General features: G+C 44.0%; 1 protein-coding gene across 6 annotated transcripts; it reads right to left on the reverse strand.

The window, feature by feature from the left end:
- Positions 1-18,626: 18,626 nt before the first annotated feature.
- Positions 18,627-91,488, reverse strand: NTF3 (neurotrophin 3). 6 transcript variants are annotated; one of them, XM_081957998.1, is made up of 4 exons: positions 88,591-88,807; positions 40,270-40,478; positions 25,408-25,494; positions 18,627-19,541 (listed from the first exon to the last, which is right to left on the reverse strand). In XM_081957998.1, exon 4 carries the CDS (start codon positions 19,518-19,520, stop codon positions 18,756-18,758), a length of 765 nt encoding a protein of 254 aa, XP_081814124.1. In that variant the 5' UTR covers positions 19,521-19,541; positions 25,408-25,494; positions 40,270-40,478; positions 88,591-88,807; the 3' UTR covers positions 18,627-18,755. The 6 variants fall into 6 exon arrangements, with proteins under 6 accessions (XP_081814124.1, XP_081814123.1, XP_081814120.1 ...); XM_081957997.1 differs by lacking the exons at positions 25,408-25,494; positions 88,591-88,807 and adding an exon at positions 91,468-91,488; XM_081957994.1 differs by lacking the exons at positions 25,408-25,494; positions 88,591-88,807 and adding an exon at positions 90,192-90,389.
- Between the last annotated feature and the right edge of the window lie 52,691 nt (positions 91,489-144,179).

A 144,179-nucleotide genomic window follows, 5' to 3' on the forward strand; every position in this document is an offset into this window, starting at 1 on the left:
TGTTCTATTCTATTCTATTCTATTCTATTCCATTCCATTCCATTCCACTCCACTCCACTCCATTCCATTCTATTCTATTCTCTGCAGCCTTGGTTTATAAAGTCATCCTTTAAAGTGAATTTTTCCAACTTCTTTCTTCTCCTGTCTTCCCTTCCTTTTCTTTAGATGGAGGTTCTCTGTATTGATCCTCACCTGTACCTTCATCAAAGTTTACCCATCTCCACTGGTGGTCCATTCAACGCACACTTTGATCTCTTTTGTCAACTTTTTTTTTGGGGGGGTGGGGGGAGTTTGCCCAGAACAATAACAGCTAGATTGTATTGTATCCTTTGTATGGGGTTGTGCTGTGCAGCGAGGCAGGTGTGGTTTTGGCTAGATTGAAAGACACACACCTATGCACGTCTCCCGCCTCTTCCATGTTCCCTGGCTCTTTAGATTACGGCTTGCTCGGCTCCCCCGTCCCCCCCCCCTCCAGCAATTCCCCCTGACTGACTGAAGTCGGCATGAAAAAGATTTAGAAAAGATCAGGCTCTCCCTTTCTTTCATGACAACAAACTCGGAAGGTTTCATTGTCGCCGGAGAAAATGAGCGATGTTTTTTTTTCCCTACGCAGACTTTTTGTTCTTCTCATCTGCTCTACCCTTCGACTTAAGGAGGGACACGAAGGCTTAAGCAAAAGCACACACACACACACACACACACACACACAAAACCCCCATGAAATCCAATCCGATTTCCCTCTTGGAAGGATTCGCGTTTCCATCCCTGCTCGCTGGGGATCGTTACCTGCTTCCTAGGGTCCATTTGGATTAATGGCTTCTTTGCAGAATCCTGTTGAGATAATTCCAGTTGGGCCATCCAAAATACTCATTTTTTAATAAGTTTTTTTTTAAATTCTCTTATATATATTTACAGGTATACATTCACATAGTTATTATTCTTATTTATCTTTAACCCTTTTACATACCGTATTTTTCGGAGTATAAGACGCACCAAGATTTATTTATTTTTTAAACAAAGTTTTTTATTGGTTTTTTAATGTTTTACATAGGGAAAAGGTAGGGGAAAGGTTACAAATTTTGGCAGCTGCGAAAGACGCACCAAGATTTTGAAGAGGTAGATTTAAAAAGAAAAGTTTTTACACTCTGCAGGTCTCCCAAATCCTCTGCGTGCCTCATTTTTTTGGTGAAAAATGGGCCATGCATAGCCTTTAGGAAGCTTATAGAGTGCTCCTGGGGGCTGGGGGGGCAAATACGAGCAAAAAATGGCCTGTTGTTTGCTTGTTTTTGCCCTCTGCAGCCCCCAGGAGCACTCTGAAAGTCTCCTAAAGGCTATGCATGGCCATTTTTGCAAAGGGGAAGGGGTTTCATAAGGCCAAAAATGCTGTATTCAGTGTATAAGATGCACCCAGATTTTCACCCTCTTTTTTGGGGGGAAAAGTTGCATCTTATACTCTGAAAAATACGCTATTGGCTTTTAAATATAAAAAATATTCATTCTGGGTTGCTTTGCTTACCATCCAATACACCTATTTTGTGTTATCCACCCTATTTTTTCTTTTCTTTTCACCCTCCCTCCATTCCCTACTTTCTTTCTTCCTCCTCTCCTTACCCTTTCCTTCTTCCCTTGCCTCTCCCCTACTCCTCTCTTCCTCCTCCTGCCCTCTCTTCTTCTCTTTCTATCCCTTCCTTCCTCTCCTTTCCTCTTTCTTCCTTCTCTCCCCTTCCTTCTCTCCTCCTCTCCTCCTCTCTTCCTTTCCTCTTCTATTATTCGGCCATCCCAAATACTCTTGACCCCGGTTCACCAGAGCTCTTATCTGAATTGCTTTAGCTGTAACCTGTGTTTAATTATCGACGAAAATGAATAGCCTGGCCCTTTGCTAGGAAAATATGACCAGGCCTTCTGGACTCCTTTAGAAAAACAAAACAAGAAATAACAACAATGCAATAAATTGTTTTTTTTAAAAAAACATGTACCGCGGATTAAAGCCTCCCCCTATACACAAAAAAACCCCAAGAATCTAACTACTGATGGCTTGCAAGAATGAAAGCCCAGTTCAAAAAACATAAAACAGCAATTATTGGTTGGCGTCAACCATCAAATGAACCCATTTAATGGGTTCCATCCAGGGGTGAAACGCTACTGATTCGCAACGGTTTGTGCGAATATACAGACAATTGCAATTGGTTCTGCTTTGAGCCACCTGATCATTGGAAGCTTCCCCCCCACACACACACACTTTTTAAAGCATTTTTTCCTGCCTATTCGCCCAAACAGCAGGAAAAAAAAATGCTTTAAAAAGTGGGGGGGAAAGCTTTTGACAATCGCGCAAGTCAGCTATGATCTGCGTGATCGTCAGAAGCTTTCTGTTTTTACTTTTTAAAGCATTTTTTACTGCCGGTTCAGGCGAATAAGTAGTAAAAAATGCTTTAAATGTTTTTTAAAAGTTGGCCACGCCCACCCAGTCACATGACACCCCCACCAAGCCACACCCACCAAGCCACGCCCAGAGAACCGTTAGCAAAGATTTTTACATTTCACCTCTGCTTCCATCTCACTTTAGAGTCCCAGGCCTCCAAAATCCTCCCGGCAAAGCTACATCTTTAGCTAAAGATTGTCAACGTGTGGGCCAATCTTATCTCCACAAGGATGATGTTCCATGGGGAGGGAACCGCCACAGAGAAGGCCCTCTTTCTTGGTCCCACTTAGCAGAGAGGACCAGGGGTGGGTAATTGCCGGCATTACTCTCAATTCGGCGCTCGCTTCACTCGTGCGCACACCAAATGTGCGATCTGTGCACATCTAAAAATGTCTGTGCATGCACAAAATGTTTAAAAAGGGGGGGGGGGGAGGAATACATTTCTGCAATGAAAATTGCTCTGCAAATGTGCAGAACCGAAAAACAAGATGGCAGCTCCATAGGAGAAACGGTTCGGGGGCATTGTAGGCCAGGGTTGCTGCCGGTTCCAGCGACCCAAGCCGCCAACTTACTACCTATTTTCCCGAACCGGTCCGAACCGGTTGGAACCTACCTCTGGAGAGGATCTTAACATTCCCTGCCTCCCTGCTCTGGTGGGTCAGGTAGATTTGACAATCCTTCAAATAACCTGATCCCAAGCCATGTAGGCCTTTGAAGGTGGTAACCAGTACCTTGAGTTGGAACCAGAAGTAAATCAGCAGCCAATGCAGCTCCTGTGTGTTAATGGAAGAGGCCTCCAATAATTACTCACAGTAGCTAACTTCTGTGGCTTTGATAAAGATTAATATAGATGATGTGGATTATTATCCTGAGTCCCTTTGTTCTTTTATCCTCCTCTCTCTCTCCCTCTCCCTGCAGTTGTCTGAAATCATTTTTGATGTTTGCCAATCAACAAGACCTAGTTTGAGCCAGGTTTTTTGGGGTGTGTGTGTGCTTACGTGCTCTGAATATAGGGACCGAAAGGGAGGGTGCTGGGTACAAACTAAATTGCCTTCAGTAATTTTCCAGCTCTCGTGACAGTAGCAGGCACCAACCCTGAGCATCTGCCAATTCAGTCAAGAGCCCGGGCTTCCTTCTTGCCAGCAAATTCCACGTCCTTCTGTGCCATTCCTCAGTCTCAAAATTTAGACAACAAACATTTCCAGATTCATTAGAGTGTCCTTTTTTTAAAAAGTAGCTTTAGATACTACTAGCACGTTATATGTTAAGGACACAACACAGGGAGAAAAAAATTAGGAGCCGTAGAGAAGAGTGTAGTGCGGGTGTCAGCAACTCACGGCTCCGGAGCCGCATGTGGCTCTTTTATCCCCCTGCTGTGGCTCCCTGTGGATTGAAACCACCACTGGCTGGCCCCGCCTCCTGCCTTCCAGTCACTCCTCACCTGGCCTGAGAGAGATGAGAGAGACAGAGAGACAGACAGATGAGAAGGGGGGGGAGAAAGAGAGAGGCAGGCAGACAGACAGACAGACAGACAGATGAAAGAGGGGGGAGAGAGCAAGAGAGAGAGAGATACCCATTTCCCACAGAATATTAAGGGGGAGTTCCACCCTGAATTAATGAAGTGTGGACCGTGACTTCTCCTGGTAGCATACTTTTGAAAATAAGCGAAAATAAAACCCGAAGCAAGATCTAATAAAAACATCTTTAATATAAAAGAAAATAAAAATACAAAAGCGCTAACTCAATTAACTACATTTTGGCAAGAGCTATGTGCCTGCCCCCTTCTTGGCAGGCGAACGGAAGATCAGAAGAGAAAGTTAAGGAATGTGAATGAGCATGCGTACTAAATCACTTGTCAGATAAGAACTGGAGCATGCGCAATAAATCTCAACACAGCTAGCAAACCAATTAACACAATGACACAGAAAGCACTGGGAGCCACAAAATCTGGGTAGGTGTGGCTGGGGGGGAATCATGTGACTGGATGGGAGTGAGTCATGTCGAGTTGGCCACACCCACCCAGGTTCTGTGGCTCTGGGTGTTTTCTTTTCTGTGGGAAACGGGTCCAAATGGCTCTTAGAGTGTTTAAGGTTGCAGACTCCTGTTGTAGTGGGACCAAGAAGAGGTCCAGTCCATTGTGAAAATGCAGCCATTGCAACATGAAACTCTAAGGAGAAGCTTTCAAGAACTCAACTCTCATCCCTCCAGACCGGTGTTTCCCAACTTTGACCTTTTGAAGACGTGGGGACTTCAATTCCCAAGCCAGAAAGCAAGACTGGGGTGGGGAATTTTGGGAATGTTGAAGTCTACACAAGCTGCCAGAGTTGAGAAACACTATTCTGGACAGTCTATTGAACTTTATCACCGCTTTCAATAGCAAATCCTCTGTCTGCCCTGCTTGGCAAGCTTATTTGGAATTCACGATCAGGAGGTCTGTGGAGATTCTCAGTCAATCCAGGTCACGGTTGTCCCAAAGGTGCTTTTTCCAAGAGGCCACTGGACTTTCTGGTTTTTCTTTGAAGACGTTTCGCTTCTCATCTGAGAAGCTTCTTCAGCTCTGACTGGATGGTGGGGAATGGAAGGATTTATACTCCTTGCAGACGGCTGGACATTTGCATTCTTTTAGCGGGTTGTTAAATCAGGGCTAGATTCAGCAGTCCATCTGCATTTAAAAGTCACAGGCCACTCTTTTGAAGACAACAAAGTCCATATTTTGGACAGAGAGGACCACTAGTTTGAAAGAGGGGACAAAGAGGGCATTATGGTCAAAATGGAACAGCCCTCTTTCAACAGAGGTGGAAGCAGAGGTGGTACTCAGCAGGTTCCGACCAGTTCTGGAGAACTGGTAGCGGAAATTCTGACTACTTCGGAGAACCGGTAAATGCCACCTCTGACTGGCCCCGCTCCCAGCTATTCTCTGCCTCCCGAGTCCCAGCTGATCTGGAGGGAATGGAGATTTTACAGCATCCTTCCCCTGCCACACCCACCAAGCCACATCCACCAAGCCATGCCCATAGAACCGGTAGTAAAAATGTTTGAATCCCACCACTGGATGCAGGGATACATCATCTATCTCCAGTCTACCACAGAGTCCTTTCAACAGTTCCAAGAAGGTTCCACACCCATTTGCACCACTGAGGAGACAGATAAATCTCCAGGTGGCCTTAATGACCCTCTAAAAGGATGCAAATGACCAGCTATCTTTGTCCCTGCTTGGAACTGAACCCAGACAGATATTTCTTCCAACAGCATGTGGAAGAACTTTGCGGGCTCAGAATCTATGTTTGTCAGAAGGGAAAACAGGCAAGCAAATTCATTTCCTTTTGTCATATAACAATTTTAGGGTCAACCTATGCAGAATATATGTGGCTCCTTTTGAGGCCTTCCTCTCCTCTGCAGCTGGTGAAAAAAAAATGATGATACAGCTTTGGAGAAGGATGTCCTTCTGTCCTCCTGGACAGCACCCTGGTCTTCAAGGGGACCCAACTGAGTATGTATCTCCATTTGCTTAATAGAGAGGTGAGGCACTATGGCCCCTTTATGACTTGCGGACTTCAACTCCCAGAATCCCTGGCATGGGAGCATGGCTGACCCAGGAATTCTGGGAGTTGAAGTCCACAGGTCATAAAAGGGCCATCGTTCCCCACTCCTGGTTTTGAATAAGAAAAGCTTTCCTTTACGCCATTCGGAGGTTTTGAGCAGTGAAATGCCTGGGGCGCCTTCTACAGGATGGTAGGGGGCGGTGAATTTCGATCCGTAATTTCTAATCTCTGCTTCTTGTCTCGTACAATCTGACATTCGCATGGGTTAGAGTTAGACTAAACATCGCCTGTAGTGACTTTTATGGCAGCGATGCGATGTTCTGTGGCTGTTTAATGTGTATCCCGGACATAAACAAATGGTGATTTGTATCCACAAATTATTGGCATTCTACATTTAAGTTTGGTGCTTTCCCCACTGCTACATACTGCTCTAGTTTCCACCCCTTTCTGTGTTGACATGGCCAGATCTTCTCCCCGTTCTTCTCTTCCAAGTCTTCACTGATCTTCTGGCTGCCCTCCAAGGTAATGGGTGACAAAGCCTAACAGATGTTCTACACGTTAAGGATGCCTTTGGATGGGATCAGAATAAGGGGGAAATATTTCCTAACACCAGTCCAGCAAAGAATGACTCAAGGCTGACTTATTCTCAGCTGAGGATGAGATGAAGGAACATCATGGAGGACTTGGCAGAAAGATGTCTCCAGAACAGAATAACAGAGTTGGAAGGGACCTTGGAGGTCTTCTAGTTTGCCTCCCTGCTCAAACAGGAAACCCTATACCAGTGATGGCGAAACTTTTTGGTACCCAATGCCCAAACCGGAACATGCATGCATGTGTGTGTAAATGATTGTGCGCCAGAGTGCCATAAACCCAGCTGGCTGGCATGCGTATGGCCAGTTTTTGGCCAGTTTTCAGACCATTTTCAGCTAGTCTTTTGGGCCATTTTCAGGCCATTTTTCAGCCCAAAAACGGTGTGGTTTTTTTGTCCATTTTCGGGCTGTTTTCCAGCACTCCCACGAAGACCAGGTGGCCAGTGCACCAGAGGTGGGTTCCTACCGGTTCAGACTGGTTCGGCCGAAGGTAGTAACTCGGCTGCTCACACACCCAAACCAGTTCTATTTCGGCAGCACCATCTTGATTTTTGGCCTGCACACATGCAAAACAATCTCCATCCAGAAATGTAATTTCCCCCCCTTTTCTAACATTGTGCACATACGCATAACTTTTTAGGTATACATGCGTGTGTGTGCGGAGTGCCTGCTTGGCATGTGCACGGGCAAAGTGAGTAATAATGCCAGCAGTAATGCCGGTAGCAAGCCACCCGTGCAGTGCACATGTGCACACCAGAAACCAAAAGAGCAGCTGACGGTGGCGCGCATGCCTACAGAGAGGGCTCGGCATGCCATAGGCCCCCCCTCATGGCCCTACGCCACTTCAGAAAAATGGCTGTCCAACCTCTTCTTTAAAAGCTCCAGTGTTGGAGCACCTACAGCTTCTGGAGGCAAGCAGTTCCACTGGTTAATTGTTCTAACCGTCAGGAAATGTCTCCGTAGTTCTAGGTTGGTTCTCTCCTTGTTTAGTCTCCGTCCGTTGCTTCTTGTTCTGCATTCAGCGGCTTTGGAGAACAGGATGACCTCCTCCTCTTTGTGATTGCACAATTGCTCAATTGCTCAATGTCAGCACAAGGAGGTTTGTTGAATCAATGATAGGGTAATCAGTGGTTCAGATTCAGTGGAAGCTGCCGACCACGGAAGGCTATCAACCATGGAAATGGATCTCCCCCTCCTCTCTCGACCACCGTTCTGAGTTAAGAGAACTCAATTAGTTAAGGAGAAGAGCTGTTTCCCCTTGTGGGAAGCCACCTACTGTACACTCCCCCCACCTCCTAGAAGAATGAAATATTTCGAGAAATATTTTTAAAAGGCCGGATAAAATATTTCCCGTAAAAGAGAAACAAATCTTAAGGGAGACGGAAATTCAGAGCCCAGGCAGATACTGAGCTGCTGAGGCCAGCTTTTAGAAATGGAGATCTGGTAATCCATTCAAGACAGGATATTTTGAACAAAGGCAGAATTAGGTAGAATGATAGGATCAGCCCTCACTCAAGATCCAGACCAGGACAAAGCCATTAAGCCATCATAGGAATTGCCAACACTGTTTCAGAACCCTTCATTCAGGGGTAAAATGCTACCGGTTCGGACCGGTTCAACTGAACCGGTAGGTTTTTTTTTTTTAAAGCTACCAGTTTGGGAGAAATCGGTATTTCCGACGATCAGCTGTGATTTATATTAGGAAATGAGGATTTCCTGCTTTCTAGCTAATCTAAATTGCACGGCAAAGTGGATTCCCCCCCTCCCTTGCTGTTCTACTTACCTTTCAGGCATGCTCGGTAGCAGGCTCCGCCCACCCGCTCAGACATCCTGACGTTTGTTTTTGATGCTCTGCGCATGCACAGAAAGTCCTGCACATGCACGGAGGTGGTTTGTCCACTCACATTTGCGAATTGGTAGGGAAGATAAGTAGATTTCACCCCTTCCCTCATTGCATCATCTCAGTTGCGCCACCCCCAGCAAACCTCCACCAAAAGTAGCTCAGACAAACACCTAGGATTTGTACTTTGCCTATAGAGCCAGCTGTGACCCCTACATAACCCCTACATGGCCCCATGGGAGTCTAACAACAGCTAAGAGAATACATGTTCTTGCACAGGAACAGGAAGCTCATGCGCTAAGCCCAAGCAAAGGTACAAAAAACCCTCCACTCTCAAATCCATGTGGTCAGTTGCACCAGAACCACATGTGGTTGGGGATTCTGTTTCATCATTAAACTATCTTTCCAATCCACCAGCATGTTTTCAGTGTCTTTCTCCCTCCCTGGAGCTGAACCAGGTGGATATTGCTTCCAACACCCTGATTCTTGAATGGATTCCACACTTCTCCATAATCTGGGTAGGCCAGAAAAGATGATTGGGCTTCCAAGCATGTAAACACTTGGTATCATCAAGCCCAAACAATCTTGGAATGGTTAGTACTGATATGGATCCAACGCTGGACTAACGTGGAAAAGGATTTGGCAGGATGTAGCCCAGTCCTGTCTCTACATGCTGAGTCCTCCTGCTTGGCCTCTCTGATCTTTTGTGCAAGAACCACTCCTATGTGCAACTCCCCTTCCTATGACATGCAGCTGCAGAGAGAGAGAGAGGCCCTCTCGTTAGGGGGTAGGAGTAGCAGTTTACAACAAGGTGGTTGAAATAGAGCTTTTTTTATTTTTAATCCACTGTTTGCTTTGTTTTTAAACCTAGGATCCCATTTGAAGCATCTCAAAACCAACCAAGTTCGAGGTCGGTTCCTACCAGTTCAGCCCGGTTCGACTGAATAGGTAGCAACTCGGCCTGCCACGCCCCCGAACCGGTTCTGTCATTGTCAGCGCCGTCTTGAATTTCAGTTCTGTGCATGCGCAGAACAATCGTTTTTCCTTATCTAATGTTGTGCGCATGCGCAGACATTTTTAGGTGCAAATTCACACGCCTGAGGAGCGTGTGCTTGGTGTGTGCCCGAGCAAAGTGAGAGCACGTACGCAAAAAATTTTTGCACACCAAACAGGCAATAATGCTGGCAGGAACGCACCCCTGCCAGCCACGTAAAGGTAACAGGATACCACCATCTTTATGCTCATCGTTCCTGGTGTCTAATTTGCCCCCCAAAACAGGAACAGACAGGCCTGAGGAGAGGGAGGTGCAGCCGGTACATTGTTCCGGGGCCCATGGAGCTCAAAGAGGGCCTGTGAAGGAGCATTGTTTTTTAAAAAAATTGTTTACAAAACCAATTTTTTTAAAGAAGAAAAACAATATTGGATATATACTTCATGCTCTTTACTTTGTGGGTATAGGCAAACCACCTTGCAGCCTTGTTTGACATCACCTTTATTCATCAGAAACTCAGTGTGCAGTTATTTACCTAATTCATCGAATTTTAATTTCATGACTTATTTATTTCAGTTTGCAAGTTTAGTTCAGAGGTAGATTCCTACCGGTTCAGCCCGGTTTGGCCAAGGAAGTAGTCATTCGGCCGGCCACACCCCTGAACCGGTTCTATTGGTGGCCCCTATAGCACCACTATCTTTGGTTTTTTTTGCTTCTTTGCATGCACATGACTAATGTGCATGCCCACATAATATGCATCAAGCATGCACATGCCTGACGCGCGTCCCTTAGTGAACAGTCAGTAACAGAAGCCGGAACCCACCCCTGGTTTAGTGCCATTTCATTGATGAATATATTTTATATTTCATTTCAGTTTAGCAATGGTTATGAAACGTCATCTCAAAAATCTGGAGCTCAAAAACGCAAGGAAAAACATGAAATGTGTGTCCATGTGTAGGTGGAGGGGTGGGGGCAAATCAGTCTTGTTCCAGCACTTAATAATAATAACCTCTCGGCGTCCCTGAGAGCAGAATTCACGCTTGTGTGTTAGAAGTGAAAAGCAAAGGATGAAAGGCTGCGAGGGGATTTGCTGCGTAAAATACTTAGCCCGTATTAGGTTGCAATGGATGACAGATGGCAGAATGACGAAGCCTTTGCCTATTAAACAAACGCAAAGTCCTCCTTGGATCTATTTTATGAGAACATGGGCCATTCTGGGTGCTTGTCGTGTGACGTTTTATTTGAGTTCTGGAATAATAAGTTCATGAATTAGATCTCTTTTGAAGCAAGGCTACCTCGGACAAACAAATCAGCTTGATTTAGTAGAGGAAAATGCCTTAAGACTTTCTTTTATGTAAGATACTTACATTTTTTAAAAAATAAATGCAGAGAAGAGCAACTAGGATGATTAAAGGCCTGGGGACTAAACCGAAACGTGCAACACAATCAAAACTCCGGGTATAAATTGTCATTGTTTATTATTATTTTTTCCTCCATCCTTTTTTTAAAATTTATTAATTACTTTAACCAATTAGGAATATCATGTAAAAAATACTAGAAGACAGTGAAGGAACTGGAAAAACAACCAAGAGGTTGTGATCAATTTTTAAAATTCGGATGTTTCACTTCTAAATAAGTTTTGTTTTGTTTTGTTTTGTTTTGTTTTGTTGTTTTGTTTTGTTTTGTTTTGTTTTGTTTTGTTTTGTTATGTTATGTTATGTTATGTTTTGTTTTGTTATGTTATGTTATGTTATGTTATGTTGTTATGTTATGTTATGTTATGTTATATTTTGTTTCATTTCATATTATTTTATTATTTTGTTATTATTTTATTATTTTGTTATTTTGTTATTTTGTTATTTCGTTATTTCGTTATTTCGTTATTTCGTTATTTCGTTATTTCGTTATTTCGTTATTTCGTTATTTCGTTATTTCGTTATTTCCGTTATTTTCGTTATTTTCGTTATTTCGTTATTTTTTATTTTACTTATTTATTATTTAAATTTATTTTCTTATTTTTTATTTTGTTATTTTGTTATTTTATTTTGTTATTTTGTTTTGTTTATTATTTTGTTTTGCTTTTATTATCATTATTGTCATTGGTTAATCTTTGCTGAGATTCACAGCCTTTGGGGCTGGTTGGTAGCTCAACAGCTCGAGTCCTAACCAAGGACCTAGGAACTGTTAAGGTAACGTCGGAGGATATAAGCTGTTCCAAGACTCAGAATGTTCAAGTCCCATAAATTTAGAATTTCCAAATAGTGAGGTAGCCCTTTAGGTATTGCTCCAAGGCTCCAATTACAATCAAGACATCATCTTCATGATCATCATCATCATTATCATCATTATTATTAAACTTCATTCATTAAACATGGAACTCAGCCAACTGAACATTCAAAAATGTGCTACAAATACCAGTGACTGGTGCTAATGGTTGATACGGTTTGCTGTCAGTATCCTAGGTATCAACTAAGTACTACCTTTTTCTTCCTTCTCCTCCTCTTCTTCCACCTCCTTCTCATCCTCTTCCTCTTCCTCTTCCTCCTCCTCCTCCTCCTCCTCCTCCTCCTCCTCCTCCTCCTCCTCCTCCTCCTCCTCCTCCTCCTCATTATTATTATTATTATTATTATTATTATTATTATTATTGCATCAACAGAAGTGTATCACAGCGGCCAGTTGTTTCGCCGGATTTGGCATTAATTACTAGTCGGGCCCCACCCAGGGGCCTAGGACGTTGTAACGTATTTTCGTAATATGTGTGCGGATCCAAGCAGTGCAGCCTTTTGCATTTGACTGATGGTGATTTTGTCAATTTTTAACTGTTTTAAATGTAATTCCAGTGCTTTTGGAATAGCACCCAGTGTGCCGATTACCACTGGAATTACCACTGCTGGTTTGTGCCATAATCGTTGGATTTCGATTTTTAAGTCCTGGTATTTCGCAATTTTTTCATATTCCTTCTTGGCGACCCTGCTAACACCTGGTATTGCGATGTCTATGATTGTAACCTTATTTTTCTCAACCACTGTGATGTCTGGTGTATTATGCGCCAGTATTTTATCCGTTTGTATGCGAAAATCCCACAAGATCTTGACCATCTGACCCTCGATGACTTTTTCAGGCTTATGTTCCCACCAGTTTGTTGCTGTTTTAATATTATAATTTTTGCACAAATTCCAGTGGATCATTTGTGCCACTGAATTGTGCCGCATTTTATAGTCAGTCTGTGCGATTTTTTTACAGCAGCTGAGTATGTGGTCAACAGTTTCATCAACTTCTTTGCAGAGTCTGCATTTGGCATCATCAGAGGATTTTTCGATTTTGGCCTTAATGGCATTTGTTCGGATAGCTTGTTCTTGCGCAGCCAGGATTAGTGACTCTGTTTCTTTCTTTAATGTACCTGTTGTTAACCATAACCAAGTTTTTTCACTGTCCACTTTATCTTTTATTTTTTCCAGAAATTGGCCATGCAATGCTTTGTTCTGCCAACTCTCCATTCTTAATTTTATCACATCTTTTTTGTATTCTTGTTTCGTCTGTTGGGCCTTCAATAGATTTTTGTTCTTTACTTCGATTAATAGATGTTCTTGACTTTCTTTTAAATAATCAGCCAGTGCATGTTTTTCTTCTTCAACTATTTGCTTCACTTGTAATAATCCTCTGCCACCTGATTTTCGGGGCAGGTATAGTCTATCAGTGTCACCACGTGGATGTAAACTGTAGTGCATTGTCATTAGTTTCCTGGTTTTTCGGTCCAAAATGTCCAAATCAGTTTGTGTCCAGTTAACTATACCAGCTGTGTATCTTATAACTGGTATTGCCCAGGTATTTATGGCCTTGATTGTATTTCCACCATTTAATTTAGATTTCAAAATTTTCCTAACTCTGTTGGTGTACTCTCTCCTGACAATAGTTTTTACTTCTCCATGTTTGATGTTATCCAACTGCAAAATGCCTAAGTATTTGTAGGCTTCATTTTCATTGCATTTAATTAGTTGGCCATTGGTTATTATTATTAATAAAAATATTATTATTATTAATAAAAATATTATTATTAATAATAAAAATATTATTATTAATAATAAAATATTATTATTATTATTATTATTATTATTATTATTATTATTATTATTATTATTATTATTACTATTATTATTACTATTATTATTACTATTATTATTATTATTATACACTTTATTCATTAAACATGAAACTCAGCCAACTGAACATTCAAAAATGCACTACAAATACCAGTGACTGGTGCTAATGGTTGATATGGTTTGCTGCCAGCATCCTAGGTATCAACCAAGGACCTTCTTAAAATATAAGATGTTCCGAGCAGCGCAGTTTTTTGCGCTTCCGCTGGTGTTATTGCAGGAAGCTGCAATTTGTGGATGTATCTTGTAAAATTCTTGGACATGGTGCCAAGTGCCCCGATGACGGGTATCACTCTTACATGCTTCATCCATAGCCATGTAGTTTCGATGGCCAGGTGGCAGTATTTCGTGACTGGCATTTTCCAGTTCGTTTTCTTCGACTCTGGCATCTCCTGATACTGCAATGTCAATAAACGCAGTCCAATTCCATTTGCAAATAAATCTACATCTTTCCCTCGTGCTAACGATTTCTGCGTTCACTCAGCCTCCGAGATGACAGGAAATTGTGGGTGTTAAGGACCACAGCCTTCGCAGACATTTTATTTATGCAAGATGAATCGGAGACATAACTGATACAGAATGTTGTTAGTTAGTTCCGGCTCCAGCATTCCTTGTTTCCATTTGTCTCTTCCCAATCTTCCAAAATTCAGCTTTCTGGTTTTTTTTTTAGCCATAGCTGGTTATGGTATTTTTAGACTCTCTTTTCCATTCTAGTATGTTTAGCTTCAGTATTGATTTAAGTTTAATTTAAGTGCACAAAAGGTGTCACCTTTTCTTAATGTACACTGTTGTGTCGCCATTTTGACAGAAAGGACATGCTTGCAAGTATTATTTCTGAATGTTTATTTTTATTTATTTGTATCCTGCCTTTATTGGGATGCAGTGGCTCAGTGGCTAAGACGCTGAGCTTGTCGATCAGAAAGTCAGCAGTTCGAATCCCTAGCACCACATAATGGAGTAAGCTCCCGTTCCTTGCCCCAGCTTCTGCCAACCTAGCAGTTCGAAAGCACGTAAAAATGCAAGTAGAAAAATAGGAATCACCTTTGGTGGGAAGATAACAGCGCTCCGTGCACCTTCGTCATTGAGTCGCTGTGTCCTTGGCGGCCAGCAGTATGTCATTAAAAAACGGGACTACACCATCCAGCCCCTGCAGCAGACATTCCATTAGTCCTGAAATAACCCCGGAGCCAATCAGACTCCAAACTGGAGTCTGCGACATTTGAAGGCTCCCTTATGGGTGACAATAGTCTGAGCCCTGGCCATAGACTCATCAACAGGTAGCTGTTGATAAGCCTGGGCCATGTCTAGTTTAGCAAAAATCCGTCCCTGTCCCAATGAATGCAATAAATGTTGCACTACTGGAACAGGGTACGGATTGGCCTGCAATGCTTTATTCAAAGTGGAACGGTAATCAGCACAGATCCGTATGGACCTGTCAGCTTTCACAGGGGTGACTATATGGGTCTCCCACTGCGAATGATCGACAGGTTCCAGGATACCTTGGCTGATTAATTTATTCAGTTTCGCCTGCACTTTAGCTCTAATAGCAAAAGGCACCCTTCGGGCTTTTAGCCAAATAGGTGTAACCGTGGGGTCTAAATTCAATGTAATAGGGGTGCCCTTATAGTTACGCAATGTCCCCTCGAACACAGCAGCAAACCCGTCATACAAATGGTCAAAATCATCAGACACAGTCGCAGCATGTATCCGGCAATAGTTAGACCCAACGGTTCAAACCAGTAAATGCCCAAATTCAATTCTTAGTGAAAAAAACTTTTAACTACAAGTTTAAGGATTCTTTTTTTTAAAAAAATCCTTTTTTTAAAAAAAAAAGGGTGTGCGGGAATAGTCAGCCAAAGTGTGAGTAGATTTTGGAAAGTTACAAATGGATTAAGGGTCTAGATGGATTAACTTGTCTGATCCTTTTGTTCTACAGTCAGCGCAATGCATGGGAAGGGGAGGGGCCAATGTTCTTCCTATCTTCTCTCATTAACTTTTCTTCAAAAGTTTATAAACTTTTTGAATTGGTTTTGCTTTGATGTGCATTCCAAAAATGAATAGGTTCCTGTATTTGACTTGTAGAGCAATTAACAGAGCAGCAAAATCAATCGAAAATCCAGGAAAGGACAATCCTGAAAACCGGCTCACAAATTCTTTTTAAAAGCCCTATTTTGAGGAAATCTCTCTTTTAAATATTTATATTAACGATCCTTTCAAAGTGTTTTTTGGCACTCTAAAGTTTTCATTACAAATTGTTTAATATTTTTCTTGGCCTCAAAAAGAAAGGAGCTGGCAACATGGACAGCAGTTACAGATGTGTTTATCAAAAACCAAGAAACGAAACTTAACATTGTAAGATTATTCGCCCTAATTCCAGAACACTAATGAGAGATCGTAAAACGGTAAAACACCACATACGGGAGAGAATCAAAAGTGGTTTTATTTCTCAAAAAAAGGCAATGGGATGATTTTTATTTTATTTTATTTTATTTGAGGAAGAAGAAATAGACAAGACTATTTCTTCTATCCCAGAAGCTTCATTAGTTGTATTGGATGCCGTGGGAGATGGAAGGACAGTTATGGACAGTTGGGGGTTAATTGGTGGAGGGGGAATGGTAGGTTTCAACAGGAATATACTTTCTCCAAAGCACCAGAGGGCAGGACTGAAGAAACAATGGATGAAAACTGATCAAAGAGAGAAGCAACGTGGAATGAAGGAGAAACTTCCAGACAGTGAGGACAATCAACCAGTTGGCCTTCAGTAGACATGGGCGCTCCATCACTGGAGCTTTTTAAGAAGAGACTGGACAGCCACTTGACTTGAGATTGTATAGAACAATAGAGCACCCATGACTATACTATAGGTTCTCCTGCTTGAGAGGGGGCTGTACTAGAAGACCTCCAAGGTCCCTTCCAGCTGTTCTGTTCTGTTCTACTCTACTGTAGATGTTGGTGGGGGGAATGGAAAGATTCTGAGGGTTCTGTGACCTCAGGGTCACTTGAATCAGAGGTGTGGACTCATCTTGGAACAGCCAAAGGGGCTGCATTGTAAATTGGGGATAGGGGTGTGTCAAATATCTCCCCCATTGAGGGAGAGCTGTTCAATTCTAACATAGATTGATTCTTTGAGCTTTGACACCCCCCCCCCAATCCTTTCAAACCAATGGTCCTCTCTATCCAAAATGTGGACTTTGCTGTCTTCAAAAGTGTGACCCTTATCTTTCAAATACATGCAGACTGCTGAATCTTGTCCCGATGGGTTAGATTAGAAGTCCTCAACCTGTGAGTCATGGCACCTTACCTGTTGGCTACTGGGCCATATGAGTGGCTGGCCAGTGCAGGTTCCTATGTGTGTACACGCACACACACCCATTCACACTAGCATCGCCATGGGTGTCATGCATATGTCTGTGGCTCCATTCACATGTACGCATGCGCGTGTAAAGGCTCCTATCCAGGGGTGAAATACTCCCGGTTCAGCCCAGGGACGATTGGCATCAGTTCTCCGAACCAGTGACAAAATTCCCCGGTGGCCTCGCCCACGTCCGCCTGGTTGCCCTGTTGCTGCTCACCTCTTCCGGCCGCTCAACCCGCCCACCCATTCCAAACGTTTCTCCCTCCATTCACAGCAGAGCTGCTGCAGCCTGTCCCTTTAAGATAGTCCCCGGGAGGGAGGGGGAGGTGGGGAGGGAGTAGCAGCTCTGCTGTGAATGAAATCATACACAGATTTTTTTTCCTACCAGGTTCTGTGGGCGTGGCTTGGTGGTGTTGGTGGTGGGGGCATGTGACTGAGTGGGCGTGGCCATTAGTGACATCAAGTTGGCCACGCCCACTCAGTCACAGGACCACCACCACCAAGGCACACTCACAGTACCGGTAGTAAAAAAAAATTGAATTTAACCACTGCTCCTGTCCTTCCTCCTCCTGGGCCACCAACCTATAAAGGTTGGGGAACTCTGGGCGAGATCCCCTATGTTGTGCCATGTGCTTGTGAAGTGAAAATAAATAAATAAAACCACTTTGGATACAACTGTGACCCTGGATGCCCGAGAACCTTCATGGACGTTTATACCGGAGAGAAGTTTTGTACTTATTGGACAGTTGATGGATTATTCAGGTTGGGGTTGAGCTTTGTTTGAAGAGGCTGAAACTCAAAAGGATCTCCTGAGGTCTCTGAAACTTATTTGAACCCATGCCTCTTAACACAAGTAGTGCAAAATCAGGGACGCAGGGGCTCAGGGGCTGAGACACTCAGCTTGTCGATCAGAAAGTTCGGCGGTTCGAATCCCTAGCACCACGTAACAGAGTGAGCTCCCGTTACTCATCCCAGCTTCTGCCAACCTAGCAGTTCAAAAGCAGGTAAAAAGACAAGTAGAAAATTAGGAACCGCCTTTGGTGGGAAGGGAACAGCGTTCGGTGCACCTTGGGGCTTTGAGTCATGCCGGCCACATGACCACGAAGACGTCTTCGGACAGCGCTGGCTAATATTTGTAATGGAGATGAGCACTGCCCCCTAGAGTCAGGGAGGACTAGCACATATGTGCGAGGGGAACCTTTACATTTACCTAGTGCAAGATCAGAAGATGCGATCAGAAGACCTGTCCCCAGTGGTTCAGTCAAACCTGTGCTTGCGACCTGCGGATGGCCCCACCCACCTGCCCAGACGCAACCCCATCCTATATCGCTTTGTATTTGATTTGTGTTTATTGATGCTGCATGCATGTATGGATGGCGCGGGGGAATGAATTGCCATGTGTTTTTTTTTGCGCACGCTCACATTTCCAGTGCTTGGTGGTTGTTCCATTATGTGACCCCCACCTCTGCCTGGCCTATAGAATCACCAAGCGTCGGACATGACTGAATGGATATTATCACCCTATCATCATCTTTTAAACCTCTCACTTAACGGTCACCAGAATGAACCTCTTGAGTGAAAAACACTGAAATTTCCTCAAAGTTTTGTAAGTCGTTTCTGGAAAGCTGTGGAGGAGCTGAAATCACAAACAGAAATGAGAAATGATGTTGCCACTGGTATACATCCGTTCTTTACTGTTCTTTTATCAAGAGAGAGAGAGAGAGAGAGATAGTACTTGGCTGGACTTTAATAAATAAGGACCACTTATAATATATAAACCATAGAAACCTTTATATGCTACATGCATATCATATAATTTAGTCATAATAACTTATATGGCAGAGAGAGAGAGAAAACGAACCTATGTTCGCCCAATTTTCCTGGACAAGGCGCACACACAAGAAGTGTCTATTCTGATCCATCGCCAGGCCACGAGTTTACTGTTTTCTGAAGTCAATGCGCGTACAAATGTTTGTGAGGTTTTGCACTGGGAATTCCAGTGCTTGTCGTCAATCCCACGACAGCCGCTTTTGGCAGGCTTGGCTTGCTTGCACCTCGTTTCGTAAAAATATTGTTTGACCGGAGAGGGGCCCATTCGGATTTCACCCAGGACAGTCACCTGGTGCCCTCGGATGTCCACCGCTGATGTTTTGTCCGTGACCCATCGGCTCTCGCTGTCGCACACCGAATATTCCCCGCGGTGGGTTTTCCCTTCAGAATACCTCTTCCGGCGCGACGTTCGGTTCACCACCATGGGCTCCTCCATCAGGTACAAGGGAGGGGGCTCCAGGGGGGTATTTTCACTCAGGAGTACCCGGGGAGAACTGAAGCGTCTCTGCTGCCTCAGTAATTCTGCATCCAACGAAATGACGGGCTGGAAACCCAAACGGATATCTTGGTTTGTAGTCAACTCTGGATCAACCTCGGTTTTCTTCACCACTGTGGTTGGCACGCCGTCCTTCGTTCTGGCCGTCTGCTTGGGGATCTTGTCCTTCCAAATGCCAGCTTGAACCAACGTTTTAAGGAAAGAATTCATGGAATCTTCTGATAAACTCCCTTGGTCCATGCTGGTCGATTGGATGCCACAGAGAAAAGCCAGAAAGGTCACGGAAAACAAGATGGACATCACCTTGTTCACCGGTAAGGTCTGAAAAAGAATGGAGAGGCAACTTAGTCACATGAGCTGACACCCCGAATCCACCCAGTCTCTCTAAACATTTTAAAAATGTTATTTCTCAGACGAACCACAAAGCACACAGGAAGGCACCCATCTAATCCAGTGGTGAGATTCAAATGTTCTGTGGGTGTGGCTTGGTGGGCGTAGTGTGGCTTGGTGGGTGTGGCTTGGTGGGCATGGCAGGGGAAGGATACTGCAAGATCTCCATTCCCACCCCACTCTGGGGCCAGCCAGAGGTGGCATTTTCCGGTTCTCTACTCAAAATTTCTGCTGCCGGTTCTCCGAACTGCTCAAAATTTCCGCTACCAGTTCTCCAGGACCTGTCGGAACCTGCTAGATTCCACCCCTGATCTAGTCCTATGAAGCTGTTTAACTCTTGTCACAGAGGAGCGACTTCCTGTCGGAGGTCACCCAACATTCAAACCTGATATGATCCCTTTATCCTGTCACTGTTGTCCGTGCTATCTGTTCATGAGCCTCGGGGGCACAGCGGTTAGAGTGCAGTACTGCAGGCTAATTCTGCTGACTGCCAGATGCCTGCAATTTGGCAGTTGGAATCCCACCAGGCTCAAGGTTGACTCAGCCTTCCATCCTTCCGAGGTTGGTAAAATGAGGAGCCAGATTGTAGGGGGCAATAGGCTGACTCCGTAAACCGCTTAAAGAAGGCTGCAAAGCACTCTGAAGTGGGATATAAGTCTAAATGCTAGTGCTATTTAATGACATTCCCTATTTAATGACAGTATAAGTGCTAGTGTTATTTAACGACACCCTTACATTCCATCCCGCAGGTCATTTAAAAATTTAGAATAGCATTGAACCATAAAGGAAGCTCTTGGGGACTTGTCAATACTATCCTCCAGGATATTGATACCCTCTGACTGGGTTGTTTTAACTAGCTGCCAATTTACCAAATGATAGTAGCTTTTGGACCACAGTTACCCATCTTTTTCACAACAATGTCATGATTTCATTAGGTGTCATCATGTCAACTCTTAAAGTAAAAAGGTTTCTCCTGTCCAGTTGTATCCAACTCTGGGGGACAGTGCCCATTTCTGTGTCTTAGCCAAGGGAGCCAGCATTGTCTAAAGATATTTCCGTAGTGATGTGCCTAGTATGACACTAGGCCAAAGTGCACAGAACGCTGCTACCATCCCATCAAAGTGGTACCTAGTTATCTACTTGCGTTTACATGCTTTTGAACTGCTAGTTTGGGCAGGAGCTGGAGCAAGGAACGGGAGGTCACACCATCGTATGACACTTGGATCTTGAACCCGGGCTCAGTGTCTTTAACCGCTGAGTCATGACGCTCCCTTGATTTCATTAGGTGTTGTCATGTCAGTGTCAACTCTTAGCAAGCCCAACTATCAGAATGGATCCTGTAAAACATCTGATTGAGATCGAGCTACTATGACTGGCTGGGGAATTCTGGGAGTTGAAGTCCACAAGTGTCTTAAAGTTGCCAAGTTTGGAGATCCCCGCTTTAGATTATCCGTGTTTGATTTCTCAAACCTTACAATCTGGAAGGGAGCTCGGTGGAGAGAAATTGGGAAGCAATCATGTGCGAATGGATGGGGAACTCAAACCTTACAAGGTTTGAGGGAAGGGAGCTCAGTGGTGGGAAATTGGGAAGCAGTAATGTGTGAATGGATGGGGAACTTAAACCTTACAATCTGGAAAGGAGGTCAGTGGAGGGAAATTGGGAAGCAATAATGTGTGAATGGATGGGGAAACTCAACACTTCAATCTGGAAGGTGGAGGGAAATTGAGAAGCAATAATGGGGAAACTCAACACTTCCAATCTGGAAGGGAGCTCAGTGGAGGGAAATTGGGAAGCAGTAATGTGTGAATGGATGGGGAAACTCAACACTTCAATCTGGAAGGTGGAGGGAAATTGAGAAGCAATAATGGGGAAACTCAACACTTCCAATCTGGAAGGGAGCTCAGTGGAGGGAAATTGAGAAGCAATAGTGTGTGAATGGATTGGAAAACTGCAACTGACACTAGATGCCACAAGGCACACATGGCCACAACTGAAAACCACAGCCCCCAAGATCTTCCTTGACGTTCTCTGTGCTGTTTAGGAATGCTCTGTGCATGACTTGGTCTCATTAGCCTGCAGCTCCTTGCACCCGAACCCAATCCCACCAATGAAGGCAGGAAACCACAATGGGAAACCATATAACTGAATTGTACCATTTAAAGATGCAATTATATATACACACTTCTATGATTAGCAATAGATCAAACATAGGCAGAAAATAAACCGCAATCCTCAATCTGGTAGAACAGCCGAAACAGACTAGTTGTAGGACTTTTACAAAAATATTTCAACTTTTGGCGTGATTGTCAAATGGTCCAGACATACTCATGTGGACAGCACATTCTAGGTCAGTGTTAATGAACCTTTTCAGCACTGAGTGCCCAAACTCAAACACATGTCCCTGCACATGTATGTGTGCATGTGTGCGCGCTGGAGTGCCAAAACCCCAAAGACTAGCTGGTCAGTGGGCGCATGCCTGTTTCTTGGGCCGTTTTCCCCCCTCCCTGTGCCTCCGCATGGCCCTTGCACTTACCTCACATCCAAAATGGGTCGCATGGAGACTCTTGGGAGGGGTGGGGAGGGGTGGGCGAGGCCAGCCTGAGGTGGGATTTGGAGGCTCTCTGAACCAGCCATAATGTTAGCTACAGATTCTCCCCAAGGTTCTCATTTCAACTCTGAGCTACAAATATTCTCCTTTATTGGTACAAGAGACGTGGAATGGTTTTAGGCAAGATTGCCAACATCTCGTTTTTTCAGAATCTTGGTCGGAATGAATGAGTCTCCCCACCCACCCACGCAGAGCATATACATCGCACAATTCAACATTAGCTAGATTTGGAAGAGAAAATCCAGCTCTCCACAATGCCACCGTGACACAAGAATAAGTCCAATTCTATCGCTCTGCAGATTGCCTTTTATGGTAAAAAAAAGAAAAAAAACCAATACATTTTGTCTAGACTTTTTTTTAACAAACAAATGACGCTGTAAGAAAATATACTTTCTTTGTCCTAAAATATTTTATTGTTCTATAAGAATTGAAATGTGTCAAGGGGGCGGGGGGAATGCCAGGGGGATTTAACAGCATGTCTCTACATTTAAAGTAGTATGGCAAGTCATCAAATTAGTGTAACTTGTTTGTAAATAGCAACCCAGCTTTCACAAAGTGGCTAAATATAGGACTGCCTAATGACTGGAATTAGTTGTGTAACCAAAACAATTCTAGCTGTTGACCTCTGCTGAACAGTTTTGCTGTTAGGATTCTTTCAGAAGTCCACACAGTTATCAAATCCAGCATTATGCAGACCAGTAAATTTGAGCATAGTTTTCGGTTATTTCATGCTGTCAATTCTCAACTCAACTTGAATATTCATTCAACTCCAAGCCAGGGAAAATAAATGTTCCTTCCTTATGAAGGACTCCTAGCATCAAGACTGTGTGGCTTGTCCTGAAGATGTAGGAATTTCTCTTTTTTTTTCCCACGGGAAAAAGTTCAGCTCCTCATTCCCCCATCGGCTGTCTAACTAGTAGGAACATTCCTGCCACATCACCCAATTTCTGGATTGTGTTCCCCGTTTACAATCCCTTTGCCCTCTACAAGTAGCTAAGTGTGTGGTAGAATTCTGAGGATCTGGTGCAGTGGTAAAATTCAATTTTTTTTACTACTGGTTCTGTGGGCGTGGCTCAGTGGGCATGGGATGGCTTGGTGTCAGGGGAAGGATGCTGCAAAATCTCCATTCCTACTCCACTCTGGAGCCAGACGGAGGTGGCATTTGCCAGTTCTCCAAACTACTCAAAATTTCAGCTACCGGTTCTCCAAACTTCTCAAAATTTCTGCTACCAATTCTTCGAACTACTCAAAATTTCTGCTACCGGTTCTCCAAACTACTCAAAATTCCCACTACCAGTTCTCCAGAACCTGTCAGAACCTGCTGGATTTCACCCCTGATGCGGTGGCAGGACAAGGTGCCAGGCACAGAAGTCCTCTCCAGAGCAGGCCTGGCATCAGTTCACACCCTGCTGATGGAAGCCCACACACGCTGGGCAGGCCATATTGCAAGGATGCCAGAACATCGCATCCCTAAACAGCTCCTCTATGGTGAGCTGTCCCAAGGAAAGCGATCGCACGGGGGACAAAGGAAGCGATACAAAGACACATTGAAAGCCTCCTTCAAGTCCCTGGAGATCGACACCACCTCCTGGGAAACCCTGGCACAAGATCATTCAACAGGACGCATGCTGATCCACCAAGGCCGGCAGACATCTGAGGACAGAAGAACAACTGTAGTACAAGAGAAGCTGGCACATCGCCAAGCCAGAGGGGCAAATGCTGCAAAAATGGTGCCCACACATGTCTGCCCGACGTGGGGCAGAACATTTCGTGCCCATATAGGCCTTGCCAGCCACCTGCGGACACATCGTGGACATCCCACAACCTGTTAGATGTCAAGGTCCTCTTCGAACACGATGGAGACAAACATCAAGTGTGTGGTGAAGACCGTGGCCTAGTACCAGAAGTTACTTTTGACACTTTCTTTTAAATGAGATAATTAGCATTTCAGACGGCTTCAGATGCTAAGCCTTCATGACCACAGCATTTTCCACAGATGGAAGAGTTGTCCTGATGAGAACCAGGACATTTTGAAGATCACGGATTTGTGGAAAACTTAACGTGTTCTTTCTTCTGCTCCAACTGCTTGCTTGCTTGCGAAACTCCTGGCCCATTAGGTACGCTGCATTTGTTTTTATTTTAGGCATATATTCCCTTCTAAACTTTTATTTTGGATATATATCCTCTTCTAAACTCATCACCACATTAGCCAGAGGAGAGAAATTTGTTCTCTCTTTGTTCTTCGTTTTTATCCCCAGATGGATGCAGCGTAGTGAGTGGCGAGGTGGCCTAGAGGGGGAGCTCTCACCTCACAATCAGGAAGGCTGTGAGTTCGATCCTAGGTAGAGGCAGATATTTCTCTCTCTGGGCACAATGAGAATATATCCGCATTGGCGATAGGAAGGGCATCCAGCTATTTAAACACTCAGCTTCATTCAGTTGCCCAGACTTAAAATTAGATTTCACCGCTGTCTCAAACAGGGATCGCATCCTGCCCCATACATCCCTACGACCAATCCGCTCGCACAGAGAGGGACTTCTCCGGGTGCCGTCCACTAAACAGTGTCAGAGGGCGACACCCAGGAGTAGGGCCTTCTCTGTGATGGGCCCAGCCCTGTGGAATGACCTCCCCCTCGACATTAGGATTACCTCCGATCTCCGCTCCTTCCGTGTAAAGCTCAAGACCCACCTTTTTCAATTATCTGGCCTGGCTCAACCATAGTTCCATTCTATTCCTCCTGACAGTCTTTTTAAATTCGTAATTTTAAACTGGGGTATTTTAATTGCTAATTTTATTATTATTATTGTATGTATTTAATGATTGTTACCTCCTTCGTGTATGTGTATGTGTACATGTATGTATGTATGTATGTATGTATATATATATATATATATGTGTGTGTGTGTGTGTGTGTGTGTGTGTGTGTGTGTGTGTGTGTGTGTGTGTGCTTTTATTGTACGCCGCCCCGAGTCCCTTGTGGAGAGGGAGCAGCTAACAAATTAAATAAATTGAAATTGAATTGAAACGCCATCTTCAGCTAGCTTCTAGAATCAGTTCTGATCATCCCTTTTCCTGTTGGATTCTCCTCATTTACTCCTCAGATCTCCTGAGCTCCTAGTGCTGCCTCTCTTCCTCCAACTCCTGGCTCTGTTTTTCTCCCCTCCTCCCAAGCAGGATGGCTCCTCACCTCCTTCTACAAACTTCCAGAACTTTGATCTGCTCTCCACAGCACCGCCTCGTAAGGATGATAGAAGGTTCCTGATCCTGGCTTCGCCTTTTAAATTAAAGAAGAAAAGAAAAGAAAAAAAGGAACAGCGTCACCTGGACTGAAATCTTGGTTTGAGGAGGGTCTGATTTCCAGGGATGGAAAAAAGGAAACTGTGAAGTTGCTGCACTACCTACAGATAGTCCTCGAGTTATAACCAGTGGAGGGTTCCAGGCGCTATGGCCCGGTACGGCCGTACCGGTAGTAGTCAGCAGCTTCCATCGTACTGGTACAGTGGCTCATTTGGCCCCCCGCCCACCCGCGTGACCTCCGACGAGCAGCTGGGTGTTGCAGGGGCGGTGGAGTGCGCATGCGTGCATAGCATATGTCAGGAGCATGCACAGCGCATGTCCGGTGTGTGCACAAATGGACCATGAGCCGCATATTGGTAGTAAAGGTAAGAGCAACCCACCACTGGTTACAACCATTCATTGAGCTACAATTAAAGTTACAACAGCACTGAAAAAAGTGACTTATGGATTGTTTTCCACACTTCTGACCATGGCAGCATCTGATCAAAATTCAGATGCCTAGGAACTGACTCATATTTATATTTTTGGCAGAGTGCACACAGCTTTACTAAGTGAGACAACCCAGAAACGATAACAGCAAAACAGGGGAAGTGTAATAAATAGTGGTTTTCCCTACAAAAGAATATATACTATACATACACGTACTATAGGCAGAAGGCAAACAATCAACACATCCCAGCAGGGAAGAACACATGACAAGAGAGAGATGCCCTAACAGGGCCTCTTCTTCTTATACAAGCTCTTAAAGGGGTAACAGCCAAAAACCTTGCTGACTCATTCTCATCATTATATCAGTGCATCATTGCATCATCATAGCAGCTGGTCAGCTCTTAAATCACTACTCTGAGAATTTGGAGCCTATGAGCTAATCAATAAACTAAACTAACTGACTTGTGTTTATGACGGTTGCTGTTTTCTCCGGTCACTAAATGAACTGTCGCAAGCTGAGAGCTACTTGCAATAACAGAGCAGAGCAAATCATGTAAGGATAGATATGCATGTAATATTTTACTTCAAAAAAGTTGCATTTCCTTCAATTGCCCTCAAATTCCAGACAAAACATCCTAACTGTACAGGGTCCTTCATAAGAAGCTGTGAGCACTACAAACTCACTCTGCATATAAGTGCCTTTTATTCTAATCTGAGAAACAATGCGAAGTTTCACAAAAGTCTTCAGATATCTTTTTCAAAAATATCCCCCCCTTATTTACAAGTTGAATTAATTTTTCCAATAATGCTAAGCCCCAGCAGCTCCTGTGACAACGAAAAGCTTTCTGAATTCGGTGAGAGTCAAGTTAGCCCAGGGGGCGGCAACTTTAAACACTCAGAGACCCACAAAGGTCCTAACTGGAAATCCCATTCCCCAACCATAGAGTCTCCTCCTAGCACGGCATCCTTTTTCCTCTTCCTGTCCTAACTGAAAGCCCTATCAAGTGTGGAGTTGACCGGAAAACCTGCCCCTTGCCATAGAGTTTCCTCCCGGCGCACCGTGCTTCCCCCACACTCCCCCACCGGAAGTTCCTCACAAAATTGTGGCGCCAACCGATGACAGGGAGCCGCATCAGAGGGATGAAAGAGCAACCTGTGGCTCCAGAGGCGCAGATTGCCGACCCCTGACTAAGCCTAATCTAATTCAGTCCTGAATTAGGAGGGTCGGTCTAATGATCACAGAGGAAAAATAAAGTTAAAAATGCCCCAGAAATTGAAAGAAGGAACAATGAAAATATCAGAAATACCTTTTGCCTACTAATTTAATCGTTTTCAAAAAATGTAGGGGTGGGGTGGGGAAAGTCCCTTCCCTTATTTCAAAATCTACCATTTGGATGAAATTCCATTTGTTGATCGCCACTGAAGAATTTGACACTTTGGAAGAGAAGATTGGTCTTGAATTACTTGTATAAGGATTATTTTCTCTATACTATTCATGTTGTCTTGTATTTTTTGTTATGGGTTGCACCAGTAGAGGCTAAACCAATTTTGTTGTATACATGATGCACAATGACAATAAAGGCTATTATTATTGTTATTGTTGTAGTTGTTGATACCCATTTTTTTTGTTTCATAGTGTTAGAAAGTCTGAGGGATGCGGTGGCTCAGTGGCTAAGACACTCAGCTTATTGATCAGAAAGGTCGGCAGTTCGGCAGTTCGAATCCCTAGCGCCGCGTAACAGAGTGAGCTCCCGTTACTTGTCCCAGCTTCTGCCAACCGAGCTGTTCGAAAGCACATAAAAAATGCAAGTAGAAAAATAGGAACCACCTTTGGTGGGAAGGGAACAGCAATCCGTGCTCCTTCGGTATTTAGTCATGCCGGCCACATGACCACGGAGACGTCTTCGGACAGCGCTGGCTCTTCGGCTCTGAAACAGGGATGAACACTGCCCCCTAGAGTCAGGAACAACTAGCACACTAATGGAACCTTTACCTTATTAGAAAGCCTTCTTTGGGCCACCAGGATAAAAGTATTACTCAGCACAGACATCCAAATTCAAGTAAGCTTGAACAAGGTTCTCCAACTTGTAGGCTCCCTCCTTTCTGCAATCCATGTTCTGTTGTCTTGTTGTTAAGAAGTTTTTTTTTCTGATATGCAATCAGAATCTATTTTTGTGTGACTTTGATCCACAATTCCGTGTCCACGTTGAAATAAGGGTGGGGGGGAGAGACGTCTTCATTTTCTTCCACATGTTTATTTTTATTTTTCCAGGAATTGGAAGCACTTCTTCCATCAGTCATCTTTTCCCCCAAGGCTCACCCAGCCCTTATTATCTTGTTCATTTTGGTCACTTTTTCCAAATCTCTTCCAGGTTGCCTGTTCCCTGGACAGTCACAGTGTCCAGAACCGAGCACAGCATGCCATTGACCGCTTAAGCAATACCAAATAAAATAAATTAGAAATTTCTGCCTTTTGGGGGGGGGGGGTAGCCACATTCCAGTCCAGTTTTGCAACAAACCGATGCTTTTTCACAAGTATTATTACCAAGCGATGCCTGTCCATTTGTTTTCCGTTTCCAAAGTAAAGAACACCACATTTCTCTATTAAACGTTATTCTTGTTCTTGTCAGCCCATTTCTAGAAACCATTAAGATAATTTTATTTCTATTATCCAGGACATTGAGCTCACCCGTCCAATTTTGTGTCTTCTCCAGCTGAATTCGCATTCCTTCCATTTCTTTCTTCGGTCATAAATAAAACTTTTGGAGAGACAACTCCATTAAAGCCAGCGTCTTTTGGCATGGATGACTGGGGGAAGAGAAATGGCTCTCATTGTTAACCACTATGAAACTGTGTTTATTATTGAAGAAATGGTCCTTCGAACTTGGGTTTTGCTCGTCGTAGGATCCACACAGATCCAACTGGTATTCAGCCAGTTTGGACTGGTTCGGGCGAACCGATAGCCCATCGGTCTCACCCCGGCGCTATGCCATAATATTTAGCCACCTTTTTTTAAGCCAGACGCATATGTGGGAGGTGCGTGCAAGATCAAACGCATGTGTGGAAGGCCTGGCACATGTGCAAAAGATGCGCACGCAAAGCAGTGGTAAAAATAAGTGAAACCCACTGCTGGATCCACCGAGTCCAATTCCTATTGACATATGTGAACTTTAAGAGCAGAGGAGGAAATCTTCGGTTTAACGTCCTGAATTTTCCATTTCCATCCACAATGCGAACAAAAACAAAAACAGCAACACATGTAAGGCATTTCCTTCCCGCAGAACTGTCCAAGGGAAGCAGCAAGGAGATGTGCTTCGTTTCAGAGTGAGGGGATAAAAGGAAACTAAGAGCAATGGCATGGAAAGATTATCTGGATTATCCTAGAACGATTAGGAAAAAATAATAATCCTGAGGGCGAGAACAATCAACCCACTGGGACGGCTTGTCTCCAGAAGTTATGGGCGCTCCATCGTTGGAGGCTTTCAAAAAGAGACTGGACTGCCACTTGTCTGATATGGTATAGGCCAGTGATGGCTAGCCTTTTTTTGGCTACTGTGCCAAAAGCGGGGGGAAGCAAGCAGAGGGGTCGTACTATGCGCCCCCCCCCCCCACGCACATGCGTGCGTGATCAGCGCCCCGCTGCTTTTGCTGCAGTTTTTTCCGCCTTCCTCGAAAGCCTCCTAGAAAACAGCCCTCCTGGAGGCTCTCCGGAGGCTTCAGAGCTTCCTTGAAGCCTCCGGAGGGCGAAAAACGGACCTAATGGGAACCTGGAAGTTCGGAAATAGTGACTTCCGGTTTGTCCATTGGGCCGTTTTTTTGCTCCTCCAGAGTCTTCAGGAGGCTTCCCTGAAGGCTCTGGAGGGTGAAAAACGGCCTCAAAAGAAGTCCGAAGTCAGCTGGCGTGCTGGAGTTGACAGGGCAATACTTCATGTGCCCTAACAAATGACTCTGCGTGCCACCTGTGGCATGCGTGACATAGGTTTGCCATCACGGGTATAGGCTCTCCTGATCAAGTAGGGCAGGGGTGTCAAACTTGATTTCCTTTAGGCCACATCAGGGTTGTGTTTGACCTCGGGGGTTAGGCATGGCTGGGGCAGGTGTAGCCAGGGTGGGCATGGCCAGCTGGACATCCCTCATGTCAGGGGTACTTGTGGTGGCCAAGTGCTAAGGCCCTTCCTCACTTTCATTATAATTTCCTTCCTTCCTTCCTTCCTCCCTTCCTTCCTCCCTTCCTTCCTTCCTCCCTCCCTCCCTCCCTCCCTCCCTTCTCCCTTCTCTTCCCTTCCTCTCCTCCTTCTGCCTTGCCTTCCTTTCCTTTTCCTTTCCTTCTTGTGTTCCCCAAAGATGTTAGGAGGAAATACTTCCTTCTGCTCGGTTGCCAAGAAAGTAACTGTTAGGTGACTGCAGACTATGGGAGACTTTGGAGGCAGCTCATCCATCCAAATGTTAACTAGTCAGGACAAACAGATGCATCCTTTTCTGCCCATGGAGCTTTCAAGAAGAGGCTGTTGCCAGAGTTAGATAACCGCAGGGAGCCACAGTTTCACCCAGCAATTAAACTGTTTTTCAACATCCAAAGGATGACGAACTCTGATTGTTCTCCAAAAGTCAAGGGGTAGGTAAGGGGTATCCCAAAAAAGGTTTACCTGTTCCTTCCAGCTTTGGGGAATGGAAAGATGGAGATTATTCCTTTCCCATGCCTATGAGTAGCATGAGATTCTTTGATTCCTTTCTTGCAACGCAGTCCTAACACTGATGATGTTGCCTAGTTGGGTAATGAAACGTCTACAAGAAAACAAGCAAGCTCAGAGAGCACCAAGGACCCCACAGTCCTCTTCCTCCTCCTCCTCTCTTCTCTCCTCCTCTTCCGCTTCCTCTCTCCTCTTCCTCCTCTCCTCTCTCCTCTTCCTCCTCCTCCTCCATCATTCCATAAACCCTTCTCCCTTCTAGCACTGATGATGTTATCTAGTTTGGCTAATGCAACGTCTGCAAGAAAACAAGCAAGCTCAGAGAGCACCAAGGACCCCTCATTTCAAACCTTAGCAAACTAAATCCTGGGCTCAGTTGTGGTCATAGGATGAAAGACTGACTTGTCTTTGTTCCAGAAAGAACTAAATCGAGTTGCAAAATCCAGATGTTGCCACCACATTAGCCTCAGCCCTCTGTTGTATTGCTCCTAGTTTTTGCTCCTAGGGGGCTGCGGGGAGGCCTACTAGGCCCAAAATAGTTGCACGGGAGGGACGCGTGCACCTGTGTGGGGTGAGCACAGGGGGTCGTGCACGCTTGCGAAAGGGACGTGCAGGAGGGTCACATGCGCATGTGCAGGGGGCGGGAGTGTTGCACGCTCATTGCGTTGTTTTGCATTGCTTTCGGCACCACGACGATGAAAAGTTTAGCCCTCGCGGTGATATAGTCTAGAAAGGCAAAAGCTGAAGGATGATTAAACCAATAAGAATGGAAATCTCCTTGCAAAAACATGTCTGTTTTCAAAACAGTTTGCTCGGCCTGGATTTTTGAATGAAGAACGTTTTATAATTCTGGGGTGTTGCTGGAATAAAACTCCCAGGATGAGTAATTATTCAGCCTTTGAGAATGGAGATTGTGATTTTACTCATGGGGAGAAATGGAAGGAAAAAGCAGATTTATCTAGCACTGATAATAGTTGTACGGCCCATCCAAGACGATTTGGGAAGGAGATAGAGCTGAGTCCAGGTTCTAGACTCCATGAAAACTCTCTGCGGGAGTTTGGATCTGTTTGTCTCTCACTTGGCTGTTGTAGACTTGAAACAAGAGGAAAAACACGTGTGTGCTGCCTTCAGCTCCTGGAGGAAAGATGGGATTTCAATCTAATAAATAAAGGAAGCCTGCAAGTCAGAGGACAGGATGAAAACTCCTTAATTACACAACACATGAACAGACCTAAGCATACTTTCAACTGGGAAGCAGCATTTTAGACCAAGCCATGTTCAAAAAAAGTGAGAGAATTCCTGGAAGGCACCCAGACAAATCAATCATCAACAGGCACACGGAGATAAACAATATCTACATACCACTCAAAAGAGACAATCAACAAGCCTAAAGGGAAGCATAGAGACCACAATACCTCTTCACCACAATCAATAACCAGGTGAGCAAAGGTTGACACCAGGATTGACATTAGATCAACAATCAAGAAGCAAACAATATCCTAATCAAGGAACTACCAACTCAGACAGACAAGCTAACAGTAAAAAAAAACAACCCAATCAAGGAACTACAAAGATAATTTCTACTGACACTGATAAGGCAAACTGCTAGTGCATAGACAGAGAGCAAAGCCCTTTCTTCCAGCACTGCTTAGTTTGATAATGAAACATCTGCATAAAAACTAATCAAGCATCAAGGACCTTGCAAGCTAGAGCAATTGAGGTTTTGGTGACTGACAAACATGTTGGTCCTATGCTCCCAGTGATATGTCCCTATGTTGTTACTGATGAAATTCCTTCGTAGAATAACAGAGTTGGAAGGGACTTTGGAGGTCATCCAGTCCAACCCCCTACTTCAGGGGTGTGAAACTCAAAGGCTGCGGGCCGAATCTGGCCCATAGGGCTGCCTTGGAAACGGCAAAGGACTGACCTGCAGTGCCTCTGCCAGCGAAAATGGAGCTCAGGAGGGCCACCCCTCCCCACCCCCGGCTCAGTTTTTGCTGGCAGAGGGCTAGCGAAACAAACGAAAAACAAAACTAAAGGATCAATGTTTCCCCTTTTGCATTTGAGCCTCTGAGAAGGGACAGGAAAGGGAAAGAGGGAAGACAAAGAATAAAGAAGGAACGATGTTAAGAGAGCAAGGAAGGGAAAATAAGGAAAGGGGGGAAGGAAGAAGAAAGGAGAAGGAAGAGAAGGAAAAAGGAAGGAAGGATGATGAGGGAGACAGGGAAGGGTAGGGAAAGGCAAGGCAAGGGAGAGAGGGAAGAAAGGAAGGAAAAAGAAGAAAAGGAAGGAAGGAAGGAAGGAAGGAAGGAAGGAAGGAAGGAAGGAAGGAAGGAAGGAAGGAAGATGAAGGAGGGAGAAAGGGAAGGGAAAGGCAAGGCAAGGGGGTGATAGAAGGAAGGAAGATGAAGGAGGGAGGCAAGAGAAGGGCAAGGAAGAAAGAAGGGAGGGAGGGGGGGAGGGAGAGAAAGAAAGAAAGAGAGAGAGAGAGAAAGAAAGAAAGAAAGAAAGAAAGAAAGAAAGAAAGAAAGAAAGAAAGAAAGAAAGAAAGAAAGATCCAACACATTTCTTCCCAGAAGAAACTTTCCTGGCACCCAAGAAAAATATAATCAAATTGCAATTACGTTTGTACTCTATCCCAGATCTGATGCTTCCTATGCTGGAGAGGCAACCACCTTAAGATCAACCTTTTTCTAGAGATCAAAGGGAGGAGGACCAGGGAGGCCTTAAAATCCATGACAAAGCCTCAGTCACGCAGGGGAATAACAGCCCAGCCTGCTCTTTGCAAGTTAGAACTCCGTTGCTTACAATATAAAGCACTGTCTTTTTTTAAAAAACGTAGAAATGCTTTGCCCTCCAGCCACATGTATCACCCTCTTGGTTGTACCAAAGAAACAAGAGAAAAACACGAGAGAGGGAGAGAGAGAGAGAGAGAGAGAGAGAGAGAGAGAAACAGAGAGAGAGAGAGAGAGAGAAACAGAGAGAGAGAGAGAGAGACAAACACAGAGAGAAACAGAGAGAGAGAGAAAGAGAGAGAAAGAGAGAGAGACAGATGGAGAAACAGAGAGAGAGAAGAAACCAGCTATAAACCAGGATTTATGTTTCTCACACTTATGACCGTTGCAGCATCCCCATGGACACGTGATCAAAATTCAGATGCTTGGCCACTGACTCATACTTATGACAGTCGCAGTGTCATAAGGCAAGAAAGGCTCCAAAATGGGACAACATCCACTTAACAAATGTCTCACTTAACCACCGACATTTTGGGCTCAGTTGTGGTCGTTAAGTCAGACTCAGAAGGTCGCAAAAGGAGATCACATGACACACACACACACCCAGGACGCTGCAACTGTCATAAGTATGAGTCCGTTGTCAAGCATCCAAATTTTAATCACGTGACTGTGGGGGTTGTAAGGGTGAAGAATGGTTATAAGTCACATTTTTCAGAGGCGTTGTAACTTTCGAAGGCTCACTAAGGTTGTAGGCCGAGGACTATCTTGAACATAAATAAAACTCAATTCATCAAGGAAGACTTGAGGAATGACAGGAAATGCTTTCTCTTCCATGCCTAAGATTGCTTGTACTTCTAACCGATTAACAGAGTTGGAAGGGACCTTGGAGGTCTTCTAGTCCAACCTTTCGGACCTCAGGGACCACTGCATTCATAATTTTAAATCCCGCGGACCACTAACAGGATCTGCCTAATGGCCGTCTGGGCGGGCGTGGCTAGGTGGTCATGTGACTGGGTGGGCGTGGCCGACTCAATATCACTCATGCCGAGGGGCGCCTTGCCAGCCTCTCCTCGCCCCTCCCCTCCCACCCGCTCCTCGCCTGCCTGCCTGGCTTCCTTAGGGCCCTAAAAGGAAGCAGTTGCTGGAGCTAAGCAGCCACCACGAGAAAGAGCTGGCAAAACAGCTCAGTTCAAATTCTGACGGAGAAGGAGGCTCAGCAGAAGCACCTCACTGAGGACTATGAGCATAGGCTTTCCAAGCAGAGGGAAGATCTGTAGGAATACAAGGCCAGGGACCAGCGCCTGGAGGCTCAGCAGGCCGAGATGGTCAACCAGTTCTAGGCCATGATGCAGTCCCACTGGAACGGGGCCCTCCAGCTCTTCGCCACCAGCGGTGCTTCCCTCCAGCCTTCACCCAAAGCCCCCCACCAGGAGACTGAAGCAGACCCCAAGTTGGAATTTCTGCCTCCCTCTGACCCGCACAAAAAGACCCCGAAGGGGGAGACTCTCTGCAGCAAAACAGGCATTCATTGCACATATCCATCTCAGGGCCCGTAGTTTGAGGACCACTGATTTAGTGCGATATAAAAAATGCAAATAATTTTTCTGTGGAGCACCAACATTTTCTCACAGTCCATCAGACCAGCAGTTGGTGGCCGCTGATCTAGTCCAACCCCAGCCTCACCCAAGCAGGGGCCTACTTAAAGGCTGCCCCCACCCCAACTTCTTCTGCCTGCTTCTCTTGGATGCTGAATCTGGAGGCCTTCCAGACAGAGACGAATTCAGATAAATTGGACTTCTCCTCAACCTTTCCCAGGGAGTAGACACAAAAGACCGTTTTTAGATGGCGTGCACAGGGCCGAGACTTGGAAAAACAAACCCAAAGCGAATCTGCCTTTTTTTTTTGACGTAAGAAATGGAGGAGACAGTTCTTAATATTTCACCGCAATTATTTGCAAGCCTCCAGAATATGGAATTGCTTAGAAAGTGCCTTTTTTATTTCATTAGAAAGAGGCGGCTTATGCGGATTATACTTTTTCCTAACTCGCTTTGCCAACGACGACTCTAAAATAGAAAAGGGGTTGATGCACTGGGACATCTGGTCCTCCTCCAATTATTCTGCGGTTACGTCCTGATTGCTCAAGCCCTGAACTGGAACTTCTCTGGATGTAAACAATTGGCCCTCCAGCATCCCACCATTATCCAAAAAAACCTCTTTATTCTTGTCCGGGGGCCACTGGGTAGCTTGTCTCTGCCCTGCCTTTGTTGATGAACTCTGAACTTAACGGATTCTTTTTTCTTTTGCCATTCGGACATGTTTCTGGTTACCACCACTATTATTTTCTGCCCTGGTCCTGACATTTTGGAGTATTTTTGCCCTAAGGGCAGAAACAGAAAGAGGTCACTTCAAAACAAAAAGGCAGAGCTGTTTGGCACTGTAAGAGAAGGGAACTTAGTTCACCAAGTGAAGTGAAGGGTCGAAGCTGAAGTTGGGGATTATTGAAACTTGGCCACGGAGTAACAATTTACTTGGAGGCATTTTAGATCTCCGTGAGGAATGGCTTCTAGGTTGCCTTCAAAAAAAAAATGACTCAAAAGAGAAGAGATGCCAGAGGGAAGAAAGGGGGGCACATAAGTTAGGAAAAGTTTCTGGAACTGAGTCAGTGGTGGGATTCAATATTTTTTACTACTGGTTTGTGGGTGTGGCTTGGCTTTGTGGGCATGGCTTTGTGGGCATGATAGGAGAAGGATACTGCAAAATCCCCGTTCCCATCTCAGTCCAGGGGAAGGATATTGTAAGATCTCCATTCCCACCTCAATCCAGGTGAAGGATACTGCAAAATCCCCATTCCCTCAAAGTCAGCCAGGTGGCTTTCATGCCTAAGGCAGGACTAGAACTCACCGTCTCCTGGTAACTGGCTCAAAGTCAGCCACGTGGCTTTCACGCCTAAGGCAGGACTAGAACTCACCATCTCCTGGTGACTGGCTCAAAGTCAACCAGGTGGCTTTCATGCCTAAGGTGGGACTAGAATTCCCTGTCTCCTGGTGACTAGCTCAAAGTCACCCAGCTGAGTGCGTCTAGAACTCACAATCTCCTGGTGACTGGCTCAAAGTCACCAGCTGGCTTTCATGCCTAAGGCAGGACTAGAACTCCCAGTCTCCTGGTGATTGGCCCAAAGTCACCCAGCTGGCATTCATGTCTAAAGCAGGACTAAAACTCACCATCTCCTGGTGACTGGGCCAAAGTCACCTAGCCTGCTTTCATGCCTAAGGTGGGACTAGAATTCCCTGTCTCCTGGTTTCTTGCCTGGTCTCTTCACCACTAAACCAAACTGGCTCTCTATTTTGTGTGGCTTTATACATAAAACTGAGAAATTTCATATTTTAGCTAAATTTGATGTTCCGGTTGAACCGGAGCTGACATTCCCTCCTCAAAAGCCAAACATTTCTATCATTCTTCCCTGCCCCGCCCCCCCAAAAATATTAAAAAAAAAAAAAACCACGAACAGCGTAGCTGGGTAACATTAAAAATCAAGTCTTCTGGTTTCTATTTTTAAAAGGGGGGCATAAAATCTGTTGGTATTTACTAAGCAGCTTTTATCTCAGCTAGATGAGATGATACGGGGGGGGGGGGGAAACGGTCGGTCCATAGAGATGGGGAAAAAAGAAAGATTAAAAAAATGACTCAGCTCCATTATTCATGGACCCGATCCGTTTACTCAAATCCAGCCAACAGGTGTTCTGTCTTTTAAAATTATCTACAGACTCCGCGACTTTAGAAGTCTGGAATCCGGCGACAAATTGAAATCTCTGCTTCTTCAGCCCATCATCTGCGCTCTCTTTCCAGTTTGGGGGGTGGGTGAGATTTAAGTGAGAAGAAAAGCTTTTGTATAATGGGTAGCTTTGCCAGTTAAAAACCTCAACTGGCAACTCCTGCAGACGTCCAATTCTTTGCTGCCAAATAGCTATTTTTACGGAGAAAATTATGGGCGAATTAGCCTCCGCATTCCTTTTCGTCCTGGCCTTGCTTGCTTTTTGGAATAAAAGTCCCCGCAAAGATTAATGTGGCGGCCCTTGGCCCCTCCCAGCCCAAAGTGGCACATTCTTTTCAATTGAACTTTCTTTTTCCTTGACGAGATTGAAACTTATAGCCGCCGTATCTTGTAAATGGCTTCACGATGTATTTATGAGGCAATCCAGACCTTGGATTTAGAAGGTGGCAGAATTGAGGAAGTATCTACAGTTACCATACAATACAATAGCAGAGTTGGAAGGGACCTTGGAGATCTTCTAGTCCAACCCCCTGCCTAGGCAGGAAACCCTACACCGTTTCAGACAAATGGCTATCCAACATCTTCTTAAAGACTTCCAGTGTTGGGGCATTCACAACTTCTGGAGGCAAGCTGTTCAACTGATTCATTGTTCTCACTGTCAGGAAGTTTCTCCTCAGTTCTAGGTTGCTTCTCTCCTTGATTAGTTTCCACCCATTGCTTCTTGTCGTACCTTCAGGTGCTTTGAAGAATAGCTTGACTCCCTCTTCTTTGTGGCAACCCCTGAGATATTGGAACACTGCTATCATGTCTCCCCTAGTCCTTCTTTCTCTTAAGCTAAACATACCCAGTTCCTGCAACCGTTCTTCATATGTTTTAGCCTCCAGTCCCCTAATCATCTTTGTTGCTCTTCTCTGCACTCTTTCTAGAGTCTCCACATCTTTTCTACATCGTGGCAACCAAAACTGGATGCAGGTTTCCAAGTGTGGCCTTACCAAGGCATTATAGTTAGATAGTCCCGGACGTATGGCCATTCATTTACTGTGTTTCCCCAAAAATAAGACAGGGTCTTATTTTCTTTTAACCCCTGAAATAAGTGATTGCCTTATTTTCGGGGATGTCTTATTATTATTTTTGAGGTGCAAGAGTTGGTGAGCGTGGTCACCTCATGGCTGCTGCTGTGTTGCAATATTTTCTGGGAGGGCTTATTTTAGCGCATGCACTCAAAAGCCCAATTGAGCTTATTATCCAGGGAGGTCTTATTTTCAGGGAAACAGGGTCGTGAATGAGTTCGAAGTTACAACGACGCTGAAAAAAAGTGACGGATGACTCTTTTTTTCACGCTTGTGACTGTTGCAGCATCCCCATTGATCCCATGATCGAAATTCAGACATTTGGCAACTGTACTCATACTTATGACAGTTGCGGTGTCCTGACCTCAACGTTTTGCGACCTTCTGACAAGCAAAGTCAATGGGGAAGCCAGATTTACTCAACACCCGGGTGACTAATTTAACAACTGCAGTGATTCATTTAACAAACGTGGCGAGAAAAGTCGTAACACCGGGCCCAACTCACTTAACATATTTCTCATTTAGCAACATAAATTCTGGGCTCAATTGTGGTAGTAAGCCAAGGGTTATAAGCCGATAGACATGCAGCCTAATACTAAACCTCTGTGATAGTTGACATCTATGGGAGATACACAAGGGATGGGTTTGCTCCACAGAGTTCAGACACCACTAGGGGGTTCCCCCCCCCCAGGATTGCACACTGAGCTCACGATCAAAAAAAGTAGGCAAAGGTTACAGAATGCAGCATCCTAAGTAGAGAAGGGAAGTTCCCACTATCACGTCTACAACGTCGGCCCAACAACTTGAACATCGATTCCCAAAGAAAAGCCAAATGGGTTGCCCAGTTATAGGAAGACATATAAAGGACCCCCACGAAAAAAGGTACCAGCCTTTGAACTACCACGCCAGCAATGGACAACTCTGAATAGGATTCGCACCTCACACGACGTCTGCGGGGACTTGCTGTATCAATGGGAGGGGGGCTTAGCATTGTCCCCTCAGTGTGACTGCGAGGTCCCATGTCAAACTGGCATCGTGATCAGCTCTAAGCTGAGGCCAATACCAGTCTAGTATCTGATTATTATTATTTTTTAATATACAGACTCGCCTGCTTGTGCCAGGAGTTGAACGAAATGACCTCCAAAGTCCTTTCCAATTCTGTTATTTTATGTTCTATGATACTGCAAAACATCGGGAAAGTATCAGAAGGCAGGCAGACAAGGGGTGGGAGCTTGGTGGGTTGGGAGTTCCTCAGTGTTGTGGCCTGCCAGCGGATCTGGCAGCAGATTCGGACAGTGAGGACATTGGGGAGGAACCTGGGCCAGTTCTGGAGTTTGGGGAAGGCTCTGATGAGGGCTCTGTGTCGGAGGCAGAGATAGGGACAGGACCGTCTGACAGTTATCAGCTGCCTTCTGAGTCGGAGATCAGTGGGGCAGAAGAACAGCTGGAGCCTGTTCCCAGTGTGCGCCTGTGCAGAGCTGCCAGGAGAAGGGAACAGCTAAGGAACAAGGGTTGACTCAGGAGTAAAGCCACAGGTGGATGGTGAATGGCCCCTCCCATGGGGAATTAAAGAGAAACGAAAGGGGAGTGGAGTTTGCAGGAGACAATTAGTTCAATTCATTCGGGTGAAGATCTGTTCCTGGCTTCTTGCCAAGTAATTGCTGCTACAGCATGGAGTTTAGAAGATATCGGCCTGGCAGCTCTCCAAGCCTGATAAAGGTCCGTAATTGTGAAATCTCTTGAAAGACAGTTGGCAGGGACTTTGCTGGAGAGGAATTCCCTGTAACCTAAATAAAAGGACTTTTATCGGAACGAGGAGTCGGCTTCGTGTTTTTGGGAAGCCTAGGTCACAACACTCAGAACCCATGAGCAACTGGGTTGGACCAGCAAGCTGTTGGTTTTCCTCTTCTTCTCTAGTTGGCCATTTCACCAGGCCGCTGGCACACTTTCTTCCTTGCAAGACGGAGAGGGTGTGTGTGTGTGTGTGTGTTTCCCTGCCTCCATTGTGAGTGTAAAATGAGTTTCTTTTAAAGCTTTGCTCTCTCTCTCTCTCTCTTACCTTGCAGGAGGTGGCTGGAGGTCTTTGGTCCCTTCTCTGAGCCTTAAGAGAATGCCTTTCGTGCATCTAGTTGAGAGACCTTTGCCTCCTCCTTCTCCCGATAACTCTGCAGCATTTAAGGGTCAGTGGGGAATTCCGGAAAGCAGGAGGGAAGGAGGAAGAGGAGGAGACGGCGAAGAACAGAGCCTGGAGCAGCAGCGTCTGAATTCCTAAAAGGAAGGGAAATAAAAGGAATCCCACTGAGAATTTGGATGGACTTCCTCGTCACCCCCCAAACTTTTATTCCGTCAACTGAGTGTTGCAGTAGAGCAGGGGTGTCCAAACTTGGGAACTTTAAGACTTGTGGATTTCAACTCCCAGAATTCCCCAGCCAGCCATAGTAGCTCGATCTCAATCAGATGTTTTACAGGAGTTGAAGTCCACAAGTCTTAAAGTTCCCAAGTTTGGACACCCCTGCAGTAGAGAAAGGCTGAGTGTTAATTCTCCACTGAATCAACATGTCCATCAATTGAAAAGAAAGAGGACACTCACAGCACCCACACAGGCCCTGCTAGGCTCACAGCAACGCCTAAAAAACATTTGAGGATACTTTTGCTGTTCCTCCCTTTGTTTTCTGCTCTGGTAGCTTCGCATCTACCATACTCTCCCTCCATCTTAACAAAACAAAAACAGTAACAATTGGAGCCCCCTGGTAAGCTGAAAGATGAGTTTGTGTTCAAAGGAGTGGTGGTGGTTTGGCCCCCTTTTTTTTTTGACTCCATCCACCCCATAGAGCCACTCTCTGGCAAGGAGCACAAACCGAAGCCCTGTCTGTCTGTTTGTCTTTATGTGTCTGTCTGTCTTATCTATATCTATCTATCCATCCATCTAGCAACAATCTATCTATCTATCTATCTATCTATCTATCTATCTATCTATCTATCTATCTATCTATCTATCTATCATCCATCCATTCATCCAACCATCTATCATTCTATCATCTACCTGTTTATTATGTCTGTCTGTCTGTCTGTCTGTCTGTCTGTCTCTATCTATCTATCATTCTATCATTCTATCATTCTATCATTCTATCATTCTATCATTCTATCATTCTATCATTCTATCATTCTATCATTCTATCATACATCTATCTATCTATCTATCTATCTATCTATCATTCTATCATTCTATCATACATCTATCTATCTATCTATCTATCTATCATTCTATCATTCTATCATACATCTATCTATCTATCTATCTATCTATCTATCATTCTATCATTCTATCATACATCTAGCTATCTAGCTATCATTCTATCATACATCTAGCTATCATTCTATCATACATCTATCTATCTATCTATCATTCTATCATTCTATCATTCTATCATTCTATCATTCTATCATTCTATCATTCTATCATTCTATCATTCTATCATTCTATCATTCTATCATTCTATCATTCTATCATACATCTATCTATCTATCTATCTATCTATCTATCTATCATTCTATCATTCTATCATACATCTATCTATCTATCTATCTATCTATCTATCATTCTATCATTCTATCATTCTATCATTCTATCATACATCTATCTATCTATCTATCTATCTATCTATCTATCTATCATTCTATCATTCTATCATACATCTAGCTATCTAGCTATCATTCTATCATACATCTAGCTATCATTCTATCATACATCTAGCTATCTAGCTATCATTCTATCATACATCTAGCTATCATTCTATCATTCTATCATACATCTAGCTATCTAGCTATCATTCTATCATACATCTAGCTATCTAGCTATCATTCTATCATTCTAACATCCATCTATCTATCATTCTATTATTCTAACATCTATCTATCTATCATCTATCTATCTATCTATCTATCTATCTATCATTCTATCATTCTATCATTCTATCATTCTATCATTCTATCATACATCTAGCTATCTAGCTATCATTCTATCATACATCTAGCTATCATTCTATCATTCTATCATTCTATCATTCTATCATACATCTAGCTATCTAGCTATCATTCTATCATACATCTAGCTATCATTCTATCATTCTAACATCCATCTATCTATCATTCTATTATTCTAACATCTATCTATCTATCATCTATCTATCTATCTATCTATCTATCTATCTATCTATCTATCTATCTATCTATCTTCTATCTATCATTCGTCTGTTCACCCAGCCATCTATCATTCTATCATCTACCTGTTTATTATGTCTGTCTGTCTGTCTGTCTGTCTGTCTGTCTGTCTGTCTATCTATCTATCTATCTATCTATCTATCTATCTATCTATCATCTATCTATCTATCATTCTATCATTCTATCATTCTATTATTCTATCATTCTATCATACATCTAGCTATCTAACTATCATTCTATCATTCTAACATCTATCTATCATTCTATTATTCTAACATCTGTCTGTCTGTCTGTCTGTCTGTCTGTCTGTCTGTCTGTCTATCTAATTTCTGCACTGCCCATCAGCCTTGATGCCTCAGTAAAACAATATGAATAGTAAAAGGAACATTTGGAAAGTTTAAAAGGCAGAGGGAGCACCTTCAATCTACCAACCACTCTCAGGGTTGCATAGCATTCTTGGACCCCACAGGCCAATTGGCAGAGCCAGTTCTTAACACTTTTCCGGAAAGCCGCTCTGCTTAATTTCATTTGGGTGTGAATAGAATCGCAATTTGGATTGGCTACGCCAGCTTCCCAAACAGCAGGTTCACATCTGAGGCTCTGTTTCGGAAATTAGACAAACTCTAGTGCCAACTTTTTCACACTAACAACTGAAAGTTAAGACTGTTGCTCATGACCTTAAGTAAAAAAAAAATGTCTACTTAAGTTCTCAGTCATCCAGGCCATGGTTGTCCCAAAGAGACAACTGGACTCTCTGCTTTTTCTTTGAAGACCTTTCACTTCTCACCCAAGAAGCTTCTTCAGTTGAAGAACCTTTGGGTCAAAGACATCTACAACTTTCTTAAGTCTGTTCTGACCGAGGCTTCCCAAGAGCATGAAGCAAACTCTTTGTCCCAACAAAAAAAAAACATTATTATTAATTGACTGTGAACTCTGTTCATTCACATCCAGCAAAGTCTTTCAAGGGAGGATTTACAGTCACAGACCTTATCCGGCTTGGAGAGCTGCCAGGCTGATATCTGCAAAACTTGGCAAGGAGTCTCCAGAGAGTCATGAACCAATGAAACGAACTAATTGTCTCCTGCAAACTCCACTCCCCTTTCGCTCCTCTTTTATTTCCTCTGGGAGGGGCCATTCATCATCTACCTGTGGCCTTCCTCCCAAGTCGACCCCTGTTCTTTAGCTGTTCCCTTCATCTGGCCGCTCTGTGCATGCACACACTGGGAACAAGCTCCAGCTGTTCATCTCCCTCACTGATGTCTGACTCTGAAGGCAGCTGATAACTGGCATATGGCTCTGGCCCCATCTCTGCCTCCAATACAGAGCCCTCATCAAAGCCTTCCCCAGACTCCAGGACTGGCCCATCTTCCTCCCCAACCTCCTCACTGTCCGAATCTGCTGGCGGGCCACAGCAAAGTGTCCCTGTGGGGTCAACCATGATCAGTCACAGAGGCAGAAGGGTAAGTAGGACTTCTTCTAAGAGCAGGCCCTGAGGACAATAAGAGCCACCAAATTATGTAACATACTTCTTACAGCACAGCAATTCCTTCACATCAAACCGCAATGTAATCGGGATTGCTTTTTTTCACTTGGAAAGGGATGCAAAACAGCTATCAAAAGTCTTGTAAAATATGATTGCTATTAACCCTGGGTTATGTAACGCTTCCTTTTTTTTTTTTAGTAAAAAATTCCACCGCATGCCTTCCAGATAGCAGGAATAAATCCAGATGTTTGCTTTCTCCAAATTTAGTGCAGGGAAGAGACAGGACAAGAATGCATCTCAGACACACAGGCCCAACACCTGCTGAATCCAGAATATAGATAATGTCTTTCTCAATTTACCTGAACATAGGAAGAGCATCCTAAAAGGTGTGCAGGTAGTTCTCGACTTACAACAGGTGATTTAGTGACCATTCAAGGTTACAAAGGCACTGCAAAAAGTGACTTATGACTATTTTTCACACTTTTGCCGCATCCCTGTGGTCACATAATCACAATTCAGGCATTTGACAACTGACTCATATATATGACGGTTGCAATGTCCGTGGCTCAAGTCGTCCCCTTTTGTGACCTTCTGAGAAGCAAAATCAATGGGGATGTCACATTCATTTTACACCCAGGTTACTAATTTATCAACCGAAGTGATTCACTTAACCACTCCGGCAAGAGAAGTATAAAATAGGGAGAAATTCACTTAACAACCAGAAAATCCAGTTGCCTCTTGAAACCCCTAACTCTGTCAAAATGTCTCAAAGGTGTTTCGTTTTTTTCAAAAGGCAAATGGACTTTCTGGTTGTTGTTTTTCTTCGAAGATGTTTTGCTTCTCATCCAAGAAGCTTCTCCAGAAATGAAGAAGAAGTGAAGTCTTCAAAAGAAGAACCACAAAGTCCAACTGAGTCCTGAAAAAACACCTTTGGGACAACAATGACCTGGATGACTGAGAATCTTTATAGACATTTAACTGTCAAAATCAAAATTTCAGGCTGAAGTGTGGTCATAATACAATACAATACAATACAATAGTAGAGTTGGAAGGGACCTTGGAGGTCTTCTAGTCCAACCCTCTGCCTAGGCAGGAAACCCTATACCGTTTCAGACAAAGCACTCATAACTCAAGCGCGAACTTTATAATCACCATTCTCAAGAATCCTTGACTTGCCTATCCATGAAAGGGCTACGTATTTGCCCGTAATTCGAACGTTATTTAAACAACGTAATGCTATTTGTAAAAGACATGAACTGGTTCACCAAAGTTTCTGGCAAGGACAAAATCGGCTTTTCACTCTCCATCTCATCCCTCTGGGAATCTGTCCCAAATTCTTTTAGTTCCATCAATTTCTTCCTCTTCTAGGTTGACCTGGGAATGATTACGACTTGCATCCTGCCATGACCAAACAATTAGTCTCCAATTTCCTTACAGGAATTAAAACTGTTCATCTACTCATTCGAAGAGCTAATTCAGGGGTCGGCAACCTTAAACACTCAAAGAGCCACAAAGGTCCTAACCGGAAGCCCCCCGTTCAATTCTGGAGCCAACCGGAAGTCCGGTTCCCCCACTATAGAATCTCCTCCTAGCATAGCATCCTTTTTCCTCTACCTGTCCTAACCGAAAGCCCTATCAATTGTGGAGCTGACAGGCGACAGGGAGCTGCAGCAGAGGGAGGAAAGAGCCACATGCGGCTCCAGAGCAACAGTTTGCTGATCCCTGAATTAATTAATAACTGCTGTGACTCTTTACTAATATAGCAATATGCAAAAATACACCTCTGTAAGAGATAAGCAACCTCTTAATCTGGTCAATAAATAAATGTTCATATACAAGAGTCTTGGTCACTCACTCCAAGGGAACTAGTATGGTCTAGTGGTTAGGGCATGAGACTCTGAGTTCTAATCCTGTCTTAAATATGAGCCAGCAGGGTGCTGCAGCTTGCCAAAAAATCCAATACAGTCCAAGGCTGTAGCAAGATCATGTGAAACATTAACACCACTGCACTTATAAGACCACACATGGAATATTGCATCCAGTTTTGGTCACCACAAAACAAAAAAGATATTGAGACTCTAGAAAGAGTGCAGAGAGGAGCGACAAAGACAATTAGGGGACTGGAGGATAAAACATAGGATGAACTGTTGCAGAAATTGGGTATGTCTAGTCTAACGAAGAAAAGGACCAAGGGTGATATGATAGCAATCTTCAAATATTTGAGGGGCCATCACAGAGAAAAGGGGTCAATCTATTCTCCAAAGCACCTGGGGACAGGAAAAGAAGCAATGGATGGAAACTACTCAAGGAGAAAAGCAACCTAGAACTAAGGAGAAATTTCCTGACAGTGCGAACAATTCATCAGTGGAACAACTTGCCTCCAGAAGTTGTAAAAGCTCCAACACTGGAAGTTTTAAAGAAGAGATTGAACAGCCGATTGTCTGAGATGGTATAGGGTTTTCTGCCTGAGCAGAGAGTTGGACTAGAAGACCTCCAAGGTCCATTTCAACTCTGTTATTCTATTATTCTGTTTCTATGGGTTTAGTTTTTTAAAGTATTTTTTCCTATGTACTGGCAAGAGATCTAAATTTTTATGCTATTCTCACTTGCTTGCTTTTGATGGAAGGAGGGAGTGAAGGAGACCCCAAATAAGAAAAATGCCTGTGAGACATTGTTTAAAAAAAGGAGGACGAGAGAAATATATTGGGGGAAAAGTGCACGGAGAGAAAATGACAGTTTGCAAGAGTCAAAAAGAGAGGAGGAGGAGGAGAAGAGATAAGGCATGAACATTCAGAGTGATCCTAATGGGAATTTAACAAAAATAGTTTTGGAAATGTGAAAAGAGAGCTAAAAAAGGAATTCCCAGCAGAGGAACTGGGATTAAAAATAAAAAATAAAAACAAGAAACTCATTTGGGAAGAAACAGATGGAAAGGAATGCTGGGGTGAATAGTTGAGAGATTTATACAATAGTAGGATACTGTTTGTCAAAAGTGGGATTGAGATGACCCTTACAAAGGTTAGTGTTCAAAGCAGCCCTTAATGATGTGAGAACATTGCAAAAATGTAATTCTACAGATAGGAATGAAGTATCTGAAGGCAGATTCAGAATTGAGTGTCATTGCTTGCGGATTGGTTGTGCGAATTGTTCTGTTTGTGTGAAAGTGCCTGAGAAGTGGAATAATGCAGTGTTTCTCAACTTTAAGCTGTCTAGACATCAACTCCCAGAATTCCTCAGCCAGCTATCCTTGGCAAGCTGAGGAATTCTGGGAATTTGTAGTCCAGATGGTTGAAAGTTGCTAAATTGAGAAACACTGGAATTAACACTCTCTTGTTTTCCTACAAAGAACAAGAGTGGATGCAACAAGTACAAGGGGATTAATGAATTGATTTGTTCAGTGTGTCCGGGCAGCTGCGGATCACAATTTATTTTTTGATGAAAACAAAAATCCACCAAAGAGAGAGCCGTGAGCAACGTTTGGGAAAGGCGAGGCAATCTTGTTCCAGAAAAGTAATTTGCAAATTACTTTAGCTCTTCAGGAGGTCACCGAGAACTGTAGGATGATGGCATAATTAATTGATCGCACATGACTGTTGATGTAGGGAAAGTCTTCTACGAAAGGAGTAGGCTTGAATTAGGGAATTCATTGCATGAATGTGGAATTAAAAAATTGGTTGCTGAGAGTGATATGCGAAGGAAGTAAAGCACACACAAGAATAGATGAGATACTGAGCTCAATACTAAGCAGCTAATATTTCAGGTTTTGTGTGTGTGTCTGTGTGTGTGTGTGTATGATGGAGAGGGGGAGAGACAGAGGGAGAGACAGATGCTTCTGTGATATTCAAAGTGAGTTGATTGAAAATTTCATAAGTTGTTGAATAAATCTGGCTTCCTCATTGACCTAGCTCAGGGGTTGGCAAACTGCGGCTCTGGAGCCGCATGTGGCTCTTTCATCCCTCTGCTGTGGCTCCCTGTCACTGGTTGTCTCCACAATTGATAGGGCTTTCGGTTAGGACAGGTAGAGGATCAAAGAGGCCACACTATGAGAATACTATGGTGTGGGGGAGGGGGAACCGGACTTCCGGTCAGCAGAGGAAAAAGGATGCCGTGCTAGGAGGAGACTCTATGGTGAAGGAACCGGACTCCCGGTCGGCTCCAGAATTGAACGGGGGGCTTCCGGTTAGGACCTTTGTGGCTCTTTGAATGTTTAAGGTTGCCGACCCCTGACCTAGCTAGTCAGAAGGTCACAAAAGGGGATCACATGTCCCAGGGACGCTGCAACCGTCATACATTTGAGTCCATTGTCAAGCGTCTGAATTTTGATCGCATGACCCTGGGGATGCCGCAATGGCCATGAGTGTGAAAAATGGCCCCAAGTATCTTTTGCCGGTGTCATTGTAACTTTCAATGGTCACTAAACGAACTTTGTAAATCAAGGGCTACCTGTAATGGGACAGCCAGGAGCACTTTGATGGCGATGGGATTGTGAAATTCCCCAGTCTTTCCTTTGAACCTGCCGATGTGTCCCCTTGATTTAAGGACAAAAATTGCATCCCCCCCCCCCCCCCCGGAGCTGTGTCTGGATCCTCTGCTTGTCGAGGTGTGATACAGGACAGTGGTAGGATTCAAAAAAAATTACTACCAGTTCTGTGGGCATGGTATGGTTTGGTGGGCATGGCAGGGGAAGGTTACTGCAAAATCCCCATTCCCTCTCAATCAGCTGGGACTCAGGAGGCAGAGAATAGATGGGTGCGGGGCTAGTCAGAGGTGGTATTTAACGGTTCTGTGAACTACTCAAAATTTCCACTCCCGGTTCTCCACAACTGGTCAGAACCTGCTGAAAACCACCTCTGATAACAGGACTTGTCTCGAGCTGCAGTGAAATGCAGCATTTTGCACAACTGGGAGAACACAAAAGGTTTTGTCCTTCAAGCAGAAAACGTGTTGGGCTGAATTCTAAGGGCTCGTTAAAATAAACCATATGCTGACCTTTTTTTTTTTAATTACTTTCTTATTCTCATTTGTGTAAGACAGATACTCCACAGATTTTCCAAAAGTAATTTTTCTTGGATAGGTTGCACAATGAAACATTGAGGGAAACAGTTATATGCCCCTTAGCGGCTTTTCTTGAAAAAGTGGCACGGGTTTAAAGATGGCGGAGATGAAGAAAGATGCCAACAAATGAAATTTTATATATATAGACATTGTTTTGCTGACAGGGTTATGATGAATGAAGCAATAATGATTCATTTTGCCTGTCATTAGTATATGGTGTTGAATCAACAGTTGTTAAAAAGAGGAAATGAAGAGCAGGGGCCAAATAAAAAAATAACCCAAACTTTGAAACAATTGATTTTTAAAAAATGGTACAAAGATGACATTCAAAACTTACAGAAAGGGAGATTAAATTAAATGGGATTTCCACAGGAAGTCAGTGCAGTCTAGGTAGAAGTTGGCTTGTGTAGGTCAAAGAACTTGCCATTTTTTTTCAGGCGTCTTGGGCTCAGAATCTGCAGGTATTAATGGGAACATTCATATGGTACTAAGTCTGGCTAAGAATAAACCATGATTAGGGGACCCATTAAGTCAACCACCGAAATAGTGGGAGCCATATCGACAGATCCTTCACATCCTGGACATAAATTATATCAACTGCTCCCCTCCGGACAATGCTATAGGCCACTGCATGCCAAAACAAGTTGACATAAAGATTTTCCCCTTATGCCATCCCTCTGATGAATATCTAATTCTCACAGCACTGTTTTAAGCCTAAGGATATTTACCCATGTTGCATGGCATTATTATTATTATTATTATTATTATTATTATTATTATTATTATTATTATTATTATTATTATTATTATTATTATTATTATTATTATTATTATACAATTGTATCACAGCGGCCAGTTGTTTCGCCGGATTTGGCATTGATTACTAGTTGGGCCCCACCCGGGGGCCTAGGATTATTATTATTATTATTATTATTATTGTTGTTGTTGTTGTTGTTACTTTACTTCTGAGAGCTTCTGCAACGTAGAGAAATTCCTTGTATGTCTAATTACTCTTGGCCAATAAATCTATTCCATTCCATTCTATTCTATTCTACATTTTCTATTCTGTTCCATTTCTTCTATTCTATTCTATTCCATTCCATTCCATTTTACATTTTCTATTCTGTTCCATTCCATTTAATTCCGTTCCATCTCTTCTCTTCTCTTCTCTTCTCTTCTCTTCTCTTCTCTTCTCTTCTCTTCTCTTCTCTCGTATCGTATCGTATCGTATCGTATTGTATTGTATTCTGTAAAATGAGGACTCAGATTGTTGTGGGCAAGAGGCTGACTCTGTAAACCACTTAGAGAGGGCTGTAAAGCACTGTAAAGCAGTATATAAGTCTAAGTGGTAATGCTGTCTCTGCAATGGTGACGCAGTGGTTAGAATGCAGTGGTTGACGCAACCTTCCATCCTTCCGAGGTGGTCAAAATGAGGACCCAGATTGTTGGGGCTCTGTAAACCGCTTAGAGAGGGCTGCAAAGCACTGTAAAGCGGTATATAAGCCTAAGTGCTATTGCTATTCCTGTCTCACTTCTGCTATTGTTGACTTTTATTTTTAGCCTGCTTTTTCACTGTAATCTTCAACGGCCTCTGGGCAGGCTTCAATTTTAATGGGAATAACTTATCAATGTCTTATTTTAGCTGTCCTCTTTAGCATCTTCTCGGGGGCCTCCAGGCTGCCCATATTTAGCTCTCAGATAGGGAAGCTACGTGACTGAATGCTCTCGTCACAGCTAAAGACGCCAACGGCCACATTTCTCTTCGCAGACACTGTTGTGCCAAGAAAGCTAGACTAGAAGTGGGCTCTCTAGCCTTCTATAAATAATTTTTTTTTTAAAAAAAAAAAACAAGGTTGTGGTAAAAAGTTAACAGACTGTATATCGTACTTTCACATGGTGCAAATTCTGAAGCTGACGTATCTCAAAGAGAAAATAGCTTTTGCACGCGTGTATATCAAAACACTTACGATGGCCATTCATTTCCAGGTAGGTACTCTTTAATGTGGATTGTTTTGAAGTGGAAGAGCCCAAATTCTTATCCCTCACATTAAAATCTAACACAGAGAAGGAACTGGAAATGCGACTGCAGTTTCTCACTGCGGCAACTATTCGACATTTATGCTCAAGTCAAGTCTAATAAAAATGTGTAGTAAAAATCTGCCCCACAACATTGCCATGTTGGTACTTCTTCACACAGAGCCCCAGAAGTCCTTCTGATATCCCAGAATGGCAAAATGCAGCTGGAACAGACCAGAAACTTTTCCTGGCACACACAAAAAAAAGGTGGAATAACTGAAAAGCTAAGTGTCAGGCCTGCAGCCATATTTGCTTGTGGATCTTTGGCCTGCCACACTTTCTATTATTCTACTAGGCATTTTCTATTGTGGGAAAATGGGAGGGGGGATTGTACGGCGCTAGATGCTATGTAGCCATAACAACATTCTTTTGAGAAAGCGAAGGTCATCCTTTTTCTTTGCACCTTTGCACATGACCGGAACTGGATGGGTGGAAGCTGCCAGCATGGCAGTGGGAGATTGGACTATGTGATGGACTTGTGAGTGTGGGGGCAAGATCTTGAACTTTCATCTGAGTGGGAAAACCGGGAAGCTTTCAGATTCGGGTTTTCCCAGATGTCCCGACATGGCTGTCTTAAGCAATTGGAACTTTGAGCAATGCTTTGTCTTGGACTCTGATTTAATTTTGGATGCTATTTTGAACCCAGACATTAAGAGGATATCCTCAGGACCTGGGCTGTTTCCATTGCCAATATTCCCACATATGTAGATTTTTTTTATTTTTTGCCGAAATGGGAGAGGATCAGAGCTGGTATTCAGCCGGTTTGGACTGGTTAACCTGAACCTGTAGTGGAAATCATGGGCCCGCCCCCACCCCTGCCCACCTGCCCCGCCTCTATTCCATCCTATTAAGGCAAGTTTTTGAGGTCAGGCACATGCATGGAAGGTGTGCGCATGAGCAAAGCGCACGCGTGGAAGGGCGGACGCATGTACGGAAGGTGTATACCAGAGATGGGCTCCGACCGTTTCGGACCGGTTTGGCCAGGTAGGTACTAACTCAGCCTGCCATGCAAAAGCTTTTTTTTAAAACTTATGCGCATGCACGTAAAACGCGTCCCTAAGTGAACCAGCAGTAGAAAAAGCCGGAATCCATCCCTGACGCATGCACGCCTGTTTCACGCGCGCAGGCATGTGAAATGGACGGGTGCAAATGCTGCAAACCAGCGATATTGAAATGTGCAACCCACCGCTGGAGAGGATGTTTAAAACTAATTCTGTTGAAATCCTCTTTAGTTTGCCCTGTTTGGGAAAATAGTAGAGGCGAATTAAAGAGAAGGGAACAGAACGGAAACTACAATAAAATCTCTGGCAGGTAGTAAGACTTGTTTACTTCGTCTCTAAGAGCATCTATTGAGGCAACAGAAATCTCATATGGTAAGAAAGAGTGCAGAGAAGAGCAACAAAGATGATTAGGGGGCTGGAGGCTAAAACATATGAAGAACAGTTGCAGGAATTGGGTTATGCCAGGGATCAGCAAATGTGGCTCTGGAGCCCCATGTGGCTCTTTCCTTCCTCTGCTGCGGCTCCATCACCAGTCAGCGCTACAATTCTGAGAGGAGCTTCTGGTGGATGGGGGGTGGGGGGAGAAGCACAACTGGTTCTCCAGGTGTCTCCACAATTGATAGGGCTTTCAGTTAGGACAGATAGAGGAAAAAGTATGCCGCACTAGGAGGAGACTCTATGGTGGGGGAACTGAACTTCCGGTCAGCTCCAGAATTGAACAGTGGGCTTCCGGTTAGGACTTTCGTGACTCCCGGTGTTTTCTTTTCTGTGGGAAACGGGTCCAAATGGTTCTTTGAGTGTTTAAGTTTGCTGACCCCTGGGTTATGCCTAGTCTAGTGAAAAGAATGAGCTGGGGTGCTTGGCAACAGGCTCATATTTATGACTGTTGCAGTGTCCTGGGGTCATGTGATCCTCTTTTACAACTTTCAGACCAACAAAGTCAATGGGGAATCCAGATTCACTTAACAACCATGTTACTAACTTCACAAATTCACTGAACAACTGTGGCAAGAAAAATCGTAAAATGGGACAAACGCACATAAGAAATGTTTCACTTTTCACAGGCTCAATTGTGTTCGTAACTTGAGGCCTCTCTGTGTTTCCCTTAAGCCAGCAAAACATACATCGGTTGCAAATAAATTCAAATCCTGACAAATGCTTAATATGCAGACAAGCTCCTTCTACCTCCCAATAAATCTAGATAAAGGTAAAGGTTCCCCTGGCACATATGTGCTAGTCGTTCTCAGCTCTAGAGGGCGGTGCTCATATCCGTTTCAAAGCCGAAGAGCCAGCGCTGTCCGAAGACGTCTCCGTGGTCATGTGGCCAGCATGACTAAACACCAAAGGCACACAGAATGCTGTTACCTTCCCATCAAAGGTGGTCCCTATCTTTCTACTGCATTTTTTAATGTGCTTTCGAACTGCTAGGTTGGCAGAAGCTGGGACAAGTAGCGGGAGCTCACTCTATTATGCAGCATTGGGATTTAAACCGCTGAACTGCCAACCTTTCAATTGACAAAGGGTCTAAGCACCTTACAAAAATCGAAAGAAACAGAGAAACCTACAGAGGCAGAAAGAAAACAAATACAGTGTGGAATATTTTTCCTCTCCTGGTCTCCGGAAATACCCAAGTTAAGTTGTTAAATTTCCAATTCTTCAGCCCTAAATATTTTGCTGATGCTTTTTCTACACAGGGCAATTGTGTGTATCATAATTCAGGGCATGGAATTGCTTTTGAGCTGTGTGTCACCTCTTTCTCATGAATTTAAGATCCAGTTCCTTCTTTGGTGGGCTGCCTGGGCTGGCCCAAAGCCACAGTCTGTGCCAGCTCTCTGTGCAATGCCCAGGCATTGCAGAGCAGAACATGGCATCTCAGGCCAAAGAGTGATGCGCCTTCAAGAAGCAGACTTCATGACCGTAGGTTGTGTGAGTAATAGTCAGAGGCTCATGATTTTCACTGAGGAAAATGCAAGTCCTCACTTTCTGGCAAAGAACGGACCTACTTTTGGTTCCGACATGAAAAATGCAGACAGGCTGTTAGAGCAGAGCTATTTCCCCCTGCAGCCAAGCAAGATTCTCATCCCCTTCAAGATATGATTGAGGAGATACTGTAGGAAGTTAGCACCTGCCCCTCTGCTAGGAAAATGAGATATTTTAGGAAATATGAGGGAGGCAGAAACTCCCACCCCCCACCTTTGTCAATGGGCCATTAAGGCCTCAGCCAGTCCATTCTCCATAAAAAAGATCTACCTCCTTCATGCAGAGTCATAATAGGAATCCCAAAGGCCTTTCATTACATCATCACCCAGCAAGAGTCAACCAAGCCCGGGACTCAGGACAGCCTACAGAGTTGCCCCTGCATGGCCCCATGGGAGTCTGACAACCAATCAGAATACAAGCTCAAATTCAAAAGCCCAGAGAGGTCTTAAAACTCTCAGTCTTTAGCAGCCTTGCAGAGAGCTACTGGGGGCTTGGGAGTGCAGAAATGAGCAAAAAACAGGCTGTTTTTTGCTCAATTTTGCCCCCCCCCCAGCCCCCAGGAGCACTCTATAAGCCTCCTAAAGGCTATGCATGCCATTGTTGTGACAAAATGTGGGCCCGTTTTCATGAAAAATGGGCCATTTTTTGCTCATTTGGGGAGGGGGGCTTGCCCCCCAAGAGCACTCTGCAAACCTTTTAGAGGCTATTCATGCCTTTTTTAAAAAAAGGGCCTGTTTTTACAAAAAAACGGGCCTTTTGGGGGGGGTCTGCAGAGTGCAAAACCTTTTTTTTTAATTTGCCTCTTCAAAACCTTGGTGCGTCTTATACTCCGGTGCCTCTTATAGTCAGAAACATATGGTAATCAAGGAGAGAAGCCACCTAGAACTAAGGAGAACTTTCCTGACAGTGAGAACAATTAATCAATGGAACAACTTGCCTCCAGAAGTTGTGAATGCTCCAACACTGGAAGTTTTAAAGAAGATGTTGGATAGCCATCTGTCTGAAGTGGTGTAGAGTTTCCTGCCTAACCAGGGGGTTGGACTAGAAGACCTCCAAGGTCCCTTCCAACTCTGTTGTTATTCTGTAAACAGAGTTATAGGGCAAACCAAGGGCAGAAAGATTAGGAGGAGGACATGTAGGTAAAAGTTCATGCCTCAAAAACTACACCCAGGGCGGAGCGCTGGGTAATAAGGAGTCAACCCAACAGAAACCTCAAGAAAAGATGATTATCCCCAGGTACAAGTTGTGCTGAAAGCCAGAACCCACAAGGCAGTATGTGCTTTGGCGCAACAAGCTACAACTCAAACCTGGGCACATAGAGATCCAGAGCCAGGGTGGGGGTTCAATCCAGGCTCCAAAAGTCTTGTAATCCACTGGAGGGATCCTTCAGACAGAAGGTTGATGGAGTACGGCCTCTGCAGACGATGTGATCATACTAAATATGTAACTTATTACTATTACCTTAACACCTCAGCGCCAGCAGATAAGCAAATATAAACGTTGAGATTAACATTAGACTGACAAGCAGGAATCAAACAACACCCAATGAAGGAACTATCCAACATACAGTAGGTAAGGTAAAGGTTCCCCTCGCACATACGTGCTAGTCGTTCCATACTCTAGGGGGTGGTGCTCATCTCTGTTTCAAAGCCAAAGAGCCAGCACTGTCTGAGGATGTCTCCGTGGTCATGTGGCCGGCATGACAAAACGCCGAAAGTACACGAAACGCTGTGACCTTCCCACCAAAGGTGGTCCCTATTTTTCTACTTGCATTTTTTACGTGCTTTAGAACTGCTAGGTTGATTGAAGCTGGGACAAGTAGCGGGAGCTCACTCTGTTATGCAGCGCTAGGGATTCGAACCACCGAACTGCCTACCTTTCTGATCGACAAACTCAGTGTCTTAGCCCCTGAGCCAACACAGATAACAATTAAACAGCAAACAGCAGCCAAAATAAGGAACCACCAAGGACCCTCTGACAGGGCAATCCACTGATATATAAAGTGAGAACAAACCCCACTCCCTACTAGAACTGATGATGTTAGCTAGTTGGGTAATGAAAAGTAAGAAAACAGCCAAGCTCAGAGAGCATCAAGGAGCCTACAGACAAAATACAGGTACTCCTTGACTTAGTTTGCTTAGTGACCATATGAAGGTACAAAGACACGGAAAAAGTGACTTAAGACCATTTTCACACTTACGACCGTTGCAGCCTCCCCATGGTCACGGGATCGAAATTCAGACGCTTGGCAACTGACTTATAGTTATGACGATTGCAGTATCCCGGGGGGGAAGTGGGGGTCACGTGATCCCCTTTTGCGACCTTCTGACAAGCGAAGTCCACAGGGAAACGAGATTCACTTAACAACCGTCTTACTAAGTTAACTACTTCAGTCATTCACTTAACCATTGCAGCGGGAACGGGCGCAAAATGAGGCAAATCTCACTCAAACAATGTCTCACTTAGCCACAGAAATTTTGGCCGTGGCCATGGTCGTTAAGTTCGAGGTCTACCTGTAACTGCTCACTTCATTTGTGGATAAGAGACACAAGTATCACAATGCCTACATCCAAGCCAGTGACGTGCAGGCAAGGGAGGCAGAGCCGCACCGTTCTCATCATGAAAATAAAATAAAAAAAATACTCCGGGAAGCCGTGAAAGTGGCTGGGAGAGGCGCGCGGCTTGGTTTAGCCTCCCTGGACATCTCAGCAGCAGCCCCAAGTGTGCCGATCCCGCCATTTTTTGCATCGGGCGAGCCCGGGATCCTTGCAAGGGGAATGGGACCACGTGTGCAGGAGGCTCCTCAGCTCCAGCCTCAATCAGCGCAGCCGCGGTCCCCTTCATGTTGGCTCAGGAAGGAAGGAAATGGGACCACGTGTGCAGGGGAAGGGGATCGCGGCTGCGCTAATCTGAGGCTGTGCGCTGCTGAGGAGCCATCTGCACATGTGGTCCCATTCCCCTTGCAAGGATCCTGGGCTCGCCCGATGCAAAAAATGCCTAGGTAACATCATCAGTGCTAGAAGAGGGAGGGGAGGAGGAGAAAGGAGAAGTTTCTCTTCTCAGAAATGTCTTCTCAGTGGAGCTGCGGCAGCCTGCCTGCCTCTTTCTGACATTTCTGAGAAGAGAAACTTCTCAGTTTGGGCTGCGCCCGTGTGATCGGAGCAACCACGCGGTTTGATGACGTCACCAGCCTCACCAGTCATAAACCTCACCGCACGTCACTGATCCAAGCGTTGGTGCTGAGCAACGAGGTGTAACTCTCCAATCTCTCCAACAGATTTAGAGGCGCACTTTGGATATTTTCTGAGCTACAGTATAAGGCAAGGAAATCCAGGTAACCCAATCAAGATTCAAGGAAACCCAGTGGATTCAACCCGCTGAAATGAGTTGAAAATCAAAAAGTGGATACATGAGGACAGAAAGTGGAAAAACAACAAGGGAATTTTACTTTTATTTTAAAAAAAAAACAGACTGGAGGGAACACAAGAGAAATGAGTAAAGCCGACCATCTCCATTCCTCTGTGGCTACATTTAAAAAAGGAAAATCAAAGAAAGCGGTTGAGGAAGAAACAATACACTTCCTTCAACATCTTCCTCAACATTGGGCGCTATTTAACAAAATAAAATCCAACGGTGAAAAAAAAGTAAAGTTCTACATTTAGGCAAGAAAAACGAAATGCACAGGTACAGTATAGGTGGTACTTTGCTCAATAGTAGTAACTGTGAAAGGGATCTTGGAGTCCTAGTGGACAACCATTTAAATATGAGCCAGCAGTGTGCAGCAGCTGCCAAAAAAGCCAACACAGTTCTAGGCTGCATCAACAGAGGGATAGAATCAAGATCACGTGAAGGGTTAATACCACTTTATAATGCCTTGGTAAGGCCACACTTGGAATACGGGATTCAGTTTTGGTCGCCACGATGTAGAAAAGATGTGGAGACTCTAGAAAGAGTGCAGAGAAGAGCAACAAAGATGATCAGGGGACTGGAGGCTAAAACATGAGGAATGGTTGCAGGAACTGGGTCTGTCTAGTTTAATGAAAAGAAGGACTAGGGGAGACACGATAGCAGTCTTCCAATATCTCAGGGGTTGCCACAAAGAAGAGAAAGTCAAGCTATTCTCCAAAGCACCTGAGGGCAGAACAAGAAGCAACGGGTGGAAACTAATCAAGGAAAGAAGCAACTTAGAACTGAGGAGAAATTTCCCGACAGTTAGAACAATTAATCATTGGACAAATTGCCTTTAGAAGTTGTAAATACTCCAACACTGGAAGTTTTTAAGAAGATGTTGGATAGCCATTTGTCTGAAGTGATGTACGGTTTCCTGCCTAAGCAGGGGGTTGGACTAGAAGACCTCCAAGGTCCCTTCCAACTCTGTTATTCTACATTCTGAAAGAAATCCTGGTTTCACCAACACCCTAAAAGTCTGTTTCAAAGGAAAGGTTGAGAGGCTGAACAAATTATGGTTTGACTCGAAAACCCATTGAAATGTGTCTCGCTAGGATGCATCCAGACTCCAGAAACAGTCGAAAGACACAGCCAGAATTATCTGCTCAAGTCTGAAATCCTGCATGGTTAATGAATTTACAAATTGCTGGAAGAGCAAGAGGAAAACAAATCATCTTAAGAATAAGGCAAATTCAAAACATTTATTCGCAGAACTAAGACCACCTACTAAGATAGATGCACACACACACACACACACACACACACACACACACACACACACACATAAATACACATTGCTATGAAATTATGACCCAGAGACAGAACAAGTTAAAAGGTTATGATAAAGTGGTTTCTAAAATTTTGACGAAACAATTACAGTGCCACAACAGGAAGTATGATTTGGGGGAGGGGGGGGAAATCAATAAAATTTCTCCCGCACAACAACTCAAGAGAAACACAAAGTGTTTTATAGCCACGGTATATTATCCCATCAGTGATTTTTTTTTAAAAAAAAATAGATTGTATAATACATACGGAGAATGTATTATACACTGTATCCTATGGGGCAAGTTGACTCATAAGTACAGGAAAGAGAGACAAAATATTTTGATATTCAAAATATTTTAAAAGCAAAGTTTGAATTGAAACCTTGTTTTTAAAATTAGGAAATGTCTGAGAACCTATTGTAAATAACAATGTCATAATCTTTTGTGACATGCGTTTGACAGCTACAAAGTTTAACATAGCACAATATTTGAAGAGAAATTTTCTTTTGCTAAGAAAATTAGACTGGGAAATCAAAGATTGCATGCAGCGACAGCAAAATGAACATTATTCAGAAGAGAAGCTTGACCAAATTTAAGCAAGAATATGTAGGACAGGGGTCGGCAACCTTAAACACTCAAAGAGCAATTTGTATCCATTTCCCACAGAAAAGAAAAGACGGGGAGCCACATTGGGGGTGAAAAGCTCAATAAATCGTGTGCCGGCAAGTGTCGCACATTGGCAGTTGTGAAACATATTTTGAGCGAAAGGGAGCCACAGGAGAGGGATGAAAGAGCCACATGCGGCTCCAGAGCCCCAGGTTGCTGACCCCTGAGATAGATGATATAGGTAAGATAGATAGATAGATGATAGATAGATAGATAGATAGATAGATAGATAGATAGATAGATAGATAGATAGATGATAGATAGATAGATAGATAGATAGATAGATAATGATGATGATGATAGATAGATAGATAGATAGATAGATAGATAGATAGATAGATAGATAGATAGATAATGATGATAGATGGATGGATGGATGGATGGATGGATGGATGGATGGATGGATAGGCTAGGCTAGGTAGGTAGGTAGGTAGGTAGGTAGGTAGGTAGGTAGGTGGGTGGGTGGGTGGGTGGGTGGGTGGGTGGGTGGGAGGGTGGGTGGGTGGGTGGGTGGGTGGGTGGGTGGGTGGATGGATGGATGGATGGATGGATGGATGGATGAAAGATAGATATAGATGATGGATGGATGGATGGATGGATGGGTGGGTGGGTGGGTGGGTGGGTGGGTAGGTAGGTAGGTAGGTAGGATAGTTAGATGATAGACAGATGGATGAAAGATAGATATAGATGATGGATGGATGGATGGATGGATGGATGGATAGATAGATGATAGATAGATAGGATAGATGATATATAGATGGATGGATGAAAGATAGATATAGATGATGGATGGATGGATGGATGGATGGATGGATGGATGGATAGATAGATAGATAGATAGATAGATAGATAGATAGATAGATAGATAGATAGATAGATAGATAGGATAGTTAGAAGATAAATGGATGGATGAAAGATAGATATAGATGATGGATGGATGGATGGATGGATGGATGGATGGATGGATGGATGGATAGATAGATAGATAGATAGATAGACAGACAGACAGACAGACAGACAGACAGACAGACAGACAGATGATAGATAGATGGATGGATGAAAGATAGATATAGATGATGGATGGAAGGCTGGATGGGTAGGCAGGCAGGCAGGCAGACACAGAGGGTTTCACCAAAGATCCCTGAGGCATTCATAGATTTGTAACAAACCAATGACCAAGACGCAAAGAAAACTGACCGTTTTCAGAAAGAGACCCTGATCATTTTCCTCTTAGCCCCTTTCAGGATCAGGCTGGCTGATTAAAAAAAAAACCCAGTTGTGGTGTCCGCAGCACAAAAACAAGCAGTTCTTGTAAGTACACAGAGCAAATACTAAGAAAGTAATCTAAAGGGTGACCTTCCAGCAGGGATAAATGACTTGGTATTTTGGCAAACGGTTCCCTAACAAAGGGAGGAATGAATGGAAACGTCTTCAGGTGCGGAAAAACCCATGGGGGAAGTTGCTTAGAAAAACCTGGAGAGAAGAGAATGCTTCTGCCCCTTTAGTTATGTGGAACTGAAAGTTGGCTATGCCTTGAGGAATAACAGAATAACAGAGTTGGAAGGGACCTTAGAGGGACTTCAATTGTGAGCATTAACCACACAAGATCTTGCCAATGAGAAGAATTTGCGATGCCAAAGATACCTTTCCAGAGGGTCACAGTGGCTCAGTGCCTAAGATTCTGAGCCTGTCGATCAGAATGGTCCGCAGTTCGGCAGTTCGAATCTTTAGTGCCGCGTAACGGAGTGAGCTCCCATTACATGTCCCAGCTTCTGCCAACCTAGCAGTTCGAAAGCATGTAAAAAATGCAAGTAGAAAAATAGGGACCACCGTTGGTGGGAAGGGAACAGCGTTCCGTGCACCTTCGGCGTTTAGTCATGCCGGCCACATGACCACGGAGACGTCTTTGGACAGCGCTGGTTCTTCAACTTTGAAATGGAGATGAGCACCGCCCCCTAGAGTCAGGAATGACTAGCACATATGTACGAGGGGAAGCTTTACCTTTAGACACCTTTCCAAGCTGGTTTTCTTTCTCTTAAAATGTTCCTCTCGGATTGGCTTCCTTGAAATTTCAGTGCCATCCCAAGAAAGTGGTTTAAAGTTTGCGGTCAAACATTTTTACAGCAAAACAATGAACTCTCTCAAGATGAGAAAAACATTGGGCACAGAAAGAGGGAGGGAAGGAAGGGGAGCCCATTAATTTGGAACATATGAGGACAAAGGGAAAGGAATTTCTGAAGCAGACAGCAAAGGGAAGGAACCAGTAAACAGCGTAAGGAAAGAAAAAAAGGGGGGGGGGAGAAAACAAGTGTAAAATTTGATACATCAATTATAGCGTACATTTCTCTGAGTCAGTTTATCCAGTTGTTGCAGACGAGAGAGGCAGTCCACGCCTTGGTATCCAAAACACAAAATAAAGGGATATTCCAACGAACTTTTGTTGGCTGCTTGTTATGTTGTAAGCACAACATCTCCATCGTCCAATGTTTTCCCAGGGAGAAATAAAGGAAAACAAGACACTTGGCCACGCTGCGGGGTGCTGAAGTTGGCTGAGAGGATCCAAGGAGGATCCAAAGGGCACTTCCCTCCTACTGTGTGATGTTGGATGTTAAACGGTGAAGTCATTGAGGGTGGAAGCCTCCATCCAGGCCACAAATTCAAGGAGCAGGCATGGGCTTGCCAGCTCTGAAGGATGTAAGCATGGACAGAGTTTTTGGAGAAGAAGGAACTGAATTCCACTTTTACGTGTAGATAAGAGATGTGCATTCCCTGGAGTACTTCCCATAATTATGTTGGTGCCAAGATGTTAATTAGCAGGGAGGCTGGTCCATAGAGTAATTAGATGAGATTATACCTCTAGTTATAGAAGCAGAAGAGATGAATAAGTGAGTTGAGTAAGACCTGAGTAATATTGAAGAATTACTACTACTACTACTACTACTACTACTACTACTACTTTCTTCTTCTTCTTCTTCTTCTTCTTCTTCTTCTTCTTCTTCTTCTTCTTCTTCTTCTTCTCCTTCCTCTTCTTCTCCTTCCTCCTCCTCTTCTTCCTCCTCCTCCTCCTCCTCCTCCTCCTCCTCCTCCTCCCCTCCTCCTCCTCCTCCTCCTCCTCCTCCTCCTCCTCCTCCTCCTCCTCCTTCCTCCTCCTCCACCTCTACTCAAGGTGTCCACTTCAACATGCTGATGGCTTACACCTCACAGGTGGCCTTGAGAACTATCTCCAATGTCTATCAAAACACACACTGGCCAAAACTGGACATTAGGAATCTCCCCCCCAAAAATCAATGGCGTTTTCTATTTTTTCTATTTTTATGTTTTTACCACTTTACAGCAATTTCCTGGTCTGTTTTCCAATTCTCCTATTATGAAAAATGTTATAATTGTTTTATGTCGTTCAATCAATTTCTCTTATATCACCTCCTTCTATCCAGCCTATTGCATTATTAAGAAGGTTGGGGAAGAGTCATATAATATCACCTGTGACGACATTGTAACATCTTCACAATAAAGTCACCCAAAGGCTCTCCATTAAATATAAATTCCAGGGAAGTAAAAGAGTAAAACATTTTTAATATATTGCAATTTCTGCATAGATCACTAATACTACCTTTCTGTAAGAATTCCTTAAAATATTTCTAATAAGGTCAGGTCATCTCAGGGTCTGGAAAATGTATCTTTTCCTCTTCTATTTGTCCTGTTATAAATCAAGCACCATAGTACTCTGTTTCAAATAAACTGGTACACACTGGATATTCTTACTGAAAACCATCTCACATACGCTTGCAAAAATATGTTTTCAATGTTTTACAGATATGAATCCTCTGTTAATAACAGTAGATTTGCTTGATCATTCCTTTTTTTTCTTCAAATAAGACGATTCCTTTTAAAGAATTAGTTAGTCCTTAAAGGTGTAGAAGACATTTGTTTGTAAATACTGACGTTTTGCTGTAATAAATATGATAGTTATGTACAGATGTTAAATTAAGCCAGTTAATGACTAAACCAGTATAAAAGGATTCAAGAAGGAAAGAAGGAAGGAAGGAAGGAAGGAAGGAAGGAAGGAAGGAAGGAAGGAAGGAAGGAAGGAGAGAGAGAGTAAAGAAGGAAGGAAGGAAGGAAGGAAGGAAGGAAGGAAGGAAGGAAGGAAGGAAAGGGAAATAGAGAAAAGGAAAGGAGGAAAGGGAAGGAAAGAAGGAAGGAGAGAGAGAGAGAAAGAGAAATAGAGAGAAGGAAAATGGAGGGAAAGAGAGAAGGAAGGAAGGAGGGAGGGAAGGCAAAGGGAGAAAAGAAGGAGAGAAGGAAAGAAAGAAAGAAAGAAAGAAAGAAAAAAAGAAAGAAAGAAAGAAAGAAAGGGAAATAGAGAGAAGGAAAGGGGGAAAGGGAAGGAAGGAAAGAGAGAGAGAGAAACAGAAATAAAGAGAAGGAAAAAAGGGAGGGAAAGGGAGAATGAAGGAAGGCAGAAAGAGAGAGAGAGAGAGAGAAAGAAGGGAAATAGAGAGAAGGAAAGGGAGGAAAAGGGAGGGAGGGAAGGAAGGGGAGAGAAAGAAAGGAAGGAAGGAAAATAGAGAGAAGGAAAAGGAGGGAAAGGGAAGGAAGGAAGGAAGGGAGGGAAAGAAAGAAAGAAAGAAAGAAAGAAAGAAGAAAGAAAGAAAGAAAGAAGAAAGAAAGAAAGAAGAAAGAAAGAAGAAAGAAAGAAAGAAAGAAGGAAGAAAGAAAGAAAGAAAGAAAGAAAGAAAGAAAGAAAGAAAGAAAGAAAGAAAGAAAGAAAGGGGCAATTGCTGTCAAAGCTTACAAAATTATAAGAATTGTAATGCTGACACGTCTTGCCGAGCTGTTTCAGAATGACCATCCCAAGATTCGAAATCTACATTCCTGAATATTGTGTTACGTATTATCCTAATCCGTACAAAGAGTTTCTGATCCAATAGTTGGACTGAGGTCCATCGCGAGACCTCGCAAGACCCACCACGAAGGCCAATCACTTCTCTGAATGCCACGCATCCTTCTGTGAGCATTAAGCTCCTCTCCCGGGCAGCCTTTCTCTCTCCTTAGGCCGATCCAGGCAGGCCGTGCGTACGTGCAATCTTTACACAGCGTTTAATTGGAAAAAGAGATTCACCACTTTCTGGTCTTAAAATCCTGGCACTTCAAACCTTGTTTCCAAGCCTTCGCGAAGGGCCTTTTCTCCCTGCAATTAAGAACCTTAAAACACATGGAGAAGGAGGAGAATCCCGGAGCCATGCGGAAGCTTACGGGAGGGGGAGGTTGCTCCTTTTGATTGAAGCAAGGTGAGGGGTTGCTGACCCCTGTTCTATGCCCTTCCCCTGCTCTTTGGGGCCTCTAAGAGGCACAGAGGGTGATGCCCATTTGGGGGGGGGACAGCAGCGGGCTATGCGGGGATAACATTTTCAGCCCAATCATGAGGGTAGCATTCTGGAGAGTCGGGGTGGTACGGTAGCCTAGAGGTGGAGCTCTCGCCTCACAAGCAGGAGGCTGTGAGTTTGATCCTAGGTAGGGGCAGATATTTCCCTCTCTGGGCACACTGAAAAATATGTCTGCTGAAGAAAACTCCGCATTGGTGACAGGACCCCCAGGACTGGCCCATGTTCCTCCCCAACCTCCTCACTGTCCGACTCTGTCGCCAGCTCTGCTGGCCTCCGGCGGGCCACAGCACTCATATATTAAAAATGAAACTGATAAAAGAGAATAATCAAACAAAAATATTAATAAAATAACATAATAACTCTGGTCATAAGTCCCTTTTTCCAGTGCCGTTTTAATGTCAAACGGTCACTAAATGAACTGTTGTAAGCCAAGAACTACCTGAATTGCATCGTCTTATCCTGCAAGTTAGAGTCATAGTATCTTGGTCTTAGGTAAATGTTCCCCTTGCACATATGTGCTAGTCGTTCCTGACTCTAGGGGGTGATTCCCATCTCCGTTTCAGAGCCGAAGAGCCAGCGCTGTCTGAAGACATCTCTGTGGTCATGTAGCCGGCATGACTAAATGCCCAAGGTGCACGGAACATTGTTTCCTTCCCACCAAAGATGGTTCCTATTTTTCCATTTGCATTTTACATGCTTTCAAACTGCTAGGTTGGCAGAAGCTGGGACAAGTCACGGGAGCTCCCTCCGTTACATGGCGCTAGGGATTCGAACCACCCAAACTGCCAAGCTTTCTGACCGGCAAGCTCAGCGTCTTAGCCACTGAGCCACCGCATCTCTCTGTCTCTGTCTTACTGGCCTCCTTTACGGTTTCATTCATGAAGCTGCGTAGATTCCGCTTCTGCTCCTTGCCTATAATTTCATCTGGCAGGACGAAGTCCTCGATGCCATGAGCTTTATTTTGCCTTAAGTGTTTTTGCAAGCGGTATGTTCGCGTACTCTTTCTTGAATCTCTTTGATAGTGTTTCCCCCCCCCCACTTCAACCAATTTTTTTTAAAGACAATGCGATCTCATTGCAAAGGGCCCATAAGTCACACAGAAGCAGAAAATTGAAAGCAGAAGAAAACACAATGGGGAAAGCACTCTGTAGGAAGCTGGGCGCACGAACACGAAAAGAAGAAGAATTTCCCTCCAAAAGTTAGACCATTAGATGCTTGATCCTAAGCCGCCTTCCTCCCCTAATTCATGCGGCTAATTTTGTATCCACCGAGAAAAGGAGGCTATTTTATCTTCATTTTTGACCTTGTGTTGGACAGTAGAAAATATACAGGAAGAGCAACTGAAGCCTCGTGATTCAGCGGAGGGCTGTTTTTTAGATTTTGAAAAAGTCTGCAGCTGCTTTTCAGATGTTTCCCATGAACTTGTGAAAGCAGACAGATGTTGAGGAGCAGATGAGCGTGTTCCCTTCTTTTCAGAACATTTGAGACTTCAGGCTGAGTTCAAACTCAGGCTCTAATGAAATGCAAAAAGACTAATCTATTGCGGGCCACACAAGTTTGGCTTTTCAAACCATTCCACGATTTGATTCCAAACGAGGCGCTAAAGTCCCAAATCTAACTGGGAGCCAACGCCGAGAGATTGGATCGACATTTGCATGGAAGCAGGCACCCTTTTTCTGCATTGATTTGCATAAAGAACACTTAGACTTGATTTTCCGCACCTTAAATATAAAAACGCCCCTTATAAATAAATAAATAAATCATGTTTACATTCCTGGAAGGAAAACATCCTTTTTAGGAAAAAGTACATTTGTGACAAAGCAACTAAGACCCTTGTAGGAAGTTTAATATTTTAGGAAATATTAAAAGGACAGAATACATTTCCCCTAAAAGGAAGGCGGACATTTTCACACACACCCCAGCTTTGTCAACGGGCCATTAAGACCTGGGCCAGACTGTTCTACATAACAAAGACCTACCTCCTTCAGGCAGAGGCATAATAGGAATCTCAAAGCCCTTTCATTACATCATCACCCAGCAAGAGTCAACCAAGCCTAGACTCAGGACAGCCTACAGAGTTGTCCCTGCATGGCCCCATGGGAGTCTGACAACCAATCAGAATGCAAGCTCAAATTCAAAAGCCCAGAGAGGGCTTAAAACTGAGGCGCTCTCCGCATCTCTGCCCCTTTTTTTCCTTCACCCAACGTCTTCAAGGCATGGGATCCTGTCCACCATTAAAACCATCTTTCCAAACAGCCTCCATGTTTCCAGTATCTTTCTCCCCACTTGGAACTGAACCCAGATGAAAAATTTCTTCCAACACACTCTCTCAAATTCCATATTGAAAAGTCTGTAACACTGTTGTTAAGTGAAACAGGCTTCCCCGTTGACTTTGCCGCTCAGAAGGTCACAAAATGGGAACCATCATAAGTACACGCCAGTTGCCAAGCATTTAAATTTGGATCATGTGACCATGAGGATGCTACAATGATGGCGAGTGTGAAAAACGGTCATAAATCCCATTTTTCAGTGCCGTGGTAACTTCAGACTATCCCTCAATGAGTGACTATAAGTCGAGGACTACTAGACTCTGGTAAATATTTTTTTTTTAAATGCAGCTGAAATTGAAGTCAAAGGAGGAACAGTAGCAGGAATTGTTTTTGCACAACACTGGAAAAGCGAACAAATCCTACGGAAGAAGATGTAATTTAAAAAAATATTGGACTGTGCAGAAACGGACAGAGTAACATTGAAGATAGAAGAAAAGGGAGACACAGAATATTTTTGAACTTGGGACTTGTCTTACCAATGGCTGGATAAAAAGGATAAAAATTAGGAACTTAATAAGTATTCGAATTTGGAATAACAGAGTTGGAAGGGACCTTGGAGGTCTTCTAATCCAACCCTCTGCTTAGACAGGAAACCCTACACACTTCAGACAAATGGATATCCAACGTCTTCTTTAAAACTTCCAGTGTTGGAGCATTCACAACTTCTGGAGGCAATTTCTGTTCCACTTATTAATTGTTCTAACTGTCAGGAAATTTCTTCTCTGTTCTAAGTTGCTTCCCTCCTTGATTAGTTTCCACCCATGGCTTCTTGTTCTACCCACAGCACCCTCTACCCACTTTGGAGAATAGTTTGACTTCCTCTTCTTTGTGGCAGCCCCTAAGATATTGGAACACTGCTATCATGTCTCCCCTAGTCCTTCTTTTCATTAAACTAGACATACCCAGTTCCTGCAACCGTTCTTCAGTCATTGATTACTATTAACCCAGACAGTTCGCTGCTCATTAAGCACATATTGTATGTAAAGAGAAAACAAATTAAAATATATATTTTTTTTAAAAGGAGGAACAGGAGGAAGAGGAGGAGAAGGAGGAACACAGGGAGCCAATGAAGGAATTCAAGAGTGAGAACGACAGGACTGTAGCTGTAGGCAAAAGAATTACCTCAAGAGTTGTCTGAGAGGAAGGCAAGTAGCCCAGGCGTCTGGAAACCGTTCGATTGACAAAACGGAGCTCTGAGGCGAATCTGAGATCCAATTCGTCTCACCAGGTATTAGACTAACTCAATCTGCACTCGAAGGATGGATTTATAGGAAGCCTCAACAACAACACAAGGCACCAAGTGACGAACAATCCTGATAAGCATCCAGATTTGCCTCACTTCTGGTTCCAGTTAACAACAACAACACAATTACTGGGGAACAACGGCATCAGATTCGGCGTCAGATTCGACGTTAAAGATGGCCTTCGCTTGAGAAACAGTGCAAACAGTCCTAACGAAAAGAACCAAACAAAGATACCAAGGAAGGTTAAAAATGTAGGGTTTGTGGTTTTTTTTTTTTTTTTTTTTTAAAATCAGGCTAAAGGAACTGAACACACACACACACAGAGTGGTGGGTTCCCACCGGTTCGGACCGGTTTGGCCGAACCTATAGTAGTTTGGCGGCCTGGGTCACTGGAACTGGAAGTGACCCTGGCCTGTCAGGCCCCTGAAACGGTTCTCTCAGCCGTGCTGCAGCTGCCGCCATCTTGTTTTTTGCCTCCGCACATACGCAGAGCAATTTTTATTGCATTTACGGTCAAATGGTGCATGCCCCGAACCGGCAGTAACCCATCCCTGCACATACACACAGGCTACATGCTTTTGTCAAGTGGGGGCAGATATATTAAGAAAAGGGGGGAAACTGCCAATCTATTTTGGCAAGAAATGAATAAATGAGAGAATGAATGATGTCACTCAAAAACATATTGCGATCTGAAAATGAAAACGAAAGAAATTCACGCCGTATATTACAACCTTCGACTTGTAATGTTGTAATAAAAGCTAAAGGAAAGCTATGGCAAATCTAGACAGCATCCTAAAAAGCAGAGACATCACCCTGCCAACAAAAGTGTGCATAGTCAAGGCTACAGTTTCCCAGTTGCAATGGATGGCTGTGAAAGTTGGACCATAAGGAAGGCTGAGCACCAAAGAATGGAGGCCTTTGAACTCTGGTGCTGGAGAAGACTCCTGCGAGTCCCTTGGACTGCAAGGCCATCCAACCGGTCAGTCCTAGAGGAGATCAACCCTGACTGCTCTTTAGAAGGCCAGATCCTGAAGAGGAAACTCAAAGACTTTGGCCACCTATTGAGAAGGAAGAAGGACTCCGTGGAGAAGAGCCTCATGCTGGGAAAGATGGAGGGCAAAAGAAGAAGGGGACAGCAGAGAAGGAGGTGGATGGATGGAGTCACCGAAGCAGTAGGCGTGAGCTTAAATGGACTCCAGAGGATGTTACAGGACAGGAAGGCCTGGAGGAACATTGGCCATGGGGTCACAATGGGTCGGACACAACTTCGCAACGAACAACAACATTACAACATTGTGCCCTCAACCTTCAAAATTGAGCAATATATTTTGCTTACCCTAATACTGTTTATATATCTCTCCACCAGCTCCCCCATTTTTAGGCCAAATAAAGGAAAACAGACACAAATGACTGGAGTGCCAAAAATATTTTGCTGCAAACCTTCTAGGAGGAACCATCTTATTTTAAGAGTTGCGGACATGTCTCCAGCTTGAAACAGAGTCATTCTTCGGACGCCTCTATTTTCAATTCAGAATACAGGTAGTCCTCAATTTATGACCTCAATTGAGCCCCAAATTTCTGGTGCTAAATGAGACATTTGTTAAGCGAGGCATGCCCCATTCTATAACCTTGTTTGCTACATTTGTTAAATGAATCACTGCAGTTGTTAACTTAGTAACATGGTCAGATGATTCTGGCTTGTCAGACGGTCACAAAATGGGATCACGTAATCCCCCGGGAACTCTGCAACCGTCATAAGTGCGAGTCAGTTGCCAAGCGTCTGAATTTTGTACATGTGACCACGGGGATGCTGCAATGGTCGTAAGTGTGAAACATAATTATAAATCATTTTTTTTCAACACTGGAACTTCGAACAGTCACTAAATAAATCGTCGTACGCCGAGGACTATCTGTACTTCCGAAATGTGTAGAGCTGTCCATTTTACATTTAAAGTAAGGGTTTTTCAGGCAAAATGAGACTTTTATGAAGTTTTAGGAAGTTACACACTTAAAAGTAGTTTGAAACCAAACATTCGGCACATAGAATAACAGAGTTGGAAGGGACCTTGGAGGTCTTCAAGTCCAACCTCCTGCTTAGGCAGGAAAGGAGACCTTCCACCACTTCAGACAAATGGTTATCCAACTTCTTAAAAACTTCCAGTGTTAGTTTAGTTTAGTTTAGTTTATTAAATTTATAAACCGCCCCCTCTCCCCAAAGGGACTCAGTGTTGGAGCATTCACAACTTCTGGAGGCAAGTTGCTCCACCGATTAATTGTTCTAAGGAAATTTCTGTCAGGAAATTTCTCCTAAGTTGCTTCTCTCCTTGATTAGTTTCCACCCATTGCTTCTTGTTCTACCCTCAGTGCTTTGGAGAATAGCTTGACTCCCTCTTCTTTGTGGCAACCCCTGAGACATTGGAACACTGCTATCATGTCTCCCCTAGTCCTTCTTTTCGTTAAACTAGACATACCCAGTTCCTGCAATCGTTCTTTGTAAGTTTTAGCCTCCAGTCCCCTCGTCATCTTTGTTGCTCTTCTCTGCACTCTTTCTAGAGTCTCCACATCTTTTTTACATCATGGTAACCAAAACTGATTCTATCCCTCTATTTATGCAGCCTAGAACTGTGTTGGCTTTTTTGGCAGCTGCTGCACATGGCTGGCTCCTATTTAAATGGTTGTCCACTAGGACTCCAAGATCCCTCTCACAGTTACTGCTTTTGAGCGAAGTACCACCTATACTGTACCTGTGCATTTCATTTTTCTTGCCTAAATGTAGAACCTTACTTTTTTCACCATTGAATTTCATTTTGTTAGACAACGCCCAATGTTCACATCCCTAGATTAAAAAAAAGTACGATGACATCAAATCAAGGGAATTCTACCAATTATTCTGAGGGAATGAAATCTCCAGGAATGAAGTTTCTGGCAACTATCCCTTATTTTGCACTAATCTAAAATGGACTATTATGGACAAAACTGCCAAAGGGGGAAAAAATAATGCTCTTTTTCGGAAAGCTTTCCAAAGCAAATGATAACAGAACCAAATAAACAATATGAAATTGCAAAACAGAAAAGAAAGAAAGAAAACGACATTCAGGAAATAAATTGTGTGTGTGTGTGTGTGTGTGTGTATATGTATGTATGTATGTATGTATGTATGTATGTATGTATGTATGTATGTATGTGTGTTACAACCTCTGGTATGCCCAAATATTTATTTATCAGCACAAATACAACACACACACACACGTGTGTGTGTGTGTGTGTGTGTGTGTGTGTGTGTGTGTTCGTAGATTTTCACCGGTGTAGGTATGCTGGTTTTGTTGTATTCGGGTTTTTTCCCATGTAAGATTGAGATTGTCTTTGCAATGTTTCGGCAAGATCTCACCTGCCATCTTCAAGCTTGGGCTTAAAATGAGAACGGAGCTGCCGTTTCCATTTTAAGCCCAAGCCTGAAGATGGCAGGTGATATCTTGCCGAAACGTTGCAAAGACAATCTCAGTCTTACACGTGAAAAGACCCGAATGCAACAAAACCAGCATATATATGTGGTCTTCTTGTGTTGCTATCTTTTATTTCAATGGGTCATATCAAGAATATATTCCCAGTGGGAAGGATTAGGAAGGAATGACTGAAATGTCAGTACTTAATGAATATTCAAGAACTGCCAACTGGAGTGATTTTTTTTTTTAGTATTAAATCAATCAGAGAGACTAAGAGATAGTAAGATAATGGAAGAAATGAGAAGAGGAGGGGAGGGGAGAGGAACATATAATGGGAGAGGAGAGGAGAAGGGAAGAGAAGAGGAGGGGAGGGGAGGACAGCGGAGGGGAGGAAAGGAGAGGAGAAGAGAAGGCAAGAGAAGAGAATGGGGAAAGGAGAGGAGAGGAGGAGGGGAAGGGAGAGAACAGGACAGGACAGAACAATAATCTGATTGTGCTTATACTGGAAGTAGAGTAAAAAGTAAAATAGTCTGGCATTCATTGTTTTTCCTGCACAACAGATTATCTTTGAAGTCCCTTCCAACTCCACTTATTCTATGAGTATCATTGGGGTGCATTTGGTAAATGTAACAACATTGCCAAAAAGGCATTAAGAGTTGTCAACCTAATCTTGTGTAGCTTCTTCTCCGGCAATATTGTACTGCTAACCAGAGCATACAAAACGTTTGCTAGACCAATTCTCAAATACAGCATCTGTCCGGAACCCGCACTGCATATTGGACATTAATACAATCGAGCGAGTCCAGAGATATTTCACGAGAAGAGTCCTCCGCTCCTCTGCTCGCAACAAAATACCTTATGCCAACAGATTTGAAATTTTGGGCTTGGATAACTTAGAACTTTGCAGTCTCCGATCCGACCTAAGCATAGTACATAAAATTATCTGCTACAATGTCCTACCTGTCAATGACTACTTCAGCTTCAACCACAACAATACATGAGCACACAATAGATGCAAACTTAAGGTAAACCGCAATAGACTGTTGCCCTCACCCCATTCCTAAGAGGTCCGTAAAGGGAGAGTGCATAAGCACACCAAAGTGCCTACCCTCCCTGTCCTAAAGTTTCTTTTTATTCATTTCCATTTCACGTATTCAAAATCATGTTGATATTTATATACCGTATTTTTCAGAGTATAAGACGCACCTTTTCTCCTCCTAAAAGAGGATGAAAATTTAGGTGCATCTTATACACTGAATGTAGCCCGGCCCATTCATTGGCCCCCACCCTTTGGCCTCTGCCTCCCAGCAATTTACCTCTTTGCAGCAAACAGAGAAAATGGGGCTTGCGGAGGCTGCAATAGGCTATGGCAATCCCTGCAGCCTAAACAGCTGATGTTCGGGAGGTCCAATTGAAAGTGAAACTTGCTGTTTGCGGCAAGGAGGCAAATTGCTGGGAGGCAGAGGCAGATTTTTTTTCTTGTGCTAATCAGGCTGATTGCTGTTTGCTGCAAGGAGGTCAGTCAACAACTATAAATGCCTATAGAATGTTCAAATTATTAGACTTATTTTTTTAAAGACTGCTTTATTATTGTTCTAGACAGCTTAACAAAATGAAAAAGCTTCTTAAAATAAATGCTTGATCTGAAGAGGCCCAGTGCTATTGTATCTTCTTTTAAATAGCAGAGAATAATGTATACTTCCATAAAGCCACATCAATTTTAACAGCATCTGTACAAGGATAGTCTCAAATGTAACACCACAAACAGTATGTATCTTCTGTACTGTTTGCTGTTTGTTGCAAGGAGGCAAATTGCTGGGAGGCAGAGACAGATTCCCCCCCCCCTTGTTTTCCTCCCCAAAAGCTCGGTGCGTCTTATGCTTCGGAGCGTCTTATACTCCGGAAAATACGGTATGTTATCGAATACATGCTTGATGAAATAAATGAAATAAATCAATAAATAAAACGGGCACCCTTCCCCCCCCCAAATCAGCAAAGGAGGCCTCTCCGCATCTCCTCTTCACAGTGGGTGGCCTAAATCTTGTTTAATTCTAAAAAGTCATATTGTATGTCGACCTCTTAGAAACCTTATCGTCCCCGGAGGCAGCCTTAGGGGAGTGAAAAGGCTGGCTTGATCCAGTGCTGGTTTTCTTCGCGCGTATTTCTGCCTGGTTCTACTGAGTAGCAGAGAAGAAGCTATCAGTGGCCTCAAGGGCGCAGAAGGGACCAACGCAGCCATCTGGCAAAGGAATGTTTTGTGGCTGCATGTGGCATTTTGCAAAAAGCCCGCAACATCCTTTCAAAATACCAAATGTACTCATCAGCTCATTTCCTTTTCCAGAAACACAAGCAAGTGGCTGTTAGAATCACGATGGTTCTGGTTTGCATGTTGTTTGGAAGTTCCATTTTAATTACAAATCAAGGGAATTTAAAAAACAAAGCCCAATGCTTCACATGCTCAACAGCTGCAGGGTGGAAGTAGACCTGGGTTATAGGCCAGGGATCTCCAAACTTGGCTGATTTAAGACTTGCGGACTTCAACTCCCAGAATTCCCCCAGCCTGCATTTTTTCAACTTCTAACTTTCCTCAGCCAGCCAGCATGGTTGACTGAGGAATTCTGGGAATTGAAGTCCACAGATGCAGTGTGGAAGTCTACCTGTGTTCTGGATCTGGGGTCTCCAAACTTGGCAACTTTAAGTCTTGTAGACTTCAACTCCCAGAATTCCTCAGCCAATCATGCTGGATGGATGAGGGGAGTTGGAAGCTGAACCCATGCTGGCTGGGGAATTCTGGGAGTTGAAGTCCATAGGTGCGGCATGGAAGTATACCTGGGTTCTAGATGTGGGGTCTCCAAACTTGGCAACTTTAAGCCTTGTAGACTTCAACTCCCAGAATTCCTCAGCCAGCTAACTCCCCTCAGCTATGCTGGGGGGAATTGGCTGGCTGAAGGAAGTGGGAAGTTGAAACCATGCTGACTGGGGAATTCTGGGAGTCGAAGTCTACAAAGCTTAAAGCTGCCCAGTTTGGAGAGACCTGGTCTAGAACCCAAGTATACTTTCACATGGTGTCTGTGGACGTCATGTCCCAGAATTCCCCAGTAAGCATAGTTTCAACTTCCAACTCCCCTCAGAAAGCCAACTCCCCCCCCCACCAAGATGGCTGAAGGGAATTGGCTGGCTGAGTAATTCTGGGAGTTGAAGTCTACAAGGCTTAAAGTTGCCCAGTTTGAAGAGACCTGGTCTAGAACCCAAGTATACTTTCACATGGCGTCTGTGGACTTCATGTCCCAGAATTCCCCAGTAAGCATGGTTTCAACTTCCAGCTCTCCTCAGCCAGCCAATTCCCCCCAGCATGGCTGAGGGCAGTTTGCTGGCTGAGGAATTCTGGGAGTTGACATCTACTCATTGCCAAGTTTGGAGACCTCTGTTCTAGATGATCTGGAATCTCAGCAGATTACAAACGAAAGAGCCAACAAAGTGCAATGCTTAAGATATGAGTCCCATGCAGCTGTGGAAACTCAAGAGAGAGAGGTCTACGCTTCAGAGAGGGATATCAATGCCATGACCTTTTGTATGACAGAAGGGTATTAGCTCATACAAACAAACAAACAAACAAACAAACAACAGCTGGGAGAAAGTCATTCATGGCTTCTCTCCAGCTGTAATTATAGACATGAAGCTTTGCCCCCTACAGCAAAACAGAAACGGTCTACATAAAATAATCGTATGTTTATCTCTCTAATATTCTTCTGACTTAGGCTTCCTCAGCAGCACGAAACTGAGTCCTCATCCCAATAAACCCCTTTTCTCTCCAGCAAAGTCCCGGCCCACACTCCTTAAAGATAGTTCACGATTATCGACTTTTATCAGGCTTGGAGAGCGGCCAGGCCGATATCTTTCAGACGCCGCAATACTTGGCGAGAATGCAGGAATGAACGAATGGCCTCCTGCAAACTCCACTCCCCTTTCTCCCCTCTTTTATTCCCTGTGGGAGGAGCCATTCACCGTCCACCTGTGGCCTGACTCCCAAGTCGACCCCTGTTCCTTAGTTGTTCCCTTCGTCTGGCCACTCTGCACATGCGCACACTGGGAAATTTGAACGTTCCCACACACTGGGAACATTGTAACTTTGAAACTAAATGAACTGTTGTAAGTCAGGGACCACGCGTAGCACAGGTAGTCCTCAACTCACAACAGTTCATTTTGTGACCGTTCAAAGTTACAACGGCACTGAAAATAGTGACTTATATAAAGGGAAGGGAAAGGAAGGGAAGGGAAGGAGAAAGCTGGTAAGATGTCAGAAGTTACCTTTCCTCCCAATGCTTTTGCTTTGTTTTTGTTTTGTTTTGCCACCAGTGGTCATTCTGTTTGTTGTTGTTTAGATAAAAAATACATCTCCAATGATGACTCAACAGGACACAAATTGCCAACTGTCTTTAAAGGTGGTCTGATACTTTTTATGCTCAGCTGTTTGCACCCAGTTATAACATATTTTTAGGAAGCATCCCTCACATAAAACTTGGTTCTTCAAACATTATAAAGATGCAAAGAATTTCTAGATTGTAACTTTTTTATGAGAAGAGAGCATGCATACATAGTGATGATCTGAGAGTATTTTAATTGTTTACAAATTAACTTGCGGAAGGGACTATGTGACAGAGGAGAGAAAGTTTTATGAGAAACTAAGCTATACTGTAGTGTAGTTGGCTTATTAGTGACTTAACATGATATTGAATTGTTAAGTTTAATGATGTCACGTCTCGTGTAGCTGGGAAGTTCCAGGAAATTGCACAGATTTCAATAAGGTATATTTAATAAGGTATCTTAAGGAAAGGAAAGGAAGAAATGAGGGAGGGGAGGGGAAGGAAAGGAAGGAAAGAGGAAGGAAATGGAAGAAGGAACGGAAGGGAAAGAAGGAAAGAAAAGGAAGGGAAGGGAAGGGAAAGAGAAGGGATAAATGAGGAAGGGAAGGAAAGGAAAGGAGGAAATGAAGAGAAAGAAGGAAAGCAAGGGAAGGGAAAGAAAAGGAAAGAAGGAAAAGAAAGGAAGGGAAGGGAAGGGAAAGGAAAGGAAGGGAAAGGAAAGGAAAGGAAGAAAAGAGGAAGGGAAGGGAAAGACGGGAAAGAAGGAAAGGAAGGGAAGGTAAAGGAAAGAAGGAAAAGAAAAGGAAGAAAATAGGAAGGGAAGGGAAAGGAAAAGAAAAGAAAGGGAAAGAAAAGAAAAGAAAAGAAAAGAAAGGAAAGGAAAAGAAAGGAGAAAGGAGAAAGGGGAAAGGAAAATGTTGTGTCATCAGCAAGAATTTTCCTAGGCTAGAGCAATAGCCCCCAACAAGGGTAGAGTACAATATCCAAAGTTGACATTGCTATGTTTACCTGATGGGGACACACAGTTTTTGCTCCAGAGAAATGTTTTACTTCCACATAACCATTTATCTTCAAAATAGGACAGTTCGCTTCCTGACTTTGGAGAAGAAGATAAGTCTGTGATCGGGCTCTGAATGTACTTGTGAATACTCAGAAGTGACTCACTGGTGACCTTCAGAAACCAAATGCTGGATTACAAGGAGGTTGCTATGTTCCACTAAGTACATTCTTCACATGACCTGCGTCAAGGTCCTGAGGATTTAATAGCTGCCAACTGATGTAAGGCTATAAGATGTGATGTGTAAGCTGAAGGCTAGGCTGATGAAACAAGGCTGATTCATTGCAGCTATGGTATAACCCTTTTAAGATTCTGATGGGAGGACCACACAAGCCTATATATAAGTGGTTATAAGAGGGTGTTCTTTCTTCTTCTCGGCGTGTATTCGGTGCTCTTCTTGTGTCTGTAGTGAATGGTAAGGGATTTTCTCTTCTGCATGTGTTTGCCTGTATATAGTTGTAAGTAAACCACTGTTAATTGTCTTAAGGCTCTGTGTGCTGTGTTATTGTTCGTGGGTGTATCACAAAAAGCTAGTCACACTGCCAAAACTCTGACAACATGGTTTTCCCTGTTTGAAGATTTCTGGCACTTTTGGGTAACTCACAGAAATTTATCTTAGTTTATCTTCCTTCCTTCCTTTTTTCTTTCTCTTCTTCTTTTTCTTTTCCTCTCTTTCTCTTTCTCTCTTTCTTTCTTTCTTTCTTTTTCTTTTTCTCTCTCTCTCTCTCTTTCTCTCTCTTTCTTTCTTTCTTTCTCTCTCTTTCGCTTTCTTCATCTCTTTCATTCTCTTTCTTTCTTTTTCTTTCTTTCCCTTTCTTTCTTTCTTTCTTTCTTTCTTTCATTCATATAACCTGGGTCTCCACTTGATCATCTGGTCCCCCTCTACTCTCAATAGTCATGCAGATATTCTTGAACTTTGCTAACTCCAGTCCTACTCTACAACCTTGTTCACTGCCCCTTTAGCCAAATCTTCCTTCAGAAGAAGAAAGGGGGAAATCTGGAACCGAAGGAAGTAAGGATAACAGATCTGAGTCACATCAATCTAAGTGCCCACTAAATAGCAACAAAGATGAGAAATTCTATCTCTCCCTTTCAGATTTTTTGCAGCCTAGATAGATGAATTAAAGCAATTGGTGAGTTTGATCAAACAGTATTTGAATCTAGCAGTTAGACACAGACACACAGACACACACACACACACACACACACACACACACACACACCATTCTTGGTTCTCAGATTTGGGCAATTATGGCCCTGAAACTGAAGCAAAGGCTCAAGTTCATTGATATGTTGATGCTGCTTCTGCTCTGGAAGACAAAGGATCAAGAGATGAAGGAACAAGCCATGAAAAACACCACCATGAGAGTAGCATCTAAAATCATATCCGATAAAAGTCTTTATACATCAAATGTAAGAACATAGAATAACAGAGATGGAAGGGACCTTGGAGGTCTTCTAGTCCAGCTTGAGCAGAAGATTCTATGTCATTCCGGACAAATGACTATCCAGTCTCTTCTTAAAGGCCTCCAGTGATGGAGCACCCACAACTTCTGAAAGCAAGCCATTCCACTGGCTGATTGTTCTCACAGTTAGGAAGTTTCTCCTTACTCCTAGGTTGCTTCTCTCCTTGATTAATTTCCATCCATGGCTTCTTTGTCTTGCCTTCTGATGCTTGTTGACCCTCCTCTTCTCTGTGACAGCCCTCAAATATTCTCAATGTTCTGGGCAGGGCTGTAGGAAGGGTTGGGAGAGAAGCCATCGATGCAAGCAAGTTCTCTAGGCAAGGACTCATACATATATTTCTGGAAAATTACCTTTTAGGTAGACAACTTTGCCTGCTGACCCTTTTCACTTGAGTTTACTCTGGAGTTTGAGGTCAAGAATGCCTGCTTTAAGTACTCTGTACTAGTTTTTGACTAACTGATTGGCTTCCTTGCCCCTTGGCTTGAAGCTTGGGACATTAGCATAGATGGAGATGCTGATATGTGAAAACTGAGCCCGGAAGGGACAGGTAAGTGAGGAGCCAAGAGTCAGAATGCAGAGGCCAAACCGGCATAGATCCAGACTAAAGCTAATCAACATTTGGGCTAGGTAGATGCTAATGCTCTTATTTCCCCATCGAGGAAGCCAGATGGAGCTACAAATAGGCAAAATTCTTGGACGATACCCTAGATGCCAGGGAAATTGAGTGTCAAATTCAAATTCATTAAGGGCCACAACAAGGCTGTGGTTGACCTTGGGTTGGGGATGGGGATAGGTGGGTGTGGCTGACTGGGCAGACATGGCCAGCTTGATGCCACTCCCCAAACTGCTGGCATGTTTCCTCTTCTCATTAAGTAGACTGGGCGGAAGCTACGTTGGCCTGATCTTTCCTCTTCGCACTGGTAGACCAGGATGGCCCCACGGGCCTGATCTGATGCCTGTGGGCCTTGCGACTGTTGTATGTGGTTGTTGTGACCTGCCAGCAGCCAGCAGAGCTGGTAGCCGATTCAGACAGTGAGGAGGTTGGGGAGGAACATGGGCCAGTCCTGGAGTCTGGGGAAGGCTCTGATGAGGGCTCTGTTTCGGAGGCAGAGAGGGGACCAGAGCCCTATGCCAGTTATCCACTGCCTTCAGAGTCAGACATCAGTGAGGCAGACGAACAGCTGGAGCCTGTTCCCAGTGTGCGCATGCGCAGAGTTGCCAGACGAATGGAACAGCTAAAGAACAGGGGTCGACTTGGGAGTAAGGCCACAGGTGGACGATGAATGGCCCCTCCCAGAGGAAATAAAAGAGGAGCAAAAGGGGAGTGGAGTTTGCAGGAGACAATTAGTTCGCTTAATTGGTTCGTGACTCTCCGAGACTCCTTGCCACGTGTTGCAGATATCGTCCTGGCAGCTCTCCAAGCCAGATAAGGTCTATGACTATAAATCCTCCCTTGAAAGATTTTGCTGGACGTGAATGAGCAGAATTCATAGTTAATTAATAAAAGGGGTTTTTTGTCGGGACCAGGAGTTTGCTTCAGGCTCTTGGGAAGCCTCGGTCAGAACAGTGGTTTTGGATCTCCTGATAGATTGACAGTGATTGGAAGGCATTCCGCACTAGCCTATTTTGTGGCTTGTGCAACTAAATAGACCTCGCAGCGTTTGACCGAATTCTTGTGTCACAGGTGGTTTGACGAGAAGACTGGACTGTCTGTTGCCTCTGATATTCCTGAGTTCCAGCTGTTGCACCATGCCTGGAATAAACCTGTTCTATAAGGAAGTATACGAAGATGAAGGGCTTTGATAACCTAAACCAAGGTGCACACCTCACCAAGCTGCATGCAATGTACGCCAGTCGATTGCATGAGCCACTGGAGAGTTTTGCTATTCGGCAAAAGCACCCAAAGGCAAGAAAACGAAACAATGGATGGAAACGAAGCAAGGAGAGAAGCAACCGAGAACTAAGGAGAAAACGCCTAACGGGGACAGCAATCAATTCAATGGAATAGCTTGCCTTCAGAGGTTGTGTGCGCTCCACCATTGAAGGCATTCAAAAAGAGATTGGACAACCAATGACCATGGGGTTGGACTAGAACAGCAGTCACCAACTGGTGGTTCGTGGACCACTGATGGTCCACGAGAAAATGTTGGTGGTTCGCATTATTTGCATTTTTTTATATTGCACTAAATCAGGGGTCCTTAAACCATGCCCCCTGGTTTATGAATGCTTGTGTTGCTGCAGAGACTCTCCCCCTTCGGGGTCTTTTTGTGTGGGTCAGAGGGGGGCAGAAATTCCGACTTGGGGTCTGCTTCAGCCTCCTGGTGGGGGGCTTTGGGCAAAGGCTGGAGGGAAGCACCGCTGGTAGCGAAGAGCCGGAGGGCCCCGTTCCAGTGGGACTGCATCATGGCCTGGAACTGGCTGACCATCTCATCCCAGTGAGCCTCCAGGCGTCGGTACCTGGCCTTGCACTCCTGCAGGTCTTCCCTCTGGTTGGAAAGCCTTTGCTCGTAGTCCTCAGTGAGGTGCTTCTGCTGAGCCTCCTTTCTCGGTCAGATCCAATTTAAACTGAGCTGTTTTGCCAACTCTTTCTCCTGGTGGCTGCTTAGCTCCAACAACTGCTTCTTGTTGTGGTCCTAAGGAGCCCGGGCGGGCAGGCGAGGAGTGGCTGGGAGGGGAGGGCCGAGTAGAGACCGGCAAGGTGCTCCTCGGTGTGAGTGACATCAAGTTGGCAATGCCCACCCAGTGACGTGACCACCTAGCCACGCCCACCCAGCAGATCCTATTAGTGGTCCATGGGATTTAAAATTATGAATTTAATGGTCCATGAGGTCCGAAAGGTTGGTGACCCCTGGACTGGAAGACCTCCAAGGTCCCTTCCATTATTCTAAGTTCTATGTTCAAAGCTCCTTTTCTGTTCTCTTTGGCCCTCAGTTTGCAACATGGCCCAATTTTTTTTTTCTGAAGCACAGTTTCCAATTGCATGACAGACTGCGAGAAGGCATTAATCCCTGGCGGAAAATGTTTGCATTCAGTGCAGAGTTCTGGTGCAGCCTATCTAAGATACCATCTTGAGAATATGTCTCCACTTTCCCAATCAGATACACAAACAGAGCGCTTTCACGCTTTGCCGGAACAATATACCTCTGCTGCCAGGCTAATTATCTCAGGATAATTGGGTCACCCTCTTGCTCCCAGCTGGGCAACACAACCAATGACACACACACACACACACACGTTCGATGCACGCTCATTGCAAGCTCACACACTTTCTCCTTCGGCATAATCACCCCGACTTTAGCACCTTGCAGTCAATCAGGTTCTTCAGGAATTGGAAGCACTTCTCAAAGTCCCGAAAGAACAATCAGAACAGGCTGAACAGGATTATAAAACATTTGTGGATTGGAAGAGGGCTCTGACCCTGTTAAAGTATGTGACAGTTTGATTTTCAACTAGACACCTGCCAGTTGAAAGCCAGAGCAGAAAACTCAACTCTCATTTCAGGGGTGACTTTCCTGATCACCGCTCAAATCAACATTGTGGCCTGTAGCCACCAACTGTCCATCCATAAAGGTAAAGGTTCCCCTCGCACATATGTGCTAGCCATTCCCGACTCTAGGGGGTGATGCCCCTCTCTGTTTCAAAGCCGAAGAGCCAGCACTGTCCAAAGATGTCTCCGGAGTAATGTGGCCAGCAGGACTCAATGCCAAAGGGGCACGGAATGCTGTTACCTTCCCACCAAAGGTGGTTCCTATTTTTCTACTTGCATTTTGTACATGCTTTCAAACTGCTAGGTTGGCAGAACCTGGGACAAGTAACGGGAGCTCACTCCGTTACGCGGCGCTAGGGATTTGAACCGCCGAACTGCCGATTTTTCTGATCAACAAGCTCAGCGTCTTAGCCGCTGAGCCACCACGCCCCTATCCATCCGTACAATGTCCTATTATTATTGTTTCTGAGAACCTGACAGCCAGCTCTTTCCTCTTGCCCAATCACTACCCCAATGAATCGAAACTCAAGAGGGGGACATAGCATTAGTCCTTGACTTACAACAGTTCGTTTGGTGAGCATTCCTGAAAAATGAGACTTAGGACTGGGGTTTTTTTCCCACCGTGATGTCCTTTCTAGTCTCCCCATGATCAGGTGATCAAAATTCAGCAAACGGCTCATATTTATGACCATTGCCGTATCCCAGAGTCCATGGGGGAGTCCGATTCACTTAACAACCATGTCACTCGCTTAACAACCATGAATCACACTGCAGTGATTCATTTAACCAGGGTGGCAGGAAAGGTCGTAAAAATGGGACACACATCACTTAAGACATATCTCACAACCACAGAAAGCTCGGGCTCAATTGTGGTCGTTACGTCGAGGACTACGCGTATAATGAAACGCTGTAGCTAGTCCTCAACTTACAACCCGTTCATTTAAGGAACATTCAAAGTTACAATGACGCTGGAAAAAGTGACTTATGATCAGTCCTCCACACTTGCCGTGTTTCCCCGAAAATAAGACCTGGTATTTATTATTTATTTATTTATTTATTTATTTATTTATTTATTTATTTATTTATTATTTATTTATTTATTTATTTATTTATTTATTTATTTATTTATTTATTTATTTATTTATTTATTTATTTATTTATTTATTTTGCTTCAAAAGACACATTAAGTCTTATTTTCTGGTGATGCACAGTATCAGGATGATCAGCCTAGCTGGGCACCCCATTCTCCAGCATGCGAACAAGTGGCAGTGAGTATGTGGGGGACAATGAGGTCCGGCAACACCTATAGCCCGAGGACCCTTTATCTCGCTTAGCCACAAAAATTTAGGGTTCCATTGTGGTTGTAAGTTGAAGACTCGTTTATCTGGTCTGGATAAATAGTAGCCGCACCAGATTGATTGACACACAGTATCAGACCTGAAAGCCAAAGGGTCCCCCTGTGGAAGGTAGAGGTGGTTAGTTAATAAATGTTAACCCTCTGCATTATTCTCTTTACAGGACACGCTTTTCTTCTGAGGGGAGGCTGCCTGTCAGACCTTTTCTTTTTAGGCTTCAGATCTGCCACACTTTCGACTGTGGGAAAATGGGAGGGGGAAATTATACGGAGCTGGGTGATATGTAGCCATAATAACATACTTTTTAGAAAGCCAAGGTCATTCTTTGTCTCTGCACCTGGCTGGATCTGGATGGGAGGAATCTATCTTCGTGGCAGTGAAAGATTGGACCACGTGATGGACTTGTGGGTGTTGGGGCAGGATCTTGACCTTTCAACTGGGGGGGGGGAACCTGGAAGCTTTCAGATTCGGGTTCTCCCAGATGTGCCAACATCTGGGAATAAATCGGAACTTTGAGGAATCCTTTGCCTCGGACTCTGATTTAATTTTGGATGCTATTTGAAACCCTGACACATAGCTGAATCACACTATGTGCATCCTATCCGACACACTAAGATCTACCCACACTTTTCTGGTTACGTTTTCAGCCATATTTCTCCACCACATCTAGGAAGGGAAAACATTCCACGGTGAGAGTACAAGAAAATAATTAGTAATATTCACCTGCCAATCAATGCAGATACCTCTGATGCTACAAGCAATAAGCCTTTGCTGCGGACATCCACTATTAAGGCAGAGTTGTGCTTGTGTTAAAGACAGTGTGTGAGTCCCTTCTTGCTAAAGCTCTGATTGAAAAAGCTTTTCCTTGGCTCAGAAGATCCCTATAATTATAATCTATATTCCATTCTCGGTTAAGGCGATTGAGAAATTTCATATACTGATTTCATACCTCCAGATGCCTTTCATGCAAGTAATTTACAGGTAGGAATTAAGAATTGGGCATTGTACAAGAACATAATACGGGTACCGTATTTTTGGGAGTATAAGATGCACCAAGATTTTGAAGAGGCAAATTTAAAAAAAAAAGTTTTTGCACTCTGCAGACCTCCCAAAACAGCCCATTTTCGCGAAAATGGGCCTGTTTCTTGTCAAAAAAAGGGGGGGCATGCATAGCCTTTAGGAGGCTTGTAGAGTGCTTCTGGTGGCTGGAGGGGCATAAATGAGCAAAAAATGGCGTGTTTTTCACTCATTTCTGCCCTCCCAAGCCCCCAGGAGCACTCTGAAAGCCTCCTAAAGGCTATGCATGGCCATTTTTGCAAAGGGGGTGGGATTTCAGCAGGCAAAACACGGTATTCAGTGTATAAGATGCACCCATCTTAAACACTCAAAGAGCCACAAAGGTCCTAACCAGAAGCCCCCCCTTTAATTCTGGAGCTGACCAGAAGTCCGGTCCCCCCCAACCATAGAGTCTCCTCCTAGTGCAGCGTCCTTTTTCCTCTGTCGAACAGACATACGATTCCCCCAACCATAAAGTCTCCCCCTAGCACGGCATCCGTTTTCCTCTATCTGTCCTACCGAAAGCCCTATCAATAGTGGAGCTGACCGGTGACAGGGAGCCGCAGAAGAGGGACGAAAGAGCCACATGTGGCTCCAGAGCCCGCTGCTTACTGACCCCTGTTCTAGAAGGCTGAAAATCGCAACTGGCACCATTTGAAGAAAAAAGAAAACCTTTCAGCCAAACGGACAAAATAATCAACTTCGTACAATGTACAGCCTCCTATTAGATCATTCTAACTCGTTCCTTCACCCCCCCCCAAAAAAAGCATTTATTTTGGCAGAAAGAAAGCAAAACTCTCCAGTAATAATTCAAAAATAAAATTGATGGGATAAAGAAACCCCCTCCCCCCCAATTGCCTGACCCTCACTCTAAAGAGGGATTCAATTGAACTGAGCTGACGCATGTAGAATCAAGCAGGCTGAGATTTAGGGTGGGGTTAAATGCATCACCAGTTTGGAATCATTGCGTTTCCACAAAATCCAGGCACTCCTCCATCCTTAAAGTCCATTGGCTCTTATCTGGCTCCAATTTAGTGCCGACCGTTATTAGATCAGATTCTTGTTGTATAGGCAGCATGGAATAAACTTTTAGTGCTTTAAACTTTACTCCCGTTTCCAGTTATTTGCGCCAGATTTCCAAAGCATGGACTGTCCTTAAAATGAAGCAATGGTCAAAAATCCGAAAAGAGCAGGAGGGCCCTTACACTCTGAACATACAGCCAGGAAGCTGAGTGTCGCACACCAATCCTCAGCAACAGCAACAATGTTGTAAACCTCAACAACAACAATAACTACGCAACATGGGCTTTCATTTTCCAGTCGGAAGACTTTCATCAGCATTATGAGCAACAGCCCTGTAATATTGTCAGGGCTCAGATGTACGTCACACACTTCAAAACACAACAGAGCAACATGCCCAAAATGGACACAAGAGTATAATTTCCCCCAGATATTTGTCTAAAGCAGGAGTCAGCAACCCACGGCTCTGGAGCCGCATGTGGCTCTTTCATCCCTCTGCTGCGGCTCCCTGTCATCAGTCAGCTCCACAATTGAGAAGGTTTCCGGTTAGGACCTTTGTGGCCCTTTGAGTGTTTAACGTTGCCGACCCCTGGTCTAAAGAAAAGCAGTCAGTTTGTCTACAGGAGGCACTTGAGAATGGCCTTCATCAACTCATATGTTGGGATGTCCAAGGATGGCTCTCCCTTCTCCCTACCAAACTTGGCCAACAGCAACTGAAATGGAACCAAGGTAGGAAATGACCAGGCTGGACCAGAGGGAGGGATCAAGTGTGTCCTTTGTCTGCCCATTAGAGATCTACATCCAACCCACCTTGAATTCCATTCTCTTATCCACTTCCAATTTGCTTTGACCTTTAGTAGCTCAGATTCTTGTAGAGAGCATTAGCCTACAATAAACCCACCTTGAGTCCCATTCTCTTACCCACTCCCAATTTTCTTTGACCTTTAGTAGCTCAGATTCTTGTAGAGAGCATTAGCCTACAATAAACCCACCTTGAATTCCATTCTCTTACCCACTTCCAATTTGCTTTGACCTTTAGTAGCTCAGATTCTTGTAGAGAGCATTAGTCTACAATAAACCCACCTTGAATCCCATTCTCTTACCCACTTCCAATTTGCTTTGACCTTTAGTAGCTCAGATTCCTGTAGAGAGCATTAGCCTACAATAAACCCACCTTGAATCCCATTCTCTTACCCACTTCCAATTTGCTTTGACCTTTAGTAGCTCAGATTCTTGTAGAGAGCATTAGCCTACAATAAACCCACCTTGAATTCCATTCTCTTACCCACTTCCAATTTGCTTTGACCTTTAGTAGCTCAGATTCTTGTAGAGAGCATTAGCCTACAATAAACCCATCTTCATCTGAACTGCCTGGATTTCCTGCGCTTGACGACTGATCCCTCTTACTTTCTTGGCTATGGTTAAGAATTAAAACCAAGGTAGCCACAGGAGCCGAAGTTCAAATTGACGCCATCTGACACTCTTCTGCTCCAAGCAGACCCACTTAGACCCAACGTTTCCTGTCTGGAAGATTCGCCCCCAAAACCTTTTGCGTCTCCCTCACTTCTGTCTGTCCCACCAGAGCTCCAAGTTGAGAGGACATCTCAAGAGAGAATCTACACCCCAAACCTTCCATTAAACATGAAGTTTGTCTTAATCCTTAAAGTCAAGGGGAGAGGCCAGACAGTCTCTTTACACACGGGGCGTTTCTACCAAAATAGCTACCAGGAACTGGCACTCTAGCCTGCCCAGAGGATTCCTCTCTCGAAACGCGAGCTCACCTCGTTTAAAATTTTAAAAAATTCAAAGCATTTCCACCGCACAGGAACAAAAGAGACTCCCCGTGACTGGCGGAGGAATAGGACAAGGAGCCACCTGTTTTCCACGCGGAGCGCCCATCTCAATTCGGCTCGCCTCCCCCCCCCCGCCCCGGCGCCTTCTAAGATTTGGAGCCACGCGGGTTCGAATCCCGAGGGGAATTCTGCAGCATTTTTGGAGCTCTCCGGGAAAAATAAATCAGGCTTCCCTGCTCCCTGCTCCCCACCCCCACCCGCATCCACGGCCTGGAAGGCACGTTTAGAAGAAAAAAAAATATCCGCAAAATCGCTTCCAGCAATGTCACTAACTCTCACACACACAGATACAGACACGCGCGCACACTTTCTCTGTTTTCCCCGGAATTGAGACGCGAGAGAGAGAGAGAGAGAGAGAGAGAGAGAGAGAGAGAGAGAGAGAGAGAGAGAGAGAGAGAGAGAGAGAGAGAGAGACTGCCCGGAGACAGAGAAAAGGCCCGCGGGGTGGGGTGGGGTAAATGTCTTCCCCCCCCCCCCACTTCTTTCACCGGCTGCAAGGATTCCGCAGGTGAGCCCCCCCCCTCTTAACGCATGGGCCTGCTGGGCACTTGCCCGTGGACCCTACGAGTATAGGGCCCCCTCTACTAATCTGTATATGTTAACCCTTCAATGCTCCTTATATAAATGCAGCAACGTTGTTATTATTACACTTTGCTGTATTCTTTTAAATTAATACTAACATGCATTATTAGAAATTAACACAGAATAATAGAGATAGATAGATAGATAGATAGATAGATAGATAGATAGATAGATAGATAAGAAAGAAAGAAAGAAAGAAAGAAAGAAAGAAAGAGATAGAAAGAGATAGATAGAAAGGAAAGAAAGGAAAAAGAAAAGAAAGAAAGGGATCAGAAAGATAGAAAGAGAGAGAGATAAGGTAAGATAAGATAAGATAAGATAAGATAGTTAGATCGCCAGCCAGCCAGCCAGACAGATGTTTAATTTTATCTACCATTTACACTTTTATTCCTAATCTTAAAGCGCCCGAGTAGACTGCTTTGCCCAGCGCCCACAATGCTGTTAAGGCCGCCCTGCCCCACTCCCCCTTCCCCGCGCGGCGAGCTCAACCCGGAGCGCTTTGTTTGAAGGATTCAGCGCAAAAGGCGGAAAAGCTTACCCCGGGCCTCCGCTGCCTTTCTCATCTCCACCTCCGACTCTCAGCCATAACCTTCCAGCAGGGCGGCGGTCCCCCCTCCCCAAACAGCCTTCGGGGGACCGTTTTCCCATGCAAAGTCCCTGTCGGCTCCAGCTTGCGCCCTTAAGGGGGCTCCAGAATGCATGCAGGACGGGCAACTTCTCGGAATGGTTTCGCGTTGGTGAATGCGGTTTTCCAGGTGGAGAGGAGGAGGAGGAAGGGATTGGAGGAGGTGAAAGTGCCCTCCCCTCGCCTACCCCTTCCCCCCCCCGCCCCAAAGCTCCACCTAGAAAGTGAAGATGGAAGGAGAAGGAGGAGGAGGAGGGCGGCGGCGCTTAAACTCCCGCGCGCAAAGTGGGTTTGGTTCTTTGCGCGCTTCTTTGGCTCTTCCAGGAGGTGGAACTTCGCGGCAGCATGCGAGATCCTAAGAAAACTCACTTCGAGCTATCCAAAGCTGGACCTTTGGTCGTCTGACTCTTCAAGCAGGGGTGGCGGTGGGGATGGATGTTTGACTAGAATCTCCTCCATTTTTTTGCCTTCGCACGACCCCCCCCCCCCGCCAATTCGCGCAAGCGACCCCATCCTAAACTCTTGCAGCGCGCCCGTCCGGGCTTCCCCGGAGGGAAAGCGTTAGAAGGGGGTCTCCCTCCATCCCTTTGCACTCATTTCCCTGGACCTGCCTTGGTCCCCTCCCCGCCCCCATTTCCACGCACCACCACCACGAAGGGCGACCCCCCCTCCAGCCCCTGCAAAGCCCCAACCCAAGCGCCCGTCCTTGTTCCACGCCGCACCTGTTTCTACCGCGGGATCCGAGTCTGCAGCACCAAAGAGGCGTTGCATCCCCCCCCCCCCCCGAATGGTCCTGTAGAGAGAACAGCGCGGTGGGCTCGCTGTCCTTCCCCTCCCGAGAGGGGCTTTCCAAGGCTCCCCGTGGGGGGGAAGCCCGCCCGGCTTGGATAAAGCTCTCCCCGGTCCTCCTCCTCCTTCCCCCCCCCCAGTTGGAAAACTTGGCCCGACTTTCTCCGCCCTTGCCGGGGGGGGGGGGGGCAGAGAGCGATCCAAGCGGAGGTCGCCTTCCCGCCTCTCGGAGGGGGAGACTCCAGCTGGGGCAGGGGACGGAGGGAGGAAGAGGCGGCAGAGCTTAAAACTGAGTTACCTGGAGTCTCGCGAAGCCTGGAACGCCCCCCGCGCGCCCCGCCTGAGACTCAACCGGGGGCTGGCGGGCCGGGCGAGGCCCCCTTCTCTGCCCGGGACCCGCCGCTCACCGACTCGCGCCTGCCAGCCGCGCTCCCTGGAAGCCGAGCGTAGGAGCCGAGAGGGACAAGCGCGCCCCCCGCCCTCCGGCGCCAGGTTGAAGGAGGGGCGGGCGGACAGGCGCCTCCCCCCCCCGCGAGACCCCTCCCTTTGCCCACAGACCCCGTCCCTACCCCTCCCTTCCTCCCCCGACCCCCTCCCTTCCCCACAGACCCCCTCCCCACCCCGGACCCCCTCCCTTCCCCACAGACCCACTACTCCCCACCCTCCGTAGCCCAGAGCTTGGGATTCCCTCCCCAACCGACCGGCTTTTGGGGGAGGGGGCTTACCGCGGGAGAAGCGAGCCTGGCATCCGCGGTGGGGAGCCTGGCCAGGGTTGGGGGCGGCATGAAAAAGGAGGAAGGGGCGGAGGGAAACCCCGCGCCCGGCGAAAGAGAGGAGCCTCTGCGCCTCGGGCAGGAGCTGCGCGGCTATAACTATAAGGAACCCGCGCGGGCTAAAGCGCGCGGCGTTAACCCCTTGCTGACCGTGCCGGGTGGCCGTGGGTGGGGTTGAGGGGAGAGCGAGTGAGTCGTGGCTTGGGCAGCCGCGGGACGGAGGCCGGGCAAAGGCTACTTCCCCTCCGGGGCAGGAGGATCCAGCTTCGCTCGGAGCCGCTGCGCCTCTGCTGCCAGCCCGAAGGTCTTCAATCAGCTGAAAGGAGCTGCCTTCTCGGACACGCGTGAAAACCTGGCCCGAGCTTTCTTTGCCCATCGAGGATCGACACGTCTGACATGGGATCTCTCTCTCTTCGGCCTCAACGACCGACCGATCTCCAACCACGGATTCGCAGCAGACAAAAGTTCGCCCTCTGGGGGCGATCCTGCCCGACTGAGCAGCCCACTCCCAACCCCTGTTCGCTCACCCAGAAGTATCGAGGGGTTTCCCGCCCCTCTGATTCTCTCGCTGTCGGCTCCAGGACCAGCTACACTCCCCCGGCTCACCTCGGGGTCTCCTTTCCACCGAGAAATCTCCGCGTCTTTTTCTGCCGGAGGCTGGTCTCTCTGCCCCTTCGGGTGAGATCAACGGCCCCGGGCCGCCTCGGGCATCCCCTGCAGGGAGGAGGCTTCAGGTCCCGGGGGTCGCGGGGTGGGAGGCGAATAGAGCCATGCTGCATCTTCTTAAGAACCAACCTGAGTGTTCCGTTTCATTCAGACGTGCAGAAGCGCGGACCGAATAATCCAGGGTCTGTTTTCCCTTCTTAGCCATCATTAGCTTTGCCAACCAGGCTGACATCTCGCAGAAAGCGTGCGGGGTAGGCACCGCTTTCCCCACAGAGGGGCGTGAACCCCTGAGCAAGAGACAGGTGGCGTCGCCTAGTGGTTAGAGCTAGGGCTAAGTCCACCCGCAGCCAGCCACACCTCACAGGGTTGTTGAGGAAGGGCTTTGGAATTTCTCTCAGGCCGACCCACCTCGCAGGGTTGTTGTTGCGAGGGAGGGGAGGGGGGAAACGTAGAGAAGGGAGAGCTAGGTACTTTGCCCGAACTTCGTGGAGGTAAAACCTGAAACCACTTGAGATGCTGGACCCTCCCCCTCCCCCCAGCCCCCACGCGGGGTCGTACTCACCTCCTGCGGACACACAAACGCGTTTTCCTGGAGAATTTTTTTCAAAAACGATGTAACTAAACTTGACTTGCAAATTTTGAACTTATCCTGTTTCATGAGTAGCCACCCGTTTCTTAAACAGATTATGAGGACGGTCAACCCAAATCAACCCGCGTGGGGGCTTTTCAAGGCGTCGGTCTATTATTGATTGGGGGACAAACCCGGGCGAATCCTCCCCCAGCCTCTGGAGGATTAGAACCCAGATCTCCCCCCTCTCTTAATCCAGCACCTTCCCTTTCGCCTCCCAACTCCGTCTCCCTTATCCGCGAATATTAAATGGCTTCACTTGCTGACACGTGTAGACAATTGCCATTTAATGTAAGCAAGGGGTTCTTTTTACAATTACTTTGCCATTTTTCGCTCTGAAAAATGAAGAGGATCCTTTGTCGTTTGTCACATTTCTGATACTTAATTCAAGCGAGATACATTTAATAGGTCCCTTCATTTCTCAGAGCAGATTCGTGCTTTTCAAGTGAGCAAGAAATCTTCTTTCAGGGATATTCTTTATTTTACTTCTTCTCCAAGGTCTATGCCATCTTCCGACCAAAAATACACTTCCTAGGTTTACTGGGTCAAAAAAATTAGAATTCTCCCAGAACTGGGTATGTCTAGTTTAATGAAAAGAAGGACTAGGGGAGACATGATAGCAATCTTCCAATATCTCAGGGGTTGCCACAAAGAAGAGGGAGTCAAACTATTCTCCAAGGCACCCGAGGGCAGGACAAGAAAGAATGGATGGAAACTAATCGAGGAGAGAAGCCACCTAGAACTAAGGAGAAATTTCCTGACAGTTGAGAATCAGTGGAACAACTTGCCTCCAGAGGTTGAAAATGCTCCATCATTGGGAGTTTTTAAGAAGATAACCAATTCTCTGAAGTGGTGTAGTTTCCTGCCTGAGCAGGGGGTTGGACTAGAAGACCTCCAAGGTCCCTTCCAACTCTGCTATTCTATTCTATTCTATTCTATTCTATTCTATTCTATTCTATTCTATTCCATTCCATTCTATTCCATTCTATTCCATTCTATTCCATTCTATTCCATTCTATTCTATTCCATTCCATTCCACATTTTCTATTCTGTTCCATTCCATTCCATTTAATTCCATTTCATCTATTCTATTCTGTTCTGTTCTGTTCTGTTCTGTTCTGTTCTGCTCTGCTCTGTTCTGTTCTATTCTATTCCACATTTTCTATTCTGTTCCATCCCATTTAACTCCATTCCATCTATTCCTATTCCTATTCCTATTCCTATTCCTATTCCTATTCCTATTCCTATTCCTATTCCTATTCCTATTCCTATTCCTATTCCTATTCCATTCCTATCCTATCCTATCCTATCCTATCCTATCCTATTTCTCCTTACATCCCAGAAGCGTAATCATTAGAGGGAAGAAAACGTTTGCAAAAATTCCCAATTCCATCGGTTTTCTTTGGCAGAAATTCCCCCCCTCCCCCGACTGTAAACTTCTGGGTAACTTTGAGGTGGCAGCAAAGACAGATCGGAAATTTCCACTCTTGTTTTACCAAAATGCCCGTGAAGGATCCTTTCTTTTGCAGGCCAGATCCGGCGCGATCGGTCCACCCGGTCACAGCTAAGGAGCGGGAGGCAATATTCGGCTAATATGCGGCGCCTCTATCACCCCCTCGCCCCCCCCCGCCCCGGAGAAGTTTCGTAACCGGAGACACACACAGACCTGCAAGGAGGAAACAACCGAACGGGTTTCCTTTGCGTCGGCTGTAAATAAAAGGAACCTGGTTATCATACATTTCTACACTAGGACCCTGTCCAAGAGTTGATTTTCTTAAGAATGTAGAAGGTTAGATCCAGTCTAGAACTAAGGTGAAATTTCCTGGAAGTGAGAACGATTAATCGACGGAGAAAAGGATTATAGAAAAGTCTCCTGCCTTGAACAGGGGGTTGGGCTAGATGACCTCGGAGGTCTCTTCCAGCCCTATGATTCCCTATTTTATCCTTATGACTCTATGTTTCTGTGCTTCTAATTTCTAATTTGCAGCCCACGTCTGCAAACATTCCTCCTCCCCATCTTTTCGTTAGGGCTGAGGGGGTTAGAGCCATGATGGCAGAAGTAGTTAGGGTGCAGTACTGCAGGCTACTGACTGCTAGCTGCAGTTCGGCAGTTCGAATCTCAACAGGCTCAAGGTTGACTCAGCCTTCCATCCTTCTGAGGTTGGTAAAATGAGGACCCAGATTGTTGGGGGGCAAGAGGCTGACTCTTTAAACTGCTTAGAGCACCGTGAAGCGGTGTCTAAGTGCTATTGCTGTTACGTTATTTAGTTCACAGTGTGGGTACATTTTGCAAAATGTTGTCTTTCTAAGGTTGTAAACCAGCCAGAGTTACCCTGGGGTAAGAGGGGCGATCGATTAATTTTATAAAATGAATAGTACATTTTTAAATTATTGAACTCAATCAATTGCATTTTGAGGGATTTCTGAACACACTAAACCAATGCCTTGAATAAGGAAGGGAAATTTATTCTGGAAAAAGAAACGATCCAGGGCATATGGAAATCGGAATTGCAATTGGAATAGAATATGGAATGGAATGGAATGGAATGGAATAGAATAGAATAGAATAGAATAGAATAGAATATGGAATGGAATGGAATGGAATGGAATAGGAAATGGAATGGAATGGAATGGAATAGAATAGAATAGAATGGAATAGGAAATGGAATGGAATGGAATAGAATAGAATAGGAAATGGAGTAGAATAGAATAGAATAGAATAGAATAGAATAGAATAGAATAGAATAGAATAGAAAATGGAATGGAATGGAATAGAATAGAATAGAATAGAATAGAATAGGGAAGGGAAGGGAATTGAATAGAATAGGAAATGGAATGGAATGGAATGGAATAGAATAGAATAGAATAGGAAATGGAATGGAATGGAATAGAATAGAATAGAATAGAATAGAATAGAATAGAATAGAATAGAATAGAAAATGGAATGGAATAGAATAGAAAATGGAATGGAATGGAATGGAATAGAATAGAATAGAATAGAATAGAATAGAATAGAATAGAATAGAATAGAATAGGGAAGGGAAGGGAGGAGAGGAGAGGAGAGGAGAGGAGAGGAGAGGAGAGGAGAAGAGAAAATGAACTTCCAGTTTCTGGCACACTCATGCACAAGTAAGTCTTCCGCTAACTTCCAGCAAGTCTTCCAGTTCCTGCCATGCATGTGCATGTGCTGATGAGCTGGCTGGCCCACATCCTCACCCTGGAAAATGGAAGATCTTCTCTTCCAGTTTCTGGCACTGCCGCATGCACAAAGGCCAGCTGATTGTGATGTGCACATGCGCGCCCTTCCAGCTCCGTTCTGTTCTGTTACTCTTCCTACGATCACATGGTAGCCACCCAATCGAACAGAACAGAACGACACAGAACAGAACAGAACAGAATACTTTACCGGCCGTCTTCAAGTTACAACAATTCCCTTCCTGACCATTCTACGTTACAACAGCCCTGAAAAAAGTGACTTACGACCATTTTTCACACTTATGACCATTGTAGCATCCTCACAGTCAACAGTTCCAAGAAGGGCTCTCAGAGAAGGGGCGGGGGGGGGATTGCTTCACAAGGCCAAACGCCCTTCCCGTGTGCCCTTGGTGGGGAGTGCATCCCCCTCCTCGGGGAGGGTTTATTTTTCTCAGACTTGCACGGGACGAGATTCCAAATCAGGTCCCTGGGGGAAACTTGGCCTTTGTTTCTTTATAAACTAATAGCTTCCCTTTCAGCTTTAAACTGAATCACGTTTCATTTGAATTTCATCTAGTGAAATTAAAGCTGGTTTCGGCAACTTGAAAAAGGAAGTCTAGAGATGTCTGGGGAGATTCTCAATCCTCCAGATCATGGTTGTCCCCAAATGTGCTTTTTTTCCCCCTCCAGCTGGACTTTCTGGTTTTTCCTTTGAAGACGTTTCCCTTCTCATCCAAGAAACCTCTTCAGTTCTGACTGGATGGGGAGGAATGGAAGGATTGTTACTCCTTGCAGACAGCCAAGGCCAAGATTCAGCAGTCGATCTGCATTTAAAAGACTAAGACCACTCTTTTGAAGACAGCAAAGTCCACATTTTGGACAGAGAGGACCACTGGTTTGAAAGAGGAGTCAAAGAAGCCATTGATGACAAAATTGAACAGCCCTCTCACAACAGAGGGGAGGGATACAATGTAAAAAAGATGTGGAGACTCTAGAAAGAGTGCAGAGAAGAGCAACAAAGATGATTAGGGGACTGGAGGCTAAAACATACAAAGAACGGTTGCAGGAACTGGGTATGTCTAGTTTAATAGAAAGAAGGACTAGGGGAGACACAATAGCAGTCTTCCAATATCTTAGGGGCTGCCACAAAGAAGAGGGACTAGGGGGTTGGACTAGAAGACCTCCAAGGTCCCTTTGAACTCTGTTATTCCATTCCATTCCATGCTATTCTATCTCCAGTCTACGACTCAGTCCTTTCAGCAGTTCCAAGAAGGCTCCACCCCCATTTGCACCACTCAGGTGACCCTGAGGACACAGGTAAATCTCCAGGTGGCCTCAATGACCCTCTAAAAGGATGCAAATGACCAGCTGTCTGCAAGGAGTATAAATTCCTTCCCTTCCCCTCCATCCGGTCAGAACTGAAGAAGCTTCTTGGATGAGAAGCGAAACATCTTCAAAGAAAAGCCAGTAAGTCCAGTCACCTCTTGAAAAAAAGCACCTTTGGAAGTATAGAAACTTTGAGGGTATTGAAAAAAACAGCATCTACTTTGATGAATGGCTAATTGAGATTTAACGAGACGCTGCCTGGGACATCCGGGGAACTGAGACCGGGATAATGAGGGCCGTGTTTGGGGCAGAGGGGATGGATAGGAGGACAAAACTGTGCGTTTGGATTAATTTGGGAAGGGCCCTGTCGGAGAAAAACATGTTGTGGCAGCCGGTCGGTGGATCGTGCAACAGGCAAGAGACAAAGACTGGCCGGTCAGAATAATACTTTCTTTAAGCTAGATGGTTGCCAACTCTTGCTGGCAAAAGAATTGCGAGTCTTCTAAAGCAAAGATTGGCTTTCACAACAGCTCCACTCCGTGGCTGAAAAACTGCACTGAGATGGGAAAGTTGGCATGTTCGGGATGCGGCATGCATTGCACTGAATGCATTTCTGCAGCACCAACCTGTGCGGGATAAAGAACAGGAGTTGGACGGGACCTTGGAGGTCTTCTAGTCCAACTCTTCGCTCAAACAGGAGACGCCGTGCCTTTCCAGACAAATAAATATGCTTGAGCAAGGGTTGGGTTAGAAGACTTCCAAGATGCATTCCAACTCTGTTATTCTGTTATTACTTCTTAAAAACGTTCAGTGACGAATCACCCACAATTTCTGGAGGTAAGCCGTTTCACGGGTACATTGCTCTCATTGCTGGGACATTTAACTTTAGTTCCTTAGGCTGGAGGTTGTCTGAAGTTGTCTTCAGGTTGAACATTGCAACTGAACTAATTTTTTTCTCTCTCTCTCAACTGCCTTGATCTGACTGAGGAGGATGAGCAAGGAAATGTCTCTCAAACAAATAGCGCAGTTGCAACAATTCAACTTTCACACAACTTCAGGAAAACTGCCTGGATGGTTGAGAATCTACGTTGACATTCTAGGTTGGATCTCTCTTTTATGATCTTCCACCCGTTACTTCTTCTTTTCTTTTTTTTGTAAAAGTTTATTTTATTTTTTTTCTTTTAAAACAAACATTTCATCATTCATCAATCAGCGTGTCGTCTGAGTACAATTTTGTGTGTGTGTCATAATAGTTATAGCTTGCCACCAAATTCTTTATATACATCTGTTCTTATTTTAACATTACAACTTAACGTATTTCCTGTTACAACATTTCTCTTCCTCAATTATTTAATTTTATACTTTTTATCCGTATTCATTTTCTAACCTATGATAAAATAACCCCCCTATAATATAACAATCAGATTCTTCCTTTCCTTCAGTTGCTAGTGTAAATCTATTCGTTTCTGCACAATCTAATATCTTCTTAATCACATTTTCATCTTTAGGGATTTCTTCAGCTTTCCAATTTTGTGCAAATACAATTCTAGCCGCAGTTATTACATGAATAATCAAATATACATTTTCTTTACTGCATTTCCCTGATAAGATACCCAACAAGAACAATTCAGGTTTTAAGTCAATATGTTGCTGTGTCATCTTCTCCAGCCGCATTCGAATTCTTGTCCAGTATTTTTTCGCCTTTGTACATGTCCACCAAATGTGATAATATGACCTCAGCGTTTGACGGCATTTCCAACATTTGATTGATTTGTCTCTAAACATTTTTTGCCAATCCTTCAGGTGACATCTATAAATCATTTTGTACAAATTCTCTTTATATGCAGCTGCCATTGTTAATTTATAATTTTGTTCCCTTAGTCTCTGCCATTGAGTAGTAGTGTTAATCTACTCATTTCTGCACAGTCGAATATTTTCTTAATCTAATCTTCATGTTTAGGACTTTCTTCAGCTTTCCAATTTTGTGATCCGCCCATTACTTCTTATCCTGCCCTCTGGTGCTTTGGAGAATAGATTGACCCCCCCCCCTGTTTTCTGTGACCACCCCCTCCCTCCATAAATTATGCAAAAGAAGGAAAGGTGTGATTCAGCCAGTTCTGACAGGTTCTGGAGAACCGGCAGCCGAAATTTTGAGTAGTTTGGAGAACCGGCAAATAGGCTAGCCCCACCCGTGCTGCCTCCCAGCTTCCCAGCCGATCTTCCTTTGTTGCCCTGAACAGGAGAACGGAACTGGAAAGAAGGTTAGTGGGATGGGGAGGCAATGGGGATTTTGCAGTAACCTTCCCCTGCCACGCCCACAAAGCCATGCCCACAAAGCCATGCCACGCCCACAAAGCCACGCCCACAGAACTGGTAGTAAAAAAACTTTTTTTAAATTGAAAACATTGGACACAGTGTAACCGTCCTGGCAAAGTCTTGGCCATACATACTAAGAGATAAAGTTATACATTATAAACACCATGCTTATTTACATTTGGTCTACTCAGTATTATATAGAAATATTGTATTTCCGACCATGTTGCTTTGTTTTTATCTTATACATTTTCACTGTTATAGTTCCATGCATAATTCTAATCTCCATTCTATAAAGCTTAGTCATTTCTTCTTTTGGGTCTTTCCTTTTTTGTTCCAACCCTCTGTAAAGATTTGTCCCAGATCTTATAATATTCTGATTCATCTTTATTCTTCAATTTATCCGTTTCATCCCAAGTCAGAATTTTCCTAATTATTTCCTCTTCTTTTGGAATTTCCAGTTTGGGGCAAAGACCATTCTTGCTGCCATAATAATATGTAGTATTAAGTAGATTATCCCCCTTGTAATATTTATTGTTTATGATTCCCAAAAGAAATAGTTCTGGTGTAAATTCTATTTCCTCTTCGGTCATCTCTCTCAGACACCTTTGAATTTTCCACCAATATTCATACTGCTACATGTGGCAGCACATGCCTGATTCATGATCACATTCCTAACAATTTGGCGCTAAATTTCTAAACATTTTGGCTATTCTTGCGGGTGGGAGATGCCACCTGTAAAACATTTTATATAAGTTTTCTTTATATGGTATTGGCAATGGCATTGAAGCAATGCTAAAAAAAAAAATTTTGAATCCCACCACTGAAAAGAAGGTTAGCTGCAGAAGGATGAACAGAACGAGGAACAGAAGTTGCAGACGGAGAAACTCCAACTGTTTTGCAGGATTCACTGTGTGAATTCCGAAGCTGGCTGAATGCAGCTATAAAGTTACTTTTGGGGAAGGTGAAGAAAACTGAGTGGCTTGCTCTTCTTTTGAAGAGTGACCCTCAAAGGGTGACAAAAGATAATATTCAACTGTCAGAAACCCTTCCAAATCTTCAGGAAAGCATAATGTGTGAAATTGCAATCAGCTGTGTGATCCTTTCTAAATCAAGAGCAAATTAATTACTGTTCTTTCCAGGGAGCTTCAGAAAATGACTTGGGGTATTTCTTTGGATGGTCATTGCCTAAACTCAACCTGGAAGATTTTAATTTTAATTGATCCAAATCTCTGCACTTCCTTGGTAGCCCAGAAACACACCCTGTACTTGTACCTAACTTCTTCGTTCGACTTTTTTTTTCAATTTGGTTCACATGCCACTCAATCAAAACCACAAAAACCCAAAAATAAATTCATAAAACTATCAGGAAAAAATAAATCTTCTATATATATAAAAACAGCTCGCTGTGTGTGTGTGTGTGTGTGTGCGTGTGTGTGTGTGTGTGTGTGTGTTCCAGCATAACTCTGGAACGCCTCCAGCAATTTCAACCAAACTTGGTACACAGATGACTTACCCTCTGGAAACAAATACTGTGGGGGGTAAGACACCCCTAACACCCCTCGGTGTGTGTGTCCTGTTAAGATACAGCCTGTTGTGCCTTAAAATGGCATCTACTGTACTGCCTTAAAATGGATACTGTGGGGGTAAGACACCCCTAACACCCCTCAGGGTGTGTGTGTTCTATTAAGATACAGCCTGTTGTGCCTTAAAATGGCATCTACTGTACTGCCTTAAAATGGCTTCTACTGTACAGCACAGTGGAGTTTCCAAGGCAACAGCTTCACAGTACTCCACAAGGAGGCTGCCTCTGGTAAGGGGGAAAATCCAACATTAGCAATTACACTTCTGGGGGCGCAGGGAAAACATTTTTAACTAATTTAATTGTCGCCGAAATCAGGGCTCAGGGAGAAATGCTCTTGCCATCGCCTCTTCAGGAATTGACGCAACGTTCAGGGAAGGAGGGAAGACAGCCCATTCTGCACTTACGTTGCCCCTTGACATCACCATTCTGGGATTTGAGGTACACAAGTCTTCAAGATGCCAAGTTTGGAGAGCCCTGGTCTAAATCAAGACAAGGATAACTGAGCAAATATTACTTGGGAGTGGGGAGCAGGACTGCTCCTATGAGGAATATTATTTACAACACTCCTCCGAAGCTGTCTGCGAATCCTATTCTTTTATGCAAATAATTGCGTAGGATATTTGTAAACCCAAATATGTTTTCGTAAGTGAGGGCTGCAAGACAATATTGCATGCATATGTATGTGATTGGAGTGAGGGGGGGGGAAAGCTTGTGGAAGACCAGACATTTCCAAAGACAATAGCAAATATTTGCTTTTATTTATTTCATTTTTGTAAAAAAAAATCTTTTTGCAGTTGCTTTGTTTCTGGAAGAGAATATTTGTACGGCTTCACGCAAAGAAAAAATCATTATTCTAAATGAGGCATCTGGAACCGATAACGCCGTTTCTAGGTTTAGCAATGAGGCCTTTTAAAGCTGCCCTCCCAAGTTTGCAAAAACGTTACGACCTCTATTGCCTCGCTCTGAAAGCTATCCGAGCCTCGTTTTTTATTTGCAGATTGTGGATATGCCTGCACGCTGCTTGCTTGGGAAAAGATAACACAGCAGCACTGAAAAGGTAATTGAACGAGTAGAGATAAGGTCTAATTCCTGGAATGGCCTTTAAAGAATTGTTTGCTGCTGCAATACTTTTGGTTCTTTATTTGTTAAGTTCGCGGCCTTCCTTTATAGGTGTGTTAAATTCATAGGCTGCCATCACAAACAACACAACTTTAGGGTGTAGGTTGGGCTGTGCAAGAAGGACTGGCTGTAAATTATCCAGGGAGTTTCAGAGCTGGGAATGGACTTCCTGATCTTAAAGGAGAAAGGCTCACAGACAGACATATTTCCTGCCACAAAGAAGAGAGAGTCAAGCTATTTCAGTGGTGAGTTCCGACCGGTTCGGTCTGGTTCGGCAGAACTGGTAGCAGTTTGGTTTGGTGGAACCACCAGCGACCCAGGCATGCCACGCCCCTGAACCGTTTGTCCTACGGTGCTGCTATCTTGTTTTTCAGTTCTTCGCATGCACAGAACAATTTTAAACACACTGTGAATGCAGGCAAAGCAAGCATCAAGCACATGAGTGTGCAATGTGTACACAAGTGAACTGGCTGCAGTGCCTGCCAGAACCCACCCCTGAGATATTCCCCAAAGCATCTGAGAGCAGGACAAGAAGCCATGGGTGGAAATGAATCAAGGAGAGAAGCAACCTGGAATTAAGGAGAAACTTCCTGACAGTGAGAACAATGAATCCATGGAATAGCTTGCCTCCAGAGGTTGTCAATGCTTCAACACTGGAAGTTTCGAGGAAGAGATTGGACAACCATTTGGGTGAAATGGTAGAGGATTTCCTGCCTGAGCAGGGTGTTGGACTAGAAGACCTCCAAGGTCCCCTCCAACTCTGTTATTCTCTTAAATAGTTTCACATTTGCTCGTTGAGAATGTCATTGTGATGTGCTTTCTAACATTTTTGTCATACGCTAAACAAATAAGCAATCCTGTCTGAATTCTTGGCTCTTCTAGTAACAACATGATTGTGATATGATAGCAGTCTTCTGATATCTCAGGGGCTGCCACAAAGAAGAGGGAGCCGAGCTATTCTCCAAAGCACCTGAGGGCAGGACAAGAAGCAATGGGTGGGAACTAATCAAGGAGAGAAGCAACTTAGAACTGAGGAGAAACTTCCTGACAGTTAGAACAATTAATCAGTGGAATAACTTGCTTCCAGAAGTTGTGAATGCTCCAACATTGGAGGTTTTTAAGGAACGTTTGGATAACAATTTGTCTGAAATGGTATAGGGTTTCCTGCCTGAGCAGGGGGCTGGACTAGAAGACTACCAAGTCCTCCTTTCCAACATTATTTTTCTGTTAAAAGTATCTGACTATAGGAAGTTAACACCCACCCCTCTCCTAGAAAAATGAGATATTTTAGGAAATATAAAAAGGGCAGAATATTTCTCCTAAAAGGGAGGCAGAAACTCATTCCCCACCCCCACCTTTGTCAATGGACCATTAAGGCCTGAGCCAGTCAATTCTGCATAACAAAGATCTACCTCCTTCAGGCAGGGTCATAATAGGAATCCCAAAGCCCTTTCATTACATCATCACCCAGCAAGACTCAACCAAGCTTGGGACTCAGGACAGCCTACAAAGTTACCCCTGCATGACCCCATGGGGGAGTGACCACCGATCAGAACACAAACTCAAATTCAAAGCCCAAAATCTATCTCTATCTCTCACCCATGTGCTTTTTTTGCCCAGGATCTCAAACCATGTGGTCCTGCCCACCACCATTAAATCATCTTTCCAAGCTGTCCCCATGTTTCCAGTGTCTTTCTCCCCACTTGGAGCTGAACCCAGAGGGACATTTCTTCCAACAGGACTTTTCAAAAGTAAGAAAGCGAGAGCTTTGTAGAATGCATATATCTCTGTAGAGTTCAACGGCTTGAACTTGGCCATCCTGTTGAGAGTATTTAAGCTCTGAAAGGAACGGAAGAGCAAAACTCTTCTTTACTGTTGTTTACTGACCTTTCACCAGGGAGAAGTGGTTGATGAGGCTCTCTAAAAGGAAAGAGGCACAAGATCACCATGATGGAGGACTTTAATTATCTGGCATCTGTTGGTACTAGAAGCAAGGGTCATCTTTCCAGGAAATTCCTAGTTCTCTTGCTGACAAGGGCAGATGTATCCCATCCAAATATATTCATGGAGTTTGAGGAGTGTTTGGCTGAACTTCTATTCATTCTCTTCTTTCTCTTCTTTCTTTTTATTTATTTATTTTGTCGAACATGTACAAGATAGCAGGTATCCATAAACATGGACATGAACGAAAGAAATAAATACAAATAAATGGGGACAGCAGGACAGGGACTGTAGACACACTGGTGTCCTTATGCTCGCCCCCTTTACGGACCTCTTAGGAATGGGGTGAGGTCCACGGTAGACAGTTTGAGGTTGAAGCTGTGAGGGTTTAAGGATGTAACAACGGAGTCAGGTAGAGCATTCCAGGCGTTGACCACTCTGTTGCTGAAGTCTTATTTTCTGCAATCGAGTTTGGAGCGGTTAACCTTGAGTTTGTATCGATTGTTTGCCTGTGTATTATTGTGGTTGAAGCTGAAGAAGTCGTTGACAGGTAGGACGTTGTAGCAGATTTTTTTTTTTTGTGTACTATTGTTAAGAGATCCTAGAGAAGAGGGGAAATCCAGATGATTGCAGGATGGCAAATGTCCACAGCTTCCCCCATCTCAAAAAAAAAGGGGGAACAAGAAGACTCAAGAAATCAGAAATCAGTCAGCCTAAAGTCAACAACAATATAATTTTGAAATTAGAGGAATGATTTTGTCATATTTTGTAGCAGTTAGATCTCATCTCAAATATAGTTTTGACTACATTATAAGACAGATTCAGAGAAACGAGAAGAGGTGGAAAGAAAGGTAATACAGATAATCAAGGGATTGGAAGCAGAATCATATTTACAGACCCTTAAGAGAACAGAGTTGGAAGGGACCTTGGAGGTCTTCTAGTCTAACCCCTTGCTCAAGCAGGAGATCCTAGACCATTCCGGACAAATGGCTGTCTAATCTCTTCTTAAAACCTTCCAGAGTTGGAGCAGACACAACTTCTGGAGGCAAGTCGTCCCATAGATTAATTGTTCTAAGAGACATGATAACACTTTTGTAATCTATTTATATATCTGTCTGTCAGTCTGTCTGTCTGTCTGTCTGTCTGTCTGTCTGTCTGTCTGTCTGTCTGTCTATCTATCTATCTATCTATCTATCTATCTATCTATCTATCTATCTATCTATCTATCTATCTATCTATCTATCTATATGGCTGTGTGTGTACATTTGTTCCAGCATGTCTGGAACCCCTCGAGCAATTTCAACCAAACTTGGCACACAGATGACTTACTCTCTGGAAAAAAAATACTGTGGTAGTAAGACAGCCCTAACGCCCTTCAGGGTGTGTGTTCTGTTAAGATATAGCCTGTTGCGCCTTAAAATGGCTTCTACTGTACAGCACAGTGGAGTTTCCATGGTAATGGCTTCACAGTACTCCACCAGGGGGCTCCCTCTAGTAAGGGGGAAAATCCAACGTTAGAAATTATGTTTGGCCTGGACTTTTTCCCCCTATAAATAAATACCCGGACAATGCCGGGATATCGGCTAGTGTTATATAAAGAAAACAAAGAATTATCCTTCTCACAGAATGCAAAACATGGAACCCACGTCTTAAATTGCAGAATAAAATCAGACCCTGACTGAATGTCTATGGAGATTCTCAGTCATCCAGGTCATGGCTGTCCCAAAGGTAATTTTTCAAGAGGCAACTGGATTTTCGGGGGGGGGGGGGGGGGTTGAAGACCTTTCACTTCTCATCCAAGAAGGAAGCTTCTTGGATGAGCAGTGAAATGTCTTCAAAGAAAAACCAGAAAGTCCAGTTGCCTCTTGAAAAAGCACCTTTGGGATTCTGATTGAACGTTAGAAGATACTTCTAAACATGACAGCACTTCAAAAAGCAGTGGATATTTATTGGATATCTCCAAGAAAAAAAATGGCTAATTAATTATTAAAGTTAATGAAATATGCATTAATTTGGGTTTCTCCCCTGAGAACAGGTTCAACTCAAAGGCCCAAATTGCTCTACATTAGCATTAGTTAATAGTTACTACATCCATTAGGGGTAACTAAATAACGGAATAACAGAGTTGGAAAGGGCCTTGTGTTAAAATATTCATGATTCGGAGAGACATGGGAACAATGCCAGCCAATGAATAGGCATAGCAGCTAAGTCAGCCAATGGGAGCTTAAATAGATCTGAGTCTGTGCAGAGAATTGAAACAGAAACTTAAGAAGAAAGCAGTCTTCTGCTTTGAGAAGTAAACTAGCAGCCTGTCTGGGCTTGTCTGCTGAAATGAAGCTAACTGCTTGTGTTTGCCTGTAACTCTCCTGCCTTGTGTTTACTTGGAAGAACCACCTGTTGGTATTGTACATTTATTTGTCTATTCTTATGTATATAAAGAAGTTAATGAATCCTGCTGCATCAGTTATCTGTGTGTGCTTTCTAGATTTGAATGTATGCAACAAACTCTGACACCTTAGAGGTCTTCTAGTCCAGCCCCCTGCCCAAGAAGGAGACCCTACACCATTCTAGACAAGCTGTCCAGTCTCTTCTTTAAAAACTTAGGTCATGGAGCACCTACAGCCTCTGTTCCACTGGTTAATTGTTCTCAGGAAATTACAGGATTCTAATAATAGATGGATACTTTCCCGTTAATGTTTATTTTTCCTGTACGTCACATTGTTTGACTCCGGAGTTCTTGTAAGTGCATTAATAAATGGTTAAACAAATATATATATATTGTATCAGCAAACAGGGACTCTACAATTTCTCCTAAATTAACCATTTCCTGGCTGTCCAAAGTTGGTTTCAGCTGGAACCATTCAAGGAGGCCTCAGAATTGAACAGCAAAAGTTCAATCCTAACCCCATCAGAAGAGAAAAGATAAAGGTTCCTCTTGCACATATGTGTTAGTCATTCCCGACTCTAGGGGGCGGTGCTCATCTCTGTTTCAAAGCCGAAGAGCCAGAGCTAGGACGTCTCGGTGGTCATGTGGCCGGCATGACTCAATGCTGAAGCGCACGGAACGCTGTTCCCTTCCCACCAAAGGTGGTTCCTATTTTTCTACTTGCATTTTTAATGTGCTAAGTTGGCAGAAGCTGGGACACGGGAGCTCACTCCTATACGTGGAGCTAGGGATTCGAACTGATGAACTGCCGACCTTTTTGATCAACAAGCTCAGCGTCTTAGCCACTGAGCCACTGGCGTCCCTAATCGAAGAATACTTAGTACTAAAACTGCCCAAAGTTTTAACTGGCTTATTTCTCGGTCCAGTTTCTTCGGCGATCTAAATTTGGTGATTTCCCTGCAGCTTCTGCAATGTCTGCTGAGGTCAGGCACTAAACAGAGCATCCTGCTTGGTGTTCAAAGGTCAAGAAAACAATAACAGCTGGAGAAAACATTATTACTTCAGTCCTACAGGAATTAAAGGCCGGGGGGGGGGGACACTCCAAAATGGAAGGCAGTTTTTCTTCTTTTGAGACATTTAACTCCTGGTCTTTTAGAATTGTTGCAAAAAAAGGAGGGACATTATTTTGTTCTTTAAGCTTGATCAATAAAGCTAAGGTATAGCTGTTTTAGATTTTTTTAAGAGGAGATTTTAAAGAAGAGATTGGAAAACCACTTGTCTGAAATGGTACAAGGTCTCCTGCTTGAGCAGGGGGTTGGGCTAGAAGACCTCCAAGGTCCCTTCCGACTCTGCGATTCTGCAATCCTCATAACAAGGTATGAATAGTCCTCAATGTATAACCAACATTTCCGTTGTTGAGTGAAACATTTGGTAAGTTAACTTTGCCCCATTTAACAACCTGCCTTCCCGTCGTTGTTAAGTGGAACCACTGCTGTCCTTAGGTTAGTATCACGGTTCTTGAGTGAATCTGCCTTCCCCCTTGATTTTGATTCTCAGAAGGTAGCCAAACAGGATCACATAACCCTGGCACACCGCAACCGTCATAAATATGAGTCAGTTGTCAAGCATCTGAATTCTGTTCATGTGACCCTGGTCGTAAATGTGAAAAACAGTCATAGGTCACTTTTTTCAGTGCTGTTGTAACTTTGAACGATCACTGCTGTATGTTGAGGGCTACCTATTATAAATACTGTATTTTTCGGAGTATAAGACGCACTGGAGTATAAGACGCAGCAAGGTTCTGAAGAGAAAATTTTTTTAAAAAAAGTTTTTGCACTCTGCAAGCCTCCCAAAAATGGCCCATTTTTCATGAAAATGGGCTCGTTTTTCATGAAAACGGGCTCAGTTTTTTTTCAAAAAAATGGCATGAAAAGCCCTTAGGAGGCTTGTAAAGTGCTCCTGGGGGCGGTAAAAACGAGCAAAAAAACGGCCCATTTTTCACGAAAATGGACCCGTTTTTTGTCACAAAAAGGGTATGATAGCTTTTAGGAAGCTTATAGAGTGCTGCTGGCAGCTGGGGGGGGGCAAAAAACAGGATGTTTTTGCTCATTTCTGCCCTCCCCAGCCCCCAGGAGCTCTCTGAAATCCTTCTACAGGCTATGCACAGCTAATTTTGGTGAAGGGGGAGGTGTTTCGGGAGGCAAAAAATGTTGTATTCAGGGTATAAGACGCACTCTACCCAGGGTTGTTCAACCAGATAAACATTAGATTCCTAACACTCTAGATGGAGTGTTGGGAGGTGGATGAGATCATTTATGGAACAGTCTGTGGCTCAAAGCATGCACCTGGCCAAAAAAAAAAAAATGTGTTCTACAGAAATCGTAAAACAGTGTGTGTGGTGTATCTCTGATTAATCTGTGATTATATTTAGATGAAGGTGGATGCTTAATTTTCTCCGGCGTTTAAAGTCATATTGTTCACCTTTGTTTGATTTTAGTCAAAGGCTCTTTGCAAAGGTGCAGAATAGGGGAAAGGGGGAAGGCAGGGAGAGCAGACAAAGGAAAGCATTCGGATACATTAAAGAGATGAAATATGGTTTTCAAAAGAGCATTCCATGGAACTTGCTCCTTCTGCAAGCCATTGGGGGGGGGGGCACCGATACAAGCTACCACTGCCGCTTCCTGGCTTCCCCAGCAAAGCCATCAAGACACCCCGGGGCCAGTGGTTGGAGTCCAAACCTTTTCCTACCAGTTGTATGGCAGCGTGCTTCGCGCACCACCCTCAATGTCAGCGCTGGTGAGCTGAGCTCTGTTTTAGCTGCGCGAATCAGCTGAGCTAAAAAACAAGGGAACCTAGGACAGAGAGCGATGGGGGCAGGAGGGCAGGGCCAAATCAGAGGTGGTATTTTTTGGTTCTCCAGATTACTCCAAATAGCATCCAAAATTAAATCAGAGTCCAAGGCAAAGCATTGCTCAAAGTTCCAGTTCATTAAGAGAGCCATGTTGGCACATCTGGGAAAACCCAAATCTGAAAGCTTGCAGGTTTTGCCCACCTAGTTGAAAGTTCAAGATCTTGCCCCCACACCCACAAGTCCATCCCATGGTCCAATCTCCCACTGCCACGCTGGCAGCTTCCACCCATCCAGTTCCGGTCAGGTGCAGAGGTGCAAAGAGAAAGGATGACCTTGGCTTTCTAGAAAGAATGTTGTTATGGCTACATGGCATCTCACTCCGTACAATCCCCCCTCCCATTTTCCCACAATAGAAAATGCCTAGTAGAATAATAGAAAGTGTGGCAGGCCCAAGATCCAAAAGGAAAAGATGGCTGCAGGGCTGACAGGCCACCTGAACTGGTCCAAAGTGGCTGAATACCACCTCTGCCTGAGGCTAACTGTGAGGAGATCTTTCTTTCCAAGGGACCTTCAGAAGTAACAGATGGAACCTTCCCAAAGGGAGATCCAACTTAGAACTAAGGAGAAATGTCCTAACAGAGTGAGCAATTCATCAGTGGAACGTCTTGCCTTCAGAAGTTGTAAGTCCTCCATCACTGGAGATTCTCAAGAAGAGACTGGACAACCATGTGCCTCGAATGGTGTAGGGTCTTCTGCTTGAGCAGGGTGTCGTTAACGGTATAGCATCCAGGGACCTGCAGAGCAGCCTTCTCCAAGCTCAATCAGATTGACCCAAGACATTTCTCCAAGGAGAAGTTCTTGGTTGGTCTAATTCTTCTATTGCAACTCCTGCATTGTGGATCCAGAATCCACAATAACAGAATGACAGAATTGGAAGGGACTTTGGAGGTCATCTAGTCCAACCCCCTGGTCAGGCAGGAAGCCCTTACCATTTCAGACAAATGGCTGTCCAGTCACTTCTTGAAAACTTCCAGTGTAGGAGAATCCACAATTTCTGGAAGGAAGCCATTCCACTGATTAATTGGAATACGTTTGCTGCATCTATGCTTCCAGAAGGGCAGGACAGACACCAATAAAGAGAGTCCTGTATCAAGCAAGTTGTTCCATTGGTTAATTGTTCTAACTTCAGGAAATTTCTCAGTTCTAATTTGCTAATCTCCTTGATTAGTTTCCACCCATTGCTTCTTGTCCTGCCACTCAGGTGCTTTGGAGAATAGTTTGACTCCCTCTTCTTTGTGGCAACCCCTGAGATATTGGAACACTGCTATCATGTCTTCCCTAGTCCTTCTTTTCATTAAACTAAAGGTAAAGGTTCCCCTCACACATATGTGCTAGTCATTCCTGACTCTAGAGGGCGGTGCTCATCTCCGTTTCAGCGCTGTCTGAAGAGGTCTCTGTGGTCATGTGGCCGGCATGAGTCAATGCTGAAGGTGCAGGGAACGCTGTTATCTTCCCACCAAAGGTGGTCCCTATTTTTCTATTTGCATTTTTATGTGCTTTCGAACTGCTAGGTTGGCAGAAGCTGGGATAAGTAACAGGAACTCACTCCACTACACGGCACTAGGGATTCGAACCACTGAAGTACCGACTTTTTTGATTGACAAGCTCAGCATCTTAGCCACTTTAATTAAACTAGACATACTCAATTCCAGCAACCGTTCTTCATATGTTTTAGCCTCCAGTCCCCTAATCCTCTTTGTTGCTCTTTTCTGTACTCTTTCTAGAGTCTCCACATCTTTTCTACATCGTGGCGACCAAAACTGAATGCCGTATTCCAAGTGTGGCCTTACCAAGGCATTATAAAGTGGTATTAACACTTCACGTGATCTTGATTCTATACTGCAACTGTCATCAATGCGAGTCAGTTGTCAAGTGTCCAAATTTTGACCCCATGCCCATGAGGATGCCTCAACAATCAGAAGTAGGAGAAATGACACCGGGGCCCTGCAGTCATCCTAAATATGAGCTAGCTGCCAATCATCTGAATTTTGATCTCATGACCACCGGGATGCCCTCACCTTTGTAAGTGTGAAAAATGGGCATCAGTTCACGTTTTTCAGTGCCGTTGTAACTTTCAACGGTCACTAAATGAACTATTGTAAGTCGAGGACTACCTGTACTCCCCTGACTAAGACGGGCGGTTAAGAAAACATTATATATATGTAGGATTGAGATGGGAAAAGACCCGAATACAACAAAACCAGCATACCTACACCCGTGAAAATCTACGAAAACATATATATATATACATATACATATACATATACATATACATATACATATACATATACATATACATATACATATACATATACATATACATATACATATACATATACATATACATATACATATACATATACATATACATATACATATACATATACATATACATATATATATATATATATATATATATATATATATATAAACTTCCATTACCTCCTGTGAGATGTACACAGTGGTGGGTTTCAAATTTTTTTAGAACCTCTTTTGTAGGTGTGGCCTGCTTTGTGGGAGTGGCTTGCCGGCCATGTGACTGGGTGGGCGTGACCAACTTGTAAAATGTGGTGAAACTCACTTAACAACGTTCTTGCTTAGCAACCAAAATGTTGGCTCAGAAACTCTGGCATTTGAAGCACACAAGTCTTAAAGCTGTCAAGTTACAAGACCCTTGCACCCTTAACCCTTTAGGAAAAAAAAAACCCAGGGGTGTTCAAACTTGACAGCTTTAAGACATGTGGACTTCAACTCCCAGAATTCCTCCTCTCACTCTTCATCTCGATGATGTGCGGAGGGGCGGAGAGAGGGAGCTGGAACCGGTTCTAGATGGCACGGTAGATGTATGGAACCTCTTCTATAGAAGAGGTTAGAACTGGCAGGAACCCATCCCTCAATGTACACAGCTTCACGGCAGGAAGAATTTCGACTTCCCAGTTCTTAGATTTAAAAAAAAATAGAACTATTTCTGTTCTTTTTCACTTTAGCCCATAAAGATATCAGCACCATAAATACTGTTCTTTTGGCCACCATCTCCATTTTAAAATCCCCACATGGGCCTTTACAGGTGTCAAGTATGTGACAAAGAAGATAAGCTCCATTTCTGGCCTGTTTAGTTTAACCGTTGGAAGATATGTACATTTTTTATTGCATGCTTATACAGAGACGTCACACCTTTTTACAGGAACCTTTGCCTTTATCCTCGCTTCGTAATCCCCGTCTCCCTTTTGTTCTCTCTCCCTCAATGGATGCTAACTTTCCTGGAGGAAGCATTACCTTTGTTGGGATTGGCTTCAAAACCCAACTTAGAAACTTGCATGGTTGCTAGATCTTTCCTTCTTGAAGGTACAAAATGCAGTCATGAAGTGTTGTGAAGGGACAGCTTAGTTGTGAAAGTGTCAGGCCTGCAGCCATCTTTTCTTTCGGATCGTTGGCCTGCCACACTTTCTATTATTCTACTGTGCATTTTCTAGAATGGGAAAGGAGAAAGCCAAGGTCATCCTTGGTCTTTGGACTTTTGCACCTGACCCGAACTGGATGGGTGGAACTGCCAGCATGGCAGTGGGAGATTGGACCGTGTGATGGACTTGTGGGTGTGGGGGCAACATCTTGAACTTTCAACTGGGTGGGGAAAACCGGGAAGTTTTCAGATTCGGGTTTTCCCAGGTGGCTCTCTTAATAAATTGGAACTTTGAGCAATATTTTGCTTTGGACTCTGATTTACGTTTGGTTGTTATTTGGAACCCTGTCAAAAAGCTTTTTTCTCCACAGGAGAAATTCACATATTCCACCTTGAGCAGTGGCGGTTGTGGCCCACCAGCGGCCAGGGAACTGGTGGCAGATTCAGACATTGAGGAGGTTGGGGAAGAAGATGGGCCAGTCCTGAAGTCTGGGGAAGGCTCTGATGAGGGCTCTGCATCGGAGATGGGGCAAGAGCCATCTGACAGTTATCAGGTGCCTTCGGAGTCGGAGATTAGTGGGACAGAAGAGCAGCAGGAGCCTGTTCCATGAAATCTGCCACCCAGTTCTTCATATTCTTTAGCCTCCAGTCCCCTAATCATCTTTGTTGCTCTTCTCTGCATTCTTTCTAGAGTCTCAGCATCTTTTTTACATCGTGGTGACCAAAACTGAATGCAGTATTCCAAGTGTGGCCTTACCAAGGCATTATAAAGTGGTATTAACACTTCACGTGATCTTGATTCTATCCCTCTGTTGATGCAGCCTAGAACTGTGTTGGCTTTTTGGGCAGCTGCTGCACACGGCTGGCTCCTATTTAAATGGTTGTCCACTAGGAGTCCAAGATCCCTCTCACAGTTACTACTACTGAGCAAGGTGCCACCTATACTGTACCTGTGCATTTTGTTTTTCTTGCCTAAATGCAGAACCTTACTCTTTTCACCATTGAATTTCATTTTATTAGATAGTGCCCAATGTTCAAGTTTGTCAAGATCCTTCTGTATCTTAAGCCTGTCTTCTGGAGTGTTGGCTATTCCTGCCAGCTTGGTGTCATCTGCAAATTTGATGAGTTCCCCATTTATCCCCTCATCCAAGTCATTGATGAAGATGTTGAGATTTAAGAATCACTTCATTTAAATATAGATTAAGTGAAACTTTGCATTGTCCTTTCGCCACCCACGTCTTTGCCCTACCCGTAGCTGCTTCTTGAAGTTCAGTCCTGGGAACATCCTACAAAAGGAACATAATCCTAATAAGATTTGCATTTTTTTGGCTTCAGGCCAACTGATTGGCACCTTCCTTTTGTCACCTGCAGTGGAGGGGGGGAAGTTTTAATTAAACTCAGGACTTAAGAATTTTGCAAATGAAGAAAGCATATTCCATGGAACCTGTAAAACTTCATGGGAAAATGCCAGTTTGACAGGTAGTGTCGGGACTTCATCCTGACGCACCTGCCATGTATCGCCAGATGCCAGTCTGCCATAGGCTGAAGGGAGGGAGGGGAATTGTGGGTGTGTGTGCAAGAAAGGGAGAATCAAAACTAATCTTTGGGCCGTCCCATGAGAGCATCTGGCAAATCCAAGGTCAGCGAATAGAGCGTAACACTGTCCAGCCGCCAAAAAGGGAACTGTTACCGAAACAACATCTTTTTTGTACTGTAGTGACCAGAACAGGATGCAGTACTCCAAGTGTGGTAATACTAAGGCTTTGTAAAGCGGTACTAGAATTTCATGTGATCTTGAGTCTATCCCTCTATTTATGAAAAAAGGAATAGAATGGAATGGAATGGAATAGAATAGAATAGAATTCTTTATTGGCCAAGTGTGATTGGACACACAAGGAATTTGTCTCTGGTGCAGAAGCTGTCAATGTACATACAACAATAGATCATTAACATAGTCAGTGTAAAATACATTCATCATAAAACATTAGATACAACACAGTAATACTCATGAAAAGAAAGAAAGAAAGAAAGAAAGAAAGAAAGAAAGAAGAAAGAAAGAAAGAAAGAAAGAAAGAAAGAAAGAAAGAGGGAGGGAAATGGGGAATGGATGGGATGGGATGGGGTGTGGTGGGGATGGGAGTGGAGTGGAGTGGAGTGGGGTAGAGTAGAGTAGAGTAGAGTAGAGTAGAGTAGAGTAGAGTAGAAGAGAAGAGAAGAGAATTCTTTATTGGCCAAGTGCGATTGGACACTCAAGGAATTTATCTCTGGTACAGAAGCTCTCAATGTACATACAAAAGTGATAGATCATTAACATAGTCAGTGTAAAATACATTCATCATAAAACATTAGATACAACATTTAGTGATAGTCATAGAAAGAAAAAGAAGGAAGGAAGGAAGGAAGGAAGGAAGGAAGGAAGGAAGGAAGGAAGGAAAAAAGAAAGGAAGGAAGACAGACAGACAGACAGACAGACAGACTTTCATACAATCTCTATAGCAGTGTTTCTCAAACTTGGCGACTTTAAGTCCTGTGGACTTCAACTCCCAGAATCCCCCAGCCAGCATAGCTGGCTGGGGAATTCTGGGAGTTGAAGTCCACAGGACTTAAAGTCGCCAAGTTTGAGAAACACTGCTCTATAGTGTGTGGTTTGACTGTTATCAAGGCTGTCTGGCCCATTTCCAAAATGCCAGCGTAAGTGAAACCCCAGAGAGAAAGCCATATTCAGGGCAATTCATGTCCCACCAAAGGTCAAATCCCCGCTAGGCACATTTGAGAGGGTCAAATCCCCAGTTGAGAATTAAGAGCTGCTAAGTGACGCTTACGTCTTCGGCTGAAATCTCTCCCACTTCCCTTCCTGCCTTCTGATAAAAAGCGACAATCGGACTATTTTTCTTTTAACATCCGATTCGTTCCTACCGTTAAACTTTAACTTGCAAGTTAAAACAGGAAGGGTAATAAATAATTTTTTAAAAAAGAGAGAGAGAGAGAGAGAGAGAGAGAGAGAGAGAGAGATGAAAGGAAAGATAAGGAAAAAGAACCAGCCGCTCAAAAGTCATTGTGAGAATCTCAGCGAGCATGAAAAGCGTGGAAATGTGACACGTTTCCTGTTGAATAAAAAGACTGCCAAACCCATTAAAAGCCATTATCGGATTCATATAAAAATTGATGGGCTGGATCAGAGGAGTGTTTCACGTAATTTTATCACTGGTTTCTGAACTTGCACGTCTTCCGTACCTGCGCTTCGCTCGCATGTACGGCTTGTGCCCATGTGTGCGGCTTAGAAAACATGGCTAAATAGGACGGCATAGAGCCAGGGTGGAGGGGGGGAGGAGGGACTCACCTGCAGGCTGCTACTACCAGTTTGCACGAATCAGTCCGAACCGTCTGACTATCACCACTAGGCTGGGTGTAACTTAACAACAAGAAAATGTCCCTCTAGCTTTAGACGACTGCAGGCTACTGACAAATAAAAAGAATAGATTGCAGAGGATCCTCGGTTTGCAACTGTTCAGTTAGTGACTATTTGAAGTTACAACAGCACTGAAAAAAAATAATTACTTATAGCCGGCCTCACACTTACAACTGGGGCAGCATCGCCACAAGGTTTGGACACCGGCATGTATTTATGACAATTGCATCATAAGGGACCTTGGAGGTCTTCTAGTCCAACCCCCTGCTTAGGCAGGAAACCCTACACCAGACAAATGGATGTCCAACAACTTCTTAAAAACCTCCAGTGTTGGAGCATTCACAACTTCTGGAGGCAAGTTGTTCCACTGATTAATTCTTCTCACTGTCAGGAAATTCATCCTTAGTTCTAAGTTGCTTCTCTCCTTGATTAGTTTCCACCCATTGCTTCTTGTCCTGCCCTCAGGTGCCTTGGAGAATAGTTTGACTCCCTCTTCTTCGTGGCAACCCCTGAGATATTGGAAGACTGCTATCATGTCTCTCTTAGTCCTTCTTTTCATTAAACTAGACATACCCAGTTCCTGCAACCGTTCCTCATATGTTTTAGTCTCCAGTCCCCTAATCATCTTTGTTGCTCTTCTCTGCACTCTTTCTAGATTGGACATCCATTTGTCCAGAAGTCCCTTGCTTGAACAAAGGATTGGACTAGAAGACCTCCAAGGTCCCTTCCAACTCTGTTATTCTAAAGTCATAACAAATTGCGCATTGATGTAAACATGAGTTTATGCATTAAGATGACTTTTTGGAGTGTTGTATGAATAGCCATCCAGAGTGACCTCACACCCCTAGAAGAGCAGCATGTAAATGTAATAAATAACAATAAATGGATAATAATATGGACATCAGCAATACATATATATCAGTCAGCTGAAGAATATATATTACCTGAAGAAAATTAACTGAACAGGACTGTCTTTTAAAATTAATTTTCGTAACTAATCTTACGTTGAAGCAATTAAAAAGGAATATAACGGGAAGCATGCTAATCAGTCTTTTCACTGGAGGAAAAGTAAACACAATTAGTTGCAATTATTGGGTAATAAATCTAGAATAAGGTTTTATGAAAATCACCTCATACTTGTAGCAATTTTCAATTTCCCTAGGACATATAAACATATATTCATATATTCTGTCAAAATTTAAATATCAGCCCGTAAAACTGTGCAGTGGCTAATCTTTCTTAAACTTTTGCAGTGATGAATGTTTTCTTACCCCGCTTAATTAGTAATTGCTATCACCATGGGTAACTTATTGAGAATAAATATCGCAGTCTTAGTGCACAGTGGAATGAATTTAATTGGATCCTCCTTAATGTGGCATTGCCTCACGACAGAAATAAATTTTCAGAGCATACCTACTTCTATAAAAATGGCAAAAGATGGAAATAATGGCACCGTGATGAAAAATGTATATAGAATATAGAATTGGAAGGGATCTTGGAGGTCTTCTAGTCCAACCCTCTGCTCAAGCAGGAGACTCTATCGTTCCAGACTAATGGTCATCCAGTCTGTTTTTGAAAGCTTCCAGAGATGGTGCACTCATAACTTCTGAAGGCAAGCTAATCCATTGGTTGATTGTTCTCATGGTTAGGAAATGTCTCCTTAGTTCTAGGTTGCTTCTCTCCTTGTTTAGTTTCCACCCGTTGCTTCTTGTTCTGCCCTCTGGTGCTTTGGAGAATAGCTTGACCCCTTCTTCTTTGCAATAACCCCTCAAATATTGGAATACTGCTGTCATGTTTCCCATAGTCCTTCTTTTCATTAGACTAGAATTAGAATAGAATAGAGTTGGAAGAGACCTTGGAGGTCTTCTAGTCCAGCCTCAAGCAGGAGAACCGTTCTTTGTATGTTTTAGCTTCCAGCCCCCTAATCCTCTTGGTTGCTCTTCTCTGCACTCTTTCTAGCGCAGTGGTTCTCTTGCGGTCCCTTTGGGGGTCGAACGACCCTTTCACAGGGGCCGCCTAAGACCATTGGAAAACACATGTTTTCGGAAAAAAATACAGAAAACATAAAATAATTTTATGGTTGGGGGTCACCACAACATGGGGAACTGTATTAAAGGGCCATGGCATTAGGAAGGTGAGACCCACTGTTCTAGAGTCTCAACATCTTTTTTATATTATGATGACCAAAACTGGATGCAGGATTTCAAGTGTGGCCGTACTCAGGCTTTGCAAAGCAGTTACTAATACTTCGCATGATCTGACTTGATTCCTCTCCCTATATTCCTCGAGTTTTTTAAAAAAGATCCCAAATCCAATAGTTCTGTCCATGCTACCTTCAACCCCCACCCCCTTGCTATATGTAGGTAGTCCTCAACTTATGACAACATTGATCCCAAAATTACTGTTGCTAAGCAAGACAGTTAAGTGACGTTTGCTCCATTTTGCAACCTTGCTTGCCACAGTTGTTAAGTGAATCATGGCAAATGTTTAATTTTGTAACACGGTAGTTAAGTGAATCTGACTGCCCCCTTAACTTTGCCGGTCAGACGGTCACAAAAGGGGAAATCAAGTTACCCCGGGACTTCAACTGCCATAAGTCTAAACCAGTTGCCAAGGGTGTGAATTTTGATCACGTAACCATGGGCGTAAGTGTGGAAAAACTGTCATACCATATTTTTCGGAATATAAGACGCACCGGTGTATAAGACGCACCAAGTCTGGGGAAGGCCCTGATGAGGGCTCTGTTGTCAGCTGCCTTCGGAGTCGGACATTAGTGGATTTCATGGAACAGCTGGAGCCTGTTCCATGAAATCTGCCACCCAGTACTTCATATTTTTTAGTCTCCAGTCCCCTAATCCTCTTTGTTGCTCTTCTCTGCACTCTTTCTAGAGTCTCAACATCTTTTTTATATTATGATGACCAAAACTGGATGCAGGATTTCAAGTGTGGCCGTACAAAGGCTTTATAAAGCAGTACTAAAATTCACATGCCATATTTTTCGGACTCTAAGACGCACCAAGATTTCAAAGAGGTAAGAAAGAAAAAAAAGTTTGTCCTTCCTGGCCCTCAAGAGCACTTTGCAGGCTTCAGCAGGGCTGGGGGAAGGCGAAAGCTCATGCTTTTGTGAAAAACGGGTGGAAAATGGGCTGTTTTTTGCAAAAACAAGGCGTTTTTGCAAAAAAACAACAACAGCCGGTTTCCCCTCCGTTTTTTGCAAAAATGGGATGCTGGGGTGGGGTTTCGGGAGGGCAAAAATGGCTATATTTGGTGTATAAGACGCACCAACATTTCCACTCTCTTTTAGAGGGGGGGAAAGGTGCATCTTATAGTCTGAAAAATACGGTAAGTCACCTTTTTTCGGTGCTGTTGTAACTTCAAGCAGACTGTTTTAAGTCAAGGACTACCTGTACCAAAAGTTGTATATATACATACACACACGCCAACATGGAGGTAGTTAGTAGGATTCAGGGCTTGAGTCCAACTAACAGATTATGCTAATATTATTAGTACCAGCTCATATTCTCCTCTCTCACTGGGAGGTGGGTAGCGTAAGATTCCTCAGGAATGCCGGAGGAATTAAATCCTAACATTTTAATGGATGTGGCTTCTGAAAACGCCCCTTCCCTCCCCCCTCTTAACGGTTGTTTTTAAGACAAGGGTAGGGCAGAGCAAGTGAAGAAGGTTGGTAACTAAGCCCCAGGACATCAAAACTAATAACGCTTTAATAATTATTAGCAATTACCTTCAACACTCATCTTATATAAGATCTTTCATCTGAGGAAGCTGAAGGCGGGGAAAATTTTATTTTATTTTTCCGCCACGGGCCAAACAAAAAGGAAAACAAACGAAATGGGAATCCAGATTCTCTGCCTTTAACTTTTTACCTTCTGCTCTTTCGTAAATATCCAAAGCTAATTGTTTCATGTGTCAATGCAAAATAACCAGAGCATAGGAGAAAGTGCTCAACTTCCGTTGTTCATTAATTCTGTTCTTTTTTATTATTATTCCACGATGTAGAAAAGATGTGGAGGCAATTATGTGGAGGCCACAAAGAACAGGGAGTCAAGCTATTCTCCAAAGCACCTGAGGGTCGAACAAGAAGCAACGGGTGGAAACTAATCAAGGAGAGAAGCAACCTAGAACTAAGGAGGAATTTCCTGACAGTTAGAACAATTCATCAGTGGAACAACTTGCCTCCAGAAGTTGTCAATGCTCCAACACTGGAAGTTTCTAAGAAACCAAATAGGACAACCATTTGTCTGAAACGGTATAGGATTTTCTGCCTAAGCAGGGGGTTGGACTAGAAGACCTCCAAGGTCCCTTCCAACTGTTATTGTACTATATTGTATTATTCTGGGTCAAAAGCAACTTAGAACTGAGGAGAACCTTCCTGACAGTGAGAACAATGAATCAGTGGAACAGAAGTTGCCTCCAGAAGTTGTGAATTCCCCAACACTGGAAGTCTTTAAGAAGATGTTGGATAGCCATTTGTCTGAAACGGTATAGGGTCTCCTACTTGAGGGGTTTGGACTAAAGCAGAGGTAGATTTCACATAATTTTACCACTGGTGTTTGCGCACCTTCCACGCAGGCGCCGGCCACCCACGCAGGCGCTTTGCTCACGCGCATGGCTTGCATGAATGCGCGCAGCTTACAAAACATGGCTAAATAGGACAGCATAGCGCAGGTTGCCACTACCGGTTTGCCTGAACCGATCCAAACCGGCTGAATACCACCACTGACTAGATCTCCAAGATCCCTTCCAATTCTGTTATTCTGTGTTCAAATGATATTTCTCCATTGTCATTGATGGAAGAACTCCAAGTGGATTATGAAAAGGCTTGCAATGGGTTATATCAAAATCTGGGCTCCCCAAAAGTAAGCAAATCACTCTGAAGATACAACATACATTTATGAAGTACGCATACGATTACAAGGAGGGAAAAGGGAGGGAGGGGGAGGAGAAAGCTGAGTGGGGTTGAGGAGGAGGAGGAGCAGAAGGAGAAGGAGGGGAAGGAGAGGAGGAGGAAAGAAAAAAGAAAGAAAGAGAGAGGGAGAGAGAGAACGATAGAAGATAGATAGATAGAGGATATATAGATGATAGATAGATAGATAGATAGATAGATAGATAGATAGATAGATAGATAGATAGATAGATAGATAGATAGATGATAGATAGATAGATAGATAGATAGATAGATAGATAGATAGATAGATAGATAGATAAGGTAGTTAGGTAGGTAGGTAGGTAGGTAGGTAGGTAGGGAGGGAGAGAGAGAGAGAGAGAGAGAGAGAGATGATAGATAACTGTAGATAGATAGATAGGATATTGACAGAGAGATGATAGAGGGAGATACATAGATGATAGGTAATATATAAAAGATCAGATAGGTAGGTAGGTAGGTAGGTAGGTAGGTAGGTAGGTAGGTAGATAGATAGATAGATAGATAGATAGATAGATAGATAGATAGATAGATAGATAGATAGATAGATAGATAATTGTAGATAGATAGGATATTGACAGAGAGATGATAGAGATACATAGATGATAGGTAATATATAAAAGGTGAGATAGATAGATAGATAGATAGATAGATAGATAGATAGATAGATGATAGATAGATGGATAGATAGATAGATAGATAGATAGATAGATAGATAGATAGATAGATAGATAGATAGATAGATGATAGATGATAGATAGATAGATAGATGATAGATAGATAGATAGATAGATAGATAGATAGATAGATAGATAGATAGATAGATGATAGATGGATAGATGGATAGATGGATAGATGGATGGATGGATGGATGGATGGATAGATAGATAGATAGATAGATAGATAGATAGATAGATAGATAGATAGATAGAGATAAATAAATGATAGATGGATGGATTGATGGATGGATGGATGGATGGATGGATTGATGGATGGATGGATAGAGGGATAGAGGGATAGAGGGATAGAGGGATAGAGGGATAGTTGGATGGATGGGTGGATGGATGGATGGATGGATGGATAGATAGATAGATAGATAGATAGATAGATAGATAGATAGATAGATATAAAAAGACCCAATTGTGGTGTATATATTGCTGCCATTTATACTCAAAGTTGGCTCTACACATTCTTTGGATAGCATCAATTTGTCTTATTAGATACAGCAAGGATTCCAACACCTGCATGAGAATTAAGAAAGATCAAAGGCATGCCTGAGATGTTGCACATTTCATTTAATTAGCAATGAAAATATCTCATTAGTGTTACACAAACAGAGGAATTTAGAAGCCTTTTTGCAGGTGCTGGTTCTGGAAAAGCCTTTATAGAGGACTGAAATGCAAAAAAGCAAATTAAAAGAATTTGGCGCATTAGCAGATTTCAAGATTAATAAAGAAAAGATGACAGTGTTAACAAAACATACAAACAAATAGAGGATCAAACAGAACTGACAAATACAATGAGCTTTAAGAAGGTAAACTATCTGCATATCATTATAATGAATAGGAACTGTATGTTATTTGAAAATAAGTATGTTAAGAACATGGAATGAAATTTTTAAAAGATCTGTTAAGATGGGAGGAACTGCAATTATCTTTTACTGGAGAGAATTTTAGGGTAAAAATACAGTAAATGCCTTTCCTAGAACAATAATTTTATTTTAGACAGCATTTTATTTTGACAACCGATGCACCATTTAAACAGTGGCAGGTGATCTAAGTTTGTGTTGTAGGAAGTTAGCACTCATGCTTCTCCTAGGAAAATGGCATATTTTAAAAATTATTAAAATGACAGAATATTTCCCCCTAAAACAACTCCTCCACCTCCTCCTCCTCCTCCTCCTCTTCCTCCTCCTCCTCTTCCTCCTCCTTTCCACAAATCCTACTCCCTTCTAACACTGATGATGTTACCTAGTTTGGTTAATGAAACGTCTCCAAGGAAACAACCAATCTCAGAGTGCAACAAGGACCCCACAGTCCCCCTCTTCTTCTTCTTCCTCCTCCTCCTCCTCCTCCTCCTCCTCCTCCTCCTCCTCCTCCTCCTCCTCCTCCTCCTCCTCTTCCTCCTCCTTTCCACAAATCCTACTCCCTTCTAACACTGATGATGTTACCTAGTTTGGTTAATGAAACGTCTCCAAGGAAACAACCAATCTCAGAGTGCAACAAGGGCCCCACAGTCCCCCTCTTCTTCCTCCTCCTCCTCCATTCCACAAACCCTACCCCCTTCTATCACTGATGATGATATCTAGTTAGGGTAATGAACCGTCTGCGAGAAAACTACCAAGCTCAGAGCGCACCAGGGACCCTCGATGTCAACCCCGAGCTAACAATATTCTCCTTTATTAATGCAAAGGAAAAAAAAAACCTGCTCATTCATATTTATCAGCCTGCACATCTCTATGATTATTCATTCAGTTTGGGAGGCAGACTCCTGCCTCAGGGTAACCACGGGGAGCAGTAAAAAATAAAAAAGCAATGACTGCAGTAATGATTCTGAAGCTCTGGCTGCTTTTTTTTTTTTACATGCATCCTATAATAACTTAAAAAGCAGGCATTACTTCAATAGAATCTTGACTTTTTAAAAACCATACTCTGGAGACGCTCTGGGATTGCACAACTGCTGGGTCAGAAATCTCTTTAGCTTTATAGTTGGGCAGTTGTAGAGGCAACTGTTTAATATGCTGGCAGAATATTTCTCTTTTTTCTCCCTCCCGAAAATACAAGATATTTCAATATAATGCATCGGGTGGTGGCACACCAAATGTGATCTTAGGGCAGGGGTCGGCAACCTTAAGCACTCAAAGAGCCACAAAGGTCCTAACCGGAAGCCCCCCGCTCAATTCTGGAGCCGACCGGAAGTCCAATTCCCCCACCATAGAGTCTCCTCCTAGCACGGCGTCCTTTTTCCTCCACCTGTCCTAACCGAAAGCCCTATCAATTGTGGAGCTGACCGGCGACAGGGAGCCGCAGCAGAGGGAGGAAAGACCCACATGCGGCTCCAGAGCTGCAGATTGCTGAACCCTGTGGCCTATTTACAGATAGTTCTCAACTTAAGACCACCATTTCCGTTGCTAATTGAGACATTGGTCAAGAGAATGTTGCCCCATTTTGCCACTTCCCTTGCCACCGTTGTTAAGTGAATTGTTGCAGTCGTTAAATGACTAACACGGTTGTTAAGCAAATCTAGTTTTCCCATCATCATTGCCGGTCGGAAGATCGCAAAAGATGATCACCTCACAACACGGCAAACGGTCATCCATGCGAGTCAGTTCCCAAGCGTCCGAATTTTAATCCCACGGTCATGGGGGGTGCTGCAATGGTCGTTAAGCGTGAAAAACAGCCAGAAGTCTATTTTTTCCATGCCGTTTGTGACTTCGGACGGTCGCTGAACGAACCGCTGGAAGACGAGCACTACCTGTATTTCCACTCAGCGCCTAGTTTAAAAATAAAAAAGAAGGAAAGGAAAGAATAGAACCGCAAATGGCTTCGGTCGTTTGTGGACGGGAATAAAAACAAACAAAATGCAGATTTCTCTAAGTGCCATGAGACCCAGCCTTGTTTCCGTGGCCTGGTTCCCGAAGGAATGAGTTCCTGAGAAAAAGTTTCCCTCAGAAAGACGGGCCAAAGCAAATAAAACAAAATAAACAACCATTTGCTCTCTTTGAGAATAGAGAATTAGCAGGTCCGGCAGTTTAGAGCGGGGCGTACAATGTTTGCCATTTCCTTATGTGTCTAACTAATGGCCCCTCGCGGTGCTCGCAAGCTCCTGCATGTTGGAAGCCCCTGTTCTGGAATTTCAAAAAGCCACAAGTACATACTTTCGCCTCAGATCTCATTAGGATGAGCCCTGGCAGAGCTGAGTGACATATTGAGCACAGCGGAGCCCCCCCTCTCCCCCCCCCCAGGATGCCGGAGGCGAAGAAGAGAACAAGCAGCGTGTCTTGCAGCACCTCATCACTAAGGCCTTGGCAACCCAACCAGGAAGCCTTCCAAGCAGATCTGTCTCGTGCTCCCACGTCCATTCTCCATGCCCGTTTTTTGAGGGGTCTAGGACCGTGATGGCAAACCTGTGGCACACATGCCACAGGTGGCACACAGAGCCCTCCCTGCGGGCATGAGCACCATCGCCAGCTGTTCTTCTGGTTTCTGGGGCACACATGTGCACTAGCCAGCTTGTCTTCACAGGCGCCGGAGTGCTGGAGTGTCGGAGTACCGCAGCACCGGAAAACAACCTGAAAACCGCCTGAAAAATGGACAGGAAATAGGCTGTTGGGGGGGCCATTTTTCAGGCCAGTTTCAGGCTGTTTTCAGACCATATTTTAGACCACAAAATGGCCTGAAAACAGACCGAAAAACAGCCTGAAAATGGGCCAAAATGCCCCCCAAAACAGGCATGCATGCACTGGCCATCTGGTCTTTGTGGGCACTGGAGCACCGGAAAACTGCATGAAAACAGCCCCCAAAATGGCCCAAAATGAACAAAAAACAGGCCATTTTCCAGGCTGTTTTCCAGGCCGTTTTCTGGATGTTTTTTGGACTGAAAAATTGCCTGAAAATGACCTAAAAATGGCCAGAAACTCCCAGAAAACAGGCATGCGCGCACCGGCCAGCTGGTTTTGGGGTTTCCAGTGCTCTGGCATGCACATGGGCACAAATACACATGTACGCCCATGTGTTCCGGTTTCGGCATTCAGTGCTGAAAAGGTTTGCCATCGCTGGTTTAGGACAATTCGCCGTGGCCAACTCACCATGGGCAACTCTCCGTGGCCAATTTTGCCACAACCAACTCTCCACTCCACTTCGCATGGTCATGTGATCCCCTTTTGCGACTGTCCGACGAGCAAACTCAACGGGGAAGGCAGATTCACTGAACAAACGGATTACTAACTTATCAATGCCAATGATTCATTAACAACCGTGACAAGAAAAGTCACTAAAATGGGGGCAAAACCCACTTAAGAAATGCCTCACTTAACAACAGACACTTCGGGCTCAATTGTGGCCGTGGGTCGAGGGCTACCTGTATAATAAAATGCTGCGGCTAGTCCTCGACTTACACTCATTCATTTAGGGAACATTCGAGGTGATGACAACATTGAAAAAAGTGACTTATGATCAGATAACAAACTTATTGTGTTTCCCAGAAAATAAGACCCAGTCTTATATTTTTTTGTCTCCAAAACACACATTAGGCCTTATTTTTGGGGAAACACAGTATCAGGATCATCAGCCCAGCCAGGTGCTCTACCCCTGGTGCGTACACAAGTGGTGGCCAGCGCATGGGGGCAACAGTGTCCTGCAACATCTGTAGCAGACTGGCCCTTTGACTGGCACATCTGGGGCTGCGCAGCCAGCACAGCGCAAGTCAGTCCGAATGCTACAACGGCCGGGGAAATAGCACTGGGCAAATAGCGATCCCATGATCCCTGGGATGCTACAATGCCAGTTGCCAAACACCTGGATTTTATTCATGTGACTTGCGCAGATTGTACAAGAGTAATATTTCCCCCAGAATAATAAGCGTGCTCCTAATATAAGCCCTACCTCAAAAAACAAGCCCCAATTAAGATCCAACAAGCAAAGTCAATGAACGAGACCAGATTTGTTTAAAGACTGCATGGTTCCTTTAACAACTGCAGTGATCTACTTAACAAACGTGGCCCCCCAAAAAAGGATCAGGCACGACTCACTTAAAAACCACCTTGCTTATAATGCTGATGATTGAATTCAAACCCGGAGCCCTTAAAGTAAGGAGTTGCTTGAGTTTTGCACGGAGCAATGCCTGATATTCTACCTGATGACTTCATTAGATTGGCAGGTTTCCACCAAGCAGCACCTTTTCTTACTAACCACCCACAGGTTTTAGGCTTTGCAATTAGGTAAGACGAATCAGTTGTAATGCCACAATTTCATCTCACCTGATTCTTTGTTTAAAATTCCTTGGAACTGCGTAGGGATGGGCAGCGCGTCTAAAAATGCAATGCCTGTCATCGTTGACTTAGGAACATCCTTTTTTGGTTACTAAGCGATGAGGTTGTGAGATTTGCACGCAGTGCCAGCTCCACCGGCTTGCCATACTTTCTGGGGGGAATGGAATGCACTGGACGGCTGCCTTCTCCTCCTTCTCTTCCTGACCTGCAAGCTAGTTCCTCAACAGCTGACCAACGCAAAGCCACCAGAACAGCTGACATTCACAGGGCCGATCCTTGATGGCTGCTTGGTGCAACCGCCAATCAGCCAGAGCAGCTGACAGGTGCCGGGGAAGGCCCTGCGGATCGGGAAGGGGTCCAGAAGAAGAACCTGAAGCTGCCAGATGCTGGCTACAGGAGTTGGTGGGCTGCGATTACAGTGGGGCTGAGTTTATACTTACTAGGACTCGTTCATGGTGGTTCTCGGCCATTAAGCCTACATCCGCTTCTTTGCGTTTGTGTGGTTTGCAAGCTTGGTTCTGCGTTTCCTTGGCTGGGCTACGGGGGTTGGGGGTTGGGTGAGACCCAGTTTTATGACCTGTATTGCCATGGTTGTTAAATGAATCCCTTCTGCTGTTAAGTGAATCACACCATCTGGCTTCGCCTATCGGTTTTGCTCGTCGAAACCTGGCTGGGAAGCTGGCGAACGGTGATCACATGACCTCACAGGACATCGCAACCCTCCTGAATACACACGCTAGTTGCCCGATGACGGGATTTTGATCACGTGACCATGGAGATTTTGCCATGGTCAAAAGTGTGAGAATCGAACCTAGATCATTTTTGTAATTTGAACATTTGCTACATGAATGGTTATAGGTTGAGGGTTTACCTCCATTATGTTAAGGAATTGAAAGACTGCTATCACGCCATCCCTAGTCCTTCTTTTCATCAACAGAATGCACAGGTACAGTATAGGTGATACCTTGCTCAGTAGTAGTAACTGTGAAAGGGATCTTGGAGTCCTAGTGGACAACCATTTAAATATGAGCCAGCCGTGTGCAGCAGCTGCCAAAAAAGCCAACACAGTTCTAGGCTGCATCAACAGAGGGACAGAATCAAGATCACGTGAAGTGTTAATACCATTTTACAAGGCCTTGGTAAGGACACACTTGGAATACTGCATTCAGTTCTGGTCGCCACGATGTAAAAAAGATGTGGAGACTCTAGAAAGAGTGCAGAGAAGAGCAACAAAGATGATTAGGGGACTGGAAACTAAAACATATGAAGAACGGTTGCAGGAACTGGGTATGTTTAGCTTAAGAGAAAGAAGGACTAGGGGAGACATGATAGCAGTGTTCCAATATCTCAGAGGTTGCCACAAAGAAGAGGGAGTCAAGCTATTCTCCAAAGCACCTGAGGGTAGAACAAGAAGCAATGGGTGGAAACTAATCAAGGAGAGAAGCAACTTAGAACTGAGGAGAAATTTCCTGACAGTGAGAACAATTAATCAGTGGAACAGAAGTTGCCTCCAGAAGTTGTGAATGCCCCAACACTGGAAGTCTTTAAGAAGATGTTGGATAGCTATTTGTCTGAAACGGTATAGGGTTTCCTGCCTAGGCAGGGGGTTGGACTAGAAGACCTCCAAGGTCCCTTCCAACTCTACTATTGTATTATTGTATTATTGTAAACTAGACATACCCAGTTCCTGCAACCGTTCTTCATATGTTTTAGCCTCCAGTCCCCTCATCATCTTTGTTGCTCTTCTCTGCACTCTTTCTAGAGTCTCTGCATCTTTTTTATATTGTGGTCCTCAAACTGGACACTGTATTCAGAATGGCTAGGAACAGCTCCTTCCAAGGAATTGAGACCATTCATAACATCTCTTTTAAAATTGCAATCAAAACTTCCTCCCCTAAATCCATAGGTAAAGCCTTAGATAACCAATGGCATGGGATGGGATGGGATAGAAATAGAAATATTGGAAATAGAAATATTGGAAATAGAAATAGAATGGAATGGAGTGGAAGGGAAGGGAACGGAACGGAATAGCAGAGTTGGAAGAGACCTTGGAGGTCTTCAAGTCCAACCCCCTGCTTAGGCAGGAAACCCTATACCATTTCAGACAAATGGTTTTCCAATCTCTTCTGAAAAACGTCCTGTGTTGGAGCCTTCACACTTTGTGGAGGCATCTCTTCGAATCTTTTTTAGCTCAACATTTCTAGCTGACAACTCCAGTATTCTACCCTAACGTGGGATTAAGTATTTCCTGATGGATGTCGTCTTCAAACCTTCATGCTTTAAAAACCCGAAATGAATGAAGTAGTCGTTGACATATGCCACAAACATTAAGCAAGACTAAGGCAGTCAGGAGCCAAAACTAGCAAACCAAAGATATAAAATAAAACTAAGATGTTAAATGCTTGTTTAAGAGAGACGTCTTTAGTTGTTGGTGGAACTATAACTAAGGAAACATTGACCTCACATTACTGTACTTTCTTTTATTTATTCAATTTCTATAACCACCCATCTCAGTGAATGGATGCATCTCTCCTTCCAGTTCTTATTTAAAGAAAACGTGCTTGAAATTCCTTCCTTGGAAGGAGAAAAGAAGGTGGATTATGGTCTTCTGGGTATATTGCAATAGATACCTGGATTCAAAGGAAGAGGGAAGAATGTAGAACATGGAATAGAATATAGAATAATAATACAGAAGGGACTTTGGAGGTCTTCTTGTCTACCCCCCTCCTTGAGCAGGAGTCTATATCATTTCAAACCCATGATTGTCCAGTCTTTTTGGGAAAGCCAGCAGCACCCACAACTTTTGAAGGCAAGCTATTCGAGTGGTTGATTGTTTTCAATACTAAGAAGTTTCTCCTTAGTTCCAGGACACGCCAAACTCCCCTGTGCCCTGTTTTGGGCCTAGTAGGCCTCCCTACATGTACCTGGGAGCCAAAACGGGGGTGCAGGGGGACTACAGTTTAACAACTGGTTCTTCCGAACTGGGTCAAACTGGCTGAATCTCACCACTGGTGGAGAAACTATTCTCCAAGGCACCTGAGGGTAGAACAAGAAGCAATGGGTGGAAACTAATCAAGGAGGGAAGCAACTTAGAACTGAGGAGAAATTTCCTGACAGTTAGAACAATTAATCAGGGGAACAGAAGTTGCCTCCAGAAGTTGTGAATGCCCCAACACTGGAAGTCTTTAAGATGTTGGATAGCCATCTGTCTGAAACGGTGTAGGGTTTCCTGCCTAGGCAGGGGGTTGGACTAGAAGACCTCCAAGGTCCCTTCCAACTCTACTATTGTATTGTATTCTTGATAGACCATTTGTGTTTTGCCCAAAGCAGTCTTCAAGGGAGCAAATTCCCCACAGGAACCAATAGGATGTCCTACAAGCTCTTCCCAGAGGCACTGCTTCTACGTATGGAGTTTCTACTGAGCAGTCAAAGCTGCAACTCAACAACCCTCTTCCATTGGCCATTGATTTATTGCTCCCTTGCCTTTTACGTTCTTAATTTCTCGCTCTGCTTGCCAGAGAAGAGAGTCGTGTTCCAAGATGATCTAAACAGGCAAGAATTAAATCAAAGATATTGATCGAATTTCCCAGTTTAGTGAGTCACAAGTAAAATTATTGACCGTTTTTGCACTTGTCATGAAGTAAGTAACACATAGAATAATAGGGCCGGGAAAGGACCTTGGAGGTCTTCTAGTCCAGCCCCCTGCTCAAGCAGGAGACCCAATACCATTCCAGACAACAAGTTGCCCAGCCTCTTCTTGTAAACCTCCAGGGACGGAACTCCAACAACTTCTGAAGGAAATGCCATTCCACTGATTCATTGTTCTCCCTGTTAGGAAATTTCTTCTCAATTCTAGGTTGGATCTCTCTTTAATGATCTTTCACCCGTTATTTCTTGTCCTGTCCTCAGGTGCTTTGGAGAAGAAGTCAACCTCCTCTTCTCTATGACTAGCGCCTCCAGTATTGAAAGACAACTATCATCTCAATCTTCTCTTCATTAGGCTGGACATACTACTTCATTCAATCGTTCACCATATGGTTTAACTTCCAGACCTCTTATCATCTTTGTTCCCTGCACTCTTTCTAGGGTCTCAATATCTTTTTCGTATCATGGTGACCAGAGCAGGACACAGAATCTAAGTGTGGTCTCAGCAGTGTAGTATAAAGTGGTGCTATTACTTCCCATCATCTTGATGCTATCCCTCTGTTGATGCAACTTAGGATATTATTAGCTTTTTCAGCATTGACAATGCCTGGTTTCTTACACCAGAGACTGTCCTGCCAGTCCCTCGGATATATTCAAGGTATAAGGTGACTTTATGCTCCCTAGGCACTACTTCTGGGTGTTATTTGGGGTTTTTCCTGTGTCCTGGGGAATTCTGACCTAGGCTTCCCAAGATCATGAAGCAGATTCCTGGTCCCAATAAAACCTCTTTCATTTAAAGGGAATTCCTCTCCAGCAAAGTCCCGGCAAACAATCTTTCAAGAGATTTCACAATTACAGACTTTTATCAGGCTTGAAGAGCCACCAGGCCGATATCTTCCAAACTCTATGCTGTAGCAGCAATTACGTGGCAAGACGTCAGGAACAGATCTTCACCCTAATGAATTGATGAATGAATTTTCTCCTGCAAACTCCCCTCCGATTTCACTCCTCTTTATTCCCTATGGGAGGGACCATTCACTGTCTACCTGTGCCTTTACTTTCAAGTTGGCGCTTGTTCTTTAGCTGTTCGCTTCTCCTGGCAGCTCTGCGCATGCGCACAACGGGAACAAGCTCAATTTTTTTTACTACTGGTTCTGTGGGCGTGGCTTGGTGGGCGTGGCTTGGTGGGCATGACAGGGAAGGATACTGCAAAATCTCCATTCCCGTCCCACTCAGGGACCAGCCAGAGGTGGCATTTGCTGGTTCTCCAAACTACTCAAAATTTCCGCTACCGGTTCTCCAGAACCTGTCAGAACCTGCTGGATTTCACCCCTACTCCAGCTGTTCTTTTGCCTGATATCTGACTCTGAAGGCAGCTAATAACAGTTAGATGGCCCTGGCCCAGTAGTGGGATTCAAATGTTTTTACTATCAGTTCTGTAGGCGTGGCTTGGTAGGCATGGCAGCGGAAGGATACTGCAAAATCCCCATTCCCTTCCCACTCCTGGGGAAGGATACTGCAAAATCTCCATTCCCTTCCCACTCCAGGGGAAGGATACTGCAAAATCTCCATTCCCTCCCCACTCCAGGGGAAGGATACTGCAAAATCCCCATTTCCTCCCAATCAACTGGGACTTGGGAAGCAGAGAATAGATGGGGGCAGGGCCAGTCAGAGGTGGTATTTACCGGTACTCCGAATTACTCAAAACCTTTGCTACCGGTTCTCCAGAACTGGTCAGAACTTGCTGAATACCACCTCTGCCCTGGCCCCCTCTCTGTCTCTGATGCAGAGGCCTTATCAGAGCCTTCCCCAGACTCCAGGACTGGCCCATGTTCCTCCCCAACCCTCCTCACTGTCTGAGTCTGCCACCAGCTTCACTGGCCATTGGCAGGCCACAACATGTGGCCCCAGGTTAGCACCCCATTACTGAGTCTTAGCGGTGGCTTAACATCAACTGGGCAACTGTCTTGGGCAAGAGAAACAAGAGTCTCATGCTTACCATCCAGTCACCATCTCTTGCCCAACATCTCTTGGCCTTCTTGAGAAACTCCAGTTGGGAGCCAAGGATGTTTAACTCTTGGAGAATGAGAGTACAAAAGCAATGAAAGAAAAGCTTTGCTCAAGAGTTTAAGAGCCCCAGGAAACAAGCTAACCTGCCAATTCTCGAGTAAGATATACGAGCAAAGGAATGCTGGAAGCTAAATATGCAAAACAAATAATTTGCTGCTTGTAGGATCTTGATCGACTCCACGCTGCTGTGCATGCATGCATTCCTCGTTTCCTACCATTGTGGTTTGCGTTCATACAGTCAGTGAAAACTAAAAGTGGTTGCAGCTAATTGCAAATAATGTTTGGGGTTTTTTTAAAGAAAAAAGGGTGGGGACCCCAGGATCAAATCTACCCCAATATAAGTAGTCCTTAGCTTACAACAGTTTGCTTTAGTGACCTGTTCAAATGTTATAGCAGCACTAAAAAAAAGTGACTTAGGAGCATTTTTCACACTTACGGCCATCCCCACCGTCACATGATTGACATCCAGGTGCTTCACCACTGATTCACATTTATGACCGCTGCAGTGTCCCATGGTTGCGTGATTTCCTTTTGCGACCTTCTGACAAGTAAAGTGAAGGGGAAACCAGATTCACTTAACAACCAGGCTGCTCGTTTAGCAACTGCACCGATCCACTTAATAAATGTGGCGAGAAAAGTCATAAAATGGGGCAAAATTCAGTTAACGAACATTATCGCTTAACAACACAAATGTTGGGCTCCATTGTGGTCGTTAGTTGAGGTTGACCTGTATAACTTGGTAAAGAGACTCCAAGAAATTGAGGAATTATGAATGAATGTCAGTGGTGTTTTAAAACAATGTTCCCCAAACACAGATTAAGTTATCTGAAGATTCGTTTATAGGGTCCGTTAATTATCTTCTCTTCCAAAGTTCTGTAGATCTTCTGTGTTGCTTCAAGATGGAAAAAAAAAGTCTATGCACAGGAATCTTCTCAACTCACATCTCCTTGGACTCTGATAAGGGTCAACAGAAATCAAGGAAGGTTGGATTACATCAATATCTATTGGATTATACAATGGCGGAAGAGCGAGTAAAGGAAACCATGTTAGCATGGAGTAGGAACTTTGGTTAAACATGTGTGTGTCTTGGTACTGCATTCAGTTCTGGTCACCACGATGTAAAAAAGATGTGGAGACTCTAGAAAGAGTGCAGAGAAGAGCAACAAAGATGATTACAGGACTGGAGACTAAAATATATGAAGAACGATTGCAGGAACTGGGTATGTCTAGCTTAAGAGAAAGAAGGACTAGGGGAGACATGATAGCAGTCTTCCAATATCTCAGGGGTTGCCACAAAGAAGAGGGAGTCAAACTATTCTCCAAGGCACCTGAGGGTAGAACAAGAAGCAATGGGTGGAAACTAATCAAGGAGAGAAGCAACTTAGAACTGAGGAGAAATTTCCTGACAGTTAGAACAATTAATCAGTGGAACAGCTTGCCTCCAGAAGTAGTGAATGCCCCAACACTGGAAGTCTTTAAGAAGATGTTGGATAGCCATCTGCCTGAAACTGTATAGGGTTTCCTGCCTAGGCAGGGGGTTGGACTAGAAGGCCTCCAAGGTCCCTTCCAACTCTACTATTGTATTGTATTGTATTGTATAGACAATTGGCAAGACCTTTGGGAAAGAAACAGAAAGCTAACTTTAGCCACCTTGTATAAGGAAAACTTATACAAGATGTTCTATAGGTGGCACATCCCACCTACAAGTTTAGCTAAAATTAACGCCGTGAGGTTGTAAATGCTGCACTAGGGACCTTCTACCCTATATGGTGGGAGTGCACGAAAGCTAGGGCTTTTTGGCACCAGATAAGAAAGTATTTGGAAGAGATACTAAATCAAAGGATGGAGTTGAGGCCAGAATTATTTTTATTAGGGATCACAAAAGAAAAATATGGCAAAGGTGGACTACATTTAATGCTGCATATTTTAACAGCGTCAAGATTGGTTTTTCCACAAAAATGGAAAAAATAAAAACAAGAAATAATAAATAAAATACTGACGTGCACAGAAACGGACAGACTTACTCTAGAGCTCAAAGACAAGGGTTGAGACGGAATATCACGAAATCTGGGACAAATGGTACCAATGGTTAGAAATGAGGGGAAAAGGCCGGGACAGAAAAACACAATCAAATTAAGAATTGGAAAATATGGTATTAAGAAGGTGTGATAGGTAGGAATTGGATATGTATGTGTATGGTTAGTAATTACATAAAAGAAAGGATCAATGGACAGGTAATCTGACTAACTACACATAGCTATGTAATGGATATAAAATGTAACCGTTGTAAGATCCAATTACTATATGGGAAACGTTTATGCCGGAAATGTTGCACTACGTCCAATGTTTTTAATTTTTGTCTAATAAAAAACTTTTTCTTTAAAAAAAAAAGAAAGAAATCAAGGAGGGTTGGACTAAGTTCACTTTTAACTACGTCAGGATTTTAGGCTGATCCCTCGTTTGACTCCGCCCTCTAGGTTCGGCCCAGTTCTTCTCCTTCACTTGAGCAAGTTCTTGTGAAGTTTTGACATTTTCATATGACACCATATGAGAACTTCGGGATGACATCACCACATTTTTTTTTCCAAGATTTGACAGCTGATGACCTTGAGAGAATTTGGCCCTTTACTTCACTTCCATTTGACACCTGAAAAAGACGGCAACCCTGATTTATAGCTTGCTTGTAATAAATCAATATGCTGGCTGAGGATTTAATTCTGCTCAGTTTTGGAGCTCTAAATAACTTATGATATGTTTATTTGGCAGAGTTGACAGGAAGCTACCTTGCCTAAGAAGGTAACTGAGAAAGCTACAGGATGGATTGTGGCAACCAAAAAGAACAAATAGAGAAGACATTTTGCACCTCAAGCTGTTTTCGGGCCAGAGAATAAAAACAATTACCTTAACACTTTAATGTCCACATCCCAAAGGTGCTTTTTGAGTTTGTGTACTATGCACAGTTTATATAAGAGAAAAGTTTTTTATGTATTCAGCTTTTTCCCTTTCTCCTATTCCTTCTCTTGTTCTCCCTCTCTCCTTTTCTTCCCTTCTTCCCTTCTCCCCCTTTTTTAAAATTAATCTTTACCAAACTTCCTTTCCTTTCTCATTGGTTCATATAGTAAGGTAAAGGTAAAAGTTCCCCTCGCACATGTGTGCTAGTCGTTCCCGACTCCAGGGGGCGGTGCTCATCTCCGTTTCAGAGCTGAAGAGCTGTCCGAAGACATCTCCATGGTCATGTGGCGTATATAATACTAGCAGTAAAAAATATTGGTCATTTGTGCTGCAGATGAAATGGGATTGGGGTTTAGAGCCGGGGTGAAATCAATTTCCCTTCGCTGCTGGTTCGCAAATGTGAACAGCAACGGTGCGCAGAGTGTCAAAAATGGGACATGATGATGTCCGCGCAGGTGGGTGGAGCCTCCCACTGCCACCGCTACCAATTCACCCGAACTGGTTTACAGTTTTTAATTTTGACTGCATCATTATAATATCATTTACATTATTTTATTTTTAATCCCTGAGGGATTTTTTTTTAATGCAATCCACATGTTGCTCCCTCTTTTTGGTATGATATCAAATAGCAATGTCCTTTATAACCTGCAGACAGAAGTTCTGGAATCTTCTCTCAAGCATGGACTAGCTGTCACCACATTTAAAGGGATAGGAAATCAACCAGGAGGATTTTTTTTTTCTTGCGAACAATTTAAATTTCTGTTAAAGGGGGTTAGCTGTTCCAGAAAACTTGGGTGGGCAGGATTTATGTAAGTGATGATTTTAAACAGGCCAGAAAAGCTGCTTTAATTAGATTATCTAAACTGATTATTAAACCCCAAAATACCCGGTTGAAGAACAGCCCTTGTTCTGTAATTTGTATTTGGGATTACATAATCATTGTTTAGGATTCTTAAATATACGAATCCAACCATAGATTCTTCAGTATAAATAAATATTATGCTCAGTCAACTTTATCGGAGGCACCAATGAATGTTGCTAGTTTCTTTGCAAGACCTGTTTAATTTATACATATTTTAATCTTGTATTTTATATTCTAAATTTTATGTTGTACAGTATGCCTAATTTTATTTGTGATGTTGCTGATGTATACAAACAATAATTGGAGATGACCTGATTCATATTTTGGCTCCTTAGATCATTAATACTTCAATACTGAAATCGTATTCTCAGATACATCATATTTTCATAATTGATGAAAATCCTTCTTCGTGGGATTATATATATATTTCTCTCCTTTACACACAGAAAGTGTTTTTGGCTCAATTATTTGCTAATTTCTCATTGTCTGAAATTAAAGCACGTGAATAATTGTGCTAGTTCATGAAGCATTACATTCATACCTTGAATTTATCCTTGTTGAAAGATTTTTGTGAAAGAAATAGAACCGTAAATGTTACAAATGAGATAATGGCAAACTGTATTTATGTCAAAGACCAGGAAATATGAGAGATTTTTTTTTTTTTTGCAGCTTAATGGAGTCAGTAACACCACTGATGCTAGTAAAACATTTATTTGAAGTTGTATCATCACTTAAGCTTTGTACAAAAGAGATAGCAAATGGATACAGAAAAGGTTTTAGGGGGAAAAGTTAAATAATAAATATTAATCCCTCATCTCTCTCGATTGATTGATGTAGATTTTTGGTCTCTGTTAAATATGAACGGAGCCAACAATACAAAAGAATTCATGTATATATCCCCACTCAACATACCTCCAGCATTCTTATATATTTATCCATCAACACATTAAACTAAGGAATGCCACACGTCCTTGTTAAGCCATTCACTCATTCATTTCACTGATTCTCATACATGCTTTGCTTTTATCATATAGTAGCCGGTAACCTGACGTTGCCCAGGTATTTATTTATAGGGGGAAATTGTCCCGACCAAATGTAATTTCTAATGTTGGATTTTCCCCCTTACCAGAGGGAGCCCCCTTGTGGAGTACTGTGAAGCCAACACCACTGCGTTGTACAGTAGAAGCCATTTTAAGGCAATACAGTGGACTCCATTTAAAGGCACAACATGCTGTATTTTAACAGAACACACACCCAAAGGGTGCTAGGGGTGTCTTACCCCAACAATATTTGTTTCCAGAGAGTAAGTCATCTGTGTATCAAGTATAGGTCCGAAAAAGGTTTTGTATGCCCTAGTGTTGGAAGAAATGTCCTTCTGGGTTCAGCTCCAAGTGGGGAAAAAGACACTGGAAACATGGAGGCTGCTTGGAAAGATGGTTTAAGGGTGGACAGGACCACATGGCTTGAGTTCCTGAACAGAAAAGGGGGATCAGATGCTTCCAGATGTTGGGTGAAGAAGAAGAAGAGAGAGAAGAAGGGGCTTGCTGGGTTTTTATACTCTGTTTGGCCCCACCTCTCTGTTTCCTGTTCCTATGTAAGAAATGTATTCTGATTGGTTGTCAGACTCCCATGGGGCCACGCAAGGCCAACTCTCTAAGCTGTGTTTTGAGTCCAAGTTTGATTGAGTTTCCAGGTGCCATGGGGTGCATTTCTGTAGAAGGCCAATCCTACCTTTATTATGTAAAGTAGACTAGCTCAGGCTTTAATGGCTCATTGACAAAGCGGGGCAGGGCAGGAAGCTGCAGGGAGCTACTCTGTTTTAAAAGCATGTTTCTCCCTTTTCACATCCAGGGAAATATAATATTCTGCCTTCTTAATATTTCCCAGGATATTTCGGTTTTCTAGCAGAGGGGTGGGTTTTAATTTCCTACACTAGTTAGCAGCACAGCATTAACAGAGAGAAAAAATATATGCACAACGTCTGGCTTTTCTTTTGCCTAAGGAAAGAGTAAGAGTGTTTTTCTTGTTGTTGGGCTCTAAACTAAGACTAAACACTAATAAGCATGTTATTCCTATATTTCTTCAGGAGAGAAGGCTGAATTTATAGTTTAAAATACATTCTCAATCTTCTTATTAAAGTGTATCTTGAATTAGTGAGAAGAAAGAACCAGACCTCCCATTCCCCGCCTCTTTTCGCCCTTGTTTTTAGCCATGGCCAGGCTGATGCTGCCCCCTGTTGGTGAGACCTTTCACATTTCACGGTATTCACTTGTACAACAACTAGATTAGGGGAAATCTATGATTCAGACTAAATCATAATTCAGCCACCCATTTGCTGAGTTATAAGAGAATAACAGAGTTGGAAGGGAGCTTGGAGGTCATCTAGTCCAACCCCCCTGCCCAATCAGGAGACCCTACACCATTTTTGACAAATGGCAGTGTTGGAAGAAATGCCTATCTGGGTTCAGTTCCAAGTGGGGAGAAAGACAGTGGAAACAATGATGGCTGTTTGGAAAGATGGTTTAATGATGGATCGCATGGTTTGAAGTCCTGGGCAAAAAAGGGAAGAGATGCTAAGGGGCCTTGGGTTTGATGCCCTTTGTCGGGCTTTGAATTTGAGCTTGTACTCTGATTTGTTGTCAGACTCCCATGGGGGTCATGCGGGGGCAACTCTGTAGGCTGTCTTGAGTCCCAGGTTTAGTTGACTCTTGCTGGGTGCTGATGTAATAAAAGGGCTTTGGTGCAAATCCTACCATGGCTCTGCCTGAAGGAGGTAGATCTTTGTTATGTCGAATAGACTGGCCCAGGCCTTAATGGCCCATTGACAAAAATCGGGGTGTGAGAGTTTCTGCCTCCCTTTTAGGGGAAATACAATACAATGCAATACAATACAATAGCAGAGTTGGAAGGGACCTTGGAGGTCTTCTAGTCCAACCCCCTGCCTAGGCAGGAAACCCTATACTGTTTCAGACAAATGGCTATCCAACATCTTCTTAAAGACTTCGAGTGTTGGGGCATTCACAACTTCTGGATAAGTTGTTACACTGATTAATTGTTCTAACTGTCAGGAAATTTCTCCTAAGTTGCTTCTCTCCTTGATTAGTTTCCACCCATTATTCTGCTCTTTTTAATATTTCCTAAAATATTTCGTTTTTCTAGAAGAGAGGTGGGTGCTAACTTCCTACAGCAGTCCAGTCTCTTCTTGAAAACTTCAACAGTGATGAAGTTCCCACAACATCTGAAGGCAACTTCTGTTCAATTGGTTGATTGTTCTCACTGTCAGACATTTCTCCGTATTTCTAGGTTGAATCTCTCCTTGGTCAGTTTCGCTCTTGGTCTAGCTAATTCCAGAATAGATGACAAATATATTCTGGAATTAGGGTTCTAATATAATACAAATAAATTCTGGAATGTGTTAGGAGAAATGCCCTTCTGGGTTCAGTTCCAAGTTGGGGGGAAAGACACTGGAAACATGGAGACTGCTTGGAAAGATGGTTTTTAATGGTGGATAGGACCACGTGGTTTGAGGTGAAGTGGAAGAGATGCTGAGAGTGCCTGGGTTTTATCTCTGGGCTTTTGAATTTGAGCTTGTATTCTGATTGGTTGTCAGACTCCCATGGGGCCCTGCAGGGGCAACTCTATAGGCTGTCCTGAGTCCCAGGCTTGGTTGAGCCTTGCTGGGTGATATAATCTTCCCAGGTGCCATGTGGTGAGATGGGTAGAGGGCTAATCCTATCATGTCCTGAGGGACATGCCTTAATCCCATCACCCTGGAGCTGAAGGGAGAGGCAAGGGAGCTGCAAACTTTGTCTTTAAAAACACGTTCCTCCTTTTCTCATCCAGGGAAACGTAATATGCTGCCTTTTTAATATTTCCAAGAATATTCAATTTTTCTAGGAGAGGAGTGCGTGCTGACTTCCTGCAATCGGTTGTGAAAATGTGGGTTTGAAATCCTGCCTCTCAAGAGCAAAGAGTCTTCTGTGGCTCAGTTAAGAAGGATCTGATCGCGATAAGGAATTTACTAGGTGCCTCCTTAAACAATCAAACTTAAAAGCTTAGCACTGTGAGTGAGCTGTCCCCAACAAACCATGGCACCCAAAAAATTCACATGACCTCATTCATAAATGTTTTTAATTGGGGTTTCCATGAAATGTACAGGGTAGCAAGAAAAGAGGAAGGACAGTGCGGGGGATGAGATTTTACAGAAAGTATTTCACCCATCTTTCATTTACTCCGAGGATCTGTTGCTGCCTGCCTGGTTATTGGTGGCAACAAGAATTGCATTAGTCAAGTTGTAAAATTCTTCCTGAAGCTCCTGAGGCTGAAAAGACACAAGAAGAGTGTTTCAGAAGAAAGACTAAGAGGAAGGACACATGCCTGAGGGTTGTGAGTATGCAGACATCTCATGGGAATAACTGTCACTCCTAACTGAACATATTCATTGAATCATAATACGGGAAGGGACCTTGGTGTCAGAATACATTTTGTTGGAATGTATTTGTATGCAACAACCAGAGTTACATTCAGCCAGTAGATGGCAGTATTTACAAGTTTGGATCTATGGTATATACTCTATCTTCTTAAGTAGAGTTTCCTGTTGCCTGGTACAGTTAAGCAGTTAAGCAGCAAAGCACATGGTGACTGTACTCTTTGTTTGATCAGTGGTGCTATATATAAAGAGAATTTCTAACAGATCATCTAGTCCAAGGGTGGGTTCCTGTACCGGTTGGTACTGGTTTGCTGCGCGTACACTTCTGACAGCAAAATGGAGGCCGGGGATGACACAAGCGGCCACAGAAGAAGTGGACCAGCAAGGCAAGGCAGTTGTCGGGGTGTGTGAGGCTTGGCTGCAACTGTTCAAAGGTAAGTAGTAGGGCAGCTCCACCCCCCATCCCCACTCTAGCTTAATTTTTACCCATGTGCCTCACCCCACCCCATGCACCCTTTAGTGGGTGAGGTCTTAACTAGGGCTTATTTTGTGGGTAGGGCTTATATTGGGCACATATATAAAATCAAGCTAGGGCTTATTCCTTTGGATAGGTCTTATTTTTGGGGAAACACAGTATCTCAATTTCAACGCTTACTTTTGAAAGAGGAGGGGATGTTGAGATTCAGATCTTTTGTTTATGGATGTGGGTGACACGATAAAGTCTCAGATGGAAACTGGGCTGCCTGTAGACCAGGTTCTCGCTGGTTCTGATGGGGAGACTCGTTACTACCCCCTGGTTGAAATTTAGCTTTTGATTCTGATTGTCAAGCACTAGGGAAATTGGGAGATTCCAGCCAATTCAAATGGGTATAAAGGTTAATTACAAGTTCAAGCTCTCTATAAGAACCTGACCTACTAACGGTCAAAGCAAATTGGAAGTACCGTATTTTTTGGAGTATAAGATGCTCTGGACTATAAGACGCACCTATCTTTTTGGGGGAGAAAAACAAGGGAAAACAATCTGCCTTTGCCTCTCAGCATTGATCCGGTATTCACCATGGCCCATTCGCTGCAGCCATGGCCCACTCGCCACAACCCATTCGCCACCCCTGTGGCTAGTTCGTCACCGCTGTGGCCTGTTCACCTCCACTGCAGCCCATTTGCAGCTCCAGCCGCCTGTTTGGTGCAACCTCTTTGCCACAGCCCATTTGCTGCAGCATTCAGTGTATAAGACGCACCACAATTTTCAACCACTTTGGAGGGAGAAGTGCGTCTTATACTCCGAAAAGTATGTTAGATAAGAGTCAATGGAATTCAAGGTGGGCCAGACATAAATCTCTCAGAAAGCTCAGGACCAAATTGATTGGAAACATGCGGAAGAGGCCTTCATCCTGCAGTGGGTAGACAATGGCTAAAGTGATGATGATGATGATGAAGATATTGATGATGACACCTTATAACAATGGTGTTGTAATAAGATAGAAGTCCTTTCTGAATATTGAATGCCAAAAAAAAAGGATTATTTTTGTAGCTGTAAAAATTCTCTCCACAAAGCCTTCCGAAATGCAAAGAAATCTGTCAAATAGCAAGGCTCTTACAATTCACTGGAGATTACCATATTTTTCAGAGTATAAGACGGACCTTCCCCCCCCCCCCCAAAAAAAAGAGAGGGTGGAAATCTGGGTACATCTTATACACTGAATACAGCATTTTTGGCCTCGCGAAATCCCACCCCACTCATCCCACATTTTGCAAAAATTGATGCTCAGAAAGTTTGTGAGGCCTGCAAACTTCTCCTGGGGGCTGGGGAGGGCAAAAGCGAGGGGGAAAGGGCCCTATTTTTCACAAAAATGGGGCTGTTTTTGCCCTCCCAAGCCCTCGGGAGACGTTTGCAGGCCTCCCACGCCCTCTGCACACCCTTTTTTTCACAAAATGGGTGGTTTTTTGCTTGTTTTTTGCCCTCCCCATCCCTCAGGAGCACTCAACAGGCCTCACAAACTCTCTGCATGCCCGTTTTTTCACCAAAAAAACAGGGCACGCAAAGGGTTTGGGAGGTCTGCAGAGTCCTCCTGGGGGCAGGGAGGGCAAAAAACTTTTTTTTTTTAAATTTACCTCTTCAAAATCTTGGTGCGTCTTATACTCCGGTGCGTCTTATAGACCCAAAAATATGGTACGTCTTCATCTGTACTGAATTTGACATCAGATCTCTTAGAGAGTCTGTCTGGGCATTCTTTTCTAGTTTTTTCACATTATTTTTTATTTTATTTTAGCTTGCTCGACAGCCCTTTGTTTCTATCATCCTCTTTGGCCCTAATTCGGGGTTTTACTACATCGGAGCATTCTGGATTAAAATTAAACTTTTTAAGGGGATTAAACAATAATTTCAGGCCCGCTGAATGGATATAGCCAGTGTCATTTATCTCAATGTAAGATTTGGAGATTTGAAGGGGTCAGTTTCAGAGTCTTACGGCTTGACCTAAATCACTCGTTCTTTCTTGGTGACAGATATAACACCTTGTAAGGGACACTGGTGACTCAGTGGTTAAGATGCTGAGCTTGTCGATTAGAATGGTCGGCAGTTCGGTGGTTCGAATCCCTAGCACCGCATAACAGAGTGAGCTCCCGTGACTTGTCCCGGCTTCTGCTAACCTAGCAGTTCGAAAGCACGTAAAAATGCAAGTAGAAAAATAGGGACCACCTTTGGTGGGAAGGGAACAGTGTTACCTGTGCCTTCGGCATTGAGTCATGCCGGCCACATGACCACAGAGATGTCTTCGGACACCGCTGGCTCTTCGGCTTTGAGACAGAGATGAGCACCGCCCCCTAGAGTCAGGAACGACTAGCACATATGTGCAAGGGGAAGCTTTACCTTTACCTTTTACCTAAGCCAGAGATTTGAGTTTGAAGTTTAATTTAAGTCTTTTAATTTGGACTCAGGTTCACTTATTTTCCTAATATTTTTTTTTCATGGAATCCAGACTTAAGAGAGTTGGAAGGGACCTTGGAGGTCTTCTAATCCAACCCACTACCCGGGCAGGAGATCCTATATCCATTCCAGATAGGTATTGTTGGAAGCTTTCCCCCCCTCTCCTTCCCAGAGAATGAAATTATTAGTGAATATTAAAAGTTAAATATCTAAAGGAGAAATGGGGAAAAACCTTAACAAAGACAGAAAGTAGCCTCATCTTTCTTAATATCCTTAAGCAGAAGCCTCAAGTCTTTAAAGATGGGTAATTTTGTACCTATTAAGATAGATGTGGCAAGTTATTCATAAACAAAATAGATAGTATCACTTTTTTTAAAAAAAATGGAGGGAAACTGTGCTTTAAATCAGTGTTGGTTCTTGATGACTCCCTGGGCTAGTCGTGATGTCAGGCTCCAAAACCCAAGAAAGGGTTACTTCAAAATACTTTTCTTTACTGTTCCTTACCAACAGACAGAATCTTGCCAAGCTAAAGCAAACTACTTGCATCATTTAAAATACCCTCTGTGAACTTCCAAGGAACAACTGCCTTGATTCTCTTCCTTCCAAGCCAAACTATCTGAACTTCGCCATCTCTTGGTCCTCTGTAATGCAGCCCTTCCCTCCTTGGAATTCAGACTACATTCCACCACACGGCATTCTTGGCACGATTTCAGAAGTGATGTGCCATTGCCTTCTCTTCCCAGGGCTTAGCAAGAGGGACTGGCCCAAGGAACCCCAGCTGGCTTTGTACCGAAGGCAAAACTGAATTCACCTTCTCCTGGTTTGTAGCCTTATACCAGGGGACAGCAACCTGGGACTCTGGAGCCGCATGTGGCTCTTTCATCCCTCTGCTGCAGCTCCCTGTTGCCAGTCAGCTCCACAATTGATAGGGCTTTCGGTTAGGGAAAGGATGCCGCACTAAGAGGAGACTCTATGGTGGGGAAACCAGACTTCCAGTCAGCAGAGGAAAAAGGACGCCGCACTAGGAGGAGACTCTATGGTGGGGGAACGGAACTTCCGGTTGGCTCCAGAATTGAACAGGGGACTTCAGGAGTGTTTCAGGTTGCCGACCCCTGTTTTATACCTTCATCCCTGCACCAAAGTGGCTCTCACAGCATTCATTTTGCATGCCCCCAAATGTGGTGGTTTATTTAAATATTTTATCCTCTTTTGGCGGAATGAAACTTCAAGGTTTGTTGGAAAAAAG

This window comes from Natrix helvetica (assembly GCF_964273705.1).
Source record: "Natrix helvetica genome assembly, chromosome: 6".
Lineage (NCBI taxonomy): Eukaryota > Metazoa > Chordata > Lepidosauria > Squamata > Natricidae > Natrix > Natrix helvetica.

Excerpts from the sequence above, each read along its gene's own strand:
- NTF3 (XM_081957997.1), bottom strand. The coding sequence starts at position 40,335 with ATGCACGAAAGGCATTCTCTTAAGGCTCAGAGAAGGGACCAAAGACCT. Across the intron at positions 19,542-40,269 it reads CTCCAGCCACCTCCTGCAAG|ACCTTACCGGTGAACAAGGT; the intron begins GTAAGAGAGAGA and ends ATTCTTTTTCAG.